We start from the raw sequence: 144,179 nt of genomic DNA on the forward strand, positions 1-144,179 counted from the left end.
TATTCACGATCTCATTCAAAGAGGTGATTTCTTGTTATCTGCTTACGTGCAACTGGCGCCTACTTCCAAGTGATTGCGAAGTGAAAACGAAGTTTTCTGATATAATGATGGCTCTATCTGGAAGGATGTTACAAAATTATTACACAGGCTGAGAGGGAAAATAATTCCCCCATCGCGTTCTTTTCCCTACCACCGAGCCGAAGTTTCCCATTTGAACGGAGTCGGCCAATCGCTCCGCGGCACGCGACACCCCGTGCTCCTGGAGTGGGACTCAGCAGTCCCTTCAACGGGGGTCCCGCCCGGATCGTGCCAACGGAGAACCCGACCTCGGCGTGGGTGCCCGTAGTGTCCGGCGAGCTTGAGATTGTATGCACGGGAGGGGACTCTGCGGTCTTGAATGCGTGGAATGATGACAAATGTAGTAGACAATCGGCTATCAACAGAGAATATGGGCGTTGACCGTGGCTGGTCATCGTTCTTTCGTCATACATTAAAAGACACGAATGCCATCTGCTTCAAGAATTGCACAAGAGGACCAGCAATGAAAGAAATGCGGAATATTCTTACCACCACTCTCTAATGTAAAGAAGAAGAAAAGGCTATGTAGGTTTGACGCGGTTTCGCACACACAGCGTAATCTGGGAGGATTTTTACATAGAGCAAGCCACAACTTGGCATGTAATACGGGTACAGCCAAATAAGCGTGCTTCCTCCTTGTACAAAAAGAAAACAAACATGCAACCCGACAAATAAGAAGACGATGATGATAAATGAACGATGTACCCGTTTATCTTATATCACCATAATCAACAATAACGGTCAGTGGGGTAACTCTTTAATCCTTCGGTATCAATATAGATGCTGAAGAATATGATTATTACAAATGTTTTGTTTTTTTGATATCACTATTCCGTTTAAAATGTGGAGAAGCAGTATAACGAATCGTCAATAAGTTTGCTTCCTAGGCAAACATGTTTTGTTGTTTGCAAGCAACTGAAATCAAGTGACAATAATGAAGAAGAAAGATGTCCCAATTTGATGTAAATCATTTCTTGCATAAAGCGACGATAAAAAAACTCCAACAGCTTTGGGCAATGAAGCCAGAAAAACACAAATGTTACTCGTTGCTCTAACTTGAAGAATGAAGTGAATCTTCGGGGACGGGAAGGGGATGAGAGATTCTGGTTTAAGAGCATATAGCCCTCTTGGGAACAGTCAGGGCAGGTTTATAATGCTAAGTTCACCTTACGTTTTAAGGAAGTGACAAATCTTTTAAACGAAAGTGCGTTTGTAGGAAGATTGTAGATATTCTGCTTTTAATGGTTAAACTTTTAGGCCTATTGAAATTCATTGAGTACATAATCTGATCATGGCACTTGAATCCAAACATCTTTTCATTCAAACAAAGTAAACGAATGAGAGAAAAGTAAGTATGATAATATCCTGCATGTAAAATGTATTCTTTTTGTAGCCTTCTTAATAAGATTATATATACATATCCACATGTTTTGTCAGAATAATCAGGCCTACATTAAAACACAAAATATTCATGAAATAATAAAATATTACTAAACAAATACTAATGAAAAGAAAAAAAAAGATATTACGAAACTCTATAATTATGTAAAATGCAAATATTTGAAGAAGTATTGAAAAAAAACCTGGAACTTCTCATCTATCAAAACACAAAAACAAAATAAAACGAACAAACAAACACAGCGAACCTGATACAGTCACTGTAATACATCAAAATTAATAAAGAGATTGCACCGACATGCAGTCATCTAATTGTGCTAAATAATGATTACTGGTTTATCTAACAATATACCTAACAAAATCTCATATTTATCACACAGCCCTTTCAAAACATTAATCTAGATTTATTCTGTCTACTGGCCTTAGTAAATTGTCCCACTTTTGAGATCTTACTACATCGATTATTAAAGGGAAGATAAACCCCAAGAGCAATGTGGATTGAGTGAAAGCAGCAACATTAGTAGAACACATCAGTGAAAGTTTGAAGAAAATCCGACAATCGATGCAAAAACTATGAATTTTTAAAGTTTTGGTGTTGGAACCGCTGGACGAGGAGATTACTAGAGGTTATGACGTCTTATGAGTGGACAACAATACCAAGAAAATATAAAGAAAATTCTACAAAAATCCATTTTTCATGAAAATTACAAATTCCATCAACTTGATATTGACATATGTTAGGGGTAGCAAGTATTCCCCCTGCTTTCTGAAAGAGGCTGGTCCATTGCTCTTTCATAATTCTAGAAAAGTGAATTTTTGTTGAATTTCCTTTATATTTTCTCTGTATTGTTGTCCACTCATACGTCATATCCTCTAGTAGTCTCCTCATCCAGCAGTTTCAACACCAAAACTTTAAAAATTCATAACTTTTGCATCGATTGTCCGATTTTCCTCAAACTTTCACTGATGTGTTCTACTAATGTTGCTGCTTTCACTCAATCCACATTGCTTTTTGGGTTTACCTTCCCTTTAAGGAAAAATAAAAGTTAACTAAAAACAAACACAAAAACACAATGTACACTACGATTTTTAAAACATATCCAAGGAGGTTTCGCACACCTCCTCGACAAAATTGTACATCAGTAGAGCATTTTACTTGAACAGTCTAGGATAAGTTCGTCCCAGGGTCAAAGCTATGACAGCGTCTTACAGGCCGCGCGCGCGCTAATAATACCGGTTAATATTTGGCGTGCAATTACCGGAACTGATTTGCGCGGGAAATTTGAAATGATTACTCCTTCCGGGTTACATCCTGGCCCATGTGTGACTGAGTGTACACTAATGCGGGGAATCCCTGTCCCTTTCAGTGGGTGTCTGTTGGCACGATGAATGGGGCCTCTGACTGGAGACATTGGAAAGATTATGACGTGTAAATTAGAGGGACTCGTCACTCATCTTAAGGGAGAAGTTGGCCGACACCGCAAGACTTTGGATAAGCTGAGAGTATGACCCGCGTTACACAGAAGCTGAGAAACGGCGGAATGAAAACAACCAAGACGAGGAAAAATGGATTAATTCAAAGCATGGGTCACAAAACTTTAATTTCCTCAACAGAAGTCAAAATAGTCACTGGTGCCGTGATTGTGTTTTGTTACTTTTATTTCAGTTTTTTAAATCTGACTCTGGAGGACGAGAGGAGAAAATTCAGCTGTTTAAAAATTAAAATATACAAAACATATGATAGCTATATTACATAATATGATATGAATTATATTATATAGATGTATATAAAAGTAAGATAAGGTGTGTATGTCTGCCTGTCTGTTCGAATATCAACACACTGTATAGACACAGGACAAATCATACTCATACGATGCTCCATGGAAAATAAAACATAACTCTCAAAATGGGAAACGAAAATAAAACGAAACAGGTGAGAGAATTTTAATAATGCGCATCCTTGATTACGGTGGTGTATTTGCAGCGTTATATATCTATTCCTGGCCTCCCAGATGCCATGGAAATAGACACTTAACTGCTCTCATAGACTCCTTTTGGTGTCTCTCTAATCAATTAATGGCTTAAGCGGATTAAAGAATAGAGCTCATTAATATCACTTGCACACCTGAGGTGAGAGTGGGGAGGCGTTCACACTTAGGACAGTAAAGAGTGAATCATTTTATTGGATCTCTTTTAGCGATCTTGTGATTAAGCTGGAAGCCGTTTCTTTGGTATATAGACGGTGGTGGCCAACGCCTCGCAATGTTAGAAGGTAAGAGCTCATTGTCGTGTGGTGTTGTCTTAGTATCCGTCATCACAGACACATTCTTCCGTGCTTTTAAAGGTTACCTTTCATCTGGGGTCCATGGAGAGAGACTGTGACATTCAAACCAGAATATCAGCAAAGGTATTCTGAAACAAGCTTCTTCTTCTTCTTCTTCTTCTTCTTCTTCTTCTTCTTCTTCTTCTTTCAATAAAGTACCCCTAGGCCACCTTGTGCGTGGTGTATCAGCGTACTTTGTCTGCGCAAGATATTCACGGAATCCCTTCAATTTAGATTCTTTTTATTTTTTCAAACATGACGACATAAATATTGCACAATCACTTCATATTGTATGCGAAAGGGCATTCAGGTTTAATGCACAATGAAAATCGTATAATTAGCAAATTCAGTGTACCGTTAAGTTCTAATATGCATGTATCTATATAATTATGTAAGTTCAATTTCTGTAACAGTTTATTACATATATAAAGAAGCTCATCTTAAACTGTTAAAATCATAATGTCGTTTCAATTTTTCAGTATGGCAAATGATAGTTTGTTACGTATTCGTCCCACTCCCGGCGAAATTTGATTTCAGTATTTCCAAGTGAAAACTTCATTGTCCGAATCAATCAAGGGTCAATACCATTTAGTGCCTTTCTGTTGATATTGACTGATCACAAAAAAAAAAATGAAAGTGCTGTGTGGGTGAGTTTCTTCCGTCCAAACTGGCTAGTAATGGATATTCAGAATTCCTCGTACAGAGGCGGATAAAGATGCAAGCGACCACGTGTTCGTAATCCGAAGTGTTCTTTCAATACGAGGTGAATCACAAAGCGGGTGGGATCTAATTAATGTCGGAATTGCTTAATGGCCGAGGTGAATCGACTCCACCCTTTTTCGACAGAGACCAGATAGTTTAGGTTGAGGTAAGCGTAGAATGTGCCTCACGTGTATCATACGCGACTCGAGGGCTGTATTAAAAAAAAAAAGGGTGAAGAAATCAAGTACAGTGTAGTTTATGCATAGTAAAGATGTAAGAGTATCCTTTGCGTAATTTCCCCAATAATGCATAATATGTCGTGGTTCTATGCCTTGAAACTTTCTTTATGAAGAAAAAAAAAAAGAGAAACTCATCTTAGACAATTCTTCTCTATGAATGAAGACGAAAAAATTTACCCCCTCCCCCCCCCCCCCTCAAAAAAAAAAAAAAAGTTATAAGGTCTCTGAATGACTGACAATGGACTGCTATAGTAAAAACCAATGGTGCATTCGCAACCCTTCATCACGTTACTTCACAAAATAAGGTAATGTGGCTGGAAATCTAGAAAGCCTTTATTCCTAAGTTGTTCATTTGTCCCCGTATATATATATATATATATATATATATATATATATATATATATATATATATATAACGAAATATTTCGGGAAAGGGCACGATTGTCGGTTGCACAGCATTGCAAATCACTTTCGCAACTTTCACTGTTGACTTTGTGTGTTTCCTCGTTTGGTGTATATGCGTATCTCCAATGTCGAGTGCACCCCACTGGTCTCGAGTTCCTTCGTCTTCACGTTTTCCCGTTTCCCGTTCATTTCCATCAAGGACATATAACACGTAGCGTTTGTGTCTCGGGCGATCACAGTAACTATTCCATTTTTGCCCATTGAATGTTAGCTCTATTGTCTACTAGTTCAAATATTCATTGTTTTCTTCTGTGATATTTTTTTTTTCTTTTCTTATCAAAGACTCCGCAATTTCGTAATGACGTAAATTCTTCCAGGAACCCACACTTCATAAACATTTGTTGTTGTTATTGTCGTCGTCGCCCAACCCTCCATTTCCTCAGAACAGTTCACTTCCACTGGAATATTTTCCAAATAGATTTAGTTTTGGGTGTTGTACCAATGTTCTATGTTAAATTATCCATGAAATGTACAACTTTAAAACGAATAAGACAATATTTTTCGGCGTAGAAATAACATGAACGAATTCCTCTTAAAACATGTTACAGTTTCTAGTGATTCATGCAGTTACATTATAAATGACTTATTTATTCATATCAAAGACAACGAACAACAATGAAAATGAGGTTTTCCATAAGTGTTGTGTTTGTCAAAATAAAAGCAGTAAATGCTTTTGTAATTGTGTTAATTATCCAAAGTCTTGAGAAAATACAAAATATGGATGAAATGTAAAACATGCAAATCTGAAAAAAAAAATAGAAGCACATGATAAGGTTACGATGGTATTTTCGTATGAAAAGAGGTGAAGAGATATGTGGTATGTGTGTGTGTGTGTGTGTGTGTGTGTGTGCGTGAGTATGATAAAAAAAGTGTGGGGGTGTGGAAAAAAGTGTGGGGGTGTGGGGTGGTGATCGGGATTTTCTTTGGAGTTATATCTGGGCTACAAGTCGTCTACTTTACTTTATGGGGTGCCAGGGGTGTCAACCAGGGAGGTGGGCTTCCCACCTCCCTATTTCAACTGACCCTTCTCATCTCAGTGTACCCCCGACCTTTTGCGACCTAATTCTTTTGGTACATTGTCCGCGCACTCATCAACGACATCTTTGCTATTAGTTTTGAAGGAGGTTGACCGCAAGGGGCTGACTCCTCCGCATGTCACTGGCCCGGCTACGTCACCCACTTAAAGCGAGCACTGGCGTAGCCAGGGGGGGGCGATGGGGGCGGTCGCCCCCCCTAAGATTTGGACCGAGGAGTTGGGAGGCGGAAAAAAAAAAAAATGCGTGTATACTGTATGCATGCACATGAAGCGGGTCTCCTTTGCAACCTTTCATCAAATAAGATATATTTTTTTGAATATTTCACTCAAAGTGTGCACCAGATCGTTGAATTTCAATTCAAAATATGCAAAATCTCTCGTGCTTGGGAGGGGGATACCCCCTCCCAAACCCTCCCCCTCTTTGCCGCTTTCCCTAGCTAAGTACACTTTTTACATTAAAAAAAATTCTGAATAATTCTGAGTGCACAAGACTTTTCACTAATATTCCGAAAACTGAAGGTTCCCTCATGTATAAGGGGAATTTCCCCTTTTAATCGACCCTTTCCTCCCTCAGCCCCCCCCCCCAATCATTTTTTTTTTTATTACCCAAATGTTGATTCCATAATAATGCTTATTATGCGTATACGAGATATCTCAATTTCAGCCTTAAAAAGATACAAGCTCCATCGGAAGGGAAGAGTGGAGATAACACTCGCCAACGCCTTCTTCCTGTCCCCCCCCCCCCCGCCATGCAAAGAAGTAGACTGTGGCTATACCAAGATCGCTTTATTTCAATTCTAAAAACGCAAAAGCTCCGCGAGCGGGAGGGGGAATCCCCCTTCCCCTAAGTTCTACCTCACTAGACTTTATACATACGCACAGATGGTGCACATTCGGAATAAGAGCTAAATTCCGTGATTTTAACACTTCGATGAAAAAGTGTTGCACCAAAAATTTGCACCAGATCGCTGAATTTCAGGTCTGAAAACGCAAAATCACCTTCGTGTGGGAGGGGATATGCCCCTATCTACACCCTCGTGTGCATGCTTTTTCTGTTTGATTGCTGAACAGACAGCGTTCATGATATTCAGTGTAAGAATTAATACAAGGAGACTAGTGTGTTTGAATTATACTGTTTTATAGGCAAATTGTTCAATAATAATCTACAATAAAATATACGGCAACAAGTGGGACTGTTTCAACTCGTTAAAACACGCAAAAACATGCATCAAATTGCACCATTTGCAACATCAAAATGCAAAAAGTTCTCACCGTAGGAGGGGGGCCCCCCTTCCACACCCTCCTCTACCCCCTCGCTCGCTCCGCTCGCTCAGGTTCAGTCGAGTTCGTGATATACAGTGAAAAGAATTAATACAAGAAGTGTATCTAAATTATACCATTTTATAGGCAAATTGTTCAATAATAATCTACACTAAAATATACTGCTACCTTAAACAAGTGGGACTGTTTCACGTCGATAAAACGCGCAAAAACATGCATCAAATTGCACCATTTGCAAAACCAAAATGTAAAAACTTCTCACCGTGGGAGGGGGGGAACCCCCCTCCCACACCCTCCCCTACCCCCTCGCTCGCTCCGCTCGCTCGGGTTCAGTCGCGTTCATGATATTCAGTGAAAAGAATTAATACAAGAAATGTATTGGAATTATACCATTTTATAGGCAAATTGTTCAATAATAATCTACACTAAAATATACTGCAATCTTAAACAAGTGGGACTATTTCACGTCGTTAAAACACGCAAATAAATGCATCAAATTGCACCATTTGCAAAATCAAAATGTAAAAAGTTCTCACCGTGGGAGGGGGGTTCCCCTCTCACCCTCCCCTACCCCCTCGCTTGCTCCGCTCGCTCCGCTCGCTCGGGTTCAGTCGCGTTCATGATATTCAGTGAAAAGAATTAATACAAGAAGTGTATTTGAATTATACCATTTTATAGGCAAATTGTTCAATAATAATCTACACTAAAATATACTGCTACCTTAAACAAGAGGGACTGTTTCACGTCAATAAAACGCGCAAAAACATGCATCAAATTGCACCATTTGCAACATCAAAATGCAAAAAGTTCTTATCGTGGGAGGGGGGACACCCCCCTCCCACACCCTCCCCTCCCCCTCGCTCGCTCCGCTCGCTCGGGTTCAGTCGCGTTCATGATATAAAATATACTGCAATCTTAAGCAAGTGGGACTGTTTCACGTCGTTAAAACATGCATCAAATTGCACCATTTGCAAAATCAAAATGTAAAAAGTTCTCACCGTGGGAGGGGGGAAACCCCCTCCCACACCCTCCCCTACCCCCTCGCTCGCTCCGCTCGCTCGGGTTCAGTCGCGTTCATGATATTCAGTGAAAAGAATTAATACAAGAAGTGTATTGGAATTATACCATTTTATAGGCAAATTGTTCAATGATAATCTACTCTAAAATATACTGCAATCTTAAACAAGTGGGACTGTTTCACGTCGTTAAAACACGCAAATACATGCATCAAATTGCACCATTTGCAAAATCAAAATGTAAAAAGTTCTCACCGTGGGAGGGGGGAAACCCCCCTCCCACACCCTCCCCTACCCCCTCGCTCCCTCCGCTCGCTCGGGTTCAGTCGCGTTCATGATATTCAGTGAAAAGAATATTTGAATTATACCATTTTAAAGGCAAATTGTTCAATAATAGTGTACACTAAAATATACTGCTATCTTAAGCAAGTGGAACTGTTTCACGTCGATAAAACGCGCAAAAACATGCATCAAATTGCACCATTTGCAACATCAAAATGCAAAAAGTTCTTATCGTGGGAGGGGGGACACCCCCCTCCCACACCCTCCCCTCCCCCCTCGCTCGCTCCGCTCGCTCGGGTTCAGTCGCGTTCATGATATTCAGTGAAAAGAATTAATACAAGAAGTGTATCTAAATTATACCCTTTTATAGGCAAATTGTTCAATAATAATCTACATCAAAATAAACTGCTACCATAAACAAGTGGGACTGTTTCACGTCGATAAAACGCGCAAAAACATGCATCAAATTGCACCATTTACAACATCCAAATGCAAAAAAGTTCTTACCGTGGGAGGGGGGACACCCCCCTCCCACACCCTCCCCCCCTCGCTCGCTCCGCTCGCTCGGGCTCGGTCGCTTCGCTCCCTCGCAGACTAACCGCCCCCCCTAAGATGAAATCCTGGCTACGCCGTTGAAAGCGAGTATGAATCACGTAACGCTCATCTTCATGTTGTCTTCTGCTACCCCTTCTGCCTTAAGCACTTGTTGAGCTGAGACGAATCAAATTAAGGACAAGGCGATGATTCAATGAGCATGTACAGGGCAAATCCAATAATCCCCATGTTGCTACTCGAGGTTGGCCTGACTCTTCCTTACGTTAAGTTAACATTCGTGTGCGCACATTGCAGGTATCGTAAATACAGGAAGTAGCACACGTAATCAAAGTATAAAACCGAATAATGGTTCGTTTCTACAAGATGCAGAGGATATCAGTATTTATTCAACCATGGAAATGTATGTGACTTCGTTACATCACACATTAAAAATGAATTTGTTTTTTTCTCTTCTTTTTTTTTCAGACAGAGCTTTAGTTTGATAGTCAGTTCATAGCCGTGTGTGTCAGTGCTGACCTCCATAACATGTGGTGACGGTACCCCAGTACTGCCATGCACTCATACACACCTGAGTAAAACATCTCGTCCAACGAAGTAGGCGCCAGGAAGGTTTCGAACTTGGGGCCTTTTGACTGCAGGTCCAAAGCTTGTTCATTATACCACAGTTTCAACAACCAAAACACAATACACCTGTTACATTTTCAAATCGTCGTCGTTTTTTGTTTTGTTTTGTTTTGTTTTGATTTTTTTTTGGGGGGGGGTTATATTTCTGATTTAATTTTCTCTGTCAAGTTTGTGCACGGACAATGAAGCCACATATAACAAAAACAAAAACAAGAACATAAACAAAACTGGAATGTATTTTGGCGATATTCTAATGCGTAAGTTTGCACCACAAGTTGTTCAAATTATTGTGTGTGTGTTTTTTTTTTTGTTGTAATGTCTGATTATGTTCTCTTCAAATGCTTTAATTTTGGCTTTATATTCAGTTTCATCTTTCACCATGAGGAATGGGACGAAAATTTGATGTTTGAACGTACTTTGTATAAAGGAAATGTGCAAAACTTGGGATAATTACAATTGTAATACTATATATGCACATGTGGACACACACACACAGCAAGCACACACACATATGATATATAATGTATGAATGTATGTATGCACTGAAGAGAAATACACACATATATACTATATAATGTATGTATATGTGTATACATATATATGTATATATGTAATGTGTGTGTGTGTGTGTCTGTCTGTCTGTCTGTAAACATACAAACATGTTTGCCCTCTCTTCTACCATGTTGAACGTGTTTGACACGATGCGGGCCCAAAGAGTGGCGGCCGGTGGTGACCGGTGGCTTCAAGTGGCGCCACCGTATCCAGTTGCAAAGAAACGAGGTCCCGCCGAGACGGAGGCGATGCAGTAAATCTGGGGGCGCAACACATGGTGGCGGAGTGACAGGCCAATCATACGGAGGTGATAGCTTGTAGCACTGAGACCGGAAGACGAGGGAGACGGGATAGAGAGAGAGAGAGGGAGAGATGGGTATTATGTTAACGACTGTCTGAATATCGGAAGAAACGGAAATCCACCATAAAACGAAAGGACAGAAAAATGTACACGTGGAAACTCTCATCGAAATCAACATGACGAGAAAAATGAAATGGTGAGAAGGACAAAAGTGAAAGTTAGCCGGAGAACTGTCACATGGTCTCATGCAAAACAATGGACATCTGGAAGAAAAATGTTTTGATAGTAAAGGAGAAGGGAAATTATTGATGGGTTCTTGAACGAAGACAATTTACACCATCCGATACTGCTATATTTATTCCGAGGCCATTCATCAAAAGTGCATATCATAAATTATCGGTAATTTCTACCATTTTTTGTGTGTGTTTCCTGAGGGACGTACGTGTCGAAGACGAACTGGATGAAACTTATCTGGACCCCACGATGGAAGACTAGCTGGTGCAGCTAAATATGGACTATTCAGCCATCTTTTCATATGGAAAGTGAAAAAAAAAAAACCAACAAAAACAATAAACAAAAAAAAAACAGCATAGACGTTTGCTTTGAATGATGTAATACTTATGATAGTCGTGAGATAAATTCTAGACTAAATACTTACAGTAAAGTGTTTGTGACGAGTCACTTTACATGCTTGTATAATATTTGTTTATGTATGTTAATCAATAATCATATCACATTATACACATACATAACTGTATGTGTGTATTCATATACACACACAAATTGAATGAACGCTATTGAAATGTGCCACTCATTGTCAAATATTACATTTTTACTGTTGTAATGAACAATCAGTGCATATTCCAGCTCGCACAGTATACGTGATGATAGATAACAAATAATTTCAGATGTCCATTGCAATAGTTTTGTCCTTTTTTTCCCCTTGGTTGCTGTTTTGAGCTCTCTGTATCAAAAAATACATCGCAAATCATCAGAAATTAGCATGAAGTGCTGTAGGAAAAAACACGTGTAGTTGACCGAAGTTCCCATGATAACTACATGTAGTTTTGATGAAAACTGCACTCGTAAGCCAATCACGCAATATATACGCAATAGTGTAACTAGAACTACACCCCCACAACCATGATAACAATACGGCCGAATGTTTGCCTGCTTTATTGCTATAGTCTTATTTTCGTCCTCTCCTCTGTCTTGTGTCTTCAAACAACTTTTGCCATCCAATATTATTACATCACGACTTCGTCGTCGTATAGATACGAAATGTATAGCCATTTCCGCATGTTGCACGTATCTGTCCGACATATCTGCTGCAACAGAAACCTGCACAATGATGGTTCATTTTCTCATTCAGTTTCCCCATCACTTTTGTCATAATAATGCCTGGATTACTGAATGTATATTCAAACGTTTAAGTTGTGACAAAGTTAAGTGGAAACAAACTGAAAAACAGACGAACAACAGCGACAGCAAATCGATGATGGCGGTCAGTTACCCATAACAAATGATTACGTGCAGATCGAGAGGAGTGAAGATATTTTCACGAGTGTAGTATAATACGTCGCCCTTTTTCGGCAGCTCGCTAGATTTCGTTAGGTTGCCATCCCTTTTGAACTTTTCTCATGCAGTCCATCGTCCAGTAATAAGCTTATCACTTCTTCCCTGCAGCTTACAACTTCAGTCAAATTTTTGATCATTCGAACCACTCTCTCAATGTGCTCACACTAATTGCAGACATTGTGATCAATGATTGATTTACTATTGCTGCTGCTTCTGCTACAATGCTACTGCCAATATATCACTATATACTTTTGAGAACATTGCTTCTATTGCTATCTTACTCAGTACCTCTAAAAATGTTGCAAATACCGTTGCTACATTTGCTCTAAATACTCAGACTTTTGCTGTCGCTAATATCAGCCACTGCTGGTTGTGCTTAATGTTGCTGAGGAGCATGATAAAAAAAAGTCCGATACCAGTTTGTTAGACGCAAAGATTAGGAAAAGACAATGTTCCGAGTGATGAGGAGAAAAACCCGAAAGATCTGCATCACACCTGAGGTCGCTTTTCTGTGTGTGTGTTCAGAAACCCACAAACATGTTTGATCTTGTTTATTTCCTTTAGATGCCCGCAGCTTCGAAGCTCTTTGGCATTATACGACGAGAATTAAACTGTTTTCCCGTCCCTTTCAGTTTCTTCTTATGTCACGAAAGGGTGGAAATTATCGGAGATGCATCGGATAAAGGCATCTCTGCACGAGAGAACCACAAGAGATGTAAGGGAAGAGATGAGAAGAGGGATAGATTGAGCCTTGATTGCTTAATAGGAGCGGATATCGTGCATATTGAATCTCGGTGATCGAGTGCAAATTGAATTACGCCTCACCGCGCGGTGGGCTCGGCCGGGGAGACCCGTCTCTCACTGCGATTCGCCGGGACTCCAGCGGCGTGGGCTCGATTTGTTTTTCTGCTGGGATTCCGCGTGAATTAGGCGCGGGGCTGGATGCGTACTTTGTGGAATGCATGGATAGGGCAGGGCAAGATTTCATCTAAACTCGATGGAGAAAGATGGAGAAGAGATAGATCAAGAAGTTAGATTATCTAGGAAGAGGAATAAGAAAAGAAGGACGTATAGATTAGATAAACAGCATATAGAAAGAAAGACGGAGTCTATGGAAGAAAAGGCCCCCCCCCCAAAAAAAAAAGAAGGATAATATCATAATTCCATATGAGATGGGAACAAATAGAAGGGAAAAATAAATTGTGTAATGTGAGATAGGAAAGCGCGACCATACGAGGACCTAATTGATATGTGATTATTAGTTCAACAATGTGCTGGTGGAATGATTTAAGAATTAATGGAAAGCTGTAGTTACGTATGTGCACCTATACATGTATGTCCCTTGTCGTTTGTCTTTTCCAGCAAGGGAAAGAGAGGGGATTGGGATGAAGTAGAAGGGGAAGGGGGGGGGGTGGGGGTGACGAACCTCATTTTCATGTCGAATCATCCAATTATGTAAGCGACATGATAACTAGTGATCAAGTAGGAAAATTAAGAGAAAAAAACACGAATTATTTCAGACCATCACTTAAAATTATATAACACATGTACATTCTGAGACTTGACGAGGGAAACAAGTGCTAACATCAAGAGAATAAACTGGTGAAAATACGACACAAACATTAACAAAATACAAAAGGGAGATGTCGTGAACAAAGTCTTCCAGGCGAACCTTTTCTCCATCTTCAGTGATCTTTGAGGAGGACAATAAGTGTTGAGTGTATGTACGAAAGAGTAAACCTGGAATCATGAATCATCGCTGTTGTGCCTTGTTGTCATTTATTACTGATACCCTGTCTAAGTTACGGTTGCATATACGGAGTGTGAATGAGCTCTCAGAATGTATAGGAATAAATCAAAGCAGCCAACCGAGGCGTTTGACAAATCATTTCTCATATCAAAATCACTTTGAATTCGATACCCCCGGGTAAGCAATATCAACATGCGAAACTGATGAAGGAGTCGTAATATTTCTTGGTTGTGATGTCACATCCGTTTTTGTTTTGTTATTTTTTTGTTATAACGTCCACAGAAGACGCGTCGAAAGTTACAATGTCATATTATGACTCTACATACTTCCCCTTAACAACCAGGCCAGAACTTGTGTAATAGAGTAATGGATGGGTGGAGATTATTGACTCAAGAAGAAGAAGAAAATAAGAAGATGAAACACCATGTGATTCATCGCCGTCAATTGACAGTTCGGTATCGTATACAATGCGGCATAAATATGATTTTTAGATCGAAGTAGTGTGCACACTATCACACCACAAGACACCATAAAAAGAAATTGCTAGGTAACATCCCTTATCGAAGTGATTAAGCTCAACTTTACATAACTATTTCCTCTGGAGGTGATGATTGTAGATGGCAGTGCTATAGAGTGATGCGTGAGGACAATGGTTGCATTTCAAACCGTGATGCTTGTGAATTCCTGATCTGGAATTTGTGATTTTATGCAGCCATTCTCCGTTCGAATTTTCTACCAAAAGTAAGTAAAATAAATGGTTGAATAATAATTGTCCTCATGGCAATACATTAGCAAACAGTGAAGCCATCTGACTGTCCATGCTATTCTGATATCCGTCTGGTAGAGACTGATTGTGTATCAGTACTTTTGTTGTGAGGAGGGAAGCGCCGAACCATTATCTTAGCGACGATCACATGAGGGCGTGTTCTGGAGAACTGAGAGAGATAGAGAGCATCCGATTCAATCCGGGTTTCCCGATGCTACATGGGGAGAAACAGCAGTGTTAGCAGAACTTTATAACCCCATCCAAAGTGATTTCTGAGAGAGTCTAGGCAGTAGTTTGAGTTTATGATAAGCCGTGAGGACATCCCTTAACTACATGTGATTGCGAATAATGGGCCAGAACTCCACTGCACCGGTTGTCGTGTTCAGAATCATGCGTAATATCCTTCCTGAGTCAATCAGAACCAAAATATTGACATCTCACGTGAGATTAATTAATTTTGCAGAGCGCGTGTAGGAATAGATAATTATTCTCGATGCAATCTAGGTGTTAATGTGTTTAATGAATAGATATATATGAATAATATTCCACGATATAAGTTCTCTAAGACTACAATTAGATACACTGGAGCAAAATGCTGGAATGAGTTGCCAACTTTTATTAAAGAGAGTCCAACACTGTCATCTTTTAAACGTAAATATAAAATGTTATTAATACAAAGTGCAATTGAGTAATTATTGTAATAATTTTGCCACTTTTTCTTTTTTTTTTCTGTGATGTTTCTTTGTTGTTTTTGTTCCTTGATGTATATTCGATGGAAATTGCGTACTATTTATTGTTTGTAAGGGAATCGGCCTCGATAGGCTTCATACGGCCTTTACTGATCCCTCACGTGCTATGTTGATTGTATATTTTTCTCTTCTGTTTGATTGTGAACGTGATGTTTTCTTTTTAGCATGTGAAATAAATTTGAATTTGAATTTGAATTTGAATTTGAATTTGAATTTGAATTTGAATATGATTTTTCTAGGTATTCCGGGAAAAATCAATTCCGTAGTTAAACTTTGTTTGTTTGTTTGTTTGTTTGTTTGTTTTTCTAGAGACAATGATAGCTAACCAAAAAGCAATTAGGGAGCCTACATGGTAACTGTAATGGTGAAGTTGCCGTTGACCACGTGAAGTTACCTTGCGCCATTTGTGACCCAGTCTCACAAATAAACTGCATCTTGCATTGTCGTCTTCCAGTACATCATTTGAAAAGTAGGTTTTTACAGATTGACAATGTAACAAGTTAAGTTCCAGAAGCAAAAGTGTCACTTGTGATTAAGAAACGAAGACTGCATACCCAGTTAGCATATACACCGTACTGCCGCGACCATTTTTATGTGGCTTCGTCGGTTAAAGTATCGATAAAGGTTACGTAGCAGGGAAAAACCCCGTGAAGCGAAACAGGTTAACCTCACCAAAACATGCTGAACTCCGGGGGCCAATGGACGTACCTGAGCCCAGCCGTTCACCGCCGATCAGTCTACGACCCGGATTTGGCGGGATTTGGTAATCACATACCGCACTAAGCTGGCTCGCACGCTATCGTATGCGAAATTTGGACGCTGGAATGAGGGAATCAAACTATATATATATATGTATATTGAAAAAAAAAATAATGCGGCTAGTGGAAGGATAACAAAGAAATATAACAACAACAGCAACAGTAACATCATTGCATAAAAAGGAGAATGAATACGAAGTGACGGTGACGTAAGCAGGGTTTAAGCAGGGTTTTGGTATTTGCGGTGAAGGTGCTACCCTTGGCATGCCTGAAGAAGTTTACCACGAATTCCTAACCACGTGAAGAGAGCGAAAATAACCCTTCCGACGAAGGGTCGATCATTACTCTCGTGAGGTCAAGTGAGTGTAAGTTGTTTTGTTGTTAGTTTTTTTTTTCTCGATGACATGTGATAATTAATGAAAAAATGTTAACAGTACCTACACTCTCATAAACAGCCATGGTCATTATATCCGTACATTAATCCGATCAGTACAGTCTTTATAACATGATAAGCGTTATACTTTTACCTAACTTGATTGTTTCGCTTTCTCACGATCAAAACTTCAGTGACACACTGACGAATCTCGACGCGGCAAATAAATACATTGATAACGTATTTTCCAAAATGTTACCCAGGTCTGTGGTGTCTATATTTTCTTGCAGAATTCTCGTCAGCAACGTATGGAACTAATGTATCAGCTTTGACAATCGTGGTGAGGAAATCTGTAATAAGCCACGAGTCCATAACTATCACGAAATATTTGTGAGCTTGTGGTTTATTGTTCGTCTTACACTTTTACTAGTCTGACGCTTGTGTACATCTCTAAATGTTAATAAATTCAGTAGCTGAATGGTTCCATTCAATATCCCGCTAACCATATAGTAACAACTAATAACAACCAAAAGCAATTTCTTTTGTTTGTAATCTTTAAATCACAACAATCCCATGGATTAGTTCCATATAACATACGGACTGTCAACTTGTAACGAATGTATAAAAAAATATTGATTAACATAACAGGTAGCATGGGATACTGCTTTGGTTCATTTCATAATATGACGATTATAGCAGGCAATCAAATGAAATTCAATTGTTAGACTTCTATGTTTCTAATAAACATTTCTACCTAAATGTTTATGTCTGATAATGCAAAGGGCGGCTTGCGGTCGTCCAATTAGTTAGACTGCACATATGCATCTTGGCCTTCTGACATAATGTCCATAAAGACCGGTTGATGATACCAGGTGTCATTAGTAGTGAACTGCCCTTTACTTATTCATCTACATGTCGTTTTGCGATTGAGTCATCATTTCAAGGTACAATGATCTGACCTTCATCTGACCAAGACTAGCTAAGATGATCCTCAAGTGATGAATTTTACATTTACCTATGCGACTTTTCTCAGACATGGCCGATAACAGTGTACGTTAGAAATGGAAGCAATAAAAAGATCGAATCAAATTTAATATGACGAAGACCTACCTCTTCTATTGGTCTAGTATTGCCATTTCATTTTTGTTTGTTTGCTTGTTGGTAGTTGCTGATGAGTTAAAAACGAATGATTATTTCCCTTCTTTAAGACCTTGTAGTGTGGAGGTACCATAGAGTGGAAGGCTGGCAGGACTCGGACATATTCGACAATCCCCATAATGAATCGTGTATAGCTTTATTACTGATCTCTATGTAAGCACACACACAGCCAAAGAATCTTGACTAGAGTAGACCGTCGCCGATGATCGTTATAGGCCTGGAGTAACGCTTCTACGTCCATATTCGCTGATCGGTGATTTTCGTGGTTTACGAATGTAGCATGGTGTTAGGGGAAGAAAATGAATATGACCACCCATGAACCACCACTCTACCGAGTATTCAAGAAGAAATCTACCAAAAAAAAAAAAGAAAAAAAAAAGGGTGACAGATGATGACGTAATAGACACATACAAAGGAAATGCATTTAAATGAGGTGAAAATGTGACCTCGTAAGATTTTCACTCAAGTGAGCACAAGGGTCACTAAATTTCGTTTTTTTTTTGATAAGAAAACAAGAAGACAAAAATAAGTTATACCTAATACTTTTAATAGCTTTCTTAGTTTGAGGGAAAATTTTGTAGTTCATTATGAACAAAAGTGGTAGGCAACGAGTGTTGTTATTTCTTTCGCTCAAATTCTGTCAAAAGATGTTTCGAAAGGAACATTCAATTATTTTTTTTTTCCTTTTTTTAAAATCAGGTCTTGAATGTATTCAAGTAAAATGTGTACATATTGCCTAATCATTGTTTTACAAAGTAGTTTGATTTTTACATTGTCGAACGGTTCGAAAGATATTGAGCTCTTGAATCTGAAACATTCACCTACTTAACTTAACACCATACCACACTTTTTAAGATATGTATTGTTTGCAAAATTTGTTATATTTTCAATGCTTCTGTCTTTGTCACCACGAATTTAATTCAGTGTGACATTATCATAGAAGAGTGTATTTTGTAGTATTATTTGACTTAGCTTGATTTAGTTGAGATTTATTTTTAGGTGGGTATAAATATGATTCACATATATGTACAAGTTTTATCGTTAACTCCCTTCTTATCGATTTGAGATATTTCCAAGTAAACTTGCTAAAAACAAACAAAAAAGTAATAAGAAAATATTGGATGATTTGCTGGTAACTTAAAGAATAGTTTTTGTTATGCAACAAGGGACGCATCACCAGAAAGATGTTATTTTGAACTATCTAATGATGGACATATGGATGGCGCTTAACCGATTTGAGATCACACACTTTACACACACACACACACATGATAATACATATGATATATATGTGTACATAGTTATAGACGTTATGTAAATGTATATAAATGTATGTTGCATAATTATATATAAATGCTCAAACATGTACACCCCATATAGATTTAAAAAATGATGCAAAGCTTTATATATTGATTCAATTGATTCATAATAGCTATACATATATATATATACATATATATATATATGTATATATAAAACGTGTACTTATTTACCATTAATCTACTTTCCATGTTTATAGTTTACAACGTTACCTTTCACTGTTATGTATTTTCTATTTTCATATTATAGAATGATGTTTGTAATGACTGCAGGACGTCTTTGGAAGGCAGTTTAAAAAACCGAACAGGCGAACCCTGCAGTAAGAAATGAATAAAACAAAATGAATAAAATGTATAATTATGTATCTTATAAATGTTATTTTCATATGTATATATAAATGTGTAAAAATTTTTAACAGTTATAAATATGAATGTATATGAATTATGTTACATAATTATGTATAAATGTTCAAACATGTACATCCCTTCATAGATTAAAAAAACGATGCAAAGCTTTATATATATATATATACATATATATATATATATATACATATATATATACATATATATATATATATACATATATATATTCAATTGATTTTTAATAGTTCTGCATATATATATATATATATATATACATATATAGCGTGTATTTATTGACCATTAATCCTCTCACCATGTCTATAATTTACAATATTACCTAACTAACTGTTATTTATTTTGTATTTTCATGTAGAATGATATGTTTGTGATGACTGCAGGACGTCTTTGACAAGCAGATTTACAAAAAGGAATAGGCGAACCCTGTAGTATGAAATAAATAAAACAAAAAATAAAATATTTGAGTCATATTGTTATGCAGTAACATAAAAAAATACATATATACATATACATATATGTATAAATAGTTATAACTGTTATAGATGTAAATCTATATAAGATACTACATAATTAGGTAAAAATGTTCAATCATGTCTACCCCCTCATAGACTTAAAAGATAATGCAAAGTCTAAAAAATTTATAAAATTGCTTTAAAATTTTATATTTCTCTCCCTGTATGTTTAACGTATACTTATTTACTAAAATTCCACTCTCCATGTCTATAGTTTACAATGTTACCTATGACTGTAATGTATTTTGTGTTTTCATATAGAATAATGTTTGTGACAACTTTAGGGCATCTTTGGAAGGCAGTCTTACAAAACCGAACATGCGAACTCTGCAGTATAAGATAAATAAAGCGAAATAAATATATTAATCATGGAGTTACATGTGTATGGTTATATATGTAAATATATAGCATATATAGTTACATATGTTGTGTACATATGATATTTGTCTATGTGTATATAAGCAACATTCATAAATGTTTTAGATGTACATGTAAATGTATATAGATATGTTTTATGATTATATATCAATGTCCAAACACGTACATCTCTTTATAGATTTGAAAAAAAAAGATGCAGAGTTTATATTTTGATTAAATTGATTTATAATAGTTCTATATATCCTTGTATTCATAACTTGTACTTATTTACCATTAATCCACTTTCCATGTTCATAGTTTAGAATACTACCTCCAAACTGTTATTTATTTTGTATTTCCTTGTAGAACAATGTTTGTGATGACTGCAGGGCGTCTTTGGAAAGCAGTGTACAAATAATAAAGTAATTAATAAATAAAACAAAATAAATAAAATGTATAAGTCATATAGTTGAATGTAGATGTATGTAATTGTATATGTTATAAATGTTATTTACATATGTATAGACATATGTATGTAATAAAAACTGTTGTAAATGTGAATGTACATGATTATGTTACATAATTGTGTATTAATGTTTAAACATGTACATCCCTTTATAGATTAAACAGTGCAAAGCTATATATATATATATATATTGATTGATTCGGCTGATTTATAATACAGCTGTAGTTCTACATATCTAAGTATCTATAACAAGTACTGTATATTTACCATTAATCCACTCTCCATATTTATAGTTTACAATCGTTACCTTTAACTGTGATGTATTTTGTATTTTCGTGTAGAATGGTGTTTGTGACGACTTTAGGGCACTTTTGGAAAGCAGTTTTACAAAAGCGAACAGGGTGACCCTGCAGCAAATAAATAAAACAAAATAAATAGAATATATTAGTCATAAAGCTATATAGTTATACATGTAAATACATAGTTAGATATATATGTATACACTTATATATGTTATATTCATACATATATATATATATATATATATATATATATATGTCATATATATATATATATATATATATATATATATATATATCCCGAGTGTGTGTCTGTCAGTCTGTCTGTGCGTGTGCCAGGATGTATATGGCTAAATTTTTACGTGTTCGTATTTATATTTTTGTGGCTGTATTTTCTCATAGATAGTGATTAACCTTTTGGGCTTTTATCAGTCTCAGAGCTTGAAAATGATCAAATACTTAGTAAGTGTGGATGACTACATTTAATGAATGGTAGTTGGGCGTCATTATTTAGATCGAATTGGGCTAAGATGGCCCAAGACGCAAGTGCGGCATTAAAGTTTTGATCTGGGCTGCTAATCCGGGCTCAGCTCCGGCTTTGAGTTCGCTCCCAATAGTGCATCACCTCTAGGCGATATCAGTGAAATGAAGAGTTAATCCACACAGAAGGCCAGAGATCATGAATCAGAGAACTGGATTGTGATCTTCCCGTTAGTGAGGCTGACCCATGAGTTATTCTCTCTCCCTCTCCCCCTCTCCTGTCTTTTCCTTGGTTTTTCACCGACCCGTGGGGGCGTTTATTTTGTGCCCTTTCACAATAGAATTTTTTAAACACGCACCTGTTTTTCTTGATTGAGCCGCGATACGCCACGCTGAAGAGTGCCAATTTGCTCGTTACATCACTATTCAAGGGGCTTCGAATGCTAAAATAGGGAAAAGCTTTGGATATATTTTAGCATACCCTTTCAACAGAACGTTCGATAATGTTCCTGCGGTGGTTAACACGTAATTTACGACTTTACATTGCATGTTTGTTTGTTTGTTTGTTTTAATGTCCATGGCGTCAGCTCTCGTTGAGATTATAGTATGTCACAACATACATTGGAAGAACAAATCCTAATTATTCCTCCAGGAGGTACCTGTATCAAATCGATTTTCTTTTTCTGCACACGATTTTCTCCCGATTGACCAAGGGCTATAGTCAAATAACGACGCAATAACTACGCTATACCGAATACAAGTCGTTCTTAACCTTGCCTGTTACCAAAATATAGAGTGCATTGAACAGTTTCGGCATTTAAGAGTACAATTTTACACATTTTTGGAGGTTTATAGAATAGACCTTCACAAGCAAGCAATTTCTTCGTAATCCCTGCTATTGACTGCTATTTGTTTCTTTGTTTTAAGTGGGATAACTTGTAGTTCTGATACGCAAGATGAATTCGTAACTGAAGCTATTTCATATTGGATCTCTTCTTACAAGTCCCACATCAACGCCACTGTAATCTGAAAGGAAATGTTCAATTGGTGGGTACACGCGCCTTCGAGGAACACTCGCGCGCTCCTGTCAATCAGGCCCTGTTGCCATGAAAAAGGGGGCGTGGTCATTGAGTTTTCTCTGTCTCAAAGGGGAGAGGAAGACAGAGAGAGAGAGAGAGAGAGAGAGAGAGAGAGAGAAGGGAGGGGGTAGAATGGGAAGTATAAGGCATGCTGAGATTTTGAGCGGAGATTGCTAACTAATTATCGGGTCTGAATTTTCATTACCGTTAACCCGCCCCTGTGAATGAGCGTGAGCTGTAATAGAGTGTGGTGAGGAAATTTCCTGTGCGAAAATATTATCCACTTTGAAAGAGCTATGTAGAGACAGCCGATGAACAAGGAGGTGATCTAGTCATCAAGACGTCGTTAGTCTTCAGTTCAGACCACCTTAGAGTGGAAGACCCCATTTGTCATCTTCGGTTCTTGAGATGCCAAAGTATTCCTGATATCATCACAGTGCATATCTGTTGTTTTTTTTTTGAGGAATGCCCTCCACAAACAAAGTCTCCAAGTCCTTTCAAAGTAGCTACTACTTTCGAAGTCAGAAAGAATCCCGTGTTCTAGACTAAAAGTACAAAAAGTGTTCCACGTGCCAAAAGTTGAAATGGTGGTTGGATAGCCTATTATCCGGTCGCATCCTCGCCCGAGTGGCGCTCTTGCTAGCGAGGACAGGCGCGGTTGGCATAGAAGTATGACGCGACTTTCTTGGCCGCGTATATAAGCCAGCTGAGCTCGCCAAGCAATGGCCACGGACACCGCACGGCTTCGCTTGAAGAGCTGAATTCCATTGGATGTCAGTGTTGTTGTAGCGAAGCGAACCCTAGCGGACTTCCGTATTGCGAGAGAGGTACACGTGCACTTTTCCACCCTAACTCTCTCTGTTCCCCTCTCCCTCTCTGCTTGTCTGTATCGGGTTGGGAAGTACAGCCAGTCTCGTAGTTGTCATCTCTGCGAGCAGGATAACCAACAAATCCACGCGCGTGGCGGTGTGTTTCGGCGATCCCACTTGACTTCTACTAGCTTCCCACGTAGCCACTTTTTAAAGTTTGGCGCTCGAGGTGGAAGCTTCAGTCAAGTTACACCTCTCGACACACAGCGGATACCCCACTGCTATTCCCTTGACATTTTGACAATTTCAAGGTTTTTTTTAATCCCCTCGGAATTTGACACATCTTCGCTCTATTTTGGATATTTTCTCTTTAATATTTTATCACCCGTCTACAAATTTGCATCATCTGTGAAGGTTGTCGGTGTGCCTTTGAAATCATAGACGTTATGGAGCCCATAAGGAGCAGTTGTCGCTACACAGAGATGCAGCCGGTTTCATACTACGACGGTTACCCGACAAACGGCGAGATGAATGCCTACAACGCAAACACAGCTATCAACTCCATGTACGCAAACTCGTACCCACATGACGTCCATCCAAACCAAGCACGGAACGGCAGCCACTGCTACGGCAGCGATTCAGCCAACTCAAGCCCCGGCGAAAGTTGCCGTGAGGAGGACTTAGAGCACGTGCTCGCGCCCGGCTACCCAGGGCAAGGGGAGCGGCGGTGTCTGATGTGGGCTTGCAAGGCGTGCAAGCGAAAGAACGTGGCGGTCGACAAGCGAAAGGCAGCCACTCTCCGAGAGCGACGGCGACTTCGCAAGGTGAATGAGGCGTTCGAAGCTCTGAAAAGGCACACGTGCGCGAACCCCAACCAGAGGTTGCCGAAAGTCGAGATTTTGCGGAATGCCATCGAATACATTGAAAAGTTGGAAAGGTTACTGCAGGTTGAGAAGGCAAACGGTGACAGCGAAATGGATTCGGCGGAGACGAGCTCAAACACATCAGATGCTATGGTAAGAAGGAAAGATAAAAGTATTGAACCTAATGTTTATTTACGTATTCTTTTCCTCTCACTTCAGTATGGTTTTGTCAATCAGCTCTGCGTTTTGTATGTTTCACTCCTTACATAGCTGACGAGAACGTCATACGTACATCTTCAGCCGGCCGGTGTACAGCAGTTATGTGTGTACTTGATTTGTGTTGCACGTATGATATGAAATGTTATTGATAATGCTTCATCTTCTGCGCGCTTTACCAGCAGGTTTATATCATGGAAGAGGAGAAAGTCTCCTGTCCACCTCGCTGTTTATATCATACCTCATCGCATCACTCATGTTATATGAACAAACGTAGACTTTGGGAAAATATGACTAAATTTTCAGATTAAAGTTGCCAACAAAAGTTAATAGAGAATGAAATAATGAAGCGAAGTCAATCTTTCAATGAAAATGACAACATTGTTCTCGGCTCTCTTCTAACCGTCAGGAAAATCCACAAACCCTTTGACATTGCTGCAGGTTATGTCAGATTGTGCTTTTGTTTTTTGAAATCGTCCCATGTTATGATAATACCGACTGTAGACGAAGTTAAAGGTATGATTGTTTCAGAACATTCATTCCGTAGCACGGAGCTGCAGACCCAAAATGATGGCCAGAAATACGAGGTGCTAAGATATCGAGGTGTCGCACTCGCAGGGTCGTTGGGGCTGGCAGTTTATCTTGACACCTGTAACCTCGTGTTGAGTTATTTCGGTAGAAAACCGCGATTTACTAGCAATAAATGTCAGCGCATCAAGGACGAAAATTCACAGGGACCCAAAATATATCCCTGGCCGTTTATCATCATTCCTCTATATGCTACCGGAAGTAAAGACATAGTAAGGACAACAACGCGCAGAACAGCATATATGGGAGGAATGATTCCATTACATAGTTGTTATGGGAACGTTCGGGCAGGTAGTACCGTACGTACAGGTACGAGTTTAGGTGTAGTGGTACAACGTGGTCCATACCTTTCCAGAGCGGTCACAGATAACTGAAAGTGATGAGCGAGGACATGTAGTTGCATGCATGCAACTCTGGCATAAGAACAAAAAGACAATGCGTTCATGAAATGAGGAGGGTGACACATTTGATTCCATAAACAACGCCAACATATAGCCTAGAGGAATAATCATGAATCCAACGTTTTTTCCCCACCATCTCACTGGATATTAGTATTAATACGGAAACTCGAATGGGCACTAAAAGATTATGTAAATTAAATTATTGGCCAATCAGAAGCCTCAGTATTACACTATTAAACTAGGACAGCATTTTGTACATCGAATCTATTTTGTCATCGATTTGCAAATTTCTGTGTTACAGGTAAGATGTATTGCCAGAATGCGCAGGTAAATCGATGGTTGCTTAGTCCAGTGTCTAGCCGATATCTAATGCTTTCACACGCCGTGCATGATTGGGGCCACCAAACTTGTTTTGCTGAGACGCAAAAGGAAGGCTGTCGTACCTTTCGTAAACCGTCAATCTAACTTTTGCGGTTTGCTTTGAAGCTCACCTATATGCAACCCGCTCTTTCCCTAGCAACATCAAGTGCGTCACAGATGTTCGGCGCCAGCAGCATGGCATCGCGTCGGGGCAGCCCCGAGGTACGCCGACTGCAACGCAGGCGAAGGAGCCTGTTTTGTTTTGATCGTTCCAGTCATCATTCAAGGAGGTGCTCACCTCTTGCAACCTTTGCAGACTTCGGCAAAGCAAGGAAATTCGAAGCTCCTCGGGCAAAGTTAATGAGGAGATGTTCCGCGACAACTTAGAAGTAAATTAACTGAAGGATAAAATGCGACAAAAGTTCCAGATCCCGAATAAAATGTTTTCTGTAATTCCATTCCATCGTTCCTTCCGTGGCTAAGGGCGCCTTGCATGGTGCATTTGGCCACAAGCAACAAGTTTATGAGGTTTCAATGGATTGAAAATTACTTATATACCAAATTCAGTAAGAGTCATTTCAGACTGCGTTAAGCGAATGTATTAAGTCTTCCTTCCAGGATTACTTGAAACTTGCGGTCAATGTGTAGAAAGGAAAGCAAATGAATTATCCAAATATTACTAAAATTAATCCTCTTCCTTCTCCTTCTCCTCCTCTCTGTCATCATTGAAGAAACGGGCATCCGCATTTGGAAGAAAAACAATTATTGAGGTGCCCCTATGCTTTACGGGGATCTTGCAATTGTAATCGTCCCATAAATTTCTTTTAAAAAAAAGAAGAAATTTATCGTCCCATAAATTTTCTTTTTAGAGGTGATGTTCGTAAGCGGTGATCGAACCTCTTATCATCATAGAGCAATATCAGAAAGGAGTATGTCCTATTCTTCTCACTGATGCACATTATTGCCCTAGTTGAACAAAGGAGGTACTAGGCAAGCGCGCCTAGAACCTCCTCGCCTTGCTTAGTACCTAGTACCTCCTTGGTTGAGCTGAACACATAATTGTAGAATACATTAAAGCTGAAATCGCTTCTACAAAATACCATCCACTGGAAGATAGATCTAACTAGGGCAAAACTTTTAAAGAGTTTTGCTTCAGAGATAGATAAAGAGAGAAAGAGAGAGAGAGAGAGGGGGGGGGGGGGATGAGACCAGAAACCGCGCCAAGGCGGATATGGTTTTATTATTCCTTTTTTCCCCGTCCTCGCTCCAAAATACGAGCGTCCGAAACCCCACACTCTGTGAAGCCCTCTCTGACACACGGTGAGTAATAAGATGATGGGTTAGAGAGACAACGGCGAGAGAATGGTTTCCATGGCAACCTCAACAGCTGAAGAAGACGACTGTGAGAAGACTGACAGGGCTCATCAAAGCTGACGAAACCAACCAAACAGACCATACGGTAACGGCATTTAGTGGCGATACTAAAAAACAAAAGACCCACAAAGGCAACACCATGACAAAGTGATTTTTGGTGCATTTGTTCTTTTCAAACAGCTAACGTCTGCTCTCTGATTACAAATGGCCCTTTGGCAATGACGTGGGTGTTGATTATTTGTCTAAACTCAATCATGTCTATACATTATGTTCATTTTTCCAAAATGATGTTCACTCGTCATCCATAGAAGGCTATTGAGTAATATTATTAATCATTATCGAACATGTCGAATGCTGCAGAAAATCATAGGCAAATCTATGTATGGTGATGTGCCCCATTGATATCTACCTCAACAGCATTCGTAGACCTCATTACATGGACCTACATTGCAGAATTGACTTGTCATGATTACAAATTTACCGCGTAGGTATTTATGTGGAAGGAATTGGGGATGGGGGTTGGGATGGGGGTTATAAACACGACGCTGATGACACCAACGTGACGGAGTCCAGAGCGCCTTACGAAACAGGTTTCCCCCCTCTTGCTGTACAACATCACTCTTGAGAGCTCACCCCCATGGGATCGACAGTCAAGCCGAATCGGACGCGATTAGGCTGAGCATAAACACGTCCCCATCTCCGCTGTGCTCAGAGCATGTGTGTATGCATCTGTGTGTGTGTGGGTGGGTGTGTACACCATCTTTTGGTTGCGCCATTGGTCTTCATTGCGTCGTTATGCCATATCATATCGGAATTGAATCCTCAAAAACACTGCGTATACATCCAAATTTCCACAGTTACCCCTATGTTCGGTCCGTAGCGGATCACGTAAAAACTTAGCCGACTTGAAAGAAATGAAAACCAAATTTGTTATCCTAAATGTAAGAGAAACCAAGGAGGTGTGATATCTCCTTTGGTGAGACACTGGCAGTTATGGAGTAAACGTTGCCTTACATTAATTCTAGTACTAATACTATTTAATGATTTAACCGGGATAGCGTATTCTTCTTCGGTGTAGACATGTATAGTCTACCAGCGGGTCGTGACGCTATCATTACCCAGCATCGCCAGTTACCTGCGTACTTATTTACTAGACCCATTCACCTGGGTCAAAATGGCGATTGTGGGTAAAGCTCTTGTCTGTGGATGAACGCGCCGGACTCAAACCCGGCACATTCCTTTTGGAATCCAGAGCGGTATACCACGGCGATATATATTGCAACTGATCAAAATTATTTATAAGTTTAAAACACTGGACATACTTGGAAAAAATCCTTTGATCTGTTCATAGGCATTAGACAAAAATGAAAAGTACGTGTAAATTATTTTGAGTTTACTCTTACGTTTATATCACTCAACCTTATATCGATATTTTTGTCTGAAGCAAACGCCTCTTGGCCACAAAGGCAAGCCAACCCATATCAGTAGCATCCTACTGAATACTGTTTCAATCGAATCGAGGGGGGGGGGGGGGAGCGGGAGTGCGTATCGTGCAAGCATTATTGGTCGTGTCACGAAACATACTTCATGTGGAAGGTAATTTCTGAAAGGGGTAATATCCCTACTTGTTGATGTTCTTCCACCATAATGGAGGATGATAAAGATTGAGATGGCGTTGATGTGAAATGTTTAAAAGCAAAATAAAAACAAAGACAAAAAGAATGCAATGTGAAGGAGTTGTAAATGTATTTTTGCTTGGTTTACCGTGATTCTCAGCTTGGTCCAATCTCCCCTATCTGGCCCAGAATAATGGGTGTCATGCATTACAAGCGGAATCCACTGGGACGTCTGCCCCTAACTCAATTTGCGCGCTTCAAAAGAGAACACACACCCTGGTACATAGCTTTGCTTTGTGCATCTGAAATCGCCTAGACATTCTCGCTCTTGGCGACGGGCACGGTTTGCGTTCACATCGCGACCACGCCAGCATGCTCTCGGCCTTTGGCGGCGCACTTTACACCCAAAAGATGCTGCACCAATGTTCGAGTCAGGGAAGTAAAGGAAACTCTAATGATAGAGTGACCTTACGCCTGCAGTCAGAGACAGTATGTTAGTAATAATGCTCGTCGCAAGAGTATGCTTTACCCTGAAACTCTTTTAAAAACAAACAAACAAACGAGCAAACAAACCCAAAGCAAGCAAAAACATCCTTTTAAATGTGATTTTAGCCAGCTTTTATGGGTCTTTTCCGATTCAACAAAAAGGAATGAAATTCCGTACAGACCATGTTGTTTAGACCTTTTGTCATCTACGATAAGTTTGCTTTTCCCCTCTGCTTGTTCGTTGATTGTGACTCGGGTACAGACTCGTTGATCTTGATGACTTGCTTGTTTGAACTCGCGAGTGGGAACGCGTTCACTAGGGGGACAACATAACATTCGACGAATTCAGCCTTATTGATGATGGGTTGAGCGGGATGACATTTTGCTCGGGCGGGAAGAGGCCTGGTGTAATTATTGACAGCTTGGAAAATGATTTCGGGATAAATGGAGCGCCAGTTATCGTGCGTCAAACCGCCTACTTCCACGCGCGCCATGACCTTGGCTAGGGCAACCTTCGCATTCATTGGCACCTAATTAAAAGCCAAGAATCGGATAGCCCCGGGCAGGCTGGAGGTATGCGCGAGTTTGCGGACCAGAAAACGCAAAAGCATTTACACTGATAATGTAGCACCTTGAGATTCCGACACACAGTTGAGACATCTTCATCAGCTGAGGCGATGGCTCGTTCGAGTTGTGGAAGCCAGGTAGCAAGTTAAGGGCTTTTTACACTTGTAAATTTTTGCTTAGCCCCGGACTATCGGTGGGGCTAAGGGGGGGCCTTAGCCCCACCGATAGTACGGGACTATCCTTAGCCCACTTTCTGTTTACACTCGTTTTTGCCAAAGTGGGCTAGCCCCACCGATAGTACGGTACTATCTGGCCCTGCAAAATAGCAGGGGTTAGCACCGCAATTGCGGTGCTAGCACCGCAATTGCGGTGCCAAGCAAGTGAGTGTAAACAGAACGAAAAAATAATCCTGGGCTAAGCGACGGAGACGAAGTGCGACCCTCACTGACCAATCAGAAACGAGGTAATCAAGTGCTGCCGGTGCGTGCGTGTACGTGTACAGTACACAGCGTAATTATGAATATTCATGTGGTTTGGAAAGTCCGGGGCTAAGAAAGACGAGTGTAAAAAGGTCAGTTTTCTCCTTAGCCCCGGACAAGAGATAGTACGGGACTAATTGGCGAGTGTAAAAAGCTGAAAAAATTGGTACGGGACTAACGATAGTCCTGGGTCAGAGAAAGTCCGGGGTTAAGAAACACAAGTGTAAAAAGCCCTTTAGAAGTACTTGTAGGACCACTGGAAATAGTTGAAAATATTTTTACCACGTGATGGCCAAATGAGAGAATGTCCAACCTAGAGTAATTTGTTTGATATTTATTTTCGTGATTATTGTCAGTAGGGTGATAGCTTAATGTTGCCAATGTTGGAATAGTTCTTCTTTTTTTTTTTAATGTAACGTCTGGCTGTTTGCTAAAAGTTGAGAAGCAAAATGTCTTTGCGCTCAGTCACTTTGCTCTTAGCTATCAAAATTTGACGAGAAATGGCAGCAAGAAGGGACAAAGCATTGACCTTGTTTTATAGAATGTCTGGAGCAGTACTACTGTAGGGGGAACCTCTAAGGCCCTCGCTAAGGCCCTTACATATCTCGTATGACGCTACTATTTTCGTCACATGGAACCAGCATAGCAAATACATCTTCGCGCCCGGAGCAGGCGAAATGGTGTCAACCAGAGATGCGATCGCGAATGGTAAATGCGTTTCCCAGAGAGTGGCTGACTTTATTTTCCTGACGCCCGTTTACTCCCAACCAACCACATGATTGGAACTGTGCCGAGCTGTTTCGCCTAGTTTATAATGGGAAAAATAACAATAACAACAAACAAACGATACGAACCCTAACCTCCCCATCCCAACACTGGAGTATTATGTTCATTGTAATTGCAGGTTTCAATGGTTTATCAGATATTTTATGATGTTTAAAAAAGTTTGGAGTTTTTTCTTTCCGGAAGGATAATGACATATGCATTCTTGTCAGTGCCAGATAAGACGAAGAAAGCATCATTTTTGTGTTGTTGTTTTTTTTTCTCTATTTCTAGTTTTCTTGTTTTGTTTTGCATCTAATGTACCGAAAATCTGTCGGAAAATCATACAAAAAAGCACGTACAGACGTACAGAGCAACTCTGCGCATTATTGACTAAACGCGCTTGACGAGTTGTCTGTTGTCGACCTCTTTTTTTTCTATTTATTTATTCATTTCTTATTATTTACTGCAGGGATATATGGCAGGGCGAACCCCATCATCAGAGGGTATTTTTATTCTCAATTTTGGTAAACGTAAAAACAGTTACTGCGATTTATCAACAAGTGAGCTTTAAAGTGTCTTGCTTTTGGCTAGGCTTTGTAATTTTTGGAAAAAAAAGGTAATTGGATCTATGATGCTATGATATGTATCATTCTATCCCATGATATATTTGAAGACTTAATCAATCACGCTTTGTAAACAGCAAAACATTGCTTACTAAGTCTTATTGATCAAAAATCTAAATTGGTTTTTGTCAAGCAAAGCAAATATTTTTATCATGTTATCATACTAGTGAATCGAACTTCAATCTGCTAGTTCTATACATGCATCAATTTCTTTTTTCTTTAATTTCTTCGGCGATGATGCTTACATATTATGTACGACTTAGGCGCTTAGTTGTGTAGGGATAGAATTTCATGTCACTACATTCTGTCTAACCTAGAGGTGCCTTGCTTCTTGTAAGACAGAGAGAGCTCTCCCGCTAAGAGTGTGTCAAGATCACAGCCGGGACATACGGATCAATATCAAAACATTACAACGTGATGTCGCGAAACGAGGGAGAACATCGCCGGTGGTATACTTACACACATCATTGCACATGATGCGTTTTTGTGACTGTGTATTGATGGGGTTTCGTGAAATACTGATTTACAATGATTGTGATGTTGTTATTGATTATTCATATTACTACAAGTACTACACCTACTACTACCATTACTACTACTGATGTTAGTAATAATAATGATAGTAGTACATTGTAGTAGTAATAGTAATAGTAATAACAATAATAATAATAATAATAATACTTATAATAATAATAATAACAATAATAATAATGATAATAGCCATCATTATATTCATCATCATCATTATAATCACAACATCCCAGTTCTCGAAATCAACATAAATGAAGCAACAACGTCATTAATGATCACAAAATGAGTCCTGATGGTGGAAAACAATTTCAGGATGTTGTGGGTTCCACCCATGTGGTAATAACCAAAAATAGGTTTAGTGCATTTATGACGGGATGTTTTCATAGTAGATCAATTATCTTGATCTTCTCCATCTTTAATTCATTATCATATTTGATTCAAGGGCACCCTATACACGAATCAGTGACACTTCTCTGATTTGTTTATTGAAATACATTTAAAAAAAACCAAACACATACTTGTATAAACGTTTTAAATATTGAGTATGGGTGTCTTTAATTTCGATATCTTCCGAGTGAGTGGAGGTATCATTATAATACACACACAAAAAAAAGAACAGCCCCACACTTACGCATGAAGAGTATCTGAAATAGGCAACAATTGTTAACCTTTTCAAGAACTCTTTTTTTAAAGATACTGTTGCATTAGTCACATTTCACGCGAAAAACTAATGAGGAGCATTGCTATTGTGACGTCATGTTGTCATGACTTAGATGAGTATCTGGATGTGGCCACTCACTGTATACAGTATCAGATGTCAAGCTGTATATGATAACTTTCTTAACATCATTTTGGTGCGCTCGAACTTTTCTTAATTCTTTCTTTTGTTTCGCTGCACTCATCATGTTAATAATAATAATAATATATTGATACCTTCGGTTCCTCGGACGCTTTCTGTTCCAAAGCTCAACTGTATCAGTGGAAATGCAGATTCCTCACCAAGAGACTGTTTAGTATTTGTCCATATAATTGGTGATGCAATGAGATGAATATTTCGCGGTTAGCATGTTATTATGATGGACAAGGCAGACGTAATGACAATTATGAAAAATTGCTATGAATAATGATTATGGACCCTGAGAGTCACGGATTAAGACCGTGGTCAGTTGGTTGGACATTGTGTCTTGATTGCCAATAGTTTTCATTCAAAATGATTTATTCGATCCATTACCCTAACACATTTTCAGTTTATAGTTAAAGCGTTATTTTCCCTTCTCAAGACGATCAAATGATACCTTTAATAGTACGAATGTACCTCCGTGAAAAGGAAAGTTTCCCTACACATTCGAAAAGGTTTCCTCAAAACAACCTCCTTGCTAAAAACTCTAACCGCTCCAACAACGTGGAAAGACACGGCATATGGCTTTCCAATAAGCAAACAGTGATGTCTTGTTGACCGCTTAAAATTGGAACCGACATCAATTAAGGTACAGCGCTCCTTAGTTGCTAGACATATGCAAACTTTTTTCTCCCTTCTTTATTTCTTTTTTATTTCAAAATCTGCCCACATTCGTCTTAACTGTGCTAAGGGAGTAACGTGTCGAATGACAATTTAATACCCCATCTAGGTCCGCGCGAGCCTGACTTTCATCATGGTACTATGTAAGTATGATGAGTCTCAATTTGTGCGTATTTTTTTATTTTCTAACTCATGATTACTTTGGCGAAAGACTGGTCCCAAATCTTTGTTGAAAGCGTGACGTTTACTATCTTTGTCCCAGACGGGCCTGACATGGTATTCAAGTTTTGGGTCAGGGATAGGAAGGATGGCGTTGTAACCGAAAAGTTTGCCACAGAAGTGACCTTTCAAATTAGTTTCTCGCGAAGTCTTGGGGGGTTTTCATTCTGTCTAACATTAACAGGAGGGTTAAATTATTGAGGGGAAATATAATGTTTCGTTTGTTCCTTGTGATTCCATTAACCCTCTCATTACGGTAGACAATCTGTTTGTACACAGTGTCAATGATATAAAGAGGTCCAGTAGTGGTTTTCAAAGGGTTAATGGAGAGTTCATCAATGATAATACCAATGTGAGTTGCCATGATAATGTACGTAGTGAAAGACATGGAAGCAAGGGTTATATGTGTCTTAATAGACTAGATAGAAATATGGTAGATATTTTGTACACTTCAACACTTTCTCATTCCTCACTTGAAGTAGTATGACCTAAAGGAAAACATGGAAATTTAAAACAAACGGGCAAGAAAACATAAACGAACAAAGATTAAAAAACGAAACAAAATAAATACGTCAAAGAATATTCCACTTTTGAAATAATTATATGAAATGAATATAAAAATGGAGAAGGCGGGGGTGGGGTAGGGAGGGAGGGAATAATTTATGTAGTTGTGAAAGCGAACAGAGAGAGGGGAAAAACATACAGATCAAAGCCATTCACTTTCTCTACACACTCCACCATCCTGTGCATCATTTCTGCCCCACATCCAGAAACACCCGTCGGCCACGGCGTACTTGACATCGCGCTCCCCGGGCGGTCCCCGCTGGAAAACGACCTCAATCACTGTCTCCCCACGCATTCCGCCAAACACTACACTCCACTCAATTTTAGGTCGCGGAGATCCTCTGAAAGGCCTATGTACTTTATTCCCTCTCGTACGCCATCTTCCTGTATATACTATAAGATTATATTCTCCCTTAAAGGTCCTGTTTATCTTTGGGAACAGTGATTTAAATGAATTTCAAGATATGACATTTAACGCATATGTGAAGGTTTGTTGTACCACAAAACATCCTTTCATATAGGATTTTCATGATAAAGCCTAAAATATAAGGAGATATCTGTATTTTTCTCAATAAAACGTAACTGTAGACGGTTTAGTCTGGAAATTTTTGTATTATAACTATTGTTCACATTTTGTATATTTAACAATACTTAGCATCGATTTTACCGATTCAAATTTTTACAGTGGTTGTTTCTATCCCTAACTCACATTTAAGAACTATTTTAAAGCACTTATGCTGGGTTTTTGTTTCATCTGCAAATGGTAAATTATGCCTTTAAAGTTTGTTATATCGCTGTCCATAGTCGCTGTAGCTACACACGCATAACCAATGTATGATAAGGTATAACGATTTGTGACGTTTAATATAGTTTTTATCGGCAAGGAAAGATTATACCTATGATATGCCGATTCCTCTTGTCTTTGATGTGGCCAAGGAGGTACACCTCATTGATGTGCCCGACGAGACTCTGCAAACGGTGTAATAATCATGCTCTCCTGTGAAACTCAGGTACACTGTAGTGTCTTGCATTAGTAAACGCAGCTTCATGGAAGTACTATACTGCAATAAATTATGTCGTAAATTTATGAAATGATTTTCCCCTTTATACAGACTAGTAACTATAACTGGTATAATGTAGCGACTGCAATTGTCATAACCATCGTTTCTATGTTTGATGAACTGTGAAACAACGATTATTATTAACTGTGGTCATAACTAAAGACAATGATAATGCCAGCTATGAATTCGACAATGAACCTGATCGGAAACAAACAACATGAGATGTGTAAAGCAAGTACGACGAGAGTGCAAACAGGGCGTTCGCTTGTTCGTAAAGTTTACACTGGGTACAAACTACACGTCTATACGTAGAGTGGGCAGACAAATCGGGTATTTTTCTCTCCCTCCATCTCTCCCTCTCTCCCTCTCTTTCTCTCTCTTCTGCTCCTCTACTGAATGATTGCTGTAATCCATGGAATACCCAGAGGTCCTTTGCGGGGAAGAGAGATATTTCCGAAAACAATTTCCGAGGAAACTATTGATATTCTTACTGGTTTTCCGTCAGAAATACTCCTTTACCGCTACGTCTGAGCCATGAATTCACAGACGCATTTCACATAGCAAAACAGAATATGATTACTCTTGGGGGGAAACCGTGTTTTCAGGATGGATTCGCCTATCAACAGAAAAAAAAAAGAACAACACCTGAGGAAATTGCCTGTAGAAGCATGATGGGTTCCGTGTAAAGTCTTTAGGGAGTTCATACTTATTGTCAAGAATGAGTTGAATTTGGAAATAACACTAGAAACCTTCACAACAGAGCTAGATAAAGGCATTTAGATGTGACCGTGTCCCTGAATGCGATTGTGTTGTATTTGCTCATTTACTGTCGTGTTCCATACACAGGAATATGGAAGGCTTTCCATATTAGGCAGAACGCGTTTTCAGTCGATGAAATTGGGTCATATTTTGGTTGCCTATTTTAATTGACCCAAATTTCTTTTGACCACAACAGCGTATCATCTTTCCGCGACAGCCAAGGGCACGGTTCATTTGTCATAGCTTTTACAATGGTGACCAAGTCGCTTTTTATGTTAAATCAACTGAAGTATTACGCAAGTTATCATTTCGATGTTTTTATCAACAGATAAGCTTTATAGTTTCCAACGGAAGCAATTCCAGTGGCTAAAATCCCCGGATGTAATAGCGGAGAGCCACATAATTCCGCGACTTTTTTTTTTTTTCCACTGGCTGAAAGTGGGTTGTAAATTCCTCCGTTTCGGATTTTTTCCCCCGGTTTCAGTTTTTGCCTACTTAGGCCATCTGTGGTCAGACTACTAAAAACGATTGGGGTCTGCATCGATGTCAGAGCACTTTTGAAATGATCTTTAAAAACCGATTAAGCGATAATATTTTCTCGCGGCTATTTCTCTCAGCTTGTTAGTTTAGCCAGTATCATTATACCGTAGACCAAATAGATCAAATCAGTCTCGAAAGATATAAACTACTATCATAATAGATTTTAGTATACTTATAGAAAGAAGTCAAACAAAAGGAACCAGCAGAATATAACAGTTATCTGCATGGTTTTGTGTTAGCCCCTTCCCTTATTGCCACTAACTATAAAGCTGTGAAATTACCGACAAGTTCCATAAGGCAAAGGTATAGTTTGTTGAACTTTAGAGACGACGCAAGACATTTCAAAATGTCTATACGCTTTATTTCTGTATAGAGTATTATACAAGTTCATGTGATATAAACAGGAAAGTTAGTACACGTATCATGCTTTAAGTGCGTAAACACTAACTCGTTTCAGATGTTGTCTGTGTATAATAGGCCTACTACACTCTATGATATATAATGAAAAAACAATAGTATTTAATAAAATTACAATATTATTGTAATTTGCTCGAGAAGTGAAGGCTACATAAAGTCGTAGTCGTCACGCCAGTCGTTCTATTCGACTTACAAAAATAGATTATGTTCAATTGGTATGGTGAATATAGCCAATGAACCATCTCAGCGGCTTCAAAATTGAACTAAACAACCAATGTGAACTATATAGCGTGACAATGGATAAGATTTAAAGATCTCATAGTCAAATGAATTATTAGAATGTCAGACATATACACAAGTCAAGGCCATGCCTATAATAAACATTGTTTCATGTTCTTAATTTGGAAATAGTGTCTAATGAAAAAAAAAAGTAAATATTTTTTAAACAATAATTTCGGTGATCACCAGAAAACCGATGTAGAACCCAGCTTATCTACAGCGACCGGAACCGAGAATGTATTTCCTGACACGCATGTGAAGAGATTCTATTTGTCGGAAAGCAAGAAAAGCGCTGGGGACTCCGATGCTATTTGTGCTCCGCCCGTTACCAAGACACCGGTCTGGGATGCGGACTTTACCCGGAATCCCTGCTGGCGCACGCCCGCTTAGCACTGTTTAGTTTTTCAGACAAACTGGAGTTGACTTGTTAAAGACCTGCCACAAATACCGTTAAACCCTCTCGGCTACGACTGGGTTTAAAGGGCAGTGCGTGGTAAAGTCATCAGGCATAACACGCGCCGTGCCCCCTTTTACGGCAGGTAGGTAGGCTGTGTTTAAAGCAGCCATTCATGGGCTAAGTGAATCAGCTCAGTGCGATTAAGCTTTATTACAAACGCAGACTCGAGTGCATGGGACTGACGAGGATTCCTTGCCTACGCTAGTTATCACTCCCCAACGCTGGTCATAGGGGTATTTAGTGTGTCTCTGCTGTCGACGATACCGTCTGTGCACCTGTAAATTTATGGCGGGAGATGAGGCCAAGCGAGTTTTCAAGTGCCGCATTCTTTCGGTGCATGTCCAACGATTTGTACTCCGCGCCCACTAACATTCATAACATAAGATTGATTTGCCATGCGCTCCGCGGATGAAGATAGCTGGTCGCAAGTAAATTCAATTTAGTCCAATATTTGATCCCAGTTGAGAGGTCTCGTTAATTTCAGTTTTCAAATATAGCGCCAAGGAAGAGAATCGTGATAGAATTTGCTTGCCATCCTTTTTCAAAATGTAGTTTGCGCGTGATTATTTTTCCCTCGCAGATCAATGGGAGTGCATCGGATCATACTGTTGATATTTTCATGTGAGTTTAATCTTCCCTTGTTGCCTAGGTAACCAAGGAGATACCTCCATGCCTTAAACCCAATGCCTTCGGGTACTGTAATTCCATATAGGGTTTGTGCATGCAAAAAGCAGTTCCCTTACACACTGATTTAACAGGCTTGGCATGCTTAAATTGCTGATATTCCATGTCATGATATTGGTCTATTAAAAATCAATGATGTATCAATGTGAAATGCCCTCTTGGTCTAAATCGGAGCAGCGCTGATACTGCAAGAGACTATCATATAAGATTATGTATTGTAAAAATCATCGCAACATGGATTTTCTGATCTATGGATGTGTTACATATTAATAAACACTATTACAAACACCAGTGGATGCTAAATATCCAATATTTAACTGCTGCAACAACAAAAAAAGGAAAATGTAATCGGGCATGCAAACAAACAGAAAATTGTGGCCTTTAAAGAACGTCTAAATCACAGACAAAAGGAAGCACAATAAGTGTTTTTACTCTCATATCAAACCAAACTGAAACTGAAACTGAAATAACTGTAAAGTGGCTGAGTGTGCTATCGATTTTAACAGTTAAAGGAGAGCTTAAAAGTTAGACAAATGGAAGACAAGAGGACACTCGTGTAAGAAGGTAGGCAAGCAAACGAATTAGCGAGGTCAATCAAATCCATTGTACATTTGTTACTCATACCGTAAAATGGTGTAGATGTCAAATATTGTGACATATGTATCAAAAAACAATAATGTACAAGGGTAATATGTCAGGCTATTTCAGTTCTTAAGTAAGCGGTAATCGGACATTGTAAACCTACATGTCGAGATTCTCTTGGCGGAATTATTATTGCTTGCGTTTGATCGGGCAACTCATGTCTAAGATCGATATCAGTGACTATTGTTCATCAAATATCATATGAGTGTGGGGACGTGCATGTGTCTTTGCGTTTTCGAGCGCATTTGTGCGTTAAAGAAAGGGAGGGGGTTTATTGTTGTCTTTGTACAGAAACTTGCAGATTGTGGGTATAAAAACTTGTGGGTCATTATTATCAGACATATCGCAGCATTCAGTTCTTGGTGTTAATGCACCAGCACAACCTGATATAAGCAGCCAATGTTAGGACTCGTAAAGAGTCCAAGAGACAGTAAAATCGAATTCAACGGATGATTTTTGTGTCACCAATGATAAGCAGACGATAAACGTGTTCAACAATGAATGAGGCAAAAGAAGTGACATTCGGACACTGTAGAATGTTGGGGTGTTGTACTCAGCACCGCCAAAGAAGGAGAAACTCTCACTTTTCTGTTCCTTCTCATCATCCATGTCACGGGGAGAGTTCAAAGTGGAACTGATTTTTTCCCACGATGCGGGCGTAGAAAACAAAAGCCGCATGAATAATTCAATCTCTGAGACGTTGAGCGGGCACTAAAGTATGTTCAACTCTCGCCATAAATGGTCCTAAAGTTGTTTGTGAGTTGTCCTTCTCTCGGATCTCCTCGCGGTGAGGAAAGAAATAAAGTAGGAACCAATTCGATTTGGCAATTTACGACACTGGAAGTTCGTCGCGGAATCAGTGGAAGTATTTAACTCGTCAGTAAATGTAATTCATCACACCAGAAACGTTGAATTTTGTTTGACCTGAAATAGAAGACCCGCCCCCGTGAAGAGCTCAGTGCAAACGCCACAGGGTATCTCGCCACCAGGCTGGCGGGCAAAACGAGGTTTAAAACATGATATACAGTGTAGAAGAAAAATGAGCTGTGCCGGTTTATTGGAGAATGCAGTGCAACTATACAGAAGCTTCATTTCTCGTCATAAGTTTTTTTTCAGTTGCAAAACTCTCCTTGACAAACTTCACACCTCTTCTCGTGTTAAATACAGTTGGAAGATGGTAATTGACGTTAAGACAACATTTCCCCTAATTCTGACCAAGGAGTTACCAGACAACTCCTTGTTCTGACCAATCTGACAACCTGCTCTGCTAGCAAAAAGGGAAAACAAATTAGAAATTGACTGTCGTCCCCATTGGAATGCCCAAGGCTTCGACCAGTTGCTCTAGCTATTTGATTTCTTACGATACTGCACCTTTTTGAGGACTAATCATGTGTTTCGCTATGTACGACACATATATTATCAATCCAATGAAAAGAATATCTATCCGTTTGCAAAATAAATTCTTGGATTGTTTATTTGCCAATGAAAACGGATAGGAGATCTTTGCATTTGTTAGATAGGATTTACGATAATACACTATCGTATACATGATGTAGTACGCATATACCGTCATCACCATCGCTGGATTTTCGTGTTTCCATAACATTCGGTTTAAAGATAATGTTTCTTGTCATGTCAAATATATCTTCGAAAGCGCCCTCTTACGTCGCCAACATTTTCCACAGGAGCATCATCCCAAAATATTGTAGAGTTGCAACATAGCTTATCTCAAGCCTTTTTTTTTTTTTTTTATTTCCGTTAAATATGACGGTCATGGAATAATGGCATTCGCAAAACAAATGAGTCGTGAAATTATCTGCAATCTTGTCAATGCCACACCAATTTTTAAAGTAGCGTAGGCCCATTTTCAGTCTTGCAATGTGCGGTAAACATTTTAAATTGTTAGAGATAAGTGGGCCTACACTTACCCTCCATAGAATGGTCATGACAGACTGTTATGTGCAATCCCAGAACCCAAACATGTGACCATGTTTCTATGTAATCATTAGAGAAGAATTTGGATTGACATAGTTGACTAAAAGCAGATCCAATTCATGCTGTCACAATTACTGGCCAGCTTCCACCGACTAAGTAGTGAAAAGAACAGTAACTGTTTCATTTTTTTTTTTAATGGATAGGACGTCCTTTTAGGATTTGCAACTCCTTGATCTGTTTTCCTCCTCCTAATCCCATGAGTATTTACCCTTGACCCCATAACACCATTTCAATAACAAACTTGTTTACGATTCAACTTCCAAATTCAATGAATTAGACGACTTTGGCAGTGTATTGGCAGTAGGATGTATAGAGATGCAATTAGAAATCAAATTACAGCAGCAATATAACAATGGTCGCGTTCCGGAGTCATTGAATTGTCATGTAGCTTTTCTGCTGACAAAAGTCGTCATGTCAGTAAAATATGATGCGTAGTTGAATGGTCTGACAAGCTGAGATACGAGTAATGACATGCATGGATGACAAAAATGGTGACCAGTTTATTTTAAAGCATTTCATCGACGCGTCAAGAAGGTGTGACAAAGTAAATGCCCTTCATCTCCGAAACGCTCTTCTTGACACAGGAACATGAAGCGTGCATGAGTCGAAGTGTCATTAATGATCTGCCTAATTGTGATGATAATTAGACTAGTCAACTCAATAGCGAAAACCCCCACGTGTTTAAGCGAAAAGAAGATGTACACCTGTGTCTTAAACAGCAGTTTGGGATTACAGGCGCGGCTTGGTATTACTTCACGAGAGAGCGGCTCTACAGTTCTCCGTTTCGTGTACATTACACGGGAGCCAAAACCAATAAGATGCCGAACCACCGTGATGGGATAGGCCATTCGATGACTGTATCGAGCGTGGGGTGGATTAGCTCGTGGTTAGCCTTCGCTTACCAGGGTACGAAATCGATCACAAGCGACGGTGTATGGCTGAAGAAATACGTATGAAAAGATAAGAGTGATAATAATAACCAACACATATCCCCTTAGAAAAAAAAAAAAAAAACAACCAAAAACAAGGGTTAGTTGAAAATACGTCGTTCAAAATATTGTGGAATATAAATTTCATTTGATTGATTTAACCAAATGCCAACTTTTTCCTTCGTTATTTTGTATGATGTTGTTAATCAATATGAAGCTGTTTTCTTTTTTTTTTTGAGTGTGTATGTGTGGAGCAAATGTGTTAGATGATTACCCCAATCAAACCGGGGGAAGGTAATTTGTACCACTCATTTCTATTTTGACTTAATGAACTGCAACAAGGTCTGACGGGTTTGAGAAAGTGAAATGCTCATCGACTATCGAAGACTCGAGGTTCGTGCCTACAATTTCCCGATATCAATTTATGGGGTCGTCCGATAGCTTCCCCCGATTTGGCTCCAAAATCCGCCACACGATGACGCATGCTTAGAGGAGCGTCTCGAGCAAATCCCTGATGCCTGATTGGTCAATCCTTTTTTGCACCTGGCAACAGTCCCGACCAGTTCAACAGGTGGTTACATGGCGAAGGGGGGAAAATGTGCCCATTGTCGATTCAGTGATTTTAGGCGAGCCAACTTCTCGTATGATTTACAAACGAGCGCGCGAGGATATACAATTAAGGATCTACCAGGGACATCAATGTTGTAATTATGGCACTCGACAAATAACGCAATGTGTGAACAAAGTCCCTTGTCCGTCTTATTTTGTTTATGACGTACAGGATGTGAGGAGACATGTGGCTCGATGAAGTGGGTAAGGAATGAATATCAGACACTTCGATTACACATACTCACACACTAAAAGAAAAAAAAAAACCACCTAAGCACAACATAACCGAAAAAGCAAGCACAGAAACAACTAAGATAATGATCACACAATTAAAAAAAAAGGGGGAGGGGTGACAAAAACCAGAGTTCCAAACGACTGATTTGCTAGTTCATTAGACCTTGTATATTTTCTAGTCATTGTCTGGGGGCAGAAGAAAAGCAGGAGAGAAAACTCACGAGTTAATGAGCGTTAGATTTGTCTGCCATACATACAATTCCCAATAGCTTTCTGTAGAGGATAAAATTTGATAAATGTACTTACATGATGTAATTGTGATATTGCACTATCCAATAAGTAGGTTAGAAAAATGATGATAATAAAGTATGATACACCAGAGCCGTGGCCTGCAATGGAACAAATCTTGCGAGTTGTCTGCTTGTCGTTTTGAGGTTAATCCTTGCCTAATTTCTTTTGTCGTGGAACACCCGCGCTAACCCATCGTAAACCCCCCTATATGCAGGATCGTACCTGGGAGGTGGTGACTATACGCGTTCAGAGGTTCAGATGTACTTTTGCGGGTTTCCCCTTTCCTTTCCTCATTTCGTCTGTCCATTTCTTCATTCTGTCTCTCATTCGCCGTCTCCTGTTTTTTTTTTTCTCTCTTTCATTTTAGTGAGACTGGGTCCCCTACCATGGCTCAAAATTTGCAAAGTCATGTTCTGTGGCCCGAGTGAGGTACAAATTAGATGTGACAGATTCAAGGAGAGCCCAACAACAAACCCGACTTAGTAAGCAAGAAGTATTTCGCGAAAAGAAGACAAAAACAAGGGGAGCATATCAGATGATTTTTCTACCTTGTGTTGTTGTCGCAAGTGATGAGAACAATAGCTTGGAAAAAAGTAAGACAGAGACCAGTGTTTAAAGACAGATCGGTTGTTTGATAATTGGACTCATCGCGTCCCGAGAGAATTTTACCGCAGAAACTTGTCATCTCGTCATGAAACTGTCATCCTTGATTATCAACGCACATCTTATATTGGAAAGAGATTGATGAAACTGGATGAATTCATTAGATATACATAAACTAAGAAAGAATTAATCAAAAGAACGCCAATTTGGAAAATAAATAGGATCTTCAATCTTCTAGTATGTGTTGGCAATGTTCGAATTACAGTTGAATGAAGCAATTAAGAGGCCTTTTGAAAGTTCTTCAATCGAAACAAATCATGAACTGATTGAGGACTCAAATAACAAAGCGCAATTATGAAACAGTAACAATAAATGATAAAACTAACAATCGTTTGTAGAAATATGAAGCACCAATTCACAGAAATATGGTTTCTGAGGCCCGATGGGTCAATGTCGAGATATCACTGTTACTTACTTTGTAACCTACCTACCGAACACGGATCATGAGGCCGGTACAGCAAAGTTTGATGGAATTGTATGCCGATAGACCACGACGACCTTGCATCCGAGAGATGAGCGACGTAATGAGAACAAGGCAAAAACTGCAACGACCCATTCTCGGTTATCATTGTGTCGTCATCAACAAGGACAAAATACATGATCCCTAAAAAAATAGACATACTTTCACCATGTTTACTCCTTTTTTTTGGGGGGGGGGAGGAGGAGGGGATCATAATTAAAAAGCATGATAAGTTGTCCGAAAGCATATTGCCGTTATTGGAATTATATGACAACATATCGGTACACTGTTCGTTCAGAGAATAATGAGCAACAGTCAATCGAGGAAAAAAAAAAAGAGTTTGAACAAGGTTCATAGAGCAGAGTGAAATTGTAAACCCTGTAGTGTTATACTAGGCACAATATCGGTCCATAGGTCGAGCTGTATGAGTGTTCAACATTGTTCGGTTTCGCCGCTCAAACCTGTCCTCCAACAGTCTGAGTAGTTAAAAGTCGATTTGACTCTTTTTTAAACGAGCACTTTTCATCAGCTGTCGCGTTCAGAACAGGTGACTATCGATTAAAGTTTTGGTCAAGATCCAAACATTAACACGAAAGTCCTAACGCTATCCCGTCATTAGTTGATACGTTATGAACTGTTGGTTTGATGACAGCACATTGGGTTTGAGACGTGGATGAAAGAGACAGTATCTGTTGTTGTCGAAGTTAAACACATTACCTAAATGTCATTCCCCAATAAGATATCCCCGCACTTATTTGTCATGTGAATTGATGCAAAACATGCACAAAATGTACCTTCGTCAGCAGTACTTGACAGGAGGCAGAACAAATACACGCACTCCGTATTGCTTCACGTCTTGCTCGTCTTTCTCGCTCAACAAATAATATCTAGTCTTAATTGGAGAGAAAATACTACACATATTAAAAAATGGTCTTTAAAGGAGATACTGACAAAAACCTTCAGTATATTAAAGACTAAAGAAAAAGCTTTCATATTTTACTGTATTTACACACACACAAAAAAAAATGGCTGACTGTATCATCATAATTATGCACAACTCAAAATAGGTGTCGCGATGACATATCGATGACTGTTTGCACCCATAGTGACGTCACCGTCACATGACAGAGATATTTCTCGTTGCTTTTGTATTGTCATTCAGAGCAAATTCATTCCGTATATGCGCATGATATATTCCCGTAGAACTAGGAACGCCCATCCCCATCATATTGTGAGTGTGTGTGTGTGTGTGTGTGTGTGGTGTGCGATAGGGTGTTAAACATATGATTAGGAAATCGTTATACGGAAAGCAGAATCAAAATCTATCGTGCAAATACGTCCCAAGTCGTCTTCTAAAGGCGACATTCAAGGAAGAATACAGCACATTGTTATCCCATGCGTTATAGGCATATTTAAGACATCGACAAATTAATGAAGAAGTACCAGAAGTCTTTAAGGTCTTTTGGACAGATTCTACGAAGAAGTGCAAGTATCTGTAAATAATGATAAGGTAGACCTGTCTGTCATAATCTTTGAAGAACTGCCTCTAAAACTTGACACAGTCGATGAAAAAACAAAAAATGCCCCAAAATATGATGCTGTCTATCAGACACACTTAGTCCCGGCTGGATGGCGCCGGTATGTGGCGCCACCCAGCCACGACCAAACAAAATAGAAATAAAAACAAAACAAAACAAAAACAGAGCAAAACAATGTATGTGCACTGTTTATTTCCACCGTTTTATCAACAGTGCATGCTTTGGCAGGACTTTGAATCACGTGATAAGGAGAGTCAATGAAAGCTCTATGTAAATTTGTTGTTGTTCTTCGTCTGGGTTTGATAACATAGTCATACAGCAACTGGATCATTAAAATTGTTCCACTTTTCTCGACATTATAGCTCGCCCCAATATCTGTCGACAACGAAATATAGGCCCAACTAGATAGATGGATAATTGAATAGACATAATATGTATAGATATATAAATAGAATAGATGGGGAGATAGATAGATAGATAGATAGATAGATAGATAGATAGATAGATAGATAGATGAATAGATAGATAGATAGATAGATTGATAGATAGATGATAGATAGATAGATGGCTGGATAGATAGATAGACTGATAGATAGTTTGATATATAGATAGCCAGAGAGTTAGATAGATAGACAGATAGATAGATAGATAGATAGATAGATAGATAGATAGATAACAAAATAATTATTAAGAATATACAAATCCAACGCATCGAATGAATTTTCCCACATAATAGACTCAATACTCGCAGAGACAGAAGAGATACATAGAGGGTCTGATGGAGTAGTAGTATACATCTGTCTCTGGATTCTATGAAAATATGAACCAGTTGTCATTTGTCCTGACATTTTTATAGGTGATTGTCGACCTCATGATACCTGAGGTATCTGGCATATTTCCACTTCTGGCTTCTATAGGCCTAATTTCAAAAGAAGGACCGTCTTAGATTGTACAAACACACACACACACACACACATACATACACAACCCATACACATATGTACACTGGAATGTTGTATTGGTATCTGTTTTGTTGATATGACACGACAACATGTCAATATTATCTCATGCGACAAGCGTCGTCACACCAACCCTTACATACAATTTAAATTCACGTAGTCTTCATTCATTTTTTTTTCTTTTTGCAACAGCTCATGGATATTTTCCGTTCATAAAATTTACGTGGATTAATGCCTACAGTATTTTGCCTTCTTTTTTTTTTTTTTTTTTTTACAAGCCAGACATCTTGAATGTTTCTTTCTGCAGATATCCCGATTTCAATGAAGTGTGCTTAAATGTTAAGCTCAGCAAAGAAAAAGGGGTCACCCGATAAAATCGCTGTATTGAAAACATATCACTTACATTAGTCATTTAATTCGTCACATTTCCAGTGATGGCGTTCCAAAAACGCAACAAGAAGTGGAGAGGGCAGCTTCGAAAGCCTTGTATGTTCTGGGCGAGTAATCCTCCCTCAATCTACCGCTGATATCGATCCCTGTGCCCTGCGTTTGATGGCTGCAAAGTCCTGATACTTTAATGCCATTAATTCCCTTGTTCTTTCCGAATAAGGGATCTGTCATCACCTTAAAAAGGGGGAGAAGTGACGGCGGAATCGGAGAAATAGAGATGTGGTGTAAGAAAAGTGATGCCATGAATGTAGGGTCAGAGCACTAAATTGCGTAACTGCTTGGCGCTTCAGCTAATCTCTCCTAATTCAAAATGTCCCTTCAGCGCTAATTATCCCACCTTATAGTTAAACGTTAGACTAGGTAAGTGCTTCACACTTTGTGGGATGCGTCCATTTTCCCCCTCTCCTTATCAATCTTTTGTCTTCTGAGGGAACGGGGTGGACTCTTGTCGGCGACCCTAGAAACAGCTGCGTTTCCGATGTTCTTGGATGCGGCTGTCCGCTGAGTTTAACGCGGTGACAACCTCGTCAGTGCAGATGTGTCGCCCCCTACCCTCCCCGAGACCAACCCAAGGCCACAGTGCTCCTCGCTTGCGTGGCTCTCTCGCTATACGCTGTGGCCAAGCTCGGCTTCATTTGCGCATTATCAGATTAATTCTTTAGCCGTTATTTCTCAGATTCAGTTGATAAAACCTTTATTTGGAATGCGGGACTCGTTTGTTACGAATTAAAGTTGTTAAAGGTTTGAGTTTGACTTGACGGAGCAACGGCTTCTAAAGCTACATGTGTTTACGAATGATTTGTATGATGCCAAGTCGTATACAACAACAAACAAGCAAGCAAACTGATAAAGTGTTTGCATATCCTTCTTTTGAGTACTAACACTCTGTCCAAAAGGAAAAAAACAACAAAAAACAAGGGAGTCAAATCTAATGAAGATATGTGAAGAAAATGACGTCCTTCGCTCAACACTTTACGTCATAATTCGACGTTGCGATACAATGCAATTTAATTCATTTTCCAATAGAACAACATTAAAGCATACAGAACTGAGACATTAAACGATGAAAAAAAATAATTTGGTTGCGCCATAACCAGTTGTGGCTAACAATCTCACTTATCCTACGTTTTAGTCAGCGTGTAAAACCCTTTAAGCATATTGTACCTCATAATCAATCCTTACAATAATATATCGCGCTTGTTGGTGTTTTATCGGAATCTCATGTGAACCATCATCTTCATCATAGGAGGTTCTCTGCAGTGGTGAAAACGGAGCAGAGGGAAGACCTTTTTTTCGGTTCTATTCTGTTTTGTTTTAATTCTAGCGAGTCATGGACAGCTCACCTTTTTCCTCGCCCTCCTCAAGCAGAGTGACTCCCGTTGCCCGACTCTGCCTCGTGCAGATGCCGCGGCTGGGAGGAAATTCAATTTACAGCCCCACTTTCGCTACTTTTTGGTCAAAAAAAAAATGTAGCGAAGCAAGAAAAGGTTGCTACAGAGGAAGGGGGGGGGGAGAGATGGTGTGTAAGAAGGAGAGAGAAAGTTCGCATTGATCTTGGTTACTTGATGGAACACATGTTTAGGATTCCCCAAGAGGACCCAGCAACTGGCTGACAGAGAACTAGAATGGGCGCGAGGTGGTAGCTACCAAGTGTTTCCCTTATGTGAAAAGAGAAGGCCAGATAGGTGTCAGCCAAGAATTTTGGAGACTCCAAATTGGTAAGAAAATTGATACAATGATGCGATACCTGAAAGCCCACATTTGGTAAAAATGGTCACTGGAAATGTAAGCGATGTCTTGTGACGTGAGTGAGCGTTTAACTGTCGTCTTCTTGTAGTGCGGCGATGTTAAATTAATACCAACTAAAATGGGGAGTACTTTGCAATAACACTCTAGGTTGATAATGATAATGTAGAAATGTGTGTAATTATTAGACTTCCGTTTGTTATGAAACCGTTGAGGTTACTTGCAGGGTGAGGATTACAGTGGTTGATGTGTGTTGAAAGTTGAAGACGCATCTTGTAAAGCAAAGTGATAGACAGCAAGAAGGGATGTGGTTAGCCAAGGAAAGGAGAATCTGTAAGTATACCTTAACAACCTCCCGTAATGTCGAACAAAAACAACATCAATGCATCTACTTTAAAGGGCTCCATTTGCTGTCTGATGCGCTGGCCTGGTTGTATGGTCGAAGAAGCGAGATGTGGTCGATGGCGAGAAGGGGGATGGGCTTGAGAGGGGTGGGGTCGACCTTGGTGTTGTTTAACCATGACAAGTAACTGAGTCTTCTGAAGCGACATAAAATGACACAGGTAATTACTCCTTTTTCTAGGTGATGGGTGTTATCAACTCTTCTTGTTTGCGATCGATCGTGCAATTAAGTGGATATTATGGATCTTGGTGGGTGTGATATGGCGAAAACGTGTATCTCGGAAACCGCCATGGGATTATCGACGCGATGATCCAGTAGAGAGAGGACAGAAGCATGTTTAAGTGTTCCGATGTCATTTGATGTTTGTTAAAGGGCATAATTTTTTTTCCATGCTATGATATGGCACTGCATCATGCGACATAAACTGATATTAGTTCAAATCCGGGCGTGGATTTAATTATTTGACTCTACTTTGTTTTGACTTTGCGTGTTTTCATAGGTGCAGGGCCTATATGGAAACTAATCATGCATACTCGGAAGAACATATAGGAACATATTAGTATAACCACAACCACAGCCATTTTATCTTAGTCCAAATATTCATCAACCAATGATTCAGGTAATGCTGACACGATATTACGAAGTACCATACAAAATATATACTTCTTATTACGAAGTACTATATGAAATATATTTTTTATTACGACGTGCCATATAAAATATATTCTTTATTTCCTGATCCCTGTTTGCCATGTCATGTTTGCAGCAATGTTTGCGATGTCACGATAATACCACGATACCACGATACCACGATAATCGCCAAGACATCTCTCTTAACCCCCTGTCGCTGGGCTGGACTCTGCTTTGAAGTCCATACAGCCTCGGATGTGAAGGAGATGCTATGGAAGATTTTTTTTTGTTATTACGTGTTATGTGTACTCTGTTTACGATGGAAAGTCATTAACGTCTTCTCGATTTGACTCTCTTGGCACAATGATGTGATATCAGTTTCCGGTAATTTCTTTTTTCTGTGATACAGATCTTACCCAGTCTTTCCTCTTTCCTTGAAAAGGGCGACATATTACGACAAAACGCGAGATTTTCACTGAATTTTATGGGTGGAGAAGAAGGCGGTCTTTGATTTTTTTTTCTGTCATATTCTCCTTTTTCGTTCGTGAAGGATGCCTTTCTTTTGCCGGATAGCTTTTCATCAATATTTTCCGCGTTGAAATGAGTGTTTTTTTCCAGCCTCGTCCAGCGAATGACGAAATATTGTGATACAGTGGTCGCTCGATTAGAGCGGTAACCTCCAAGATTTCCCCGGGGCGCGGCTGCGACGCCACTGTCTCAAACTCCGATAGAGGAGCATAAATCACCGACTCAGAAACGCGGACGTTTAGGGACACGCTTTAGCCCTTCCGCATTGGGTTGGCGCCTACCACGAACATTAAAATGTTTCGCCCTGACGTCTGCCGATTTCGCCGATTTAAATTTCTCCTCGTGAATGCTCCATTGTTTCCACCCGCTATTCCTTATAACACGACTCGTATTGATGTTGATTAGTACTGGAGGCATCTGGTGGTCGATAGCCGCAACGCAACGAGTTAATTATTCCCTTGAAGTTTCTACACAAAGTGATGTGCCTCCTAGAGTCATACATGCAGGGTGAAAGTCCAAAGCAATAATTCAAAGTGTTCGATCCTACTTGACGTAGGCTGAATAATTTGAGTGATAACAAATGCCACATTTCAGTTGGCACAATTATACAAAGTTTTGCTTCGTTTAATGATACATTGGAGGAAGATACAATCTCCCTTCTCGAGGGAGCTTTTTCCATCCCTTGCTAAATTAAAATAATAATGATATTCTGTTGTGTATACGTACTTGGCGAAATTGATACTCGTAATTTTGTTTGACTGGTAAATAGCTAGTAGAAAGTTTCATCAACGGAAACACTATAGATGACACGTTGATTGCCGATGCACGCTTAACACAATGAAATTGGATATTATGATTAAAGACGAGGAAAACGTACCTTCTGAATAAATATAAGAAATGACTATGTCAGCTCCGTCTAGGCTTGTATTGTGATATACCAAGGGATTTTGTCCCACGGAAGTTGATCGCTTCCACGACAGAGTTACTATTAACAAACGCTTTATCACTCTAGGAAATTATATTCGTAGGTATCTGGACAACTCATCGTTCTCTTGGGCTCGTCAGACAGGGAGGTGAGACAACCTCCCTCGTCAGACATGCGTGTATTTTTGTGAGACTTGAGAGCGACTTGGACCGATTTGATGAAATGATGATTTAAAAGACAAATTCACCTTCACATACATGTGGATTGAGAAAATGCAGCAACATTAGTAGAAGACATGTGTGAAAGTTTGAGGAAGTTGGACAATTCGTTCAAAAGTGAATTTTTGTGAAGTTTCAATGGCGGCATCGCTGGATGAGAGACTACGTGGTTTGTGATGTTATGTGTAGAGCGATGTACAGAAAATACAAAACAAAATCAACATATTTTCACTCTTCTCGCGTAATAAAAGAACAATTGATTTGCCTCTTTCAGAAGGCAGTAGGATATTACCCTTAACATACACCAGTAATAACTGGAGGGAATGTGTGTTTTTTCAAAAACGCTCACGCATGTGTTCTACTAACATTGCCCTATTCACTTAATCCACATGTATATGAAAGTGAACTCGTCCTTTAAAAACAAGTTTGTCTCCTAAGCACGATTTCTGTCCGTACTGAATAGTCCGTCGTAGGAAGAGCGATGGTCGTTTTTGTTTTTTTCTCTCGCATTTCTAGAAAACTCAAGCAAAATACCAGAGAAGAGTGAAGCTGTATAATAGATTGTGTCGTCATCTGAAAGACAAAGAGCAAAATAGTGCAAACAAACAAACAAGCAGACAAACAAACAAACAAACAAACGAGTCAATTCTAGTTTCCTGTATTCGTCATTCCTGTTCAGCTGGAAATAAAAAGACTCAAACAGAAGAAAAGTAAAACGACAAATAAAACAATGAAAAATGTATATGAAGAGTTTGTTCGCAAAAACCGGTAAGTCCATATTTGCCGAATGGAGATATTTGCGATTAAAGGTCAAGAAAATTAAAGAGAATAATAAGAAAAAATTTGCTTCTTTTGACCAGAACTTCAAAAATGTACATTTATATGTAGTGACCAATATATCATTTAAAAGGTATCATTTTGTACTTTATGACAGGGACCGTACTTCAAAATCTTCAAAAATGGACTTATCGGTTTTTGCGAACAAACTCTTCATATGTATACCTTGAAGAAAAGTTTACTTTTTTTTAGAGGTAGCATGGTTGTGGTAGTCGTTGTTTCTCTCATAGCTGGTAGTCCCAACCATTCCCCTCTCTCAGAGTGTGGCAAATTACCTATTTCCGACCTTTCCAAGTGCTCCTATTATTACATTTCATTCATATGTCCCCTTTCTTTCCAACTATCATCTCTCTCTCTCTATTCTCTTTTTCTCCCTTTACCCCCCCCCCCCCCTCATCTGTTTCTGTTTCTGTTTCTGGGCGAGGGTCCGTTGCGTGCTGAGGATAGCAAGAGTCACTCTACATTTAATAAAAGCGCAAAAAAAAAAAAGTATCGACGGTTTGGCCAGAGTCGAGGGGTGCTTATTAATGCTACATGCCTCGAAATCAAATCAACCAAATTAAGTTTGTTTCATTGCAGAATTTGTACCAGAAGGATATAATTCTGCGTTTCCCGTCAGTTTGATAGGCCGCAATATATATTTCCCCCCAGTCGGATATCTGTGCGCGTATTTGCGTGTCATCCGCGATATTTGTCATCGATTATAAAATGTGTTGCGTCATCGCGAGTAGAGTGTGTGAGAGTTACATGACGTATGCGCATGCTTGTTGTCTTTCTTCGGGGCAAATATCCAATTAGGATCACCGCATGATGGCGAAAAAAAAAATAGAAATAAAGCCATTCCAAACTATCAATTCACTTCAAAATCGATCCACATATTGCAAATGCGCTGGATGTTTCCGATATTTTGATGATGATGAGCAGTGGTGCTGACGCGCAAAATCAATGGTTTACCGCTTCTACCAAGGGGCCTACCACTATACCACCACGGCGACCACCAATCACCACCAACCTTCTTTACACCACCGAATACCACCCCTACTGCTCCCCCATCCTTACTGCTTCTATGTAGTCATTTCTGACACCACCACGGTCACTACACTTATTTAACACTACAAAATATTTCCATTGTTAAAAATGAAAACAATGATTATTAATCACGCGACTAAAGGTACAAGCATTACAATTTGTGGCAAATTAGCACTGCAGCTTCATAGCAGCAGTGGATTTTTGTATTGTTTAAATATTGGCTGTAAACATCTAACCCAGTAAGTAAAGTGGAGAAAAACCTGAAGATCCAGTTGGAGGGGGGGGGGGAGAAATAATTTCCCCTTCTAAGAAAGATCACGCGGATTATTAATCCCCCCGAAGTTATCACAGGACTTCTTTTCCCCCTTTCTTTCGAGACAGCGAATTCATCCATAAACAGTTACCAAAAATGAAGGTTATTCATTGGATCTTGCAGCACCGTCTACCCCGCCTTGTCGGATCATTCCAATTTGGCGATGGCTTCAGAGCCTTGTGAAACTTCTGATGAGAGAGAAAGAGATTGTACGACCAGGGGTGTATGAGAATAACAACACTCCTTCCATTTCTCGAGAATAAACGAAGAAAATGCTCTCCCAGCTCTCATCTTCTCTCCCTGTGTGGCGCGCTCTTGGATTAGCAATTAGAGATCAGGTTTTATAAGGAGACTCATCTATAAACATAGTGTCACGTTGGGGGGATTTCGAAGGTGGAGCCGCGTTAATTAGTCGGAAAACTTAATTAACTGGTGGAAATTAGGTTAGGAATTGCGAGATCTATTGGAGCACGGAGTGAAAAGGTGTTAGAGAGAGTGGGAGTCGCCGGTGCTAATCGAAGAGCGTCGTACGTCAAAAAGTTGACGAAGCGCCTGCCGAGATGCGCGCTTGTGGATGTGCAAGTGCGGCGACACGTCAGCTACGCATGTTCCTTTTCTCTCTCCTAGCGTTAATTCTGCGCCCTGCGCTGTGTGGTGGGATTGTTGGAGATCTCGCCGATCGGAAATTGATATGTATTCAGCAATATCCTGTGCACAATTAATTCGTTTTATGTGTCGTATTATTCTGGGGGAGCTTTAGTTGGGTGTTAGCGAGTTAGACAGTGTGAGTGTGTATGTGATAGAGCAAGGGAGGGGGGGGGGCATAGAGAGAGACAGACAGACAGACAGCGAGAGAAAAAGGATGATAAAAAGTAGGAAAAAGAAGAGCTAAAGGAATAAGCGACAGAGAATCAAAGGGTGGGGGGGGGGAGGAGTTGACATTGGGCGTAGAGGAGCCTGCTGCTTTTCCGCTCCGCGCGCGGGGTCGCGTGAGAGATGGTCATGGCACTGTTTGTCGCCACCCCTCGTCGAGTCCACTTCAAGTAATCCCTCTCCGGCAGGTCAGTGTTAGATGGGCATTCCTGGATCACCATCGCGGATTAAGGGGTGCACTACCCCCCTTCTAACCTGGTGGACCAGCCCTAGAGTTCATGTACCACCATTTGATATCTGGTCTCACGTCCGACTGAACAGGTTAGATGGAAGTGGCTCATTATAGGTTGGGTGTGTTTGGTGTCACCTTTTAATTGAGTTTAAAGATGTCATGGCAAATATAGCTCATTTACGGAAATAAACCTTTGGTATTATCGTTTAGCAGTGTTGTTAGTTGTGAATTGTTCTCCAGAATTAATTACCTGTACTAAAATAAGAAAAAAAGAACACCACACACACACACACACACACACACACACACACACAACGAAACACCCGCCACCCACGTACATACACTCACAAACACACACACTCAAAGCTGATAGTATGTTATTCAGAATATATTTTGCAAGAAACAAACTAATTCAGCGATTGTACACTCACTCAATAATTTGCGCACATTATGACATAAGCCTGTATTGTACTAACGCCTTTCATTCAATTCAAATGAGTTTTAATTCCATATAAAGTAATACAAAGCAATATACATAACGCTTACATGAGTACATTATATTGTACGGAACTTTGAATCACATAAGTTTCAACAAAACATGGATACAATATCGATAAACTTTGGCTTTAAGATAAATAAACAAGTAAGCAATACAATCCCATTTTGTACTCTATATGGAAAAGAGGAATTCACAAGAGAAGCAAAGCTTTTAAATTTTTTGAATTACTCTAGGAGAGTAATTGATGATCGTTGTGCCATATTTGATACAATTACCAAATACACCTCGTAGTGCTTAATCAATTTTAATATAAGTTATAATAACTCACTTTGCCTCTTTTGAACACATGTATTTTTTGGTATAATTAACTTTGTTGCTGGTATACTTCACATTCTAGATCTTGCTTGATGCTTGATCTTAGCTCCCGCAGACTCCTTTTTTTCCCCCATGAGAACTTGAGACAGAAAGGATCTTGTCTTTCTTCCGATTTGAAAAGATGGTGAGAATAGAAGTCAAAACGAGTAGAACAATGCCAATTTGGATGGACTTAAGTTTTCGTTTTTTTACCATTTCGCGTGGTCCTTGAACTAATCTCCTTGCTGAAACACCGGTCCACATCTTCAGCTGATACGGGATGCAGGACCAATTGTTTTTCACGCAAACATATAGGGCAGGCGTGGCGAGTATTTTCTTTCATTTGTGACCAATAACAAGGTTATAAAGACGTCTCGCGCGGAAAGAATACCACACGAGTTTTGTTTGAAAACTGGTTTCCATCTTCGAAGATGATAGTGGTGGCAACGGTGCGAAGGAGGAGGGAGGTGCGGTTCAGAACTGTACTGGTAGGAGACAAAAGTACAGTGCTCCTGGGCCGTAATAGAGTTTGAAGCGCCCTGAGGCAGTGTTGTTGGAGTTTGGATGTTTTCACCGAGTCAGAAGACTTGCAGTCGATTGAACTCCGAACAAAAGTGCACGTGAACCGCGCAGATCAGGCAACGTGTGCGTTGGTTATACCACTTGTGTACTTGCTTATACCAGGGAGGTGGATACCACCACCCTGCTCAGACCCGTACGCATTTACCCACCGTTGACCCAATGGGCTGAAAGAAAACTACTGTTTTTGCTTCTCTCGAGTGATTAAATATGATGGAAGACTAAGTCGAGAGAATTGTTTCGGGAGGCTTCTTTCCAGTTTCCTCGTCCTCACATTCTCCTCCTCTTCTTCTTTCTTGTCTTCTTCGTACTCTTTTTTCCCTATATGATACAGGAACAGTAAAACCTTGACGCTGTCTGGGCGCAGCAAAACTAGATCGCTGGTTGCTGTTTTCGTAAAAGTGCTGGTATTTGATGTTAGGATCTTCACGCTATTGTATCTTCATTGGATATTCTCCTCTCGTGGTATAACGCCTATTAACACAGTTGCGAATAATTTATAGACATTGAAGGCTGCGAGATGAAAAGATGGAAGTTCTTTTTTTTTTTTCTCAAAGTCTGGTAAACTTTGACCCGAATTCCCAGAGAATGCTATAACTCAGTCCCTAAGCGCTGATATACAGGTATTCAAAGAAGATTTTCGTTTTTTTTTTTCCGTCTTGAACAGAACGCGTGAATATTTTCAGTTGCTCAAATAAGAAAAATGATTTCAAACAATCAATGATTTAGAACAAAGATACCTTCTTGATTACGAATTGTACCATTATCGTCTACTTTCATTACCTTTTTCTTACGATTTTGTAGCAAACAAAAAAGAAAAAAGAAAAGATTGTTCAAAAATTGTCTAAAAATCACATTTATGTCATGATGTAGTCACAGCTTGGCGTCTTCCAATAGGAAATTCGCGGTGAGTAAATTCCCACTTTACTCAAAGTGAGGACGCAATTCGTCATAGTCTCCGAATTCACACCCTCTTCAACCTTGATTTAGATCAGGCTCTCGGAGATGAGACAGACGCTACTCTATAAGACTCATACATGACGGAGTATTGCCAGCAAACAATGCATGTTAATCCTTGTGTATCGCATTAATTCACATATTGGCAGCTGATTTGCCACCGACCTGTAACCGTGGCTAGTGAGACTTTGCTGCAGACTACGCCTTAGCACTTGGAGCTGGGGAAAAGCGGTGACGAGTTCTTTTGGCGCGGTCGGAAATTCGGTTAGTTTGCTTCAATTTGTACTCGAGAATGTGTGGTCACACATCGGGGAAACGCGGGAAATTGTGAACCAGTCGATTTCTTCCGCCAAGAGGGAAAATACTTACAAACATCAAGAAATACTCTCGTCCCTCCTCCAATTCAACATCTTCCCCTGATGGCAGATTGATTATTTGCCCTATTAAATACCCTCAGGCGGAAAATTGACTTTAATCTTGTAATTAGAAACTAAGATTTTATAATGTGATAACCGTCGGACGTGAAGATGTGAACTGCTTCTCAAGGGCAAGAGTTTTTTTTTTTTTTTCAAATTATAACTAGTCCGACGACTTTAACATACCCAATAACTTCTGCATCAACTACCTACTTGTCTGACACTCAGTGAATATTATCATTATCATTATATTTATCTTACACACACAAACACACAAACATACATACATGCATTAATTGATAGAACGTTAATTAAATGCGTTGTTTTGGTCATTTCACGGGGTATGTAATAAATGAAAGATACCCCTAGCCCGTTTTATCAATGAGATTTGCAGTCTTTTATGGTAAGTTGCGATTCTTGCTGTCATTGAGGCAGCCATGTCAAGACATTAGCTGATACCATTTGAGCTATTGCTGTGGTGACTTTGAGTATCACAACGTAGAACTACTTACAAACATCTTAATTGATAGGCCGTGACGGGTTCCCAAAGTTGTCAAGTGCAAACTAGTTCTGCCCATTACTACGAACAAGTGATATTTATGTGACCCCAGTGGTAAAGCTCTCTTCATTGGAGAGCAGCGTGTCTTCAGATTACTTTTGCTATTTTTGCATTTCGGTTATGTATTTGTTCTTCTAAAGGAAAGATAATTAAACATCCCCCAATTCTCCTTCAATTCCTCCCGCCCAAGTTTTCTCTTTCAAATTTTGCCAATCCCGTTCGCATTTTTAGCCCACTTTTCAGCCGAAAACGCCCTGTGTATACCTCGCCCCAGTTTCGGCTGGCAACCTTTCCCCGTGTCTGCTTGGGTTTGCACCACTGTCCAACGTCTCAGATAGCATCTCGGGCTTAGCGGAACTAGATGTAGTTTGGATTTAGAGATTTAAAGCTGGTAATGGTGTCACTGTTGTTTCAGTTCCGGCGTGAGCATAAAGGTAGAGAGAGAGAGAGGGTCCCAAGTAGAAGAGGAAAGAGGGCAAATCATTACATCACTCTACGCTTAAATGCCATGACTGCATCCATAAGACCCCTAGACAAATCGACCACACTAAGAAGGGTGAGGGCACTTGCGTACAGGTAAACAGTGTCGATGAACAAGTTTAGTTTAAATTATGCCTGAGAAAGAAAGACATGCCATCCACTCATGTCTTACCTGACAGAGGTACACGCGGCTGTTTTCATATACTGACGATGAATCGTTTCAAAAATTGGCGGTATTCTCTGGCAAGCCCATCCAACCCCTGTGATATATCTTGATCGTAGACGACGTGGACTGTAAAAGAAAGAAAAGACCCCCTCGAAGAAAAGAACAAAAAAAAAAGACAAACTGCATGTCAGATATGTGTTGAGAACGCAAAAGATCCTTTGAAGTTCACAGTTTGGGCCATGTTTATTTGCAGGTGTTGAGGTGGCGACAAGAATCACCTTATGAAGAACTATTCCACAATCCTCACAATATAACGCTGCATTCTACTACTGCTGGACACCCGATAAATTCATAACTTTCAAAAGCAAGAAACCATCAGGATTCTCTTTTAAAAAGTGCCATGGTAGTTTCTTTCATGTTATATTTCACTCTCGGACTTGCATTCTTTCACCTCAAACTACCTCATCAATGGTTTGCGTAGAAAATGCTGGCACCCGAGACACGGCGTACGTACCTCGCAGAAAGAACTGAATGAAGAAGATGACCCGACACAGTTCTAGATAAGACCGGTAATTGCGAGGGAGGTAGCGAGAAGAAGCCGAGCTCTCCAGTCACTTATCTAGTACGCACGTGCCATGATGACGCAATCAGATACCTCACACCCCTTGCATTGTGTTAACATTATCTTTTAATTGGCGAGAGTCCTTATTAATGATTATCAAAGATGTAGCTGACTACTATTAGTTGCATATAAGGCATTTTCGTGTGCGTACTCCCCATCGGAAGACGACACAATCGCAAGGTTGACTTTCACTCGAAAAATAGGGACGGAAAGTGTACAAATAAACAGAATGCATCTAGAGCTTCCAGCACGGAATTTTCTCATTTTTCATCTTTATGATTTAGATCATGGAGCAACCATAAGTAAGTAGCTCCATGTTTAGATGTATTTTTCTTTTCCTAAAGGGTTTGATCTTCAAAACGTGATGGCACGCGACTCTTTTGAAACACTTCGCTTTTTTCGTCACGCGAAAAATGCTTTCATTGTTGCAGGCGGATGTAATAACAATGATGCGAGGAAGCGTCGAGTTTCCTAGTCCTCCAGTCAAAGGGAAAAGTGAAGACCAAAGACACATCAAAAGACAAAACTATGTAGCAACCGTTTACTGGGAGATGAACTGGGCCTAGGAGATGGACCCTATGGTTGTGTTGCGTGACCTTCCCATCTGAGATTTGCCCACTGACGACACAAGGTTTCGTAAACAAGCTGTAAAAATTACCCCATTTTATGAATGTCTCCCTCGAGAGGCGGGAGAACTTGAATGGAGTCTCCGCTAAGTGTGTATGGCGGGAGGGAGGGATGGATGGATGTAGGAGCGCCTCTTTGTTGTTGGTGTTTTCTTCTCCACCAAATGAAGAAGATGAGAAAGACTCTTTGTCTTCTTGTGCTACTTTATGTATTTCACATTGGGTCACGCAATACGGAAGACTGCGATCCTATTTATACCAGATTATGATCCTGCCAGTTTGGAAAACAACCCCCCCCCCCCCAACAAAAATGAAGAGGAGAAAGACGAGAACAATGATAACTCGGGATGCAATGTCAAAAGTTCGAATCAACGATCGACTATTGTTTTAGAATCCTTTATGCTGTGTCTATTGAAATGTATTATTTTACTTCTATAAAATGTGTATATGGATCATAATCACATGACTGTGTGAGAGCTATCGCGTGACCATTCCTTTGTTTTGCCTATGAAGGCCCAACTTTAATTTTCACCGGGCGTTGGTATTATTATGACCGGCAACTAATGACCGTTAGTACGACCACAGTTGCATCGCTTGTGTATTACAAATGCCTTTCAATTGTTTCTGTGTGTAATTCGGTTAGCTTGGAGCTGGTGCTTGCCTGGGAATCTTGAAAAAATGGCTGCCGTCGAATTTAAATCATGTCACCATTTTTATAAAACAAATAATGCACATTATTTGGTCGGCGTTGATAAGATTATCGTCCCCCCGTAACTTTTGAATAGTCCAAAACACTCTCGGCTTCACCTCTTGTGTTTCCGGCTGTTCCAAAGTTACTATCGGATGGACAATTGTTTTTAATATCGTAATATCATGAATGACTTATTCCATGGCCTGGTTAGCGACGTAGAAAAGAAAGTGTGATGAAAAGATTACAAAGTATCACTTGATGCGAGGAGAAAATGATGTTTCGATGGCGTAGTTATTTCATCTGTCTGTTTCTTCTCTTTAAACCTTTTGTTTTCGATGTAGACGGACGGCAGCAGTCCAGGGTCATACTCATCAGACAAAGTGCAGCAGTATGGGGATGGCTACGATGTGTCGTCACCCTACGGTGAGTCTCATTTTATTATTCATTATCTCATTCTTTCGATTGGACACATGGTCCGACGTATACATTCATCTGCCCCTTCATAAAATCTGTAGTGCGAAACAGTGGTAGGTATAAAAGACAGAAACAAAAGTAAAGTTTTTGGCAACGAGCAGACAACACCGTATGATTCCTATGGTATTCGATGCCATAGATTGAAAAGAATGTGGAATTTTGCAATCATAATATGATATAACATAATATAATATGATGATTTCATAACATTGCATAATGTAATATGTGTAACAAAATGACAAGTTTGATGGCAATAATGACTCTGATGTGTGCAGACCCTTAGAAGTGCGAAACAATGTCAACTGATCATCTTAGGGGCTTTTCGTGTTAACAATTTTCGAATATTTTTGGTTACGTTCCATTATTTCTCTTTTCCTAAACCGACGCTTTATGAATCAAATCAAGGAACACACACAATCAGGAAAGTATTGAAAAAAAAAAGACTTATCCAAAATGTGACTTGTATGCAGACATAGACTTGTACAAAGGTTCAATTATCACATTTGTGGTGTTCTTACTTGGGGTACGATGCAGCCACAGCGCACAAGCGTTATCGCTGCAAGCATACTATTATGAAGAGACCGGATAGTCACACTATCGAGCTGCAACAGAATAAGGCGTCGACAATTAGTAAGCAAAAAGTAAACACAACAAAACAATCAACAACATCGGCAGCAGAAGCAAGAAGGGAGAGTGGCACGCCGTTTTACTGTCGGCCGATAATGAAAATGTCTTCTCCAAATCGAGTGAATAATTCGATGATGCTTTCCGCACATCTTCGCGGGTGCCATCAAGGGACTTCGAGGACCATGGCACTGGCGGGCAGGCGAGGGGCAAAGCGGGAGGTGACGCCCGGAAACAGGCGGGATGTCGAACATTAATTCTTTGATAGCGCGTAGAAGACTCTCAATTAAAAACGACAACAACAACAACAACGAGAGACGAAGAAGATGATGCAGAAGAAAGAGGAGTGCATGCGTATCTTTTATCGAAAAAGCATCTGGATATTCCTTCACACGAACTTCTCTCTCTTAATTTCCCCACTCTTAATCCTATCATGCCTATATTTTGCAACCTTGTTTCACGGTGACATGGTTTCGTTCACAATTTTTTTTTTATACCCAACTATTCATTTCGAAAAAAAGAAACTCATATTTGTCAATCCGTGAAGTTTGGGGGACAAAGATTGCAAGAGTAAATAAAGAGCTCAATTGCTTTTTTGAAAATGTCGTTTCAAAAAGTCAGGTTTTTAACAATCACACGTACACTCTCAAAACTGTAGCGCACAATCTTAGGCACACCGATACATGCCGAAAAACCGACAAATAAATAGACAAACATATAAACAAACAAACAAACAAACAAACCATGTAGCCACCTGAAAATAGGAATAGAAATTAGAAATGGAGTGACTTTTTAAAAATAATAATTTTAGCCTTAATAAACGCATAACGCGTTTGATATCAGTCATAGCCTTATATAACCTACAACTGGGGAGGTAGGCTGACTTTTCAAACCTGCTAAAATCCACATAGTGGCCATTTTAAAATAGGAAATTCATTTTCAAATCCTAAATACATTCTCTAAATTACTAAAGTTGAGCCAATTAATGCTACAACTGAATTTAGATTAGTTACTTAACATTGAGTGAGCGACAGTACAAAGTCTTTTGACTGATAGGGAGTGGCAAAATAATGTATGCCCCGAGGCGTATTCTTGGAATGGATATTAAACATACCCTCACATTTCTTTGGTAACCTCATTGTGTTAAAGACATTATTCTTGGTGCAAGGCAATAAAGTGGCAGACAGGATTGCAGTCACAAGGGTCAACTGAAGGTAAAACACGTGACTATAATTATGTTTCCAGGTGTATTAATACATCAGTACATGGTTCTAAACGTTAGCTTTATAGCTCTCAAAACTTAATCAAAGTTTATCAGAATAAATTATAGGGCAGTCAAAGACCAAGAGAGATTGAGTATTTATGATCACGTGATATAGTTGATTGCTTTGTATTGTTTTCACATCAGCAGAACACCCTAGGATGTTATCCCGTGGGGAAAATTATTATAATCTAATCGAAAGATATACCAAACAATGTAACGATGCCTTTAAGACAATCGACAGAATAAATTATGTACTCTTTAGCAGAAATTTATCATCTGGTGAAAAGTTCAGAGATACAGAAGCACCTCGTTATAGAGCTGGGTACGTAACCAAGGACACAAGAGAGCCACTTGAGCTGTGTTGTTCATAGCTGTTGGTGATGCTTGGAAAACGGCTGCCAATTTGATAGTATCAGTTAAAGGAATTTCATTACATTCAAAGAACTTTGACAACCTCATGTTACAACAGAATAATGCTGACTAATTCTGCTGGAAATATTCACAGTGTCTTTATCTCTGGATATTTCAAGGAGATTATATCACTTGGCTCCATCTTGGGACATACAAACCTAGCTCAGAAACACTTCAAAACCTTATGCCGAAATATTTTGTATGTTCCCACTTTCGCCGGTCATTTTCTATTCAAATAATTGTGTTGTTGTTTGAAAGGATTCGTATAAAACCATTATATAATATAAGTTTGGTAATGTTGCAACAACAAAAAAAAACCCCCAAAGAAACAAACAACACTGAATAAACACACATGCAAACTACAAACGCGATGAATCATAAGTGTTCCTGGAACAAAAATATAGCGTCAGAGCTTGTGGCTTATTGTCTTCCTGCAATCCGCACTGTACAAAATGATTTTTTGTTTCTCTTCTTTTTTTCTGGACCATGAACTTGCCACTCTTTATTATGTGACTACGCCTCTTGTTTCACGTGCTTAAGAAAAAAAAAGATCATGGGAGCAGCCGAAGCCAGCAATTAGTAAGCCCTGTTTTTAATCTCGGAGCCAGTCTCTGGCATCTACATGTTGTTATTCATTTCTCCAGGTTCACGAATTGTCTGGAAGACACATCACGTATAACGCTCAAAGGGTTGTGAATGTTGTGATTACAATAGCACGGGTAAACGCCCGAACTCATTATATGGTTTCGCTGATAGAATGGTTATTCCACAAAGAAGAAAAGTCGATGCACTTTTGTCTGTTCGTCCCAGTTCTTTGTACCATTCACGATGAGAATGTAGCACGTAAATTAGGGACATAATTCGATCAGTTTGATCACAGTTTTGTCGGAGGTTCAGTGTGCAACTTGTTGATAGATATACGCAACCTGTTAGAATTACTCTGTGATCAAGGTGAATTTGATTATAGAACAAAATGTAATAAACAGCGAATAATTCATCAAAATTAAAGAGAATTGTGAGGCAGTGACGTCATCGTTATGTCTAATTTTAGAGTAATCAGTGTTTTGCAAAAAAAAAAGAATATTGAATTTTAGTACGATAATACATTATAGTCCAATTATGATAAAGCTCTTAATGGTTCAATTGTAAGATTTTGCTCCCTTGCTGCAATTGCCTTGACTATGGAGTGGGCTTTGGTTTGAAACTGGTGTTGTTGGTTTTTTTTTTTTTCATCTCATTATCAGGCAGGCATCCCCTCCCCTCTCTCTCTCTTGATGTTACTCTGTGGGATAGGGCACAAATAGAATTCCAATGATTTTCTTAAGGGGTATACGAATCGATATGAACGATATCGTTGAGGCAAGAGATTGGTAGCAAAATGTAGGAAGGTCATTTTTAGCAGGGTCCATGATAAGAGAAAGGGTGAAGGAATAATCTGTAAAGGGGTCATGTTTACTAGAAAACAACGCACTGGTTACCCACCTTACATATACCAACAAAACGAAAACAGTTTGATCGTCTGCGGTTGATAGCTTTCCCGCCAATTTTTATGACACAAGTGAGACACCCGTTCGTTTAACCCTGCGGATCCCAGAGGACAGCCCGTATCTCGAGCACGACCCGCTATTTGTCTGGTGTTCAGCGGCAGCAGGGTTAACCCGAGTTTAATGGCACACTCGTGTATGAAAGTGATTTGGTTCCGTCGCCAGACAGTGCATCAACCTTCGTCCCCGCGCGCTCTGAAATCTCCCCCTCGAGAATTCAGATACCTTCTCCCACGATATGTAAACGAATTATAAATCTTCTGAATTTGCTGCCTCTTCCAAAAAATGAGAAAAAAAAAAAACCCAAACACGTTTACTTGCTGGTTCTTAACATTTCCATCTTCGTGAGGGTTATTCTTTTAAGACATCCGTATGAAGTGATGTAGCTCGCCATGGGTCTATTCTAGTGCCTTTGTGACGACAATGAAAAGAGCGAGTCGCTTTCTTATGAACGAGGAAACAGCGATAGCAAATAATCGCACATCTTGATAACACGCCCATGCACTGTCAGTTCTACATTTAGATTTACTTCTAGCGTTGTTGTAAGTGCATATAATGCTATCCATACGCTCCTGTAGTGTCATGGCATAAGTCTATCTGCTTATGTCTTCATCAAGCAGAAACCTTCTTTTTGTGTGTATTGTTTTTGTTTGTATTTTCCTCACATTTTATGAAAACAATTTCCTGACATGTTACTAAAACATGTATATAAGTAATTCTCAGCCATCACCCATAGTCTTTCAATGAAAAAAGAAAAGCAGCAAACAGGTTAATTTTGGACTTATCTGAACAATAATTCATCAGTGTGATGAAGTTGATGTTATGAGTGGTTTTACATGAACAAGTCAAGGAAATATCATTTAGTGAGTTTGCTCTGTTCACATATTCTATCAACTTCCAATTCACGGAAAACAGCCCTCAATCAGGACTTCCCAATAGGAAGAATCACGAAGAAAAGACCAATGCACGAAATGAGCAATAACGTTCCTGTTGATGAAACGGCTTCTGCTTTAAGGACGTAGAAGTTTATCATTATCTTGTCATCGCTGAATGTTTTGGGAAAAATGAAATGTATTAATCCTCTTTTTGTTTGTTTGTTTCTGTGTCTTTTGCATGTTTCTTGTAGGCTACAGCTGCACGAACGCCTCCAGTCTGGACTGCTTATCGCTGATCGTTGAGAGCATAACGCCCAACAAGGGAAAGGCCATCACGTCCCCGAAGAAGGCGACGTCAGACGGACTGTGCATGGTGTGAATGAAGAAGCAGACGCTGGATGACTATACGCGATATACGAATATATAATATATACATATATATATTTCTCTTTCGCGCTTCATCGTCTGCCTCACACGCACCACTTGTGAAATGACTGACTACTTGTGCTACGTAATGACCACCGGGCAAACCTGGATTTTCACGTTAGCGTAGTCGACGCACGGCTATACTGTCGCCGAAACAAACTGACGCAATTTACAGCTCCGTAAAACCTGATGACGTAGGGCCTACGTAGTTTGAAGTCGACGGAATTGCCCATTCTTGCCAAATTGCTCATTGGTTCCGTCATTGAACCGCGGGTCAATGAGAGTAGAAATGTTATACCTTCTTACAATTTTCTTTATTTTCCCCCTTTTTAGGTAAAGTTTCAAATTGTTATAAATTAGGGGGGGGGGTATACGTGTGACGACTGAAGGAAAAATGAAGGGGTTTATGTTTATGCGGGTGGTTTGTGATGCGATTCAGAGAAAAATAAGATGTGCATGTATACCGTGTTTTTGCGAGTTTGTATTCAAGACAAAGTCGGTGATAAGTCGTACAAGACACTTTTTCCAGGCAATCAACAAAGTGGCCTCTTTGACAAAGTACCATGTGATTATAATTGGACTAGTTGGGAAGATTTGAATTTTCCCGCTTCCACTTTCTCGAAGACCGAAAAGGCATCAGGTTGTATTTTGATTCAGGGCATCGATCGATTGCTAGACGTGTGGATATAGCGCTGTCGAGATTCTAGAGCGTATAAAAGGATCAACTGTAAATTCGCCTTATACACTAAATAATGTAGGTATGCGCATATGTATAGCGCCTACAAATGTGTATTCAATATGAAATGTCAGTAAATAGTTGTAAGAGCTTTATTAAAGTTGTCAATGTTTATTTTTCTTTGTTTGGGTAAATTTTTTTACCATTACTTTTCGCATATTTTTTTTTCTGTAGAATATTGCAAAAAAAAATGTGTAAGCATATTACTGTGAATATGCATGGTTTGATAGATATATATCAACTACTGATAAAGATATTGATAAAGGTGCTCTAAACCATAATATAGATGATGAAACGATTGTGAATGGTTCATATAGGCCTAAGTTGAGAATGTAAATTTTCTATGTTACATACATATGCCTTGACTTTCTACTCAGCAATATAAGTGATGTTTTCAAGATTTGTGTATTTGTGAGATACTGTATTCTGATGCAAACTTGTTTGTTCTGTTTGTGTGTAATCCTGTAAATCCAGTCCAGTCTAGCTCGGACAGAACTGTGTAATGATTAAACACGGTATCAAAACACATTCGGGACATCGTTCCCCATGAAATATTGAGGTGATTTTTTATCATTATCATTTTTTTGTTGTTGTTGTAAAAGTCACGAAAAAGAAAGTGAAGCATAGGCGGTACAACAACTAGGGACACACATTCGTACAAAAGCAAAGCACATATTTCTTCTTCTTCTTCTTCTTCTTCTTCTTCTTCTTCTTCTTCTTCTTCTCCTTCTTCATCATCATCACCATCATAATCATCATCATCATCATCTTCTTCTTCTTCTTCTTCGTCTTCTTCTTTTTGCTCTTCTCCTCCTCCTCCTCCTTCTGCTTTCTTCTTCTTCTTTTCCTCTCCTTCTTCTTTTGATGATTTGCCGTGTTTGTAAGTTATATTGCTCACATTCGATTGCCTTGTTGTATGCTTTCTGCTAGATTTTCTTAACACACTTTTAGAGGGTCATGTGTAATGTGGTCATGTGCTTCGATTTTAATCCTTTCCAGCATGGCCAAAGTGTGACGGAGATATATTAAGATATCGCATGACAGAAAGTTAACGAAAATGTAAGAGGCATAGTCAGTAAGCCGGGATCGATGAATTTGCGCGCGCACTTCTTGAAGACAATTTGTAGATAACCGTCTGATTCTGCTACTAAGGTTAATTTATCACCGTTCTAGATGCTTTTAGATGCGTATTTCGTTGCTCCCGCCTAATCCGGTATTACCGGAGAATCAGCGAGCGTGATGATATCCCCCGTCTTGCATCTTTCCCCTTCCTTGCGGATCAGTTTCGTCTATTTTTTATCATTTTGATCAGTTTACCTTTATCCTTCCTTTATTTTGACTCGTCAAAACCTTGTGTGGATATAAGCATTTCCTCCCTCACTTCTGACATCACAAAGGCAGGGGGAAATCAGTCGGGAAAGCCTCTCTCTATAATGTTATCAGCAAGGGAGCTAAAATAGAGAAATGGGGGAATATAGCGAGTGAGTCAAGTGTGGGGCGATCCCCCCAGATCTCGGCGCAGCCCGTCGGCGCGGCACCGCAGCGGATGAAAGTAGCTTTCGTGCTATATCCGACGTCGAGTCGTCGCATACTGAATCAGACAGACTCTTTTTCTTCTCTCCCACTGCCTCTTTCTTTCTCTCTCCCTCTCTTTCTGTCGTTTCTCTCCTGTTGACGCTCTACTTGAGTCATAGTAGGTGTATATTATAGTCTTATTTCCAGGCTGCAAGCTGCTGCGTACCCCTACTCCTCCACCCTGTCCAAAACAAATAAATACTTTCTTCAAGAAAGTGATTACCACTACTCCCTTTCATATATCTCAAATCCGAAATGACGTTAGGTCCTAGAGATGTAGTCTGCTGTAAACGGGATATTTGGCGGATCATTGCCCGCAGTCTTGAAACGAGGCGAAGTATAAAAGCTGGGATACCAGACCAGTCAATGTCGCTCAAAGTATGCCGCTAATCCAACATTGCTTGCTCTGTTTATGTCTTCTTGAAGCAAGAGATAAAATCAGTTCAGTATGTTTGCACCTGTCAACGAAGTAGTTTTGATTGAAATATAGACATTTTGTGGATTGTTTGTTTTGTCTGTGTCGTTTGGAGTTTGTGGAAATTACATCAATGCGTGATTTTGGCATATACTGGAAATTAATACGCCGGGCATTGCATCAGATAGAACGCATGAAGTTTTTGGAGGGGCCCAGAGAGCATTGACATGGAGGAGGTGGGGATTTCTCCTTTACATCTCGTAACTCGTTTGAGCCCTTGTCGCCTACCCAATGCGGATCTTTGGATTACTCGTGGGGACACGGGGGTAGAAAGGGCTTTTCTAGCAGAAAGAACGTAATAAGAGGAAAGCTGACGGGAAAGAAAGGAAAAATAAAACATGAAGGGGACCCAAGACAAGATTTTAATCCGCGCGTTAATTCTGATCTCTCGTTGATTCTCACATTGGACTAATCAAAGGCAAGATCTAGATTGAATTGTGTGACGAATCTGCAGAATCAACCTTCGCCTTGCGTACAACAGACAAACAAAGACATGCACAAAGCAAAACCAGAGAGAGCTCTTACCCTTTGGAGGCGCCTTTTCCTTCTTACACTTACCACGTGCTCCGCAAACAAAAAGAGTTCGGCAGGAAAGTACCCCCCCCCCTTTCAGCCCACTTCATCTCCTAATCCACAATTTGCCTGATTCATGAGAATTAAGACCCGTTTTCGTGGCAGTGACAACTTTCATCAAGTTTCATCCCTCCCTGTAATCTACAGGCATCCCACACAAACCATATAACACCCATATTCAGAGCTTTACGGGAGCAATCTCCACTTCACCGACGTGATGAACAAAAATTTGGGTTTTTTTGTTCCTCTATTTACCCGAGCAGATCATTTTTCATGGGAAATATCTTAGTCATAGACATCTGTAACTTATCTCTCATTACAAAAGACGATAAACAGATAAACTTCTCACAACGAAGATTTACTCTTCTTCCTTTTTTCCCCGAATCGACAACATGTTATGATTTGATTTATCCATTCAGTAACCAGACACGAATCTTCTTGATTCATGTTTGGGCGATTACATATACATCGAGAAACATAGTGGTTCAAATTTTGAAAATGTTTACGGAAAGTATTGGCAACATAAAGCTGTTCGTCATCGTCTACAAAATGGAGGATCGGTATTATTGGACAGAAAGTTCTTTTACATACTGAGTTCATGTGATAAGTATTCAAGATGTCACTTCTTCATACTCGTCAAAATCAGGTGTTTAAAAAATCTAATAACGAACCGCGTGATATTCACTTTCTTACTTTTTGGTTTTTCGGTATGAATTCACGGAATGCTCTTTGTTTGTTTTAGGATCAGATGCACATGGTGTGGCTAAGGAAGACCTTGCTTGTTTTGCTCGGGAAGAAGACGTAGATTATATGTTTGTTGTTTATTGTCATAACTACTCGGCAAAAAATACCAAGTAAAGGCCTCTCCGATTTACCGTTCATCACGTGGTTTGTTCGATTGTCATGCCGTTCAGTTTCCCTCGGCGTCTCAGTTCCAGGTGAAAATGTTTATATTATATTGTATTCTTTGATGACATCAGTTCTTCCTCAGTGCTAATGATATCACTTATTCAAAGACTAAAGCATATCTCTTCATTGATGTTGACAGATTATTTACTTCTATGCACACACACACACACACAAACATTTTGATGAGGAAGGGGAAAAAACTGCTTCATTTGCGTGCCTTCATACAGTGCCAATATTTTGTCCCATGCAATACTGAGTTGTAGACGATTGTCATTCGCTTGTAGGAAGGCAAGGCTTACCTTATTACGTGAAATGTGTATTGAACTGTAATGTTGTCATTGTTGTTGTAATAGTCGTTGTAGCGAGTTCAGGGTATTCCTGTGTTTCAACAATTGTACATGTAATACTGTATAAATATCTCTTTTCCCCCGCAGATGTAGTTTCTTGTATTTTATATGACAGTTGTGTCAGTCACAATTCAATATGAAAGATTTTAACTTATACAGACACCTTTAGCTGAAGTGTTTTTTTTTTTATTCAAAGAACAACAAAGATTTGATGTTGTTAATTAACTATCTCAACAAGAAAGACATTTACAAGTACACCTGTACTAAACATGCGGATAGATGAACTCCTGCATCGTGTATGGTCAAACATAACAGACAATGGATTTCATACGTCGATAGATTAAAGACACAGGATAAAGGTAATCCTTCGCTGTATAGAGATTAAAACCGTCCATATACCTTCGCATATCTTGATTATAAGTCATTTATACTGTATTTTTGTGGTATTTGTCTCTTGGAATGATTTTTTTTAAAGAATTATGTTTGAATTATACTGTTGTCTATGCGAAGTGATTGAGATTCGAGTACAATACTATACATGTACAGATATTATAATGTTCGTGTTTATGTATCTATGAGACTGAGCAGGAAAAAAAAAGAAGAGATTTTTATTAGTATGTGTAAATATTCTACATTTAACATATCCAACTGTATATAGAACATAAGGATAACAATGCCTTTCTCTAGAATGGAAATGTGTATTTATTTCGTATGCCATTGTATATTGTTCTTTAAAACACGACTATTAAAACATGTTTCGTTTCAAAATGAAAATGTGATTGTTTCAGAATTGTGCATTATTTTTTGCAAGAGGTTTTCATCATTTTCGAGAGTGATAAGGAAAAATGAGAACGACGACAATAAATGAAAAACAGGGCTGAAAACGGATGGAAATTGAGGTGGAAAACAAAAGAGATGTAAATTTTATGCATGTGTGTGTATACGTGTATAGGTGTTCTTATTTCCACACACAAATTTAAGATATGATATATATACTTATGTATATAATGTGTGTGTTTGTATGTGCGGATGTGTGCGTGTGTTTGGATTCACTGATTAAATGCCGTCGTACCTGTACTTGAGAAAAACGAAAACTCGATATACAAAAATATTGCTGAGGAGTATTATATACCGTTGTTCATAGAGGGGAGTTTGTAAAGGAATGAAGAAACTGTTACAGGGTGCATTTGACATTCAAGCAACAAAGGAGTGACGAAAAACACAAAATGAAATGCATTCAACAAATAACCAGGTAATCTGGATAAAGACTTGACAGCAATCTAATCATTCGCTCTGCAGTAGGTAGGATCTCGAAGTAACAGAATGAGTGGTCGTAAGGGATTTTCAAACAAATCTTTAATATGCAAAATAAATCAAAGAATAGTGCAATGGTTTGATTTTCATTTGTTCTTTTGTTTCTCGTATTTTCCACTTTTCTCTAATTTCCGTTTGTAGAATATGAAGAAAGAAAGAAAGTAAGAAAGAAAGAAAAACCTTAATATATGAAAATCGAAAAAAAAAAACGCAGATGGGCTTTTGTGACGTCCGCTTTCTGCTGTATGACGTGAAAAGTTCATACTGCAACCTTAATGACGAGAAATCTATGATGGTGCTTGATTGCTGTCGGCCGGCTGGTAAGCTCATCATAACCGTGGCGTACCGGCGAAAGGCTAGCTCGGATTACTTCTACATCCAAATCCATAACGTCCCGGTGACTAAGCTCGTCATATATCATACTCGTTTTTGGAGACCACGAATGACGATGTTTTCGTAAAATGTAATCTCCGAAAGACCGACAGTCGGCCGACAAGTCTTTCTTTTTCTCTCTTTCTCTTTCTCTGTCTATCTCTCTCTGTCTTTCTCACTCTCATGCTGATAAAAAGTACTTTACCTTTGTAATACCAGGGAGGTGAGACCTCCCTGGTAATACGTACAAATGAAAGAGCACACACACATACATATACACACACACACGCACACACACATATATATGTATATGTTAATGACATTATATATATATATATATATATATATATATATATATATATATATATATATATATATATATATGTATACATATATATAAATTATATATATATATGTATACATACATGGATATAATATACTTGTAATACATATACATATTCTTATATAGGCCTTAAAATGTGAATGTGAATATAATTCATGATCTGCATTTTATATCAATATGATAACCAATTGTGTGAGCGCATGCATTCTCTTCACGAACTGGTCAGTATAGGAAAAAAACACACACACACATAAACTCACGCTCACATACATACACTCACACACACACGCACATACACACACGCACACACACGCACACACACACATAAAATAAAAAGCAAACCACATGTAGTTCAGCCACACCAATTTGCACATACCGACACTACCTATCCTGTAGGCCTATACACTGTACATACTAAAAGAAGGAAAACAGTGAAAACTCATGCCTCTTTAAAGGTACAGTGATCTGAAAGTATAAAATGACAGAGAAAAACAAAAGCAAAAAACAAAAACAAAACAAAGCAACAACAAACGATCCCTTATGGCAGTCACATTTCTCATTTTGTTGTTATTAACCATATAGCTGCAATCAGGTAAGAGTGCAAGATGTAACCATAATTACAACCATATAAAACAACATTCTATCGACATGGACACTTCTTTCGTCGCCTACCCATCTGTTAGGACTATTTTCCTGAGTGTACGCATCTATCTATTTTTTTCTTTTTCTTTCTTTTTAAAAGCAGAAGAAGAGAAAGAGAGATATATATATAGAGAGAGAAAAAAAATCTCCTTGCCGCTTGGCCAGCCAAGTGATGCGCAACCTATATGACGAGAATTATGCGATGCCGTGTTCCATTGGTACTTACTCTCCTGATCCGGTGTTTACTGTGTCCCCCCTTTTTTTCACCGTCTTCACGTGAAGGGTGAGAGTCGGGATGGAGACACACCCCCTCCCCCCCCCCTCTCCAAACCTCTCAGATGTCAGCCCCACGCAGGGAGATTGAGACATCTCTCTCCCTCGTCATGCTCGTGGCAAGGAAGGGGAAGAGGGAAGGGAGGAAGGGACGGAGGAAAACCACAAGTCAGATCTCTGAGAGAAACTCATGAGATTACACGAATAAGCGTGCTTCTTGTTGTTTGTGTTCTTCCTTGTTCCTCTTCTATTATTCATTTTCTGCACCCCCCCCGTGATGTATTCAAGTTACAAATCGTACAATACGATCTTATTTACGCGGTTTCTCGAAAGAACAACGAATATCAAACTTAAAGGCATTACCATTTGCAAATGAAACAAAAACCCAGGTTTAGTGCTTCAACATAGTTCTAAAATGTGAGTTTGGGATAAAAACAACCAATGCAAAAATTTCAATCGTCATAATCAATGTTAGGTATTGTTGAATATACAAAATGTAAACAATAGTTATAATAAAATTGTTTCTGGACTAAACCGTCTATATACAGTTATAGCTTAGTGAGAAAAATAGTGATTTCTCCTTATGTTTTATGCTTTATTGCAAAATTCTTACGTGGTAAGATGTTTTGTGATACAACTGACCTACACAAGTGTATATCAAATGTAATATCTTGAACATTTTTTAAAATCACTGCTCCCAATGGTAAACAGTGCATTTAACGTGGTAGTTTGCCTGTTCCAAATACTTAGTGGTAGATAGCACCTTGGTCATCTCAGAACATTAGGTATAAAGTCTTTGCTCTGATCGGCATTAGAATACCTATATGCATGAACATATTATTCTTTTCTTTTTCTTTTTTTTTCAATTCTACTTTTGTCATTTTTTAATCAAAACACAGAATTTATTGTTGCTGTAAACCTAGAATGATATTGTGAAAACGATACAATTTTATCTATATCGAAGTAAAAAAAAAAAAAAAAAAAAAGGAGAAGAAGAAGGGTTATGCTTCAGCACCAGTACGTGGTCGTAGCCCCTTAACAAGCCGCAGTAAAGTGTCGGGAAAACGCGCTCGCCCTCTTGTAAACAGAGTCGTATATTTTAGAGCCAAGTCTCAAGCAATCATCTCAGGGATTTAGTCAGAAATGGGACAGGCGCAACTTCCAAGGCTTCGGCCATTTCCACCTCTAAGCAAACTACATTCGAAAAGTAATCACATGTATTTCCGAAAGACATCCATTCGACCATTCCGGCCTGTCGTAAAATGCACGATGATAAACCAGTAGGACCAGACTTCACGTTCCACAATGTATCCATGGTGCTTTACTCCTTTTTATTTCAACCGTAGTAATTACGTCAATATGTTCTATTATTTTATTTAAGTGTATTTCATACTACGATTTCTTTGAAAAGCAGAGCATAATGTATTATATCAATATCATCTGCACTGAACTTTATTATACTTTATTGAGCGATTCCATTACTGAATGGAAATAAAAGCTTAAATTTTACTGACCTCTGAAAGTTTTGCTGCTGTCCTTGTTTTTTGTTGTGGTCTTATCCTACTTTGAGGTGTAGTGTTTGTGTATGTGTGTTTGTGTGTGTGTAAGTGTGTGTGTGTCTATGTGATTTCCTTTATTAAAGAACTACTATGTCAATGTAGGCCTACCACTTAGTTTCTACCTGACGAGTCATACACCTGTCAAAGTAATGAAGAATAGCGGTATGATTTGCGATACTACACCATATTTTGCGTCAAGCATTCGCACCATCTTACAGTAGAAGCCTGACCAGGCGAATTTTGATGTAATGGCGAGACTGCCTTGATGATGTCACAGAAGTCATAAGACTAATATCGATTTATGCTCTTACCTGATGACTGTTGTCAATGGATATCGTTATGAAATATCATATCAAGTTGAGACCGCTCTTTTTCTTTCCACTATAGTACATGTATTCGCACCTTGTATGGATATAGTGAAAGATTGTTGAGGTCTCGAAACACTACATTTGCCAAGCTTGGCATTGAAATGGCTGAATTCGTCGTTCATTTAGCCATTTAGCACACATTGTCTTCATTTTCACTCAAACACGCATGGAAGAGGCAAGGGGAAGCTAAACTGATGACTATAACTATGACAATGTGCTAACACAACATTCTCATATTGTTCTATCGGTATATAAAAAGGTAGCATTTAATATGATACTTTGTTACTGCAGTGACGTTTTTCTTTCTGCAATGACATGAAGCTTCAAACAAATGTCTTATTTTTTCACCTTGTATCACATCGTAGTTTTGTTCCTTTTATGCATGTTATTTGCCTCAAAGTAAACGAAGTCAGCAGAACTATACAAATCAATAAGCTTATTTGCATCACAACAGAAAGATAATTATCGAATTAATTTTCAGATGAGGATAGAGCCCGGTAATGATTTGTGCCAATACGATTCAAGCGACGCCGGGGAACCCACGAATCTTGTATAATACAATGACGTTGCACCATCGTTAGTCTTCAGATGCATACCTTTTTATCTCTTCATCATGTTCATGTTTTATTTCCTTTGTGTACTATTGTTTTTTGAACGTTTGGGCTCGAAACCGAAATAGAATGAGCAAAATTGTAACCTAAGACAAGGTAAGCTCTTTATCTATGAATCTACAAATTGTGTATTTTTAATCATTTAGGTCAATCTTAAGTCGTTTTATCACGTACTAGTACATTGGTCTCTAGATACACGTTTATAGTGCAACTATAATAGTACTATACTTCCTACTTCCAACGTTCCGGGTGACTTTGATTAGAGAAGTAGCTATACGGTGATAAAGTTTAATTGAATTCGGGAGTAAAACAAACTATTAACTTTGGAAATTTTTGAATCCATCCATCGGAAAGTGGAGCTGATTTTTCCTTTCCTTTTTTTTGTTTTGTTACTTTGGTCAATTATGTTTACTATTTTTTCTCTATGTTTTGGCTTGAATAGTTGCATGTTTATTTCACTTTGACGAACGTCCTCTAGACACAACTGACCGGACAATACAAAGATGCATTTTGCCCCATCCATTGAAGATTACTCTTCCTAGAATGATGCAAGTGACAACGCCTTGCATGTAGTGTGAGGAGTCAAAATCCTGACTAGTTTTTTTTTTCTTCTGTGAAACTTTTTTCATTAATACTCTTTGCCGTATGTCTGTCGCCTCTAATAATCAAACTGCCTCAACATCGTTTACAATGGTTTCTCTTTTCCTCGATCCAAATACCTTCTTCAAATCTAAATAAAGAGGTAAAGAATAAAACAACTTTCTTTTAATCTTTCTTTTTGCCCTGCAGAATCAGAACTTTTCGCCGACCCTGCATGCACCGAACGTTTCTAATAGATGTTAATAGGGTCTCGTGTAACTGCGAAATTGGCGCTAACGTGAGTACTTTCAACCTCCACTTGATCATGAAAGAGTCGTTGGTTGGCGACGTTACGACACCCGAGGGACGTGTGTTTACTGCCTGGCGCGCACTTCGAGCTGAACTTTCGAAACCGATTTCGGAGGGTCAAATCGATCTTGAGCTGCTCACTTTACTTACGAGAGGAAGTAATATTTCCGCATTCCAATTTATGAACGATTCCAGAAGTGAGGACGAATTGAAATGCCTCGCTGCATGGCGCTACAGTTATATGCCAACTGGGTTCGCTTGTTGAGAGTTTGGTTGCGTTTTGTTTTTAATCATAATGATCATGTTCTTCATAGGCGTGTGCTTTCTTGGTTGATGGAATAAGTGTGAATATTAAAAATTTCAAATTGTCAGTGAAGTTCTATTCAGCCATACATGTATTTGTATATCGTGGAATTTCAATAAATTTCGGACTAACAAAAGAAAAGTTTTGCAGTTTTTACATATGCTTTCAGAAAATAAACATATATTCCACAAAATGATTATTATAATGAGTAATTGGCCTGGACACAAATTGTCACTGAATTAAAAAAAAAGTATGAATTTAAAAGCAGGAACCATTCGAAGTTAATTAGGCAAAGAAATAATGAATGGTATGAATTTGTATCTTTTGCATCGAATCATTAATTGGGAGTGTCAAGGAATTCATAACACCGAAGTAATCATGATAATTGATAATCGTTCATCAATAATTTTCTACAAAAAACTGATTAATGAAAGATTTAATGGAAAAATTTAGGGCGGTGATACTATCGCTTCTCGTGATTTGAAGAGTAGACATACAAGTGATAACACAGTTTCATAGAGACATGCGAAACTTCACTTCAAGATTCCATTATCCTGTTATTCTTTTTTCTTTATTTTCGATAAGACTGCTTGTTTTATTGATTCTTAGTAACGTCAACTTTAACATGAATTTGAGTTTATAAGTAGAAGTGAATTAATGTCTATGATCTTTTTGAAAAATGAGAGAAAATTTGAATTGAATTGAATTGAATTGCATTGCATTGCATTGAATTGAATTGAATTGAATTGGATAGGATTGAATTGAATTGAATTGAATTGCATTGCATTGCATTGCATTGCATTGCATTGCATTGATTTGAATTGAATTGAATTGAATTGAATTGAACTGAATTAAATTGAATTGAATTGAATTGAATTGAATTTGAATTGAAATGAATTGCATTGCATTGAATTGGATTGAACTGAATTGAATTGAATTGAATTGAACTGAATTGAATTGAATTGAATTGAATTGAAGCTTTGACACTTTGGCCTCACCGAGGAGGAAGTAGGCGAGACTCCCCTAGTACCTCTTTGGTCTTACACGAACATCAAGAGTTTGTGACCGTGGAATGCGTGCAGAAGGAGTCACCAGTTACAAAGGTCGCGGATGATTTCCGGAAATGACTCCACAGGGACAGTGTCCAAATGGCTGGACTTACTCCGCGATCACAAGGGGAAGGCTGTCAGTGCAAATTATCATTTCTCTTACTATTTTTAAAGAATAAAATAAAAATACAACTTCCTACATATTGCAATGCATGTATAATGATTGAGACGGTGTTAATCAGCAAGTGAAGGCGCTTCATGTGACTAAAAGACTCAATAAGAATAACTTGAAATAAAGAATAAGTTCCTAATTTGAAGTCTAAGGTTTATATGTATCAATTAGATGATAACAAAATGTTATTCGGTAGACACATTATATCAACATATTCGGTAGATACATTACATTCACATACACTAATTCTTGTCTCATGTAGAAGGATTACTGAAAAGGCCATAAAGGGGCAGAGATATGGAGGTGTACAGCAAAATGATCGTCCAACTTAATAACTGCAGGTCTTAATCACATATGAAAATTTCATTGTCATCTTCAAAGATATGAGCATTAGGCAACAGTGTCAAAGAGTACTTTATAAAACTGCTAATTTCTTGTTCTTCGTTTACTCATCAGTCTATATTTATCTATTTACATATGTATTTTATTCGTTTGGTGTATGTCATTTGACGTATCTCTTTCATTCATCATGTATTTCAACTATCCAACTTTCTATCTATCTTTCCATCAATCTGTTTCTAGAAATGTCCAATCATTAGTGATGGATCTTACCATGTTTTTTTTTTCTTTTTTTCTTTTTTTCGGGCCAATGAAGCACTACCGTTCAGATTCCCACAGCAGGGTGCGTAATATTATATTGGACTGTCTACTCTTTTTGAGCGAGCGGGCAACTGGAAATTGTTCTGAGAGATCGACACAATGTTGTTTGTTTGTTTGTTTGTTTGCTTTTGGTTTGTTTGCTTGTTGTTGGGTTGTTGTTTTTTTGCAGATATCGTGATTATACACCCAAATCATAATACTATAAGCAGTTTGTAAGTGTAAACGCGTGTAAGGTACAGCGGTAAGGGCTTTACACATTATTGTCACGGGGAAAAATACGCCTTTCTAAACATTGAATTAATGATCTCTGACAGAGGGCACAGTCCACGTGCCCTTTCTTTTCCAACACTTGTATCATCTTGTATCATCATTTTGCCACCTCAAAGACAAAGAACTGGCCCGGTCCGCTCCTTCGTGAGGACCAGACATTGATGGCACCCCATGGAGGACGCTTTCATCATCATCATCACCGGATTTCGACGCTATGGAGGATGCAGGAACCCAGTCTGCCAGTAGATGGCGCTCTTTAGCAATCTTCCTTCGTCAGTTGTTTCGTCGATGACACTGTCGCACACTTCAAATCCTGTCAATGTTTTTTTATGCCTCTTTTAACTCTCCCGAAAATGAATTACAAAGCAACATACATCGTTACTGTGAATCTGTACTGGCATCAATACCAAAATAGTCTCTTTTTTTTATCGTGTCATACAAGTGAATAAAAAAGAAACGACTAAACACTTCAAATTGCAGTGACTCCACGAAGTTTAGACGACATGAGGAAAACAACGACCAGCGTTTATGCCGCACAAAACACTCAACGAAAAATGGAGAAAAAAAAACATACAAAAAAGAGGACAAATAAATCTGTAAACATTATTTTCCACACAAATATAGTAATAGGGATGAAAAGCAATGAAAAGAAAAACATTAATATGATAGAATGGAAGAACTTAAAAATATGAAATTAGTAAAAGGAGACATAGATAATGAAGGTTCAAGGGGGACAGGTAAGGGTGAAAACAGAAAAAAAAAAGGTGCAATTTTCATCAATATGTCAGTAAGTCATATCATCTTAATGTAGAATGAGATGTCGATCTGTTGTTGTTGTTTTTTTTTGTTTTTTTTGTTTTTTTTTGCTGGGGGTGGTTGGCATTTTATACCATTTTTGATCTATAGAACTTATAATGTGTTGTAGATATCATCCATATCTACAACTGTTCTTAGATTGAAAAAAATAAACTAAACTGACAATCCTGATTAGTTCTTAGATTGTGAACCTACGCGCCAAAGCTCGACATGAAAAAAAAAAATGCGACTTCCATATTAGTTGCATTGTTCACGCGAGACTGATTAATTATGGCAAGTAGGTAGTTTGCCCAAGGTGTGCAATATGACGGATCCGCGTTCCCCCAAAGCTCAACATAATGAGCGCGGCTGCCCAAAAGATGCCAATCTCAGATGTAATCGTGAATCATTATTTACATTCAAGGGCACAATAGGGCGATTAATGACAGTCAGGTATGAGTAAAAGACAGGCGGCGCGAGTCTTTCTCGTTTATCGATACAGACATGCGGGGCCATTTCTATGCGACTGCTCAAGAAGATTATGGTATGAAGAAAGAATGAAAAAGTACATTTGCATATGAAGTATAAATTACTTAGTTAACGTTTTCGGAATCCCTAATGCAAGCAATTCCAGGTAGAATTTCATTTCGTTTCAATTGAGTCTTTCACAATCTCCCATGTTGTCACCGTGGTCACTAGAGTCAAACTGTGAATATGCTGTGATACATATCACAACGTATCAATACACTGACGGTATTGATGATTATTAACGATTAGTCACGCTAATCACGCTAGTCCTATCTGGTTACCTGGTATAACAAAGGATTTACACTAGTACCTCCCTGGTATAACCAATAAGCTACACCTCCATGGTATAACTGGTGTTGGTGGGTTTGGGTTTGGAGGTGCACCTTTCTGGTTTGGGGAGGAACTGCAAATCGCAAGTGCGCCTCGGTCTACTGTTATAGCGAGGATGCTGTCACACGAAGCACAGTGAATTATTTCGTATAGTAATAATAGATGGTATAACAGATCGATGTCCAAATGTTACCAAAAGTGCACAAATTCACTCAAAATATAAAATGGGGACTGCTCGACAACAATTTCCGCATGTTGCTCACAAAAGGGTCGTACTGTGACCAGTGTCTATGGGCCGTTACGATTTACTCTTCCAGTTACTAACATTTTCCAATTTCAGGCCGTGAGTGATTTCGTCGTCACTCCAAACAGAACCTTTGATTTAGAATAAGATGATGGGAAAAATAGGCTAATGTTCTGTTAACTTCTGTATTTTAATTCATTAGCATGTATATCGTTGTCTGCCATGTTAATGACATTTAAGGAAGATTAAACTTTACTCGCTGAGGTACAAACCACATACTCATCCTTTCATGGTAGACATAATAAGAGTGATATATTCATGACGTCAGAAAATCTAGGAGCAGGTTGGAAAAATGATAAACCGTACGTCAGGTTAACTTGTACTGCTAGGTCACACATCGAATGACCCTACATGATTTTTCTTCGTTTCCAAGAGCCATATTTATTGGACTAGTTTTCAGGGTGTATTCATATGGTTGATCCTTTTAAGCGCTTCAGAGGCACATCAATTCAGGAGAAAACGTGATCTTTGATAATGAGCTCGTTCGTTCGAGCACGGGTGTAAGCGTTGTTGTTGTCACATTGAGCAAATTACTTTTAATCTTTAGAGGAGATATTGAGCGGGAAAATGGATTAGAAAAGATGGGGGTGATGACAGAACCGCATCGTGAACAGACAGAGGTGTATAAATGACATATGCCACAGCTGTTATTGTCTCCTGGTCTATACGTCACGCGCGTGGGTAGCCATGAACGCTAGAGGGTTTATAGACACTTGCCAAGTACCTGGTACGCACGTGATGCATATGTGCAGTCCTCCTTGTAGTGAAACGCCACTCAATGCTCAAATCTGATTTACATTGAACAAAGGCCAGTAAAATAAACGGAACGATAGAAGGCTTTTATAAAACGGTAGAAGACTATGGTGAAATGGTCATGGTAAAAGACTATCAAAGAACGGTAGAAGACCTCGCTATGACGCTCAAAGCAAGCTCCTCGGGACATAGCATGCAGTTGGGATCCCGACCTAAAACGATTTTAACACTGTCCTGAAAAGCATTGTGAATTATTTAAAAACAGTTTGTCATATGATGTTGATTATTCAAATGTATATTACAATGAAACAAATAATTTAGTTAGTTTTGAAGTGTTTACTTTATACATTTAATTTATCTTTACAAACTAGAACAGTTCCCATAAAACTGAACATTGCAAAAGTAGCACCTAATGACAAAAAGAGGAAGAAAATTATTATTGAGTAACTGCCGTTCCACAACTATATTCCTATGTCATTAAAAAATGATTAAACAATGCCTATTCAACGGCGTCCTCTAATACACTTTGTAACATTCAGTTGATGATGGTTCTAAAAAAATCTTGGCAATGAACATGCTTTAATAAAACTTCAAGATCAATTTGTTAAAGCCTTAAATATGAATAATTTTGAATTTTGAATTGTTACGAAGCTTTCAAAGGCCTTTGATATTGTAAGTCCCCATTTATACCATTGTATAACTGACATTATTGTGGTATTTATACGACCCCTTCAAAGTGTCTTTCCGATTATCTAACTAACCGTTTCCAACACATTTTTTTTTTGGGGGGAAATTGTTCTTCATCTTTAAGTCTTTGACTCCTATCAATCACGGTGTCCACCTAGGTTGTATTTTAGGTCCCTTACATTATTTTATTTTGGATATATATTGATTATCATAACCAATTCTACACTTTATTTTACATCCAATCTGGTACTGGGAATCTGAAAGAAGAATTTATCCAGGTTAGAATTTGAAAAGAAAAGTTGGTACCTTATGGTTTAAAAGAAATAAGTATTGTTGTTAATTGTAATAAAATTAATTTCTCAATGTTTTATGAAAAATCTAGTAAGGTTACTGATTCATTGAAAATATTATAATTGAAATTGATTCCAATTGAAAAATAGTGTTGAAATTGTTAGTTGTAGGTATCTACAATGGACATTACTAGTATATAGATCACAGTAAAATTATAAGGTGCGTCAATGTATTGCACTAAGTAAAGTGTTATCTAACATTACCTGTTCTTATCATTTTTTTACAATTCGTTAATATTACCTCATCGAAGATATTGTGTAGCTGTTTGTAGAAATTGTGACCAGTCTAAAGTAGATATAATTGGTGAAATGAAAAAAGAAAAGAAAAGAAGAAGTACGTATTTGCACTGGTAGCGATCATATTATTGCTCATTCAGGCCCTGTGTTTAAAAAGTTGAAAATTTTTGATTTCCATGATTTATTTGTATATCATACAGTAACAATTGTTTTCCATATTTTCGTAATAGTAACCTTCTTCATACACTTCTAAAGTTATAACAGCTTTTTCCTCAAAAAAAAAAAGAAAAAAAAAACCCCGTCTGTTGAATTTTCCTGTTGTTTGGAATTCCTTACCATGTAATATACATTTTCCAAAAAAAAATATTTGAATGATACTTTAAAGATCTCTTAAAAGATATTTTCTTCATAAATAATGAACATTATTATTTTTATCTGCATGTATTTATAGCAGAATTCTCACATTTTTATGGCTCTTTTTCTATGTTTGAAATTGTATGATATTCAGTGTGTCTCTATAAGCACTCATAATACCTCATTGCCTAAGATAACTTATTTCGTACAAGGCCTCGAGGCTTTATTTTGTAGTTCTCTTTTTTTCTTAGTCCTCATTTAATATGGCAAATTTGCAAAATCCAATTCTCTTTACTTAATATGTATGAGATTAATTTGATTTTAATTGTACTTTTTTGTAACCATTTATCTTTCATTGGAATAAATAAACGAAACAAAAGCAGGCTATAATATATCTGTACACTAGGAGACCGAATTTCTCAAAGGAACAACTAAATAGAAATAACAAAATCATTACATCAATGCGTTGCCCAGAATAAGACGTACAAATGAACATGCCGGTCAAATCTGAATTAGACATAGAATAGACATTTGGAAGCCGAAAAGTTCCACACATTATAAAGTTCTGTTGGATCTCAACTCAGAAAGTCCCCCTCCCCCATGAAAAAAAAAAGGATCCTTGAGATAATGTTACAGTGTCCCTGAGAGTGCATTCGATTTGACTTTTGCATTAATGCTGTGTAACACCTTATAACTAAGATTGACTTAAAACATAGCCTAAACCCAGAGTATCAGTTTGCCGAAAACAAATAAAACAATTTAGAGAATAACAAATAATTAATATAATTCGTAAAATAAAGGAGAATGACAGGGAAATGAGAGCCATGGGCTATGAATGACGTCATCCACGAAAACGCAAGTGCGCCACCTTCCAAGGCTTTGATAGGAAATCTACAGAAATTACTCCTACTGTCTCGGTATGATGGACATATCAATGGACAGATGGACTAAAATAAACAGTAGATTCTGTGATCTAGTCTCCGCTAAGATTTCAATGTTTTGTTTGAAAGGTACAAATTCTGTATTATGACAATGTATGGATAATGATGATGTCACTTGCTATATGGAAACATATATCAAGTACTGAAATGAAAATGGCTTAACTCAGCAAATAAGTTACCATAAGAATGTGTATTTCTGTTTCAGTTTCAAATCAGTACACTTTGCCTGTGAATGTTATCAAGGACCATAATTATTTTCTAAACATAATAATACTGCTAGAAAAGAGATTAAATGAATCTGCAATAATCTCGCTTTTTGAGACTTCGATGTCAGGCGACTTATAATCTCTCTTTAGCATTTTTTTTTTTTATTAATTGTCAACTAGTATGCATGTCCAGGTCCAAGAGTGTGTTGATCCTAGTCCAAGGTGGAACTGTTGTCTGTTTATGGTTCATTTGATGTTTTGTCAGTACAATCATGTCCTTTTATGGGTGCGTACTTACGGCCCTGTACGATGTTTGCTCATTTTTTTTTTATTTTTTTTTTTAGTATTAGATAAAATGTAATAATGATGTCCGTTGCAATCATGTCTACACAATTTAGCGATTATACAGAAAGAGGAAAAACTGTACAGTAAGAAACGATAATGAAAGAGCTTGAAAATACCCTGGTTAGTGTATCCAATTAATAGGATTTTGATTATGCGCATGCGTGACAATCTCAGGTCGATACGACGTTCAGTGCGAGAAAGTATTAGTGAAGAAGTGTGTTTGTGTGTATTTGTGTGTGAGCGAGTGTGTGTGTTGTGTGCATTTGTATTAATCTTTCAAAACACACACACACACACACACACACACACACACACACATACAGGCGCATACACTATAATGATGGCACGGTGATTCAGTTGTGCCTATAAAAATGAGCCTGATGAAATAGGTTACCCGTCCTTGACCTGGACCAGGCACTGACGTAGGCCCCCCGCCGGAGAACAATGTAAACAAAGTACCCTGGGAATGATACATAGAATGTCACCTTGAAGGGAAATAATCATAGTTCTATGCAATCAGTCAAGGATTAGGTATTGTCATGCCTCCAATCAAGGAATAAATTTCCTTTTAAAGGGGAATTCCAGACCAATTTAAAATTCGTCTGAACAGAAAGAGTGAATTTTAGAAGCGCAGTAGTAAAAATATGATGAAAATCTGACAAAAATCAAGAAAGTTATGAATTTGTGAATTTCTAGAAATCTTTGAGAAACAGTTCTGGAACCTTTGATATCAATTTGCAAATGAATTAGCTGATGGTGATTGTGTGCATAATGTTGATGAAAATTCAATTTTTCTCCGATAAAAATGTAAAACATAATGTTATTTCTGGCTGAATAAGCTCAAAATAATGATGAGTCATATATTATTAGGAATTGAGACTTTGGGCAACTAACTCATACGAATATTCATGTGGACCGATCAAGACATTTTAATTTCGAAAATTCCGTAATTCTATTCCAAGTTTGACCAAATTTTGTTCTTATCAATTTGCTCTACCAGTAAATATTTAATGAAAATCAGATAAAAATCATATATATATATATATATATATATATATATATATATATATATTATTATTATTATTATTATTATTATTATTATTATTATTATTGTTATTATTATTATCATTATTATTATTATTATTATTATTATTATATGTAGAGAGAGAGAATACTTGATAGATGCATGAATAGATGGATCGGAGCACAAGCAAACAATATAAGCACTCCACACACACCAAAGGAACAGAATGATGATTATGCCTCTGCGATCAATCCAAGGAACGGTTTAATGAATCTGCATCCAAATTAGATAACTGTGTGCAGAAAGGGGCATAAGCAAATTAAGCGAGCATTTTAACCGAGATTTCCTCGTCTTAGGACACACTGAGGAGCGGCAAGAATAATTTTAACATTCGGCTTTGGCAAAATGTTAAAAAAGGAACTGCACTGTAAATCAAACAAACAGCGTGAACATTATTTTTGCCAAAACGTCTTTCGACTGTACCAGGTCTATTCAAAAGTTGGTTGTTTGCAGATAAATCACTCAACAGACTGGCGGCTTATCCTGCGCTCTCTTCAAAATTAATTATTCGACGACGACGTAATAGAAGGTATTTCCACAGTTTGAACAGGCCTAAGAGTATGATTCAATTAAACATCGAAACCTTGAGCTGCTCTGAATAATGTTGCTGGATTAATCTAATCGGCAAATTGCGTCCTATTCACCGAGGAAAAGAGACATCAAACCTCAAATGACATTCACTCTTTATTGTCTTCTCTCTTCCCCTTCCTACCACGTCATTCCTCACAGAGGCCTAGATCAAAGTCATTTTTTCTTTTAAACATTGTTTTCGTGATGAACATGATCAGGGTGTGTCGTCTTCACATCAGGTAGAAAAAGAAAACAGGATTTGGCAGGTAAATAGCTTCTGTCAGACAGTCAAGGTTTTATGTCATAGAGAGAGAGAGGAAAGGGGGGAAATCAGTCCGACGAAATGTTCGTATGTTTCGCGGTTTAACAATCCCGCAAACAGAACTGCGCGCAGACGATGGCAGAGAGGAGAAGAGATGTACCATTATGGGAGGGGGAAGGGGGTGGGGTGGATGAGAAAAGTGGAAAGGGGAGGGATAGTTCCTGTTCCTGTTGTATAAAACCCTCCGTCTTCACGTCCATTGCTAAAGACAACAGTGGCCATCAATCAAGACAGTCCAGGGGCCTGGAGTTAGCTGGTGCCAAAGGCATTAATCACGAATGATACAATATTATTCACATCACATCATCTCATCGAGTGATGATGTTTTTTTATATTCTTCCTAAACCACCGTGCTAGCCGTTATAGTCTCAACACTATGAATAATAGGTCAAAATCGTCCTTCATCTTCAGCATTGTGAAAAGCTTCGTACTGATATATATAAAGTATAATGTACATGCATATAATGGAAATGCAGCAAGGACAAAGAGAATGGCATTAAGAGGTAGTATTATGGTCATTTTAAATTTTTAAAGAAGCTTCCCACTCTCACTCCCACTTTTTTAGTCACAATTTATCATCATCGCGTTCTTCTTGTTTCTTTGTATACAGAAATGCAGAAAGGACAAAATTAATCAGGTAACGGCAAGCACTGGTGTTCATATGGTAATTGTTTTGACGATCAATTTTTTTTTTTTTTTACAGTAAACTTTCCACAAATCCAGTTCTGTAGATGCCATTAGAGAAAAAGTGTGTGTGTGTGTTGTTGTTGTTGTTGTTGTTGTTGTTATTATTATTATTATTATTGTTGTTGTTGTTGTTTTGTGGTTTTGGGCCTTTTGTACTATGATGGGATTTCTTCTTTTTTTTTTCTTTTTTTTTCGTATTTTATCAATGAGAGTTGGGTTTATCACGGATCATCCCGGATCGAAATCCGTGGTGATCCGGCGTGTAATACTACAATTTCCCTGCAATGAATACGCTCTGAAGGGTGGAAACAATGATGACCATACGAATACTGTATATGGAATTTTCAATTGGCCCCGAACAGTGCCAAACATGAACCAATCAAGAACCGAAGAACCGAAGGAAATACGATGCCTACAGAAGGTTACACGATAACTCCCAAACTGAGGACTACACGAAGATGTGAATCTTTATTGTAAAATAAACCACCGCAAGATCTTCGTTTTCTTTTTGTTTGTTTGTTGGTTGGTTTGTTGGTTTTGTTTTGCTTTGTTTTGTTTTTGATTTTTTTTTTTTTTTGTTATTGTCAAAGATGTTGCCGCTGCTCATGAACTTTCTTCCAGAGCCTGAGAATCTCCATTTGCGGTCAGACAGGAAGTTTATAAGATCAGAGTTCCGAATTTGAATTAAAAAAAAATGTCCTTCACCGTGTATCCATCTTTGTTCAATTTCAGGACAGAGTGACACCCGCTGAACTGAGTGTATACAAGGACAAACAAGATAACAACGAGGACAGCACCGGAACTAACACGAATTTCAAGAAAGTGATTGGGTCCTTTTACTGTCCTTACACGGAGGTGTGCGTTGTCTATACCTGGATACCCTTTGAATGCTGACGGGTGACTTATCAAATTTTTTACATCCAAAAATTCAGGAATGAAAAAATCAACGCTGGTACCCCCAAGGATCCCCGGAGACAACACGGATGATTCGGGAGCGACGATCCGGGGTGATCCGTGACGCGATCCATGAAAGTGTTAAAGGGGCTTTACGCTCTCCTCCTTTTTCCTCTGTTTCACGACAATAGCCTTTCACTCTGAGGCATTATCTTCAAAGAATCAATGAAAGATCGAATCGCACTAGACTGGACGGTCCATAGCGCTCCCCACAGTTTGATACATGTATGTTCATTTCTATTGTTGTTATGGTGGTGCTGTTTGCAAAGGGGTGGAATCACGAGAAAATTGTTGCTCATTGATGTCGTACGTTATGAAATTTTCATGCGTTGACTGCGCGAATAGATGACTTCAGAGTAACTTTGTAAAAAAGATATGACTTTTTATTGCCTTAAAACAAGACCATATGTAAACTAAACATCTAAACATTCTCACAAGATAAAGCTTAATTGAAACGGGTTAACGAACATATAGAATTAGCAATATAATGAATAACTGAATAAACTTTTCGATCGCCTTGAAAGTTCATTAACTTATTTTGAAATTCTTGTATCTGTTATGTTCCTGGTGCGAGTCTTTTTTTTATCTTTCAATTTTTATTAAACAACATCAAACAAAATTACAGAGATCAAAAACATGATTATACAAATAAAAATAAACAAGAAAAGAAAAAAAAGATAAAGCAGCATACAAAAACCAATAATGTCAATTATAAATTACTAAACAATATACATTGTATCAAGTAAAACAGTGTTATAACGAGGTTTTTAGGAACATATTTTTACAATTAACCCTTTGCTTCATCAGGTCCGTAGTCTATCAAGATACAGAAACAAACAATAAAAAAGGACCAACAAAATATGTGGCACATCCAGGACTCCAGATTCAACTACATAAACAAGTTAAAAATCCAGTCTCCATTTTCGAAAATGTAAAGCAAGCTTACCCTTTTTCTTTGCCAAAAAATACTCTAAATCCTTGTTAGTCTTAAGACAAGCTTTCGATCCCATGAACTCTGGGGTGGTACCCTGAAATTTACAAGTATAAATATAATATTTTACAAAAAGAAAAATATAAGTTAAAAATTTATCCTCATTTATACCAAACATTTTTTCAAACTCTGAACCAATTCTGTTTGTACCTTCTTTCTGATTAATAATACTAATAACCTCATTTCAAATTGAGTTTACTTTATCACAGTGTGTGCGAGTCTTGCAACGCCAGCCGGTTTTTAAATTCTTGGCATTCTACTGCAAGACTGTGGCGCTTTACAAGAGATTGTTACCTGCAGTCCGATTCACCTTTTTTTTTCTCTGTCGATGGTGACAATAAGGATGAGATCATCCAAAAGATCATCAAGATCAAATTCACACCCTTTTTACACTGCTTTTACTTTGCATACGCACCCACAAATCCAAGGTTCAAGGACTCAACTTTTTTGGCGTTGACGAAAGTGTGCGTGCGAGGAGATGCCGTCTTATCAAAATGTAACAAGGGCTTACCGGAAAGAGAGATTTCAAGGAGGTATTCGACAGACTTAAAGTGGTGGTGGACGGTTTTTGCGGGTGCGTTATGGTCACAATAGAATCTGTAAGGGGGAAAATAAATGTCTCTTTTTAAGCACATTTACCATTAATTAAGGCTGATGTCGACGACATGGTCGTGCTTCTTTTGCGACTACATTCATGGCGTGCACGCGGTTTGTAACCCGGTTCTCGAGTCATAGCAGCATGCACTGATGAAGCATGAATCTCAAGTAGCTCATGGGTCAGCTGAACGTATGTTGTTGTTGATTTTTTTTTCTTGTGTACGTCGTTGCATCACAGTGGTCCACGACTCTTTTATCGTTTAAAGAAAAAGTAAACGCGACTATCTGACGGCTAACGCTCGAAGTGCAGTTGAACGCGGTGTTTTAGCAATTAGCTGAACATCTCTGGTGTAAACAGATTAAAGACTATACTCAAATCGATATGATTGCTGTTGTGTAGTATGTATGTAGTAGTAAGTGTTGTTGTTGTTGTTGTTGTTGTTGTTGTTGTTGTTGTTGTTGTTGTTGTTGTTGTTTTGGTTTGTTTTAGAGGAGACACTTTCTTTTGGGCATACTAAATCCTACGACTTGGGCACTAAAAGTGGAAATCCACTCCGTGTTAAGGCCGACTTCACACGAATCAGTAAAAGTTTCGTTAAATTTGGGCATGAAACAAAGCTACTGTTTGTTTTTGTTTTTTTTTTTCAAATTGCTCGTGTCTTAACAAATTAGTAATTTGGTCTCGACACCATCTATGTAAATAAGATAAGATGAGTAGGTCACCTCTGCACAATCCTTTCAAGTGTCTGTACATAAATATTCAAAAGTCGTATTTTCGAAAAATAAATGAATGAAAAAAAAATGCATTTTTCAAACAAAACTACTATCCCATTTAAAGTTGCTATCATCACTTAATTATTGTAACTCAAAGGTAAGGTAAAATATTCGTATTTTTATTTATTCCTTTTCCAAAAAAAAAAGACGAAAACAAATTCAGCAATAAAACAACAACAACAACAACAAAACTTACAACATGCTTTTAATCCTCTAGGTTGGCATTCCTCAATCCGGAACAAGATAACAACAACAACAAATTAAAACAACTTCATAAAGTGCTCTCTTGGACTATAGCAATCAGTTGTTGCAAAGTTCATATCAATCAATAAGCAAATCATTGCTATTGTATTAATAAACACAGTTAATACTCACGTAGTTAACAAGAATAGTTGCAAGGTGGATCTTTTCTCTTTATTGAGAACCTCATACGATAAAGATTTTTGATGTGCTTTGATATATATATTTTTTTTCGACCAGTGTTCGAATAATTTACTGTCCATTGTCAGAAAGGGTGACTGTATACGCCTGGTTTAGATACTCAACAAGTTGCTAAACTTGCTGGCGAAATACTTATCTACATCTTTGCGGGGATTAGCAGAAAACACATCAGGTGGTTATTACATGAATTGTACTTAAAATGACATGTTATCAACACATTTGTATGTATTATTTCATTACATCAATGTCATTTTGAGATATGAGATATGAGAAAGGAAAGAGAAATCTGGCGTAACTTTGACATCATTATTTCTCTCACTGTATATATATATATATATATATATATATATATATATACCAAAATTATGAAATTTCTTTCTTTTTTTTTTTTCGGCCAGACGATGAAAGTTGGTGGCCTGAAAAATGAAGAAAAAAATAAAAACATTTATTAAAACATGAAAAATACAATAAACCATGAAATTATGTAAAATTTTGCAGGTATGAGAAAGTGCTACAAATACCACGTACTATGACTAAGAAGTACGACAACAAAGTTGAAAATGAAATAATTAGATAAAACATCAAAGTGATTACAAGCCACGATAAATATGTAAAAATGGGCAGGTACGATAAAAAGTTTTGAATACTACTTACTGTAAATAAGAAGTATTAAAGAAAAAAAAACTTTGAAAATTAGATAATTGAATAGAACATCAAAATGATTATGATTAAGATATGTCAAATTGGGTAGATATGTAAAAAGTACTTAGACTATGTTCACTCTAATGCTATTAAATTGAGGCATTAATATGACTTCCATGACACTACATATTCATGAAGTTATGGGTATACCTACTTCTATTTTTAGATAGATAAAATTTGACCATGAGAAAAAGAAGAAGATAATTTGGCCTATTTTTGCAGTGAAATGGAGTCAGGTTGGCCGTGAAAACTAGCGGCAATCTTTTAAGCAGTGAGCTGCGAGTTATTCTCCTCTATTCTTAATGAGAAAAACACATGAAGATGTTGTGCATACTCCAAAATAATTGTTTGGGGCCGATTGGGCAACAAAAACATGAATTTCTCTGATGATTTTGGCGAGCACTGGGCCACCGCTAATTGAATGTATGCAGGTATAGTAAATTATCACAAAAGTATGTGTTCATAAAACGTAATATATACATTTATACAAGCATTTCCTTTTTCTCTTTAAAAGGTTTCAGTTCCTGATGTCTTTGATGATGTCGTATTTACATTTGACACATTTCCGAGCTAAATGTTCTATGGCTCAACAATAATCGTCAAGCGCATGGTTAGTTTGTTTCCATATTTGTAATGTAATGTTTCCACATTTCCGAGGATCGACCCTTCTTCTACAGGTCCACACCCTACTATTCACCCCATCTTTCATTCAAACCGCTTCACCATGGTGTCGCGTGCGAATTATACAGGTCGCTCGCGATCTTATAACCGCATTTCATGATGTACAAGTGGCTGTCGTAAAGACACGCCAGGGTGCAAACAGGGTGCACCATCAGCGGCAACTCGCCGGGCGAATGTTGCATCAGATCAAGCTTGCAGCGACAGAGTAATAGGCGACTAAATTTATCCCACTCGCATGTATTTTGGTCCGATTTCATTATTCATCCTGCATGCAGTAGAGGCAACTGAAAAGAGTACAATGTATCCATGTACCCACTCGTTTTCCCAAGCCGAAATGATCCTCTCGATAAATTAAGTTACTCTGATGACTATTACCACCGCTATTTTGTGGTAACGCTTCTTCACTGTGCTTGGGGTTCGTTGTAGGGGTAAAAATACCAACCTATGAAGAGGGAAGGCTCCTTCGAAATTAATTTCGATAAACTGTCTTTCTAATTTACATTGTTATTTCGCCGAAGAGAAGCTACTTCTCGACTATCCTATATATAGACATAGCCCTGAGTGCAAATTACGTTCATTTCAGGCTGGAAATGCTAAGTAGCATGATTTCAGTTTCGCGACACACATCGCAAAGAAAGTATGTTTATCCGAACTGTTGAAAAAAAGGCGTACCTGGAAGTATACCCACAAGAGAACATGACGCTCTATTCTTCGAAATGCAACATTCTCAAAAGTTTACGTAACAGGCAATGCATCATGGAAAACAAACTAATTTAGTCCCTTTAAATACCTATAATATTTGGAAAAAAACCCAACAGATGAATGACTGACCTGCTTTGCCGATTTGTTTCACAGTAAATTTTACTAGATTTTTCTAGATACTGTGTTTTTATCGACGAATTTCGGCGAGCTGATTTCATTTTTGTTCAAATGTTATATTTATATAACAATTTGCGTAAAAAGCCATGAGAAGAAAATTTACTGTTTTTGTTGACATTTTAAGCATGTTAAGATGAAGGTTAAGTAGCAGTTTATTGTGTCAGCTCATATCTCAACTGATGGGTTTTTTTTTTTCCTGAGATAAGTTTTATTTTGCCCCATATTAAAAGTAGCACATTAACAAAAGGAGCGATACGTTCGTGGAGCTTTAACTCGTAACAGCTTGGAAGCAAATGTATAATCACAACACTTTGCTATCCGACATCTACCAACGTTCTTCGTCCGCATCGTTTCCCGGACCCGCCTACCTGGCGGCTGTCGCTGTTGGATTTCCACCTGTGTTAATATACAGGCTGAAATATCTCTGGAATATATTATACAGGAATTCCAGTGTGCGTGTGGCGTAGGAAAAATCAAGAAGAAGGAAGAGTTTGGATTTACATCTGAAGTTATTAGCTGTACACGTACGGTTGCATGGTAGGGTATTTGCAGGGACATCGCGTCAAGTAACAGAGTAAAGCAACAACGCCTTGGCGTTAAATTCAAAAGGGCAGCTTTCACGAATATGTCGTTAGTGTCATGCAGTATAATCATCTGAGACAGGGACTCGAACTTGAACGGCAACCACGTATCTCTTCCCGCGTCCTCCCCAGAGTCACCAACTGGAGGAGAGCCTCCTTGGAGGCGTGTGCCATCAGACCCCCGCTGCGCCGTCTGCGGTGGGCAGCTGCGCTCCCCCGAAGCAGGTGCGCAACGTCACGGTCCCCCACCTGTTGAATCCAAGCTTAACCCTGCCGCGCTCGAAATCCTTCGGAGAAAAGTTTCCACAGCATTTCCGAATCCCTTCTAGATCCAGTGCTGATTATTGAGACATGCCATGACAAGGTCTTGGAATTTTCCTCCTTTTCTCTCTCTACCTTGTGTGCGCGCGGGCTTCTGCTCCTTTAAGATGGCAAAGTTTGAAAAGGAAGTCTTACTTTGAATTCCTTTTTTTCTTCTTTTTTTTTTGGGGGGGGGGACTAATTTGATGGAAGGCATTCCTTTTGAAGTACATGAATAATATCACTAACAAAGTTATTACTGAACTGAACGGAGGCTGCACTGCGCATTGAAATGCTTCTCCAGTCTGCTATTCTCTAGTTTATTGTATCGTACTTTTTTTATATATATCTGTAAGTCGTTCCCACCCATCGCCTCGCTCTCTTTATTTGACAATCACAGTCGTATTTCTTCCTCCCTTGCTCCCTTTCTTCTTTCATTGCTCTCTTTCATTCTTTCAGTTTTCACATTGTATGTTTGTCATTCTCATTCTGTATGAACGCATCATGCTTCTATCGCCAATTATTACATCATTTTAGGGATCCTATTTCTACTGCTACCACAGCACCACCACCATCTCCACCGCCGCCACTTCTACTACTCCCGCTACTATACTCCTGCTACTGCTGCTGCTGCTGCTGCTGCTGATACTACTACTACTACTACTACTACTACTACTACTACTACTACTACTACTACTACTACTACTACTACTACTACTACTAAATCATTAATAAATATTTGTTATGTTTGGTTCCGTTTGTCTATTTGTTTTTGCTGTAGATTCAATTACTTCTGTTGCTGTTACCCTTAAACAATAACTGGTATTTCCTTTGACTCGTAGGACTTGTTATTACCGCTGTTGCATCGAACACAAGTTGAGGCCACTTCCACCATCTCTACTGTCATAAAATTATGCTAATGAAAGATTTTCTACCTTTACTACTACGCCCAAATGCCATTACTCCCAACTGCCAATGTAACTAATGCGACTATGCTACTGTGGCTACTTTTATAACATTAATTGCAACTGCTTTTCTCCTGCATGCTCGTACTATTGCTTTAATACTCTTGCCCCTAATTATGCTTTACTTCCACTCATACTACCCGCCTTTTCACTGTTTTTTTTTTCTTCTTTTTTCTGCGTAATCTCGAGTAAGGTCGGATTCCACCTTCCATCGGATTGCAACATCGTCGCTGAAAACATGAACCTCGGAACATCAAAAGTTGTCCGCCACTTTTTTGCTTTCTTCCTGTATCGTCTGCGTTTACATAGCGCCAGGGTGACAGTCAGCTATTAGTCACGTGGGCGCGGAACTTCAACGATGTCGTCAACTGTATATAGACAAACATGAAGACCTGGGATAAGATGGGGAAGAGTACTTGTGAAAAACATACAAAAATCCGACACCTGCTACCAACATTTGGGCTTTGGAATCAAATGAACTTTGGGGCACAAACAGGCCCACGAAAACATGCACATCCTACGCAAGTATAACGCAGCGTTGAACCAGGAAACGGGGGCGTTTTTGCATGAAACAGACTCTCTCCTTGTCGCTCGGGACCCGTGCGGGACCCACGCTCTCAAATAGGATGCTCCTTCTGGTTCCAGCCCTACACAGAAATTTAAAAATTATTTTGAACTAATAATTTTCAACTGCTGACACAAGATGAAATCAATCTTATAACAGGCAACAGGAAACTGAAAGCACTCATGATCTTGCTTATCCTCTATAGGTTGAAGGAAATGTTGTTCAACAAACATGACAAATGTGCACTTATGCTTTCTTGATATTCATCATGATTTTGATAACACGCTGTTGTGTTCTCTGACGTGTGAATAAAATATCAAAGACGAATTGATAGCTCTACTGAAAATGGCTTTTGAGTACCCTACTGGCAGTATGAATACACACCCAATTACTCACAGACACGTGTATGTATACATCATTAGTTGTGATTGAATTAATTGATTTGTTTTGTTTTTATCACACCCTTCCATGATACCTAGTACCTATACCTAGCAAGAGCTCGATTTATTCTTTGGATGAGCTAGCCTTCACTCGGGGTTTTTGTATTTCAGGAGGAAATCAAAATAGTTATTTTCTCGTGTGCTCTATCCTCCACGACCAAATCTCATAACTATTACCGATTACTATAGCTGGCATTTATGCATTTATTTGTTTCAAGTTGAAATTGTCTCATTAAACTCTAGATTTGTCTAAGCAGCATTATGAACATTAATTTTTTGATGTGTAAAATGTAGCATGATTTTGGTGACTTGGGTCGGCTTGAACTTGAGTTCTCACGCTTGTAGCAACATTTTTTTTTTTTTTTACTATTCGTTTTCTTTTTTTTTTTTACTATTCTTTTTCTTTTTTTCTGTTTTTTTTCTCTCAAAAGAACCTCAATTTGCAGGCAGTTGTCAGGTTCACGTAATGCGTTCTGCTCATTAATTCTAATATATAATATGGTATTACCCTTCCTTCTCAGTGCTAATAGATGCAATGGTGCACAGAATTAACGGTTAAATCCAGGTTTAAGTATCGTATGATTTGTATAAATGCAATGAATGCAAACACCACTGGTATTTCTAAATGTGATGTTATTTTGTATAATTGATAATTAGTTATTTCTCCTGTCAATTATAACCTGATTTTCAGTCATCATCGAATTGTTCTCTATGGAACAAAATGTCTATTTCTGTTATACGCGAATAAAAGTCCTCCCCGTTTTATCATAGTGCATTGAAAACAAAAGTCTTTGATAATGATATCTTTTCAAACTAATGATAGAAAAACTACTACTTCATTTCATCTATATCAATCGTCGTATGAGTGTGACTCTCACGGGCATGGTTTTCCAAAGGTTAGTGCTCTATGAAAGAAAGATCGAGGAAAAGTATTTAACACTTGGAGTTATTAAATAAAAAACAGAGGCAATCAGCTATGCAATCAATTTTGAGAGCACGTATTTGATATCCTGTTCGGGTTTCTTTTTAATCTTCACTAAGAGCAGTGAGTGCCGTGCTGACGAAGATTTTTCCTGAAAGGAAAATGCAGTTTCCACAAATAGGTGAATGTACTATCACTCAGTCCTACAAACCAGGGAGCGAGTGGCGCCATGTAATTTTGGCTTCAGCACAAGTGAAGCGCAGTGTATTTCATCAACCGCAAAGCAACACAAGCAGGAATTTTGTAATACACGTGGCTGTAATTTCTTTTTGAGGCACTAATGACATTTATAATTATATTGTCATTAACTTGACATTCATCCAGTGACAGAAGAGTGTGTATTCACACGAATTCTTAATGGCACGAACAGACTCACAATTACCATGGGTTATATTATGGGTTCTGGTATGAGTTCGAGGAAAAGAGAACCAACTTAAAAAAAAAAAAGTTTTGTGTCTTTGCCATGCTTCTTAATCCTTTTGTTAAAAGAAAAAAAGAAAGAAATGCAAAATCAGCATATATATATATATATATATATATATTATATATATATAGTGCGAGTGTGTGTGCTTGTGCGTGTGTGTGTGCGTTCAAATGACTTCTTAGTTTCGCTTTAGGCAAACATGGTAACATGAAGGCGTGTAAATCCAGATATATGCCATAGACAATACTGCCCCTGATCGATGAGAAATTATAGATTTTACTTCTTCCATACATCATCTCCATTCTCTTTCCTCACATACCGAAGATTATCACTTCTTAGGATGATACAGCAAATCGCGTGACAATAGGAAAGTACAATCACCTCATGGCTCCAAGAATGCATTATTACCCCGACAGTTGCTGGTTTTGTCATGGAAATAATGCTTAGAGTTTTCCCTTTTTCGCTTTTTGGAGATAGATTTTTCACCGAGTCATGCTCCTAGCCCTCTCGTTTGGACGAGGTCTGGCTAACAGGACCTGGCAGGATAGGTGTTCACACGTCAGAGCGTATTACGGGATGCTGCTATGCGGAGGGTGGATGGTAACGGGATTTTCTATAAGTGGGACTAATGGCTGATTTCCTGGGCTGCCGTGCGAGCGCGTAACGAGGACCATACCAAATCAGGTTTGACAGGTCGAAAGAGACTTTCTCCTCTAGCGCCATCTACTGCCGAGGCTTTGCATGACCCAATTTTGAGAAGGTCGCGACGTTTGAGTTCACAATGACTTGAACGATTGTTGTCTTCTTCTTTTCTCCCCCTCCCGTTTTCCGACAGTTAGTCGGCATAAAAATATATATTTCTTATCAAATTTGTAGAAATACGGAGACAAGATTCTTTTTCATAAAGTGGTTGTGAGGGGATCAGGTCAAAGGTATCCATGATGTCTGAAGAAAGAGGGGTTGGGGAGGGGAGAGGGACGAAGTTCCAGTTTAAAAAAGGTCACATTTCAACTTGATGATGGCTAAAGCTATCTCACTGCATTCCACTGTGACGACTTCATCAATTTGAATGCTAGTGTGTGGGAAGAGGCGTAAATGAATTTATGGACCAAGAAGGCACTTTTTATTTATTTATTTATTTATTTATTTATCATTCATTTATTTATTTATTTATTTATTCATTCATTTATGTACAGTATTTATTCATTCATTTAATTATTTATTTGTTTATTTATTTATTCATTTATTTATCTATTTATCTATTTATTGACAAAATCAATACCTTGCAAAAGCTTGTTGATTCAACGAGTTGAAGCTAGCAAAGGCACAAACATGTTAGGATTGCATGAATTTTGAAACTTGATACTTATGGTACCATTGTGGAATATTGGTCCCATTTTACGTTTACTGACCAACGACCAATAATACCCAGTGGGTGGGAGTGGCGATTTATTTTGATGTTGCACTGTTCAATGAATAATATCCTTTATATTCAGTGGCTGTGTCCAATAGTACTTATTCCTAAAAACACGTGAAACTTTTAGTTTCACAACTTTTATATTTCTAGTGAGATTCTGATGATATTTTCACCATTCAGTTGTTTTATTTTCCTTTTTTTTAATTGAAATCAAATTGAACATGTAGAGGACATTTAAGACTTTCTACTTCTGAACCATAATACTTTGACTGTGTTCTCTTGTCATAATCTAAATTAATAAGAAAGGTGTTCAGAGTTAAAATGGAGAGACCGAAAACCGTCATCGGTATTTAAGCAGTAGCTTGACGAGGATACTTGAGAAAGAAGTGAATAACAAAACAGAAATACATGTACTACCAGTTTGATGACTTGCTTACAAACAAACAAACAAAGAGAAAATAAAAAATACACACCACAAAAAGAGACTGCAAGTGTAAACATACCAACAGGTGCATAGTCACGTGGTAGTGTGCAATATGGATGATTTTTAAGTCATAACGCAAATTTATTCGATATAAAGAGGAATATGACATTGTTTCTATATGCGAGTAGAAACTGAAGATTCATGGACATCAGCACATTGTATTTTATATCAGTCTCCGCAACGACCGCAACATTCCAAAAATACGGCCTCTACTATTTTTCGTGGTTTTTCCATTTTAGGCATAACCTGAAAGAAAGACTACAACATTTATCAGACAGACACATGTGTGGATGGATAATGTGACCAAACTTTTTTCCTCAAACAACACAAACGTCAAAAATATGAAAGTTTACCGCTATGAGGTGGTGAAAATGTCTCATTAAGCAAAAAAAAAAAAAAAAAGAAAAGAAAAGAAAGGGGGATATCAATGCAAATATCACATAAAATTTGTTCCTTGCGTCATAATATCTGTTCATCCATTACAAAAGTTAAAAAAAAAATAAATGTCTTTAATAGTCCGACACAATTAAAGAACAATCCAAATGCAACTTATCGCCCAAACATTGCTGATGCTACTAATGAGTAATGACATGAATATTTGAAAAGCACTGTACCTATTTTAGACACTGTATTAGGTGCTCAAATAAGCGCAGTGTAATATAGCGCAATAATTACAAAAACAATAAACAGATAAACCGACATAAAGAAGAGACACTAATACATTATCTAGCCACATGCTAATGTGAAGACATGTGACTTGATGCTATATTTGAACGTTTCTAATAATTACTTTTGTTTCGATTCTACGTTTTCAGTTAGTTAACTCCATCGTGCGATCCACCATGCGAAATGGATAGATCTTATCACGTTTTACCTCCTTTTGGAACATCAAACAGGCAAGTACATGACAAAGGAAGGACTAGGGTGGGGGGGGGGAGGGTCATATCGTTTAATTATAGTAATGTTGCACTCTGGAAAAAAACGACTGACAGAAAGAAAGAACACCAATAATACTTTGAAAATGATACGAAGTTTAACGGGTAGTTAATAAAGCGGGTGGAAGAATGGTGCAGTGTGATCTTGACTAATATGATAAGACAGTGACTATTCTTCACATCACCCACAAAAGGACAATATCACATTTGCAGTTATATTATTCATTGAAACTGAATTTGTTGGAGCTATCAAAAATGGCTAATATATCTTTCAATATGACGTCTATCGTTTTCTGCTTTTGGCATAATCACTCTGTTTTTGTTGTTGTTTTTTTTTTTGTCATTACGTGTAGAAGAAATCTTATGGAGTGAGGGTGTGTCTAAGGGTGTGTCCAAGGGCGTGTCCAAGGGTGTGGCCTGCTCCTATATGCACCGATAGAAAATCCTTTTTATTGTAATGAGTATTCATGACAAGTTTGACAACACATCATGTTAAGCTGTTACAATACTTAACAACGTTTTATATACGAGATGACGACAAGATTGCATCACAGTTTGAGTCTTTGATGACACAGGAGATTTTGTTTTCGTTTTTGTGTTTTGTTTTGTTTTTTTTTTTTTTTTTTTTCTTGTTTGCAAGCCTGTGATTGACGAAGAGACTGCTGATCATGGCGTACGTATGAGTCATCTCAAAATATCGTTTGAGAGACATTACCATAACAGTAAAGTTAGAAAAGTAAGAGAGGGGAGGGGTGCGTTAGTGACGTAATAATGGCCCTGTCCACACCGGACCCCCGTATTGCACTCGGAAATTTGATTTAGACGATAGTCGCCTACCGCCACATCGATCAAGTGAAGAGTTCCTTCGGACGTGCCTCCGCCGAAACGAAAGGTGACAGCGCAGCAAATTGGCAACGGTGTCCTCACAAATTTGTCCAATCGCGACAAATCAGCTAGTAAGCGCCTGCGATGACAACGTACAAAATCATGATGAATCCCTATACGAAAGAAATCGAGTCACAACCAGTGGGGATTTCCGACAAAGGTAAATTAGATTTCCACCCTTTTCCCTAATCGACCAAATAGACCCTGAATATCACATGAAACCTCATGCTGGTGAATATTTCGGTGAAGCTTGCTTCTTTTGTAGTTCAAAATCAGATTGCCACACATGAGCGATTGGCTAATCTTATTGTGGAAAGTGAGGATATAAAATCTGGTTACAATTTACTCTATTCGTACCAATGGATGGAGGGGACACAGGACAGAAATAGACAAATCAATTTTCAACAAGTATTAATCTATATGATATCGACAAGTATTAATCTTACAATTTTAATTTAAAAGGAGATTCAGCGACAGACAAACAGCACAGATTTACAGCTTTTATCTCGTATGTCGAAAATCTTGAAATTTCAACCTCCTTCTTGGGAGATATTTCTTTGAAAGACAGAACCAGTGTTTGTTTGTTGTGTAAAAATACTATTCACCTCACCATATCTCTATCGAATCAATATTTTGCTTAAACAATTAAAGCACTCTCATACGCACGCACAGATGTGAAGGGTTTTATCGCAGAAAGAGCTTAATCCATTCTTGTTGAATTGAGCTCTTTGCTTAAAACTGCTAACAAACAAAAAAATAACAGTTGGTCTTAATCATAGCTCCAAGAATATTCTTTGTAATGTAACAAATCAGGTACCACTGGAGAGGTTTAATTTCTCTAAGTCTGATGATGGACTTACTTTAAAATGTTTTTAAAATGGCGCTTAGCCTATTTTCTGAACAAAAACAAACTCTTTATACAACTGTACACATTATAAAAAGCCATATACAAGTTTATGCTCTGTATTTTCTGTGTTCTGTCTGTCGGTCTGGTTGTCTTTCTTGTGGTCTCCATGACTGTTTGTCTCACTTCATTTCTATGCATCTTGACGTGGAGGGCAAAGTCAATGTGATAACCTTGGCCTGCAAGTGTTGAATCATCAAAGGTTGAGTCAGACCTGCTCCAGTGAGTTCCACGAGTACTTAGGCACATCTTCCACCGAAACCGTTGGAAGCGGCGTAGATGGCGCTATTGATCTTCGGGGAGCCCCCTTTGATCCGGGCGGCTCGTCTCGACCACGTAGAGAACAGGGATTTTGACAAACCACGACACTTTATCTCGTCATGAGAATTCGTCGTTTATTCCGGCTATCATTTTCTTGAGCTTCTATCTGCCATAGTTCAATGTTACCTCTAAGTTTTGCAACTCTGCAATAGTTGATGCAGATTGCTCAAGCTCACTCGATAAGGGCAAACGAACAAAAACAAAAACAACAAAATACATCAATCTCTGTGTAGGCAGACAGTTGTAGCACTGGTAAAATATGCTACAATTTTGATGATGAATGGTTTAGAAATTAAGCGTCCTTGCGTACAATAGTGTGAAAAACAGTATTCGGTTGACCTAAGGTATCCTGGTGACTGGATAAAAGCTAGTTTTACCCGCCATTCACTTTCTACACTGATGTGTTGATGGCAAAAGATCATTACGCCATGTACCAGGATTTCAGTTATCGCTGATGGCAAGCGGAAGGGTTATAGAGCAATAGAGCTTTAGTATGTGGTCACTGATGGATTTGAGTCCTATAACAATTGCATAATCTTAAAGGGATGTATAGCTTTGGTTGAGATTGGGATTCAGATTTTAACTTTTGAGAGACAATTAGAAACCACTTATAAAACAGTATATCTATGCTAAGAGGAATTAAACTTTTATTTGATGAGAATTGGTTTTGAAATGGCTCATATCCAAAACAAAGTAAAAGAAAGTGGTCCTAATAAAAGGTGGGTCCCACCTCTCGTCCTACCTTTTATTTGGATCTCTTTGATTTTGGATATCACAACCCGGTTTAAAAAAAAAAAAACAATAAAAAAACAATATTTTAAATTTCATCAAATAAACATTGAATTCCTCGTGGAATTGTATGCTCTTTCACATGTCATAAAAGGTTTCTAATTATCTCACAAAAAAAGTTGGAAATCTAGCATCTGAAGCCCCATCTCAACCGAAATTACCATCCCTTTAAATCTCTGTTTTAAGGAAGCGACAGTGAAGAAAAACTTCCAAGTTGCTCTCTCCATCTCACACGTGGAGTATTATACTTCTCTTCCCTGGTTAGAACGCCCTAATACCGCGACCTGTTTATGATATCATAAGATTGTTGAGTTCCTTTCACAACTGTGATCATCATTGGCTGAGAAATCTGTACCTCTTGTACACTCCCTCCCCGTCCCACCCCACCCACTTCTCACGGGGGTTCGCCTGGAAGTCGTCATGTCAGTTAGCCACGTGTCTCGCAAGGACAGGTGAAAGATCACGTTGGGGGCAATCTTCACGCCGCAGAGTTTTGTATAACACAATAGTTTAGGGCCACACAGCTGTTGCCCAGGCAAGCAGCCCGCACGGAACGTCTCGTCAGGAACAACCGTCGCACACCTCACCCAAGAAACATCGAGGTTGGTTGGGGCAATAGAGCATAATTCTATGTACAACAGATTATCTGGGGATTAAGTTGCTGACATATCTTGAGTAATACTGTGCGGGTAGTATGTGGTTATCAGACACGTGGTGTGAAGCTAGCTTACCACTGCCTGCCTTCTCTTACAATAAAAGAACCTTTCCGAGCACAATTGTTCCGTGTCTGTGTATTTGGCCATTACCTCAGATTACCTCTGATTCTGAATGCGGCTGTACACAATACGTGTTTGGTAATTATGTGCATTACACCTTAAAGGTCTCTTCCAAAGGTTTTTTACCCCAAAACAGAATGAGGTCTGTTCCAATGGAATACATTCATAATTCGTGATCTCCAATATCTCTCAAATTTCACTGTTGTCCTTTTATTATGTGTATCTTTTTATCTTTCCCAACAGTACGTATGCCTATTTTTAATCTTTTCAAAACTGATTTTCTCTCGGTCAGACATGCTGCTTTACACAGCTGTACTCATTAATGACCCAACCTTGGAAACAGAGGAATTTTAAAGGCATAATTTACCATTTGCAGAAGAAACAAAAAATCCAGCATTAGTGCTTTAAAATATTTCTAAAATGTGAGTTAGGGATAAAACAACCACTGTAAAAATTTTAATACGTATAATCGATGTTAAGTATTGTTAAATACACAAATTGTGAACAATAGTTATAATGAAAATATTTCCAGACTTGACCGTCTACTACAGTTACGGTTTAATGAGAAAATACTGATATCTCATTATATTTTAGGCTTTATTGCAAATATATATATATATATATATATATATATATATATATATAGAGAGAGAGAGAGAGAGAGAGAGAGAGAGAGAGAGATATGGAAGGATGTTTTTTGATCCAACGGACCTACACAATATGCATCAAATGTGGTATCTTGAACATTTTTTTTTGAATCACTGCTTCCAAAGGTAAGCAGGACCTTTAATCATTTAATTATATCTCAAGCAATTATGTGTTACGAACGACATACGTTTGCTAAAGGATCTAATGACATCTTACATTTGATTTCTCTGTGAATTAGGTCGAACAAATTACACCTGAATTAAACATATGTCTATGTCTCGTACAGACTACGTGATTCCCCAGAAAAACGCACTTCCGCACTCTAATTCCTTTGATTCTAAAGGAATGGATTTTAGAAATTGACCCCTCATCAACCATAACTTGTTTTCAAACCACCACTTCCAATTCAATTTCATCTCAGTGTTATCAATCACACTGAAGCATCTCTGATGAAAGTCCTACATGAAAAGAGTCTGAAGGGTATGACTGTAATTGCTTTCAATACACTGGTCTCACGATTCCACTTGTAAAAAACTTAGTGGTGCCCTACACAACGCCATCTATTGGTAGAGTCTGTCCTATACCAGAACGGTCTTTGCCCCCTTTCCAATTCGAGTCTTGATCCCCTTTTCCGCCCGTCTGTTTATTTTGGACTTTTACACAAACACTTTCGAGAACTTGTTTTCCACCGCTCTTCCCAAACAGGGTCCCCCTTTCCTAGCAGCACTCTTAAAATTCGGAAGGATTCTTTGTTGTTTCTGCGGCCAGCGAGAGAGTTTTAAAGAAGGGTTTTCACCACTTTTTATCTTAGGAGATCCGCCTCGTAAATTGGTCTGAGAACGCTTTCCCCCCTGAGCAAAGAAGTTCACGGCACTTTTTCGTGAGTGTGGTTCGGTGACACCGCAGCCTACGGTCACGGCCAACAAGGTAGAACGAAAGTATGATGCTATTAAAAACTTTACATCTGTTAAATGCGATGGACCCCCTTTGTTTGACCCCTACACAAAAATTGTGTCACAGGTATACCATACTGGTTAGGAAAGTCAAAATGCGAACAACTATGTAACCTAGTTTCAGACCTGCCATTAATCACATGAAAAGAATTAAACAAACACCCTTTTTTCACTATTCTAAGGGCGGTTCATTTAATTCATGATAAACCATTCTTTCGATTTTGTTTTGCGATTAAACATTAAGTGAAGTCTGACATATATGACTATTCTCATCTTCAGTGAAAAAAAAAATCACGAGAATGCTAAGAACCAGCCATCTGAACATTTTAGGAGTTAAGAAAGACCATCTTATATGTCAATTACTAAATCTAATCAAATCAAATTAAATCAAATATATGGTAAATATTTCATGTTCTCTTTCTTTCATTCAAAGCAGTGGATAAAGAGATGAACCGTAAGAAATCAATCAACCGTTTTTCGTATTAAGAATATATGATATAATATATCATTCATATTACGTATTACGAATATTATTCGTAAATATTATTCGTAATATGATATAACATATTACTGTTACTTTTTTAAAAACTTGAATGGTTGTATGAAAGGTTTCTTAAAATACGTAGATCAGATAACTCTTCCAACTTGTGTCCATTATACTGATTTGTCATTACGCATGTGTCAAGACTTCAGAGACTACTTTTCAAACTAGCCAATATACACATACACACACACACGTATACACACATACCACACACGTCAGCAAACATACAGACATAAACAAACGACAAATTACACACAAAATAACTCCCAGTTAATTGCATAGTTCTTTGTAAAGGCGTCATATTGCATTTCCTTGCATCGTAAATTAGGTAAAACAATTAATAGATATTTATTACATTGTACTGTCATTCAAATACATGTTGGTCCGAATCGCAAAAATTGTTACATAACATCAACTCAATTATCGTCAATTACAGAATGTCACAGTAATTATTTTTTTTTCATTTGTATTTCATTGTCCCAGAATTTGTTATTCCTATTACACTTCTCTTTTTCGTTCTTTGAACGGAAAAATAAAATTAATGTATCAACTAATAACTTTGGACGAGCTTAAGATACACAGCCCGGCTTTCCAACAGAGAAGAAGTATATCACATGGTTGTGTTTGGCATTTTTACTCAGCAAAATCATAAAAGTAATTGTTGGCTTTTAGTGTCTACAACAAAATTTGCATACATGGTACTAGTAGGATATATGTACCAGTCCACAACTGAGTTGTTTAATTTTTGGTACAGATTTTGCAAATCGTGGGTTGAGAGTGATAAGACAACGAGTGCAAGTGTGAATATTGCTTTCAATACCTGCCTTGCTCTTAGTCATTATTGAAAAATGATGTTTATAACTGACAATTCGGTTACTATTTTTGACACATTTTTTTTAAAATTCAGAGGAAATGCTATGCAATTCTCCCAAAGATCGAGATTTTCGCGTGGTGGTCACCAGTCTTGATAACCTGTCCCAAGATTTTCCTTTTCTACGAAAGTGAAAAGAAATTGAAATGTTACTCCTGCTTGTTTCGAATCGCTTGGCACGTCCACTTCATCATCGCTGTCACTTGCAATTAAAGATGACGGTTAGATGGAAGAAAATCAAAACAAATAAAAGTCATCTGGCTCCATGCCCGGACAAAAAGTGACACATTCTGAATGTTCTCGCCCTAACATTTGCCCCCTTTTTTCAGGGATGACACACAGTTTTATTTTGTTTAAAAAATAAAAAACAAGGAACATCCGCATGAGGGCGCGGTGGCACAGTCTTTTACTCCGTCAATGTCCGTGTCATCCTGTCAAAGACAGTTATAGTGGAGTCCACGTGAGGTTGTTTGTTTATTTGTTTGTTCGTTTGTTATTGTTTTTTATGCTACAAAGCTGAACACTAAAATGTCTCAAACAAATAAGAGCAAACAAAAAACACATCATAAGACAAACCTCTTACTGTGTTATAGTTGTTTCCATAGCAACAATGAGTTTCAGATGTTAAATGTTTACATGACAGACATCTAGAACGCATTCATATTTTGGGAACGTGTTCTGTTATCACACAAATAAGTTTAACAAATGTAAATTGAAGGAAAGGAGGCCTACATAGATTGATGCATGCCAAGCTAGAAACCACTTTTTTACGGAGGAAAAAAAAAATCCTAAATTCAGCTAACCTCACAGAACCGATCTGACAAGTGATGACAAAACAAAACAAAAAGCAAACTCTCTGTGTAGGATTTATACATCTCGATTCATGATGTTTCAGTGAGGCCAAATTTGATATCCTACATAAAAAAAGAATTTAATTTCCTATATCTGTGGTTTTCTCAGCAAGCACGCATAAATACTTTTTTGTTCGAATAGAATCTTGCAAAAAAAAAAAAAAAAAACTCATTGTAAAAAAAACTCATTTGCGTTTGATCTGCTGAAGTTCAAAGTCATGATTGTTAAATTAATCAGGACGCTGGAATGAAAGTTTGGGCCAACTTTACGGGACATGAATAAATTGATATCACAAGTCTCGTAAATCAGCGGACTGTGAACGGATATTATGAATCAAAGCAAATCAAACATAGATTTTTTTCCTTCACATTTTTATATTACCGAATCTCTGTAGCAAACAATAAAAATAAAGACAAACAAAACAGAACAGAAAAACCGTTTCACACAGGGACAATATTTGGAAGCCCAAACTACGATTCCATTTTAAAGTACTGTTTACACATTTGGTAAATATGAGAAGGAAAATGAAATCAGCCTCTGGACTACTTCCATTTGCAATTTATTTCCAAATCCTCCCTTACGAAGTTAGTGGAGTTTAAGGTTATCAAGTCTTAAGATTTTGCCGTGCATCTTATATTTATTTCGAATAGGAACGAGGATACGAATAAGACACTGCACGAATGAAACACAAATCCACACCGTTTTCCCCCAATCACCGTGTTGTAAGCTCCATGATCTGTGCATGTCACATGAGTGATAAGATTGGCATCATACACCTCTCGATCGAGCAAACGACACCTTTTGGTTTGGATATCAGTGCTGACAGAAACGATACATAGGCATGTTAATGCAGAAGATTGAAAAAAATAAATAAACATAGCCGGTAGCTACCATTCATTATGATATGAGCCGTGAAGCCACGTGAAAACTACAACTAAACGATGTTTAAATGACGAAAAACTGTTTTATGGGCCACACAGCTGATTTGACTTTGGCCTACTTGTTTGTTTGTTTGGGTGTTTGTTTTTATATCATCTTTGACCTATTTAGTGGTCATCTGTTTTGTTCCCACCGTGAACAGGACATTGTTGTAGTTTCGAAGAGCATGCACACACACGCACAGAAAAAAAATACACAGAACAAAAATCAAACACTACTCACTGGTTCTGATTTTTTTTTTAAAGAAAAGATAAAAAAAGATATTTTTCTTTCTTTGTTGTTTCATCTCAATTCATCTGTTTCGACCGCAATGTATACAGTGCACACAGCAGTTTCAGAATACGGATGCGCGATTGTTACATGTCCGTGTCCGCTTGCAGAGAAAAAGCGCCATCACTGACACTACTCGATCTTGTCTGCACAAAGGTCCCGGATGTTATTATCCCGGTGGGGCTGTTGGCAACGCTCCTATCTCCAACAGGCACACATAAGCGATGATGTCAAATCTACTCATAGGACTTTCTCTGAATCTTGAAATTTGTGATAGTTTGCCTGTGTTGCCAATTTGATAAACAGGAAATCATCGAGCAAGAGAGAGATGAAAAATAATGCCTCCGACACCCTTCGGGCGGAGGCATAAAAAAAAGAAAGAAACACGGTGTTGTTCCTTTATGTTTCGCCCTTGGACTTTTCGCTGGTCTCTCTCGCCCCTGGAAAAGTGCACGGCGTGTTGATATTTTCCACCATCAGCGAAAGGTGATCCAAGCTTGACACTCGTTCTTCAATTTTAACTGTAGGGAAAAAGAAGAAAATGAGAAATGTTACAGTCATGATTAAAATGGAAAATGCATTGCCACTCGTAAATGTTGGCCAAGTAAAACATCGCAGGATTAAAGCCACTGCAGAATTGGACATTAGCAAATAAACTTATTATTTCCGTTTATCTGAAACGCACAAGAGGGAAGAGAGAGGAAATTGGGAAAAAGTGAGTCGGGCAAAGAAATGGAGAGAGAGAGAGAGAGACAGAGAGAGATAAAGAGAGGAAAAGAGACAAAATGGCGAGCAGGCATCTACACTAGATTTTCCTCGGACGCACTCTAGTCTATCATAAAGTCATTGTACTGCTATACATGTATTTGCAAAATGATATAAAAGAAAACAAGAGGAAGAAGAAGACGTTTTATATCTTAATTCAAGATTCATGCCATCACAACGTATCACAGATCCCTCTGGCCTTAGCAAAATACTTGGGAAGAAAATTAGAGAGAGAGGATGAGTACGGGGTAAGACGAGAGTAGTGAAGGTTTCTCTGGAAAAGTACTTTCTCAGAGGGCAATGGTCCTCTTTCCCCCTTTTGATATTTCTAGACCATGGCGTCTTATCCGTCCATCGACATTGACTAAATAGCGCATGTCATCGCCAGCGCCGTACTTAGCCCCAAGCTAGAACACACACGAGCAAGGGAGGTATGACGACCCGTAGAAGCAGGAGCAAAATGTAATGGCGGACCCGTAACCTTAAAGGTATGTATAAAGTCAATCATATTGTGCAAGTGCGATTCCACTCCATGTCAAAGATGCTTCTTATAGATAGAGTAGAAACATGCAAAGGAATCTCCAAAAGTTGAATTGAAATCGGATAGAAGGTAAGAAAGTTCTGGAATTTTAAACTTCACATTGTTTTCACCGAACAATAATGCTGGCCGCAACCACATAATGATAATATTATGCAAATTTGATTAAATTATGATGTCTTAAAAGTCTTCCCTTGTCTCTCTATAAAAAATTTACTATACTTTGTACTGTATGAATTTCTTTTTGAAATAAAGTCGAGTATGCATCTGGCCCGGGGCTTCCTTACAAAAGAAAATCAGTATGGCGGTAAAGAGACCGTCCTTTTGAAGATGGATAAACATAAATGAATGAATAAACCGATAAAACAATAAAGAAAATTGTGCACCTTAAAGAGAGAGAGAGAATCATCGTAGAGTTGCTAAACATTAAAATGATAGATTGCTGGCGAGGAGGCATTGCAATTGCTGACTCAACACTCCAAACATTATTTTGTAAAGTGGTGTGTGTGTGTGTGTGTGTGTGTGTGTGTGTGGATGCGTGTGTATGCGCGCGCGCGTTCAAACTTGTAGAAGAATTGAAAGATTGAATTATTCATAGCCTATTTAATTTGCATTATTATGTGTTGCAACCAGTACTGCTAAAAATTTTGTAAATCAAAAAACAAAAATTATACCTCCAAATCTTTTTCTTTTTGCTTCATTTCCAGTTTTATCTAAATTCAATCTTTCTGTTCTGAAGAGTGGAAGAGAGTAGGAATAGTCCGAACCTACACAAACTGTAGCTGTAAATTCAACAGCTTGAAGAAGAAGTAAAAACAATAACGTTGAAAACACAATCTAGCCATTGTCATAGCAACATTTTGCGTGAGTATAGGAAATCCGATACCTGTTTTTAAAAACATGGCGAATAATTCAAATATTGCAAGGGATTTTACTGATGTTTGCATCCACGAAACGTATAACACCTTTGATTGGGACAAAATGAAAATGCTGCAGAGATTCGATTGATGAAAATGCATATGAAACTCTGCTAATTGTAATTAATTTACCCACAAATTTGATTGTGCAAGTGGAAATAAGAGTTTGCTGCATGATCATCGCGTTCCCATGAGTATAGACAATACTCGCGCTTTTCATTTTCGAGAATGAAGTCAAAAACGAAAATGATGACCTGACATGATGATGATGACGATGATGACGACGACGATGATAATGATGATGATGATGATGATGATTCTTCACAGCATTTGTATGACGCCATACATCTGTTTATAAAACATTCAGATGCGCAGACTCTTCCAAGAGTGTTAGTAATTGAATGTCTGGTGAAAATGTTAAGTTTTGACATCCTGCGGAGTTTCAATTTGTTTTACCGAATCACCTGAGTTCATCACCTGTATCATTTCATCCTAACAATAATGGTCTTTTCTGAAATACTTTCAATCTCCTTCTATCCTCTCCAGTTTGAACCACTTTGGTCACCATGCTTTTATCTACTTCATTATATTTGCCATTTAAAGATGATACAGTGTGAGTCAGCATTACCTCCATGATATGCTGTCCTTTTTCTTGTTTATTTCACTGTGTATTTTAAAACGTGGAATCAGATCTATTCAACCTATGCACAATTTTCGCTATATTTGATTGCATTCTTATAAAGTCAACGATACTGTAGATTCTGTATAACTCCTGTACAAACATTGCAGTATAACTTACTATTGTGTCAGGTATGTGACCCAAAACTCAGATTTTTAAACTCAAAACCACAAAACACACAAACTCTTCTCGGTTCAGGGAATAGCTTAGTCAACCTTCCACCCTCTTTCCTCCGAATCAAGATTGGTTTTCTAAAGGATGCCGTTAAGAAAGGATTTTCAGTATGCCCCTGTCGCTAAGTGGGACTTCATGTGAAGTACTGGCAAAAACTGTCCTAGCAGTTTACTTGTCTCTCTACCAACAACGTGCGAAACGTTCAAATGCCATGAATAGACGGAAAACAACAAAATTTGTATGATGTGAGTAACAAGAGGTATGATTTTTTTAAAAAGGAGATTAATACACGTGAAACGATTAATTGTGTTTGTATTTGTTCTGCTGCATGGCAGCTTTCACCAAATCATTTTGGAGTAAATTCCCTTTAGGTCCCCTCCGGTTTAAAGTCATTTTAGGCGAAAGACGAATATACATTGATTAATAACGCGTAAAAAGAATTGATTATTGAATGGGGAAATTAACATTGGTAGGTTTATATCTGTTTGATGTGCATGTTTTTACTTCACTTTCAATGTTTATGGTGTAAAACAGTTCTTAATTCCAATTCGAGGCTGCATTGTATTGCTGCCGAATGAACCAATATCAACTTGCTCAATCAATCAAAAAAAAGTAGATAAATTGATTCAAAGTAAAATCAGATCACGGTGATACTATTAAGTATTTATCTGAATAGTAAGTATTTAACATCTTCGTGAACGCGCAAAAGTAGGGGACGAGTAAAGTTTTAAGGGGACGACATACACAGGGACATCGATTCCCATACGAGACTGCGCAGTGAAGCCTACCCAAGGCTCAGCTTTACACCTCTTTGTTTTCTTTGCCTAAATTGGTAGGATTTGGTCTTCCCGCATAGGAGAACAGACGAGAACCTCGGTTCGTGGCCCGGGTTTGTCCCCCTACGATATCGCTCCCTCAAATCGCATTCGAAGAGGTCGCCCGAAATCTCCATCGTCGCGAGGGGCTCATTCCTAAATTGTAGGACTACATGAGGTGAAATGCAGAAAGTTTGTATAGGCCTACGTGTTTACGGTGAGACGTCAAAACTAGCGAAATGTCAAACGGATCCAATGTACAGCAAAGCCGACTGTTGATTATGTGTATGTCAGTGTATGTCAAAGTATAGGAAACGACGGTCAATTGAATTTCCTGTGCTGATAAAACCAAACTAATGTGAGAGTAATGTTTTTTATTACTCTTCTCCCCTCTTACGTTGAAAAAAAAAAAAACTTGGACAAATCAACAATGTTAAACATCAATTGTATTATTTTCTAGGGCCCTGCAAGATGTAAATGCTCAACTTTGCTGTTAGTCCCTACAAGACAAACAAATCTTAAAGTCTGTGGAAGATATACATTATATCTTCACTCACTATTTTCACGCCAATACCAGGTATGTGCATTCCAAACTGTATCCACTATGATTTACATAGTTTTAACGCTTACACTTGAAATGTCCTGTTTGAAAGTGCATTCCATGCAATCATTATCCATGACCCTATAGGTTTCACGCTTGCCTGTGCTTAGTTTGTATACAATGTAGTGTACTCAGGAACATACACCCGGAGAGTGACAAAAAAGAAACAAAAATAAAATGTAAATCATTATTAGAAGTATCGTTGCACTGTCCATATGTAAATATGCACAGTACACTAGTAAAATGAAAAAGAAAATAGATATATCAAATGATGTGAGATGAAAGAATGAATAAATGATATAATAACTTATGTAGAGTAAGGATATACAATGAGTAATACACATAAAATGTGTGAACATTGATATCTGAAAAGTGTGAGTCTTAGAATCATTCACTTACAGCAGCAGTTTCAAACATGATATTTATGTTTCAAATCTGACCCCACTTTAAACTTTTTTAGCGCAACAGTACATGAATTTTGTAGTATCGTGTATGACATTAATATGAAATGAATTCTAATGACGCAACCACAGCTCGCTTCTTTCATCATTCATACTGAAGAAGTGAACACCAGTGGTCCATCATAATAACTGTACCATTTACTGTGAACCACAATGGCTAGATCCTCACATGGATAAGCAATCAAATGTTTCCCAATCTTCCTTCTCTGTTTTATCTCTTTGTCCGCTGATGCCTGACTACCAAGCAGATATGAAGAAATGAATTGCATCTTTGACATAAAGGTCTTCGAGAGAGAAGGGAGCCGCCGCCGAACTCGTCATCCCTCCCTCCCGCTTGCTCCTTTTCCGATGCTTGTCCTCTAGTTAGCATTTATGATTCTCACGGCGCAATACTATCCAAGTACACGATCATAAAAGATGTGGGGAAGACCCCGAGGGAGGTAAAGAATTAATCCAAAAGAGTTTAATGGTGGAAGTCATCTGGTAGCCTTCCCTATCTCGATGACACCAGAGTCACTAACATTTCGCTGCTCATGCGTGGTGTTGAGATAAGGGAAGGTCATTCATAGATGATGCCTTCTCTTACCCTGCTCTTGCCGTCCCATATGGCTGTCCATTTGGAGAGGTATCATATTGTCTGGATTTTTTCTGGGGTCTCACTGGGTTCTTTTTGTATTGCCTTGTTATGTTCTTCTCCACGGCTTCGGCATTATACCAAAAATAGATCAAATGCAGAACAACGAAAACGTCGCATGGTCTGTTCGTGGTTACATATGAATTTGCTTTTCAAAGTCCCCTTATGACTCTTTCCAATGTTGAATGGCGAAGGACCTTTGAATGTTTATCTTTATTAACAGAGTTATCGGATACATTAATATAGGCCTATATGATCTCTCATATCATCACCTAGCCAATAAAATTAATATTCTCTCTGAGCAACGGCTTTGTCAAAATTAGCCATATCCGAAATGCGTAAATGTTGTTTTTGTAATGAACACTGCAAAAGATTTTTTTTTTTAATTCATGCAGTTGTGTTTATATTAACGAGTGTTTAAAAAAAGCCAACATGGGCTAAAAAGGGTGTAATGGGGCCTACTAACGAATAGGGACTACTTTGTTGTATGGCGTATGAAAGTGCTGATAGATTCTTTCATGGAAATAGAAAGAAAGCTTTTTTCTAACCTCCATGACTCTCTCCAGGCTTTGCTTACGAAGTCAGCTAGTAATTGACAATTAATCATTCACGAATTACAATGACTTAGAAATAGTATTTTATAAACATATACGTATGTAAGACTGCGACTCTACGTGATAACATTTACTGAGACTCGCTTCGCAAGCCTCGTATCTCGTTAAGTTCTCTTCAAGAGGTCTCGTGTCAATTTGAGTGCTATGGACAACCTTTTTGGTGAGATGTGTTCTGAGCTAGTGCACAGTCAATCAAGCAGGCAAGCGTGAATTATGCTTTTCTGATCGTCAGATCGTCTGAAGAAGTCAGCCATTTGAAATTTGTAAACTAGATCACAACTTGTTAGAACAGAGATGGGGAGGTAAACTTCGACTGAGCGAAAATTCGTGCAGCCAGCACCATCAAAACACATTTACCCCCACACCTTCCCGGGAGAGTCGTTTCGGCTTCGCCCTTTCACAGGGGTCGAATGCAGCAGCCGCTGGCAAGCCTAGCCGCAGACCCTCTGCCCCGCGATTCGGGCCGCCCTTGAGGCGTAGCACACGGTAAACAGCTTCCTCCAACGCACTCACGGATGTACAAACCCAACTTGGCTCTAACGACCAGTCATAATGTTGGCAAGACGCTAGCCTCCCTTCCTCTCTCTCCTTTTCTCTCCCTCTCTCCCTCTCCTCTCTTCCTCTCTCTTTCTCCGTTTATCCTACTCTCTTGCACTTGTTCAAGTTATCGGGACTTTCATAGAAAATTATAACTTGCAATTTTGATGTCATAGGAAAGTGCACGCCATGCTGTAAGGAGTCTTTGACGATTTACAGGCCTACTTATCCAAGATGGGCTTATTCATTTATGTGTGTGCGTGAGTATGTGTGTATTATTATGTGAGTGTATGTGAGTGCGTGTGCCTGTGCGGGTGTGTGCGTGCGCGTAAAATCCGAGATGCATAATAAACATTGATATCTTGGCTCCTCAAAAGCAACAGGATATAGAAGACTATTTTGCAACATAAAATAGATTGATGAGTAAATGCATTTTAGTACAGATCAGAATCATTCTCTATCACGGACCTTCTAATGATGGAGCAGAATGAATAAGAATGATTTAAAAATCGTTTAGTTAAGAATGTGTGCTTATTTTTCTTCCCTGCGTATCTCACGATATAAATCAATCAGATACACTATGAAATGCAACCATTCCGTGAAGTTATTCAGATCAAACGCTGTAGAAGTTTTCGTACACTGCAGCGTTGACGAACCAGCTCTTCCACCTCTCTGGACGAACCAAGGAGGTACTCTCCATAGACATGCCTCCTTCCTACCTGATGACAGCTTGTAACACTGGCAGAAAATGGCCAACTATGCGAACTTGTGCACGAGCACGGCCTTCGTGCCGAATGGTTCTCAGCTGTTGGCGAGCTATAAAAAAAAAAAAAAAAAAAACGAAACCATTCTTGACACGCCGTAATAAGCTCTTGAGAGGGATGTTGTTTCCGCTCTCAAGCGTCGGTGGAAATATTACGTCCATAGACCATGCTTGGGAGGAAAGAAAAAGGTCAATTTCCTTTCTGGACAATTTATAAAAGCTAAGTTTGGTTGCCAGGGACATAGCTTGAGAACTTCGATGACGAAGATTACCAAGAGGAATAATTGATTCGGCTCGAGTTTATTAGCTCATCTGTGCCGAGAGCGGGAAATCCAGTGGATGTACCTGTAACGCCAAACATGCATTTTAACACCAACGGTCCTGAAGATGCATAGTGTTGATCAGTGGTCATACACCCCGTACACCAATCTTTACAATAAATGGATCTTAATTTGAATTGGAAACAGCAAGGAGGTACATGTACTAGTATCTGAATAGTAACTCCTTGGTAACAGCATGGACCCATGGTAACAGTGAAACGGTATAGAAACAGCAACATTCATAATTCGTCAACACTCCGCACCAGTCCAACTACAGTTATAGCACAGTGACACCAGAAATTTGCTGAATTACATCCGAAACTAGAATGCTCTTTCGAAAAAATCTTGACTTCTGCTGCTATTGCTCTCATCCTTGTGAGCATAATACACTGTCACTTCGTCTGCGATTGCCACTGCTCAACTATAATATAACTTGTTGTGCCTATTCTTTTTTCTATAATAATGTATAACTATAGTATTCCGACCCAAACACTCATGATATTGCCGCTGATACATATACTGCCATTCACCCATATAATTAGGCATATCACTCCACTAAACACGGAGTTTATAAAATAGTGACTGGAGAACATTATGGTAAAGTCGCAGCAACATCACGTCAAACAAGTGAATACTCCCATTTCTTTTTGATATAGGCCTACACATAATAAGTATAGAAAGGAAAGGACCAGAAAATTAATAAGTTAGTGTGTTAAGAATCTTCCAGAATTGGGAAGAACCATAAAATTATTCAAGAGAAGAGAAAGAAAGAGAGGAAAAAAGATAGGCCTACATGATAATTGGCAGGGTGAAATGAATTGATTCGAACTGACAGTATACGGGCGAAAAGAGAAAAAGATAACATGGGGGAATTGACATGGCGGAAAATAACATTATAATATCACACTGCACTTCAGTGCAGTATAGTACAAAGAAACTAATGATAGTGTGATAGGATTGTAGGGGAAGAAAAAATAGAAACAAAAAAAGACGAGCAGAAGGATACAGGAAAATGAGGATGAAATTTAGGAGCTCAAAAAGAAGGCAAAGATGAGAATGATGTAGCAATTCATGTATATCATTCCGTTTCATGGGGTATACATTTAAGAATGCTTAAAAAACGATCTGCAGTATTTGGCATTAATTCCATGTGCTCGTGTTCGAGCGCGCTCTGGGATTAAGGTCCGTTTGCCCCACTTCGGATGTAGATTTTTGACGTCGACATTGTACATGTACTATGCCCCGTTCAACGTGTCCTCGCAGACATCCACCCTCCCCCCCCCCCCCCACTCCCTCCCCCTCTCTGTGCGGCTGAGGGCAGTCTGCGGCGGCATGTCCTCAAGGGAAACATTCATAGACTTCGTTCTTTGCACTTTTGCTGCTCACACGGAAGGTCAGCACAGCAAAAAACAAAACAAATCATCTCAAATCAAGCCAAATCAAACAACGGTAAAACGAGACAAAACAAATCAAGTTGAAGAAAACAAAAAGAACATCTGGGTTTTTTTTCCCCCTTTGTTTGGGGAGGGGGGAGCACACAGTTTTTAGCTTTTCCAAACATATCTATCATATTGAACCTAATCGGAAACCGTCGTTGGTCCTTCGAATCATTACTGAGACACCTCAAAATAGTTTACACCTCCCAAAGAAACCTTGGCAAGTTTTGATTCAACTTTTTATAGTCAAATATTTGACTTGAAACTTACAGAAGCTCCTCCTGCATAGATAGCAGGAAATACTGCACACACACAGATAGATACACAAACACACAGACACACACGCAACTAGAAGATGAGCTCCGGTGCGCCCCCCCCCCCCCCTTGTAAATTGCAATTCATATAATTAGGTATTATGCAGAGACATATTCTGATGACATTTTAATATTTGACAGCTGCATGAAAACTGCAAACCATAATCATCTGTCACATATTAGAGAACACATTGCCGCTTATTTCAAAGCGATGGTATGGTTTTGGTTAAGACCTAATTTCATGTTTCCAACATTTTTGGTTGAGAAAATGAGAAACCTCTTATGAAATATGAAAGAGCATGTAATCCAAGAGAGATTCAACGTCCATTTGATGAAAAATTGGTTTTGGACTGGCTGAGATATCCAAAAACAGAGCAATCCTTCTAAAAGGTGGGACCCCCCTTTAATTGGGATCGCTTTATTATACTTTGTTTTTTGATGTCTCAGCCATTCCAAAACCGATTTTCATCTAATAGAATTAACACCCATATTGGAATGGAGTAGGGCCTTATATCATTTCATAAGTGATTTTTGGTATCTTGCAAAAACTTAAAATATGGCCTCACCTCCACCATTCACTATATCATCCCTTTAACCACTGTTTCTCTTTCAGTACGCTTAAAATATCGTTTCCACTTCTAAAAACAGTTTTGCTTGAAGGTCATATGTAAATGCGAAAGGACATAACCTCAATGACACAATATATACAATGTGTGTGATTATCTATTTCAAGATACTATAGAAATACTCACCTAAAAACTCAACACATTACAACGCAAGGTGCACTAAGTGCTTGTCAGAGGAATTTGCCATATAGACTATCATAATTAGAAACAGAATTCAATTAATAACGTTTGAAGAATAGGAGTTTAGTCAACCACTTGACTGATAGTAGGAAAGCTGTCAATATATATTTTGTTTTTCTTTTGATATTCCTACAAACGATTTTAGTTTCTTCTTTGATATCTTCCGCAGCTGCTCACACGTAGATAAGCATTCTCAGCTTTATATTTCATTTTATTTCTATACGTATGTCCCCCCCCCAAAAAAAAAAAAAAATACATTGAGGGTATGAAACTATAACTCATTGCCCACATCTTTCAGAAAACCCCATTCGATTTGCTTGAGTGGTAAAAGAGAAATGAGGAATTTTGTAGAGGATGTCAGGAATCTCTTCCCTCCAAGTTTTGTCTATTGTATTCACACACAAGAACATCGAAGTGCTAAACTTGGAAGAATCAGACTCATGGCATGTTTTACAACAATCCACATTTCTCTGGGACCGCTTTACCAAATTCAATTGGGATTTTCTGCAAAATAGACCTAATATATTATATTTCAAGACCTTGAAGTAGCATTTAGACATTTTAATCACATTATGTGTTATCAATGCGAGAATTTGATTGTATTTTTTTTTTTTTTTGGGGGGGGGGACATACCGTATAAGTACTATTGACAATCAAAGATCATATACACCGTCGTGCACGGTGAGACATTGCTTTTGTTCTATTTTATCTTGCACAAATATAGTTTTTAGAGTAAAATCAAATGAACATTTTAAGGCAGATTTTCCTTGGAAAAAAGAGGGTTCAATTTTCTGAAGGTCAGCAAATATTGTACGAAAGTTTTCACTAATGAGTTGAAACTTTTAAACTTTTCCCTACGTATTTCTTTAAAGTATATTCATTTTATGATTGTTGTGATTTTACTTCAATGACTAAACTATTATGTTTTTCGACTTTCGACCTAATTCTGTGTATGTGTATTAAAGATTATGGAACATATTAATGAATCAAAGTCACTTTTTCCATACGTAATGTGCGCGTAGTGTCAAAATGGATACAATACTCTTGTGTTTGTCGATGCTTTCATTGGCATACATATTGTAGATACATCTTAAAGGAGACCGAATATCATAACTGTTTTCATACTCATATTAAACTGTGTGCCAGTAGAATTTGTAGGTATGGGATATGCAATTGTAATAGAGACAGCCTATCATTTCGAATAAATTCGTCAGAGAATATCTTCTTTTTTTTTTAGAATATACTCATATGAAACGTTTTCTTTACTACTATTTTGTAGGGTTCTGTGAGCTTTCAAAAGCGATAAGAAGGACTACCGCATGCAACATGTTTACCAGTTCGCCTTTTCGTGCAGAAATAATTTGATTCTCTCACGCAACCGTCAACGCACTGAGCCTGACGATGAGTGTCACCGACGCAATTCTAAGGACAAAATTAACGGCACATCGAGCCTTGGGGAGCGCAGCGGCACGCTAGCACGCCAGCTATCCGTGGCGTCCCGGAGTCTACTCCGGTGCGTTGTCGTATATCAACCTCGCTCTACACGCGCACGCCGCCCAGCTTGATTCACGAGCCGTGGCGGACGAAAATGACAACAACCTCGTCCCCAGAGACGATCGGCGTTCGGCCGACAGGCCTTCAAAATTTCAACAAAATTGTATTTCATTTTGTAATGTTTTTTCAAAGAGACGTTTGGAAGCATTTGGAAGACTCGATAAAACACTTTAACTCATGTTCGATTACAGTGATGATGGCTATGATGGAGGAACTTCTGGGGACTCTGTTTCCTCGATGTATGTCACCCTTATTATAGATAAAACTCTTATGGTGAATTGATAGAACTTTCTTTCTTTTTTTAGGGAGGATTCTTCAAGCTCTAAATTCCATATCTTCTGTGTCTTTCCTTGTTGCGGAAAAAGAATAGATGGTGCAGTGGTGCAGGTATTTAAACAGAGCAATGTTTGCGTGTGGGTTCATCCCAAACAAATGGTTCTGCTTATTATATTATCGGCATACCCGAGGTCAACCACATTTTTGTGAGAATTCAAAAGACTGGTTGCCCTGTTTGTTTGTTGGTATGTGTGTGTGTGTGTGTGTGTGCTCTGGCCATGGTTCGTTTTGTGTGTTTGCATATTTTGAAGATTCTCGCCTTATATTGAAAACGTAGTTTTGTTTTCAAGTAAACATTTACGGTAGCATAGCAATGTCAATCATTTTCATTTACCCGGATGTACTCGGACACTGCATATTTACTATGCAGATTTTTTATAGAGCAATAAGCATACATGCCTACCATTCAATGTAATCAACACGCTCATAACTAATTTAGAAATTGAAGTCCTGATTTGGACCAAAAATATTCCTTTTTTTTTTTATTGTTCATTTAAAGCCAACCTGGACATAGTGTGGAGTTGTTCATTTGATGAAACCAAAATCGATTTGCAGATCCTATCAAAGTACCCTACGACGATATGCAATACAATGCCCACCTCTTCTACATGCAGTGTCATGAGTGATGCCTGAATGGCTTCCTCCGTTTAGAATGGTCCCGCTGAGTCTCATCTGAAAGAAAAGAAAGAAAATACCAACGACAAAGTTAGAGTTGAACAATACTTTCTTGAGGGTAAACAGCTCATTTGCCAGGTTACACGTCAGATATGGATACGGGATTTCGAGGCCAATTTATAATGTGTAATGGTGAACAATATATGGAGGGATCTATTTGTAAGTTTAAATTTGTTTGTTTGTTAGTTAATTAGTTAGTTAGTTCGTTAGTTTGATTGTATGTCTCTTTTCCCTCAACATAAACCTTTTTTTTTGGACTCTATATAATCAACAAACATAGGCCTTTGTACGTCTTGCATTTTTATATTCAACAGGTAAATGAGATGGTAAAACAAATGTGTAAATTTGATAAGCGATAAGCTTCACCGCGATTGAGATGATGATAGTCCTACAAAATGAAATTGTTTTTATCGCTTGTAGTGACACCATTATCATTATGCAGATTGATATCATTGTCTCAATATTACCATCGACATTGTTGTTATTATTTCTGAATTCGTTATCATTCTTTCTACCACAACATCTTGTTTACCAATCTAACCGATGCTATAGGGAGAGAACGCGGAAGTACGTGGTCAGTTGGGTGCACAACTAGTTCCTTGTATAAAAACTGGTACATTGTAATACAATAAATCAAGCCGTTAGAATGTTTTCTTGAAATGACCTCAGTGACTTCAAATGACGCGAAAATGAAACAGAATCTTAAGAATAACAACCTCTTAAAACATCAAGTGCTGCTAAAAGAGCTCAAAAATCCATCTTAACATAAGCACCACATGACTCAGATGTGGTTAGAGCATCTGTCGGACCCTCGCGTCAGAATGAATGGCGAACTGACGAAGGTCAACCAGAATGGAACTTATGGATGCAACTCAAGAGATAACGTTTCAATTTTCCTCTAGCTCTCCCTCTCTCTGTCTTCCATTTTCTTCTCTCCTCTTTCCCACTGTCTTTCTTCTCTCCCTTCTTTCTTCTCTTCTCTTCTTTTCTCTTCTCTATTCTTTCTTCTGCTTCTTCTTTTCATCTTGTCTGTCCTCTCTCTTCTTCTCTTGTCGTCCGTATTGCTCCTTTTCCTGTTTATCTCTCTACGTCTCTTTCTACTTTTGACAATATGACGCCGGTTGTTGAGAAGAATTCTCGTGTCCGTCTTCGCTAGGATAAACCGGGCCTTTTTCCTTCACACCTCCGGTAGGCTCTCTTCAAGCCGCTAAGACTTGAACACCGCGGTGGTATGCTGCGGCCTTGAACGCGTGCAGGTGAAATTCCTGTCCCTGCTTGTGTGTTGTCCGACTTCCAACAAAAATAAGGATGGACTGTTGACCATTTTACTCTTTTTGCATCTGAAGAAAAATGACAAGACCAAAGTTATTATCGATTTTTGTTTGTTTTCAGTAAGCAATGTATGGCGATGATCAAATTAACATTTTAGGTAGCGCCCCCTGTCTATGCAGATCACGACAACGTAATTAGCGCTACCGATTAACCCTTTCTGTTCCAAGGTAGGGACAGTGTGTGCAACGACATGGGGCTCATCTTTGACAATTGGCACTCACAGCATGAAAAGGGTTAATGTGTCCGAGTGTTTCTATTGTGTCTGTTTTGGATTTATTTGTTTTGAAACATAGTCTCATGTTTGCATAAAAGATGTCATTGTTTCTAAAGTCATAAAGATTTTCCGGTCATTCGTCAGTTCTTCATTTGTTCAAACTTTCGCACGGCAATGACTCTGGTGGTCTTTGATGCCTATTGACCAACTACTAAAATATACTAACCCCCATCCCACTATCAATTAGGTATAATAAAACTGCAACATCGCAAATTGGAGGTACGGGACAAACATGCAAGCGGCGTTCATCGTCCGCTGTTTGAGTGCTCCCGGCGGCTTTACCCGCCATTTCCTCGCAGATTATCGATAGCAGATTAACAGTGAAATTCCAGCCGTTCCTTGATCTAGCCGATCAGCGGGGAGTTAACACCGAGGGGGAGCTAACGGGCCCTCCACTCCGGTAAGTCCAGGACTTTACGGGCGCACCTGAGGGCTAAGGTATGAATTTTCTACTTTGAAGTTACGGAACGACATATTGCAATCGCTTTTTAGGCCCTGTGCCCAATGACATAGGTGAGTTTCTTGTTGTTTTATCTCTTTTTTCGGTGGGAAAGGGGGCTCTCATAATGTCAACTTCACCTGTCTTAATGGCGCATCTTTGTCAGGCACAAACAGAGTCAAAGTAAGTAAATTTATCATTCTTTTGACGCAATGACGCAAAGGAAAGGGATTTGGAAACTTTTGAACAAAGTAATTATCATTTGTGAGTGTGTTTGGGCTTATGTTTCTCTTTCTTTCATTCTTGTCACAAAATTATCTTTTCGATCTATTATCTACCCATCTTATTATCTTAATCTATTACTCAAGTAAGCCTAGGTCGTTTGATATTTTTCACTACTGACGTTTTGGTTGTCGAGTGATTGATTGGTTACTAGTAGTCACTCAACCTATTCATCCGGAATGATCCACACGAGTGGAAGAAAGCGGTAAGAGATATTCATGGGGAATGACCCAATCGTAACTGATAGCAGCATATGGGAATCATAGAGCGGTTCGACCAATCAAAATGATTCGTTTACTTGCCTATCGATTCCTCTTTTATCGGCAAAACGGAATCCACCATTTCAATGACGTCCATGTAATCACAGAGTAAAATCATTGACTTTAAAACTTATGAACAAAGTCTTTTCATTCCACACCATTAAGGTAGGTTGATGCATACTTACTCGGAGTTGGAGATGATTATTTGTTTTTCTTTTGTTCCTGCGCTCTCATTGCAATAAATAGATACGAAGTGATCTAGGCGATGTGGCAAAAGACATGCACCTCATAGTGGCACTATTTATTTTGAATAAGAATGTCCATTATATTCCCTGACAGTGACAAGCTGTCTGTGCTACAAACTTATCACAAAGCCATGTCTTCCAATATCCTGTCCTCTTTCCGCTTTCTGTCTGTGTTTAATTTCAAATTCTCTCGATATTCAATTAAATTTCACTGGAGATGTATATCATGGCTGTTTGGATATACTGTATCACCAAAAGATTTCTACACTTTTTAAGTTCAGAAAGAAATTCGGCATGCATTGAATTATCGAAATTATTTGTCAAGTGAAAATCAACAAATACAAAACTTTGCCACCATATCTCATTTCATGAAAGTTTCAAAAACCTTTTCAAAACATTTAATTTTCAAGAAAAAAAAATGAAAGGAAATTGTATACGGTATTGATATCTGCAAGAACTGTCGCACCAATTGACGGTATGATATCTCATCATATTTAGATGTTTCCTTAACTATACTTCCTAGACAATACTTTGTAAACAATGTCATGTTTGGTTTTTAGAGAACATGATGCAAAACATTAATCATAATTTGCAATACTAAGGAATCAAATGTGAGTCATAAAGATAGTACCACATTCTCTGGCTCCCTACGATTTTGAATTGAGAAGAAAGGGTGCACAATAAAAGCGATGACGGTTGTTGAATGACCATACAAGATTCTATTATAATCTATCATCGAGAATCAAATCATTACATCTGAACTACAGGGAACTTTATTGTGATGTCACTAAAGTACAACAGTTTAAAAGAATAAAAAAGAATTTTACTAAAATTAAAACTTCCGTGACATCGAAAATTCATTCTCTTGTTAGTAATAAATACAGGTCGGAAGAATGTGCATTTAAAGAATGAAGATTTGTAAAATTATTTTTAAAGCGCACCGTTGCCTTATTGTTGTCTGACAAAAGAAAAAAAAAACGGGAACGACCAGACAAATCACAACAATCATTTCTGTGTCCCGTCCGCTTGCACGTCAACCTGCTTCTCATCTGTTTTACGATGTAATCTCTTGGCACAATCCAGCAATCTAGCAATCTAGCAATCTCAGCAAAAAAAGGAGGACTTTAGAAAAAAAAAAAACCGGAGATCGACGACGACCTGGCATGCCTGGAGTGTCTGTACATCTGCAGACATACGGATCTTGACAACCTACCCATCCGTAATTTTATTACAAAAATAGAAGAAAAAAAAATATGAAATTAAGTCATATCTACAATTGTTTTAGCTGTCTTATTTCCACTGTAGCTACGATTGCTGTTGGGTTCTGAAAATATATTCCATGTTTTTAGACCTTGAAAAGCAGTGGGGTCTGGTTGCAGTTTGTTGAACCTTAAAGGTTCCTTACATCATCTTATGAAGCCACCTACGTTTTTTACTCCCATGCCCGAAAGCCTGCCCTCGCTTGGTCTCCAGTTCCTTCAAGTTCTGATGATCCCCTTTAAGAGTCGGGGATCACCTGTACTTTTCTCTGGAAGTCGAACATGAAGATCATAATCCCCCGGTTCATCTGAGTACTTGAAAGTGCTCTGGGTAGGGTCGAGATAAACAAACAGCTCGCCCGGGTAACACCTTGATGGTATAGCGTTGCATCCTCGACAGCGGTCAACGGCAATGCTGGTCGGCGGGGCCGAAAAAGTGTCCGACAAAGGATATTCAACATGAATGTCACTATTACTTGTATTTGATGAAGATATAATTGTTTGCTTTGCTGCCATGGGAAGAGTTATGTAAGCAACTTTTTGACGAGCAATTTCTACTGACTGCCTGCAGCGGTGACACGGGAAATGATTCTCTAGTGTTTCAACCGTAACCGTCACTCAAAATAAGGGAAATGAGAGGTCTGCTAATTTTAGGCTTTGGTAATCTTTGGTATTAAAATGTAAATGAATCAATTCCTCTAATCCAAAGTACTTGAATGTCTTGGCGCAGATGATCAAACGTGTTAAATCTAATCAGTAGTCTAGTAACATGTTTGCAATCATTGCGCTGGAATGCAAGATACACGTCATTCAACATTGACGCTCTATATGGTTATCATAATTATTCTAGGTAATATTGCTATCAAGGTTCATGAGTAAGCACCCCGTGCTTTGAATAGAATGAATAGAAGTGATTAATTACACTATTAATAATGCACATTAAATACACCTATATAAGTGATGCATTTTTAATACACATGGTGGTCTAGACTCACTAAAAAACTATGGGACAGATTCTCGAGCGACGGACGGGAAATGCCACCGCGTACGAAAGCATGGCGGTAATATCATTCATATTTCAGTAATGGGGAGTGTTATCTCATCGTCTGTGCCGTGAGTCTGTAGAGAGCGAGCGGTACAGAGGTTCACTACCTAGGGTTGCAGACCATGGGGATGCAGGGTTTATGGGGTGGGTGGGGGGGGGGGGTTGGGGAGGGGGTGGGGAGATATCGCTTGCTATGGTATTACATATCTTTCACCCAACAAATTCCAACTATTCGAAGAAAACATCATCCGAACTGGTCACAGGTATCGGGTGCGTGAGTTTGACACCTGTCTGTCCAGTTGACTTTAGTCCAAGTTCTCATCTGTCACTCTTCTCAACAGTCAGGCGTTCTTTCTGCATCTCTGCCTCTCGCACCTCCTCTCCACCACGTCACTCAAACGTCACTCAGGACTAATACGATGTACTGATCAGTGCTGCCAGTAACCATGGTAACTGACCTTGTCCGTCCCTATTATGTGGTCATCATCCACACATGCTTGTTACGTTGCAGCGTTGGAAATATATCCATTGTAATCGCATTGCTTCAAGTAACTCAGTTTGCATTCTGCCTATGTTGCCTGTTACAAGCACACTTCTGATACTGACTGATATGTAATGTTCAACTCAAAAGAAGAGAGAGAAAAATATGGCATCTTTCCACTTAAAATTTACACCACCCGTTTCTTCGAGCAATCACAATCATAATATGACTAGTGTTAAATTTAGAGTTCTCCTTTCGGGATTAAATCAAGGTATCAGAATCGGATACAAAGTTGTTGTTTTTTTTTCAGTTTCATATACTTTAAAATAGAATACAACAGTGATATCTGCAGCAAGCATAATATACGCCTATGCAAATTAGATGAGAATGATGACATCATGGACTCATAATTCTCCAGTCGCCCCAACTTAAAGGGATCGTATAGTTTTGGTTGAGACCTAATTTAAGGTTTCTAACATTTTTGGTGAGATAATGAAAAACTTCTTATGAAATGTGAAAGAGCATGTAATGCTATGAGGAATTCAACGTTTATTTGATGAAAATTGGTTTTGAAATGGCCGAGATGTCAAAAAAAGAGCGATTCTAATAAAGTGTGGGACCCACACTTTGATCATCGCTTTGTTTTACTTTGTTTTTGTATGTTTAAGTCATTCCAAACCCGATTTTCATCAAATAAACTTGGAATTCCTCTTTAAATGGTATGCTCTGTATATCATAAGTGTTTCCTTGGTATCTCGCAAAAAGTTAAAAGCCCAATTCTCATCTCCACCAATACTGTACCATCCCTTTAATCTTTGCACTCCCCCCCCCCTTTTTTTTGGGGGGGGGGGGGTTAGGTATGACATGAAAAGAACAACATGTATCGTTTAGTTGTATCGCAGTGGCTAGCAGTGATTTTTCGGGAAGTGTCAATTTAATAACCAAAATTATATCTGATGATCTATCATCCCAGTTTACATCATTTTCCCGGCGACTTATCATTAACTTTGTGAAATACGTCTTAATAATGGCAATTGTAATCATTTGATTGCTAGCCTACAGTGAAACACAAGTGACAGGGTAGTTGGTCCACGGCTTAGTATGGACTACCGCGCAAGTAGAAGTGAATACTTGAAAGAAATCTTGTCATTTGCCCCCTATTAGTAGCACTCACAAAGTGGTTATTGTGCAACTTGTTGGCTTTGCTAACTACTCTTAGAAATTATCAATGACCGTTATTTCACGAACTTGACTAATTCTCACATTGTTATGGTTCTATAAGATGTATTTGAGTTGAGAAGATTGTGGTAATGAAAATTAACCAAACAACGCTTCAGCCCCACTGAAAATAATAATATTAATTTGTACATAACTATCAGAACTATCAATCGCTGGTGCCACCGGTGATGGCCGTGATAATTACAGATAAAGATAATGGCAGCTATACAATTGGCATATCCGTGTTAATAACAATGAAACAATATTAGTCGTGACGACAGTAAAAGTTTTGATACAGGCATTGATGAAAAGTTGCAACTAATTATGATAACAACGTGCTCGATCTAACTGACTTGAGTCGTAAGTGAAAGGTATTGGTTTCACTTGCAGTGACTACCATAATGCCATCTTGTTGCGTTTTCGTCCAATATCCATCAGCAATCATTGAAAGATGAGTAGAGTGTTATAGCAATTATCATATCATGTCCATTATCCTCGATTCCCCTACTTCCTCGAAATTCTCAATCTCTCTGTTTCTCTTCACAAATACGATACATTATTATCAATTCCTTTGAGTTTAACATTATTTGATGAATAACCTGTGAACATAATGACTTCTATTGACCTCAGATTTTGGTACACTACAATAAGGCAGGAGCACAGAAATGGACCTGGCTTGCCTTTTGCACACGTAGTGTATTCCACTCTCTCCTCATACAATGACATCCGCTGAAAGTTAGTAGACAAGCACCTTGCTGAACTTCACTCTCAAATGTCAACAAAGTTATGTGATACTTGTCTTCATATGTAAGGAGTAACTCAATGTCTGCTATTTGCATCACAGCAGCTGTATAGATATGAGAACAAATTCATTGAATAACTTTCGATTATAGACACCGCAGAAACAGTGTGAAAGTTGTGCAAGCGCCTCCCCGTGCCTTACCTCGTCACACATGTCGATATCCCGACAATCGAGGCCGCCGTACGAGCTGAGATAGGCCTCCTGATCGTCGGCCTCATGCAGCATGAGCTGGAGTCTTTCGATGTACTGAATAGCGTTCCTCAATATTGTCACTTTGGGCATCCGCTGCTCCGGGTTCGAGCACGTTCGCTGCTTCAGCACTTCGAAGGCGGCATTGACTTTACATAGTCTCCGCCTCTCCCTCTGCGTGGCAGCGCGCCGCTTGTCGACGAGGCTCGACTTCTTCTTCTTCTTGCACGCCGAGCAGGCCCAGAGCAGGCAGCGGCGCTCACCGTGCTCTGCTCCCGACACGGGGGCGAGGACGTGCGAGTGACGGTGGCGGTGATGGTGGTGGTGAGGGTGGTGGTGGTAGCCGTTCTCCAAACCTGCGTTGCCGTTGTTTGTCGCCAGCATCATGGCGTCGGATCGCTCGATGTCGTGCTCGCCGCGATTGTGATACTGCAGAGCAGTATAAGTGCAGGAGTGTCCATTAGAGTCCCCTAATGACAGCGAATACCCATCTGTAGACAACTCGCCGTATGGATACATCACTTCGCTGCCAAACCTCTCTGTGTGTGACACAAGGTCTGGCTCCAATATCAAGAAGTCATATCACCTGTATTGCCGTCAGTGATAGTTTTCTTGAAGACCTATTCAACTGAGCGACTAGTCTCATCAGCGTGTACAAACACTTGGAATTTCGGAAGTTCGTTTGTCCTCCCCTCGTTCATCTGGAATAAAAACCAAAGAAAATGAACGTAAATGTTTAGACTGATTCACAAAGTTGAACGTAGACATCATCTATGAATACAATTACTCACTGTATGACTGTCTCATTCCACGAGAACATACTTCATTTTGTGGCAGCAGACAGACTGATAAACAGACAGGAAACGGTCATGCATACAGACATGTACCGTGTCAAACATAATAATCACTATATGAGCATAAGACGATAGCAGTAAACCATGCAATTGTTTTGATTTCATGAAAGTGTTTGTATACAGTATAATCTCAACTTTTAAGATATCAAGTAAAATAAGAAGCAATTACCATTTTAGAAAAGAAGAGCATTCTTGGTTTGAATATAGGCCAAATTCCCTTCAGCATACACAAATGCATATATATATATATATATATATATATATATATATATATATATATATATATATGGGGTCATAATTCTATGCATAGGCACCTATATGATGGAATTTTTTAGTGAATAAAACAACTGGTTATGGCGGAAGCGACTATAATACATTCTCCCAGCCAAAACAGCTACCTTGTACACGGGTATTCACGGGGAACCCATGTTTTTGGAACGACATTTTGCATGTTTATCGTTAAATATACCGGTACACAATCACTTAAATTATGGAAAATAGATTTTCGTATGTCTCACTCTCAATGGCTGTCAATGCACGCATTTCCAAAAGAGTTCCTTCCTCAGAGTAGGGCCTACAATGTTGTATACTAGTAATGCAAGTGTCATTTTTGTCTGAAACTGGCTCAAACCAGCATGAATGCAAACATCAAAACTTCAAGATGAAAAAAATAAGTCCTGACTGTTGTGACAGCGTTACAATACCAAACCGTGGGCATTTCAGTGTATTTACCTTCCACGTATTTCGAATCACATATTTGTTCTGTTTGGTGATTGAGCCCCAAATTCCCTTCAGCATATTGCACCCATTACAAAACAAGGGATTAATCATACGTAATAGAAGTCCACGACATCGCGAAATATGCCCGAGGATGATAACCTTCATTTACCATCTCTAGAGACCGCTGTTGTGTGCATCCAAAATATTGAGGGTTCAGCGAAAAAATGCTGGTTCAACAGAACTTCAGTTGGCATAATCAAATTTGAGACGGTCATGACTTCTGGTGAGAAACTCGGAACTATAATGTTTTACTAGCCCCTGAGGTATTGCTAAATGTAGCCATTTAGGCGATTTTCAAAACCATTCAGGCGCTCAGCAAAAATTTGCAGCGACCTCGTCGTTGGCAATGTCAGTAAAGGCAGTACAGTATATTGCTGAAACAAATTTAAGGTTACATTTATTTCATTGCCATCTCCAACCCCCACCCCAAAAATGTGTTTACAAAGTTTGTAATTCCATTTCATTTTTTGCTTGAAATTGATTCCAGATTAATTCAAAGATGATAGATAACTACAGGAAGACTAGGAAGCATAATATAAATTGTTAGACGTGCATTAATTCTAAATCACTTTAATATTTTTTTTTTTTTTTGATGAAGAAAAAGGTAGTTTTCAAATTTATCGTAGAAGCTTTAAAGGGATGGTAGGCTATAGTTTTGGCTGAGATGGGGATTCTGTTTTTCAATTCTTGCGAAATAAAAAAAAAATCAGAAAGCACTTACATGAAATATTAATGAATATTAATGAATTAATAAAAAAAAATCTGTTTTTGATATGATTGAGATATCCGTAACAAAGTAAAACAAAATGGTCCTAATAAAAAGGTGGGTCCCACCTTTTATTACGACTTCATTGCTTGTTTCAAGTTGTGGATATTTCAGCAATTTCAAAACTATTTTTTTTTAATCAAATAAACTTTGAATTCTTTTGAGAATTATACGCTCTTTAATAATTCGTATAATTGGTTTCTAATTATCTCGTAAAAGTTTACATCGGAATCTCCATCTCAAACAAAACTATACCCATCCCTTTAAAGGCATAATTCACCATTTGCAGATGAAGCAAAAACCCTGCAGTAGATAGTGCTTTAAAATAATTGTAAATTGTGAGTTAGGGATAGATACAACCACTGTAAAAATTTCAATCGGTAAAATCGATGTTAAGTATTGTTAAATAAACAAAATGTGAACAATAGTTAAAATAAAAATGCCTTCAGACTAAACCATCTACAGTTACGGTTTATCGAGAAAAATATAGATATCTCCTCATATTTTACGCTTTATCGCGAAACTTTTATATGATACGATGTTTTGTGGTACAACAGACCTACACATATGCATTAAATATCATATCTTGATTTTTAAAATCACTGTTCCCAAAGGTAAACAGGACCTTTAAGGCTACTAGGTGATACGACAAGAGAGAAGAAATCCTGGCATAACGTTGCCTCATTCCCACTGACTATCGGTTTGACTGCTCTGTCCTTCAAATCCGACTGAATAAAACGCGGCAACTGACCATTTCCGGCCGTTGTATCACATAAACGAGGGAGAAAAATGTTCAGAATTATTTCCGTCCTCGTTAACTGGAATCGTGGAACGATGGTTTCCAGGGTCACTAAATGGCCGTCGACTATATAGGCTTTGATTTACGTTCCAATCTGACCCATGTCCTCATTCAGAAAAAAAAAAAAGGATACAAAAAATAATAGAAAAAGCAACATCATGGAACGCTCTCTGTACGACAGTAGCTGATCTCGTATAATCTCCATGCTAATAGAAATTGTAAGCGTTCATCAGTTCGTCGAATTAGGAGTGTATCAAAATGATACTGCCTCCCCCCCCCCCCCCCGAAGTTCATGTAATATAGTATGTCCTTTTGGTACAAAAATAGATCATTACATCACCCGACTCGATAGTTAATTGGTAATACTGTCACATATCTTGTTTACATTAACACACTGGGTTTTTTTTCCCCAAAGCGCTTAGACCATAGATTATACTAATCATTCAGTACAGCAACCGAAAAACAACAAACAAACAAACAAACAAACAAACAAACAGCTTTCAAACATCTCGACATTTCCCAGGGTGAAAACAAGAAGTAGTTCTGTAAAGAAAAGGTGAATGTGATGAAGATGATGGTGATAACATTGTTTGTTTGTTCATATTCCATATGAGAAGATGGCTGGATAGCCCATATTCAGCTATACTAAGCTGGTCTTCCATGGGGTCCAGTTGGATGTGAGGCAGGACCACCTCACCGGGTTAAACACCCTGCTCTTAGCGATGAATAAATGAAGTGGATCTTTTACGTGCATGAGTTGTGACTGTCTCACACACGGGACCTCCATTTTATGTCCTATCTGAGGTTACTGAATAATCAAGGTTATCATCTTCATCATACTAATCTTTTCTCAGGAGAAGAATGTCCTGATGGTAGTCGCAGTTACATTCATGGGAATGGCACATATAAGAATACGAGCGACATTATTCATTCTTGCCGTGATTTATGATACGTCGAAAGGAATGCTTTGTTTAATTGTAAAAAAAAAAAAAAAAAAAAAGATGGGCTGCATTGACTCGATTGTATATGCAAATGGCATATTCTACATTATACTTTTGTTGTATATGAAATGAAATGAAATGAAAATGAAATGATAATAAGAACTATAATGAGATAATGATGGCCCTTTGTCGTAGTGCAGAAGAACAGTGTATCTATACTGTAAATACTGTTCTTCTGATGCAAATTCAAACATACAGATCTTTATTCTTATAAACACGCACGTCTATTAAATCATAATCTTATTTTTTCCCATAATACTGTATCAAGACAATTTAAACTAAAAAAGAGAATTTTGAGCGCTCTGCTTCCTTTATCGGTTAAGGAAAACTAATTCCCATTAGGAACACAATCATTTTCCCTTGAGTTTTTATCATGACCTCGTGTTGCATGTCACGTCCAAAGATATGTTAGTACTGAATATCAATATTCACACACTTTGACGCCATATTCTGATACAGATAGCAAACAAACACAACAAATTTCCCTTGTGTTCAAGTGATAAGCAGTGAGTACTTCTTTCTGTGTTTGTGTGCAGTATAGCTAGCTAAGTGTTCGCATTTAACATAAATCAACTTTGACACGTGGCATCAATACTGAAGAATTGATAAGATACGCCTCTTCAATTTATTATTTTCTTCCTTGACGCTCCAATGTAATTGCGTACATCATGTCAAACCTTACTGACGACGATAAATCTGTATAATTTTTGTCTCTGAGCAAACGTTAGAAAGGTGACACTCCTCTTGAATGAAATTCTCCTACTTTTCTCACTACAGTGCATGAAACTGTCGAAAATTAATAAACAAGCATATAAAACAAGAAGTCGGCAGCAGCATCAGGTTTTAGCACTGCATTCACACAATGCAGTTTACCTGATTGCTTACGGACTCTGGTTGTGCATTGTAATAACCCTTTGGGAAAAATACAATATCAGATGCAGCGGGTGAATATTTGTGCTAAAATATATTCAAATGACGAATCTTTCACGTTTCGTCAATCAGAACTGTATAGGTTAAAAAGAAGAAAAAAATAGAGACAAATAATGCGTCGTTTCTGATGTCCTTCTACTAGGAATTAATGAAATAATTTCGTCAGTAAAACCATTATACTTCTTCACGATGATGATACCGGAAAAAATTATGGCGGCTACAATCACTAGATCACTCGTTGAAATTTCAATAATGTACATGTAACTTTATGATACATAGAACACATCAAATTTGAATCTGATTTCATTTCTTAAAGTATCAAGGTAGAAAACAAAATACTGAATAATTGGTTGAAATGTAGTACTACATGTTACACTGTGTCCCATTTCGTTTTCAGATGCATGTCGCTGGGGTCGAGGACATAATGATTCGTTTCGATCGACAAATTTGTTATCGTATGATTTTTATTATTATTATCTGGGTATACACAGCGGATTATGAGGACTCCTTAAAATGACGAGTAGGATCAAAGTAATCATCAGCTCAATGAATTTACGAAAGTTCGCTTTCCAAATTCAAACATTCAAGTAATTACCAAGATTCGTCCCTAAATCTCAGTAGGCGTTGAAAGGTCCTTGGGACACTTGTAATACTTCAGTTGTGTATACATAACAAATTTAGTTCCAAACATACAAAAATTAATAAATCAATGTTTACCTTAGGCCGACAGAAGTGCCATCACGCGTGCGGTAATTTAGTAAAATAATTCACCTGCAGTGTACTGCTCAAACGGAAGTCTTGACTGCTTGGGACGGAGGAAGCGAGCGAGAGCCAGGGTAACGTGACTGTCGCTTTCAAAAGTCGAAGAGCGTGGGATGAAGAGCGAGACCTCCAACCCTCCTTGACGGGTCTCGGAAGCAGAGAAATCTACTGTCGTTCCCCCGCGGTCGCGACGTGGAAGAGCTTGAGCGGAACCCTGGCTGGTCAAGTCGCCCCGCTGGAAGGTGCGCTAAATAATCTCCGACTGTTCACTACTGGGAGGTTTATACCTCTGCGCCTCGACTGGAGATATGCGGAATAGCTACGCCGAGTGGTACTCTTCACCACAAGCGTCAACGGGTTAATTGCAATAGTAAGCGGAGCTGAGGTGAAGTCATGGATCAGGTTTTTATGTCCTCTCTTCATTCCTCCATCTTCATGGTTACCCCCCCCCCCTCCCTCTTTCTCTCCATCTCTGTTCTCTTTGCTGACGGTGATTGAGAGTAGAAGTAATACAAAGTGAAGGAAGTCTGCCAGCAGATGTAGAATGGGCAGAGTGAGTACACTGGAATACACCCGGTACATTGCGATTGTCAAAGCGTTTTAACCATAATCTCACTTCCGTTCTACCGCTATCAACAAATACGACTACAGTTAATGGAATGTAATTATTGCATCGTCTAATATCTATCTGTGATTAGGAATAGTCATTTCTTTACATATTCAATTTCCTTCCCAGATTTGTTTTGTTGTTTTTGCTTTTGCAACTAGGTTGTTATACAGCCGTGTACTGTAATGTTCTGTCATATCTAAGTTGTGGTTATATCGATTTTCTTGATGATGACATTCTTTCATTACACTGATCTATATGTACGTGATAACAGGTTAGCAGAAATAGCATGGCGACATATGCAAGGACTGGATAAAATTGAAACAATCGACCTCTTGTCATTTGTTTCATGTCATTTGTTTCATGTAAACAAATGACTTGTATTTAAATTTCATTTGGATATGCACAAGTTACATTGTACTTAATTTGTTTACATGCAATTGTCATATTATATGCTTTGGCCGGAAATGAAATAAAATGAAATGAATGAATGAATCATGATGACCCTAAAGAAGGTAGGCCACACTAAACGTGTCACATTTCTACACTCCGACTATGCCTGTAATTGGAATGTAGGCCCTACATATTGTACATACCAGGGAGGTGAGACTAATGCGCGCAAGCTTTTTATTGTGCAAATTGCACTTATTGAACTTATCGAAATTCTTCCCTTTTTCTTCCCTTTTTCTTCCCTTCATCGCCTTCACAAAATCAGTTGAATAATAAAAAGATCGCATAGAAGCCTAATATTTCGTATATAAGGATGACTAGACTGAAGACACTTTCCATTATGAAATTAATACCAACTAAAGACATTGCAAATAACATAAAGTGCGAAAACTACCATGCCAAATCATGTCACTCAGTCATCTACACGTTCTATAGATCTGCATAATTCCTCAGGGCATCCGATAGGTATATTCTATTTTCCAATAAGATATTAGAAAGACATGAATGTAGATTCTATTATCAATCTAAGGCACATTGAAATAGATTTAAAGTAAATGAAACAAACAAAAAGAAAAGGAAAAAAGAAAACAGAAGCTGTGTTTACAATGTTTTACTCGATGATCATGCAGAAAGGTAATTGATTACCGCATCTCCTCTCCTAATCCGACCCCCTCTCCTACCATGTAAGAAGTAATTCTCAGGCTCCGCGAGTCCTTCTGCCACTGACAGATGGAGTAATTGGACAGGTGTGCACTTGACGCGTGACGTCACTAATGTCATCTGCAAATGGGAAGAGATTTATTACGCTTTGTGGCGCGCGGCACGCCGATGACGGCGTCGGACAAAAGCGCGCGGGAAAAACAACAACGACAACATACTACAATAAAGTTACGTCTTTGTACGTCTTTGGCCGTCCGCCCCCTCCCCTCCACCCCCCCCCCCCCCGGTCGTCATTTTCTTTTTTTCATATTCACTCTTCTCCCAATATCGGAACATTTTGTGTGTGTCCTAAACTTCTTTTCGGCTTCTATTACAGGCAGACAAGCTTGTGGAAGAGAAAACTATGATTTAACGGATGAGCGAAATACTCCTTAACCAAGTAAATTCACGTCACACGGGTTGAAAGCGTCTAAGACCGGGACACCTTTGATCAAAAGATTCTGCCCGATTCGGCAGACTGTCATATCTCCTCTACGACGGTTTGTTGATAAGTCCATGCTTTTCCCAACTCCCCCCCCCCTTCCTACTCTCTTTCTTACTCTCACTCGCTCTCTTTACCCCCCCCCCCTTCTTTCCTTCAACATCGTTTTCCCTGAGCAATTCTAGTCTTCAACCAAACCTAGGAATAAACCAAGAATTATGCATCCCAATTTTCTTCCTTCCCATGTTTACAGCTATCAGCTTTGTTTTGATCCCGTTAGTCACCCAGTACATCCATACACCTCTATATTGTGCGGCCAATATCACTTTTTTCATCCCCCTCCCCTCCACATGAAAGCGTACATTGCATGAAGAGCTTTTACTTGCCATGGAAGATTATGTATTATCTTTCTCCTTTTCTTTCTTTTTCCCCCCTAGATCGCCGAGGCTCGTTAACCTTGCCAAGCTCCCTTCCCCTTCATCCACATTCACGCCATCTATCTCCGACGATCGCGCCCCTGAAACGAAAATTTGAATGTTTAGAACGAGCTTCATCACCACTAATTCTTTGTTTGGTCCGAGTATTAGGCTCGTTTACCGATGGGGGATCACCCCATTTGAGAAGTGCACGGGAATGAAGGCTTTGAGCATAATATATACATATACAAAGAGAAAAAAAATGTGGAAAAACAGAAAAAAAAAATTAAAGAAAGAAAACCAATGGGAGGCATTGACCGTCGAAAGTGACATGTCATTAGCTGGAGGAATGAACAATTTGTAACATGGATCGGTCAATTTGTCAATTAAACCTTCGCTGCGTCGAATGACGAATGATTGCTATCGTCCCCTCATCTGCGCCCCAATACTCGAGTGTGTGTTCCAGAAAGTGAATAGAGAAAGATATAGAGAGATAGATAGATAGACAGAGAAATAGATAGATAGATAGATAGACAGACATACAGATAGATAGAAAGGCCAATGGGAAAAGATATTAGAATGGGTAGAAGTTGGAAATTGTGCTCGCCACTTCACCTGAAGCTTCGATACATTTTGCTTTAGGATTATTTCATTTAACAATGCAGTTATTGCAGGGGAATTTTGTCGACTGTAATATAGAGCTCATTTTAGTTTCCTGTTGTGAGTCAAGTTGTCAATTACACGTAAGAGCATTCATGTCTTTTTGTATTTCCATTAAACAATAGTCTGAATGTTTGAAAGCCTATATCTTAAGATAACAGGGTGACTCCTTGAGACGCTCAAATCAAATCCAGATGCTAATGAACTATTTCAAGAGTTTGACTGCGAAATAATGAGTTAACTCTTTTCTTGTTAATGTGAGATATTAAAGCTGCTATAAACAGATATTAAGAAATATAAGAATTTTTTTACTCATAGCTATATTTTTTATTCATAAGTTCACGAATATTCCTTGTTATGTAACAAGTGAGGTATGGCTGGAAAGGTTTAATTTTCGTCTGTCTGATCGAGGAGTTACTTTAAAATGTTTTAAAATGGCGCTCAACCCTTTTCTTCCGATCAAACTCTTCATTTTCATTTCTCAGTATCCAATGTCATGTATTCCACACTAGGATTCGTCAATTTTGCGAGTGAAATATCGCCTTCAGTCCGGATTTGTTATGGGGCCTGAAAAACAGAGAGCAAATGATTGTGTCAGTGATTTTGCAATCTAATCCGTTACCTCCCACATGTATCAATTCCTATTGTACTACTAATGTACTGGTATACGCGACACGAATACTACCCGTTACCAGTGGGTTAAAAAACACAATATAACCTCGTCGTTAAAGGGGTTGTACGTTTATAGTATCGGTGGGGATGGGGATTTAGATTTTAGAGGTCCTAGCAAAAGGTGGGAACAACTTTTAATTTCATTTCATTTCATTTATTGTTTCTGCACGGTACGATTAATCAACAAATCACTTTCAAAAACATATATTGGTTCACCATTAATCATGGCTAACTTTGCACATGAAAAAAAAAATCATCGTGAGAGAAAGCAGAGTTGTAATAAGAAAACAAAAAATCAATACTTTTATCAGGACCACTCATTTCACTTTGTTTTTTGATATCTGAGCCATTTCAAACCGATTTTCATCAAATAAGCTTTTAAATCCTCTTAGAATGGTATGTTTTTGATATACAGTATTATGTACGTGATTTCTAGTTTTCTCGCAAAAAGCTAAAATCTGAATCCCTATTTCAACCACCCATGTACGTCTTTAAGCAAACTCTAATACTAGACACCGATGTGAATAAGTATTGCTTATGGAGCATCCGTTCAACTCTATTGCACGTACCTCGGTGTGATGCCTGTTTATACTCGGGATAGGGTTGACTTCAGAACAAGGGAAGATTTGACATTTTCATTTCATTACTTCAAGACTTTTTATTTGTGTCTTTTCTTAATGACTGATTTTCAATAACTGTGTAGTTCTCTGGGGTTGTAACATCTGGCAGCGTAACGTATGAAGACATAAGGATATTAAGAATTTGAAAAGAAAAAAGAAAAGAAAAACAAAAACAGCCAAACAAACTTTGTCGGCAAAACTTTTGGTATATACGTGATTCCAACGAAATAAACTGATTCCAACGAAAGAAGCAGGCAAACAAATTTGCTTGCTTCACGGGCTACTAGCAATAACAACAATAAATCACTCAATACATGTATATGACATCAAAATGACAATTGTGAATGACAATTCACAATTCAACAAAATCTGCATTACATTTTCGTTGTTACAATATAATGAAAACAATCAAGAATAGTATACCTGATTAGAAAAGATGGCAATATGATTTTTCGTCATACATTTTAATCTAACCTAATCTTTGTAATACAATATACCGTATGTCAAAAAAAAAAATACAACAGGGCATTCCGCTTTTTAGATAGTAAATCAATCCAAATACATTTTCAGGGTATAAAACTATTATTTATTCTCCACACCTTACAAAAAAAAAGCACATCCGATTTGCTTCAGTGGTCAAAGATAATTATAAAATGGGCTTTAGAATCTCTGCGATCTGATTGGTCAATTGTCATGCATTGATTTTTACTGATCCACACTGAGCCATGCGTCCGGTAAAATCCGAACGCATGGCCCAAGTCTTGTATAGTGTTTGATTTGATTTGATTTTGATTTTACTTCTGAATTTCTTTTTCATACATAAATGAAATACAAAGTCAATTGAACAAACTAATTGAGCACAATATAATTTGAATCTGATAGTTAAAGCAAATAAATGATTAAATCAAATATTCAACTTTTTTCCCCTGACACAATGCAAACTGAAAACAAACAAACTATTTTGTGCATACATTTATGCAAACATTACAGTTACAGTATATCTATTGCTCAAAGACATATTAGGCAATTCTTGATGTACAGAAATTTAGGAGACCATCATCAAAAACAAACGCTTGACGAGGACAATGTCGTCAGAAATGTCTAAACAATACAACATTGTAAGAATATACAGAGTAACATAATAAGTCACCACTCACTGAGTGGCGATAAGGAGAAAGGGAGGAAAGAATGAGGAGGAAAATGCAGCGGTGCATTGTGCACGATGTGAGGTGTTTGCGTGGAAATGAGTTGCGAATATGTGTTGATGTTCATGTTTTATATATATATATATATATATATATATATATATATATATATAGTGTTGTAGGTGAATCGGATGCATGATGGGGAAAATGGTTATATTTCATGAATTTACGGGCCCATTTTATAACACAAATGATGCACAGGCCTATTTCGTGGATCAGTGAGAATTGGATGCTCTCGTTTAGCTTTGGAACAGTTCCAAAGTTAAACTCGCGCGTCCAGTTCTCACCGATCCACTCTGTCCTGTGCATCATTTTTATAATGAGGAACTTTGTAGAGCATGTCAGGAATCCCTTCAATTCAAGTACTGTCCATTGTGTTCATACATTAATATGCAGTTCCCAGAGCGTCCAGTTGCTAAACTTGGAAAAAATAGACCCATGACATGCTTTACAACGATCCATAATTCTCTGTGACCACTTAACCAAATTGAACAGTGTTGTCTGCGAAATATATGTAAGACGTTACATTTTTAGACCCTCAAATGGCATTCAGACAGTTTAATCATATTGAAAGTTATCAATGCGGAAATCCGACTGTAATTTCTTTTGGGACATACTGTATTGGATATACAATGTGTACCAACCAAAAAGCGACAGCAAAGAAACGAATATAGATGCACAAAATAAGAAACAGACACGAATGAATTCGTAACACGTCACCATATTACTTTAGAAAAGTTGCAGACCGCTAAAAAGAAAAACCCACCGAAGTTTAGGTTTTCTATATAGTAATCTTGATTAAACAAAAATACATGTCTGAAATTTG

General features: G+C 38.4%; 2 protein-coding genes across 2 annotated transcripts; one reads left to right on the forward strand and one right to left on the reverse strand.

Moving 5' to 3' along the window:
• The first annotated feature begins 24,135 nt into the window (after positions 1 to 24,135).
• Positions 24,136 to 67,081, forward strand: LOC140229037 (transcription factor SUM-1). Its single transcript, XM_072309298.1, has 3 exons — positions 24,136 to 24,705; positions 61,852 to 61,933; positions 66,954 to 67,081. The coding sequence occupies exons 1-3, from the start codon at positions 24,136 to 24,138 to the stop codon at positions 67,079 to 67,081; spliced, it is 780 nt and encodes a 259-aa protein (XP_072165399.1).
• Positions 67,082 to 111,324: 44,243 nt separating this feature from the next.
• On the reverse strand, positions 111,325 to 132,209 carry LOC140229271 (transcription factor SUM-1-like). The gene is made up of 3 exons (XM_072309547.1): positions 131,626 to 132,209; positions 123,789 to 123,850; positions 111,325 to 111,446 (listed from the first exon to the last, which is right to left on the reverse strand). Exons 1-3 carry the CDS (start codon positions 132,207 to 132,209, stop codon positions 111,325 to 111,327), a joined length of 768 nt encoding a protein of 255 aa, XP_072165648.1.
• Positions 132,210 to 144,179: the final 11,970 nt, after the last annotated feature.

Source organism: Diadema setosum, chromosome 5 (assembly GCF_964275005.1).
Source record: "Diadema setosum chromosome 5, eeDiaSeto1, whole genome shotgun sequence".
Taxonomy (NCBI): Eukaryota; Metazoa; Echinodermata; class Echinoidea; order Diadematoida; family Diadematidae; genus Diadema; species Diadema setosum.

What these genes read in the sequence shown, in the direction of transcription:
- LOC140229037 (XM_072309298.1), top strand. Translation starts at nt 24,136, where the DNA reads ATGGAGCCCATAAGGAGCAGTTGTCGCTACACAGAGATGCAGCCGGTT. An exon ending in CAAACACATCAGATGCTATG is followed by an intron (nt 24,706 to 61,851) that starts GTAAGAAGGAAA and finishes TTTTCGATGTAG; the next exon opens with ACGGACGGCAGCAGTCCAGG. An exon ending in CGATGTGTCGTCACCCTACG is followed by an intron (nt 61,934 to 66,953) that starts GTGAGTCTCATT and finishes TGTTTCTTGTAG; the next exon opens with GCTACAGCTGCACGAACGCC.
- LOC140229271 (XM_072309547.1), bottom strand. Translation starts at nt 132,209, where the DNA reads ATGTATCCATACGGCGAGTTGTCTACAGATGGGTATTCGCTGTCATTA. An exon ending in GAGGTAAGGCACGGGGAGGC is followed by an intron (nt 123,851 to 131,625) that starts GCTTGCACAACT and finishes GATGAGACTCAG; the next exon opens with CGGGACCATTCTAAACGGAG. An exon ending in TGACACTGCATGTAGAAGAG is followed by an intron (nt 111,447 to 123,788) that starts GTGGGCATTGTA and finishes TTTTCCCTACAG; the next exon opens with TTAAAATTGAAGAACGAGTG.